The sequence below is a fragment of the Ambystoma mexicanum genome, chromosome 9, assembly GCF_040938575.1.
Source record: "Ambystoma mexicanum isolate Mex_15411 chromosome 9, UKY_AmexF1_1, whole genome shotgun sequence".
In the NCBI taxonomy this organism is placed as follows: domain Eukaryota; kingdom Metazoa; phylum Chordata; class Amphibia; order Caudata; family Ambystomatidae; genus Ambystoma; species Ambystoma mexicanum.
The window spans coordinates 1,376,205,646-1,376,349,824 of record NC_090931.1 but is presented as its reverse complement, the minus strand read 5'-3'; positions in this window follow the sequence as shown (position 1 = coordinate 1,376,349,824).

Sequence of the window (144,179 nt, the reverse complement as noted above, 5' to 3'; positions counted from 1 at the left end):
AAAGTTAGAAAGATCAGGTGCAGACGGGATGGACTGAGGTTGGGTGTTAGTTGGTAAAACATGGCTAGTTATCATATTGGAAGTCTGTGGCCAGATGGTAAATACTGATATGCTGCTCTTGCTCCATGCGCTTTGATATTATGTTTCTCATGAGCCTTCCTATATGATTCATCCACTTTGTCCCAATGAACGTGGACAAGATTTTGAATTAACATGGCTATTCCCTAGCTTTGCAACGGCTTGTGTGAAGGTCCCCTTTGCAAAAACGTACCACAGAAATTGCAAATTACCTCCTTAGTCTCCTTTTTTCTGTGTTGGTTTTTTACTTGGAAAAATTACCCACTGTCAGCTAAATTATTTGTGCACATTGCTTCTTTTGTGGTGGTAAAGTTGAAGCCACATACATCACCTCATCATCACTGCAAATCGTAGTCATTTTGAAATGCAGGAACATGGAGGAAAAATAAAACCAGTAAAAATACACAGCACAAAAAGGACTCTGCCACTAAATATAAAAAAATATAAAAAAAAGAAAGTAACAAGCTGACATAACAAAAACTGAAAAACCACAAAGCACCAGTGTTGGGCAGAATTATATGCAGTACCATTTGGGAACACCACACACAATTAGGACTACAAGTGCAGTACAAATTCACCTTTGGTACAAGCCTGTACTACACAGTAAAGTGGTAGCGATGGCTGAGCAGCCAGACTTATCTCAAGAGTAAAGTGAGCAGTATCAATAGTTACACAAAGGACAGCAATTCCTATGATTCAAACAAACACTGACTCAAGGTTTCTGAGTAAAAGAATATACATTTATTTACACATCAGTTGTTAAACATTTCACTATTATTAAGTAGTAGAAAATCACATTAATAATACACTACACCACACCCAATAGATTCTGGACAAGTTAGGCTCAAAATGAAGTGTGAGCAAAATGGCACTCCAGTAATTCAAAATGGAGGGAAAGACAAAGTTAGACAGAAATTGAGCAGTACCAACAAATAAGTAAGCAGGACAATCTAGAAAAAGGAACTACAGTGAGGAAATCAAATTAAAGGGGCATGGCCCAAAGTCAATGGACCAAAGTCTTTGAAGAGGATCACACAGTTCAGGTTAGTTCACGGTTAAGTCTTTGCCAAGAGTTCAGAAAAAAGTTGGTCAGACGAAAAGTTACTTTAAAGAATGGAGAAGGACAAGCCCACGGATTGGCGAAAGATTTCACACGCTTTCACTGCGGCTGGACGAAACAAACAACCGGGTTAGCACAGTACCTTTAGAGCAGAAGAATGCTGTAGCTGAGGCAGAAGTTCCTGGCAGGTCCTGCAGGCTCACGGTTCCTGAAGCTACTGTCGGCCTGACAAGAATGAGGCAGACTGGAGGGTCCTGCATTGCCCAGGGAAGAAGCCAGCAGCAGAGCAAAGCGACAAATAAAATGTGCGCTCCTTAAAACGCAAGCAGGGTCCGTTCCTCCTGGCTATCGGTTCACTCTAACTCTGTACAGCAAATTCGACCAGAGGAGGGAGGCCTGGCTAGCAGTTTGGTGAACTGGTTGTTCCCACCAGCTTAAGGGCAGAAGATTCCTTGCAGATCTTCCCTGTCGTCGAAGTTTGAAGATTCGGACCCATAGCAGGGCTTCACCAGGAGATTCAGTCATGGTAGATGTCCTCTTCTGTCAGCTTCACATTGGCTCTCTCGATCCAGTAGTGACTCTGCCTTTCCAGCCCCAGAGACCTGCTTTTTATGCAGTTTTCCCCCATTCACACAGCCTGGCTGTCAATCACACAGCAGGGTGGCTGTCCCGCCGGGACAGTCACCACAGCCAATCATATCAGAGTGTGACATGGGTCTCCAAGGAGACCCAGTGCAGGGAGTCCTAAACCGCTCCCTCACATCCTGTCCCCCTCAGACATTCAGGCGCCTAAGGAGGCCTTTTGTGTAGAAGCCCACGAAAGGACTGTGAACAAAGGAACCAAACCTGAGTAAAACACGAGTAAGACTTCTACAAAAATAAATGGTGAATAAACCAAGCTGGAACTGTATAACCTGCTCTGTGCTCAATGGTGAAATCAAACCTTTGCAGGAAGATTGAGCATCTTAGAAGTTTTGGTTCTGCCATTTCATTTGCATTAACCATCTCAAGGTGTGTGGTCAGTTTGAATCACAAAAGTAGATCCATACAAGTATGGTCTAAACTTCTTCAAAGACCCCACAATGGCAAAACATTCAAGCTCTATGGTTGCCCACCTTCTTTCTGATTCCTTCAGTTTCCTACTGATGAAGCAACTGGGGTGCTCCCTATCTTTCTCATCCAGTTGACTAAGGACTGCAGCTATACCTGTATTGGATGCATCTGTCTGCACAATGAAGGGTTGGTAATTATCAGGAGCTCTTAGGACTGGGGCTTGACAAAGGGCTTTCTCAGGCTTTCAACGGCTTGAGTGCACTCCTCATTCCATCTAAATTTTTAGGGAATTTTGGAGAGATCACATTCAAGGAAGATGCTATGGTCCCATAGTTCTCTAGGAAATTCCTGTAGTACCCAGTGAGACCTAGGAAAGCTCTCACTTGGGTTTGAGTAATAGGGGTGGCCCAGTTTTGTACAGCTTGTACTTTGCTAGGCAATGGCCTTATTTTACCTCCTCCTACCTCATGACCAAGGTAGACCACTTTGCTCTGACCAATTTGACATTTCCTTGCCTTTATGGTCAGATGGGCCTGCTCAAGAGTCTGATAAACATATCTTAAGTGATCAACATGTTCTTTACAAGTAGGGCTGAACACTGCAATGTCATCCAAGTATGCCATGCTGAAGTCCTCCATCCAATTCAGAACTTGATTGACCATCCTTTGGAATGTAGCAGGTGCATTCTTTAGTCTAAAATAACCTTAAACTGGAAGAGGCCTGCTGGGGTTGACAATGCAGTTTTCTCCTTGGCATGGTCTGTCAGGGATATTCGCCAATAGCCTGACATTAGGTCAAATGTGCTGAGGTACTTGGCTGAACCAAGTCTATCCACCAGTTCATCTGTCTTTGGCAAAGGATGGGCATCAGTCTTAGTGACTGCATTTAGAGCTCTATAGTCCACACAAAATCTCAACTCCTTGGATCCTGCCTTTGGTACTAGAACACCTGGACTAGACCATGGACTTGTAGAGGGCTCTATAATCCCGAGATCAAGCATCTTGTTGACCTCTCCTATGATGTTGGATCTCACATGTTTTGACATTCTGTAACCTCTGCTTTTCACAGGTAGAGTCACCAGTGAGAATATCATGCTGGCCCCAAGGGGTTAAACCTGGTGAAAGTGAAAAAAGGGAGGCAAACTGATTTAACAGAACTTTGCACTCCTCCTGTTGTTCAGATATCAGTTGAGAATAGAGATTGACTCCTTCTATGTTCTCATCCAAAGGATGGCCTCTGAGGAGGTCAGGTAGAGGTTCACTCTCCTCCTCCTCTTGAGCTGAAGCTAGAAGCAAGGCTCTCACTTCTGCTCTCGAAACATATGCATTCAAACGGTTGGTGTGAAAGACTCTGGGAGCCTCCTTAGTCTGCCAAAGTCCACCAAATAGTTCACCTCTCCAAGTTTGCCCACAACTTTAAAAGGGCCCATCCATTTGGCCTGCAAGGCCCTCTGCCGTGTTGGCACCATAACTAATACAAGCTGGTCTTGAGTAAACTAAACCACGCTGGCCTTCTGGTCATGGCAATGTTTGACCGGAGCCTGACCTGCTTTTAAGTTATCACTAGCTTCTGCCATCATGTGTGACATTCTCCTCCGAGACCTATCACATAATCAGTCGCTCTGACTGGCTTGGGGGAAGGAGCACTCTCTAAACCCCTCCTTAATCAGGGCCAATGGACCTCTGACTGGATGGCCATAGAGAAGTTCAAAGGGACTGTAACCAACTCCCTCCTGAGGGACATCTCTATAAGCAAAGAGATGGCATGGCAGTAGAAGGTCCCACTTTCTTTTAAGGGGTTCCACCAAAGCACCTATCATGCTCATCATAGTTCGATTAAACCTCTATACCAGTCTATTTGTATGTGGATGGTAGGCTGTAGAAAACTTGTAAGTGACATCACAGTTTTCACACATGGCTTGCATGTAGTGGGACATAAAACTGGATCCCCTACCGGATAGCACTTCCTTAGGAAACCCTACTCTGGTAAAAATACCAAGTAGAGCCTTAGCCACAGCCTGAGCCATAACAGTGCTCATAGGTATTGCTTCAGGATACCTAGTAGCACAGTCTACTACAACCAGGATAAACCTGTTTCCTGAAGATGTGGGAGAGTCAAGGGGACCAACAATGTTGATGCCCACCCTTTCAAAAGGAACTCCCACCACGGGGAGAGGCACCAGGGGTGCCACATTCTAGGCTCTACTTTTGCCAGAGGTTTGACAAGTGGGACAGCTCCTACATAATTTGTCAACATCTAAACCCATCTTAGGCCAGTAGAAGTATAAGGAGAGTCTTCCCTTGGTCTTTTTGAAACTCAAATGACCATCCAAAGGTATCTCATGGGCCAACTGTAGGAACTGGAGTTTGTTTGCTAGGGGCACTACAATTCTTTTGCAGTCTCCAGGGATAGACTCAGTTGGTTCACTGTAGAAGAGGCCATCTTCCCAGCTCAACCTATGCTTTCCAACTTCTTGCCCATCAAGTTGAGAAGCAGCCTGTTGTCAAAGACCTTCGAGAGAAGGACACTCTCTTTGTCCTCTGCTGTAGTCTGCCCTGTTGGGTCCACCTTCTGCCTGTAAAGACTGCAGCTCAAGATGGTCAACAGGGTCAAACTCTCCCACCAAAACAGTGTCTTCCTCCAGATCTGATTCTTTAGAAACTGGATCAACCACACAGGGTTGTACCTCACACCCTGCCTCAGCAGGTGGGGAAGTCACAGGTGTGACCTTGTACAATCTTGGGAATGTCGTTGTTGGTAGCACAGGGGTGCTGTCTGTCTTTTTCCTTGAGGTATTGGGTTTCCCCTTTGCCTCTTTCTTTCCAGAAATAGCAGTGAGCAACTTGTGTGAAGTGGGAGTGATAGTTTCCACTATCAACTCCTCTGGAGAGCCTCTCAAGGTCCTCTCCCTTGCAGGCCTAGTGAGCTTCTGTTTCCTTTTGCTGGGAGGCCTGGGGACGCTTGACACACCTCCAAGAGTTTTCAGGTCATTACCCAACAGGACTCTCCCAGCAACTTCACTCTGCACACTAACAGGTATTTTGACAGTCATATCATTACACTGGATGAGAGCTCGTAACTGGAGAAGCATTTGCACAGGGCATCCAACTTGGTGAGGCGTTTGGGTGCCTTAGCAACATCCTCCACCTTGAAAAATGATTCATCCACCACAGTAATGCTGGCTCTAGTGTCTCTGATGGCAGGAGTCTCCTGACCATTCAGAAGAACACTATCTTTATAATACTCTTTAGTATTATCTGGGATGGAATTATAGACATCTAAATTCTGTTGTTCCCACAAGCCCAGGGCCATTAAAGAAATACTAGCCGAGACTCTCATGGGTTCATCAGCCAGTAGGTGAAAGTTTTCACTGGCCATAGGTACTTCTTCCTATGGGGAGAAGGCGAAGGAGACAGTGTGGACCCCTAAAAGTTTACCCTAACATCTGGGATCCCCTTTCACATGGTCAGTTGACCCACAAACATAACATTTCCCAAATGTCTTTATGAGTGCTGTCTCAGCTCAGAAGAGCAGGCTTCATAAATTGACTCCAACATAACAAGATTTCTCATACCTTCATGTTCACTTTGTAACCCTTAACCCAACCATCCAAGTTTTTCAAACATTCACATACCCATTCTTCCCAAATCTAGCAATTAAAGCCAGCTTCACACACTCATAATCCATTCTATCCACCTCCCCCAACTCCATCACAACATCAGATGCAACAGTGGGTAGCCTAGAGAAGAGCCAAGGAAGCAACTGTTCCCTGTAATGTCTTGAATCCCATGGTTATATTCAAACATTGCCAAACAATCCAAAATATCAAGCTTAGCCTCATACATACCTACAATATCTTTTGGCATAGGGGGTCTCTTAGGACTGAAAGACCTAGAAGACTCTGGGAGAGAAGCATTTTCAATAGACAACATTTTCATTTCTAAGGCATGGTTCATTTTCATTGCTCTGAGCTTAATTTCTTGATGTTTTTGTTCAGTTTGAGCATTTAACTGTTTAAATTCCAATTCAGTCCTCATCTATTCTATAGCAATGAATTCAGGACTGAGTGTAGGACCTCTATGGGTCCGAGTGGGCAAAGGTTGAGGTTAATGAGCAGGTAAAGGAGCAGTGAGGCCTACATTGTGGGACACACCTGTTTCATCTAAGTCATCAATAATAGACACATTATCATCCTCATAATTTTCCACATTTGCTGAGGGGTTAGGTATTTCAGACCCACACTCCAGACTTTGTTTCTCTAACAACCTTTCAATCAATTCAAAGGTTTTGCCTTTAACAGAGAGATTCCTTTCTCTACACAGATTTTTACAGATAATCCACAGTGTAACTAATGAGGGTCTCTTGACTGTAGCTTTCCATATCACACATGAATAATATTGTTTTTTTAGTGATGTTTAGCCTTGTGGTTAGTTGATCCAATGTAAAAGCAGCACTCTAAGTGTAATCACTATACTTGATTCTACCCACGCTGTACACCAGTGTTAGGCAGAATTATATGTAGTACCCTTTGGGAACACCACACACACTTAGGACTACAAGTGACAGTACAAATTCACCTTTGGTACAAGCCTGTACTACACAGTAATGTGGTAGCGATGGCTGAGCAGCCAGACTTATCTCATGGGTAAAGTGAGCAGTATCAGTAGTTACACTAAGGACAGCAATTACTATGATTCAAACAAACACTGACTCAAGGTTTCTGAGCAAAAGAATTTACATTTTTTTACACATCGGTTATTAAACATTTCACTATTATCAAGCAGTTGAAAAATCACGATTCTAATACACTACACCACACTCAATAGATTCTGGACAAGTTAAGCTGAAATGAAGTGTGAGCAAAATGGCACTCCAGTAATTTAAGAGGGAGGGAAAGACATGTTAGACAGTAATTGAGCAGCACCAACAAGTCAATAAGCAGGGCAATCTACAAAAAGGAACTACAGTGAGGAAATCAATTCAAGAGGCCAAGCCCAAAGTCAATGGACCAAAGTATTTGCAGAGGATCAAACAGTTCAGGGTAGTCCACGGTTAAGTCTTTGCCAAGAGTTCAGACCGAAGTTGGTCAGACGAAAAGTTACTTTAAAGGATAGAGAACGACAAGCCCTTGGATTGGCGATAGATTTCACACACATTCACCGCGGCTGAACAAAACTAACAACCGGGTTAGCACAGTACCTTTAGAGCATAAAAATGCTGTAGCTGAGACAGACGTTCTTGGCAGGTCCTGCAGGCTCACAGTTCCTGAAGCGACTGTCGGACTGACAAGAAGGAAGAAGACTGGAGGGTCCTTGCACTGCCCAGAGAAGAAACCAGCAGCGGAGCAAAGCAACAAATAAAAGGTGTGCTCCTTAAAACACAAGCACGGTCCGTTCCTGGCTAGCAGTTTGGTGAACTGGTTTTTCCACCAGGAAGATTCCTTGCAGATCTTCCCTGTCATCGAAGTTTCAAGATTCGGACCCGCAGCAGGGCTTCACCGGGAGGTTCCGTCATGGTAGAGTTCCTCTTCTGTCAGCTTCTCATCGGCTCTCTGGATCCAGTGGCGACTCTGCCTTTCCAGCCCCAGAAACCTGCTTTTTATGCAGTTTTCCCCCATTCACACAGCCTGGCTGTCAATCACACAGCAGGATGGCTGTCCCGCCAGGAAAGTCACCACAGCTAATCATATCAGAGTGCGACATGGGTCTCCAAGTAGACCCTCTGCAGGGAGTCCTAATCCCCTCCCTCACATTCTGTGCCCGTCAGACATTCAGGCGCCTAAGGAAGGCTTCTGTACAGAAGCCTGTGAAAGGACAGTGAACAAAGGAACCAAACCTGGTTTGGAGCGCAGAGTAAAACACGAGAAAGACTTTTTACAAATTGAAATGGCGAATAAACCCAGCCGGAACCGTATAAAAATGTATATGGTCTAGAGGGTTTAAGTTTGAGGCTACCAAAATAGCCTTGAACAATACTAGGGCTATTTAAGATAACCGCGGTATGAAAAAATAGGGTAGTTACCACTGCCACCAGTCAAGTCTTAATGAAAAGGGAACAAAACAATGTTCCAAGAGAAACAGACAAAAAGGGATAAGTATTAACCCTTTCCAGAACTCTATGTAAGATAGTTTGTACTGGGTCTGTGAGTTTACAAAAAAGACTAATATAGTCAATGGCAACTTTGCATGATCTGGGAGACAGTAGTCAGTCCCAGAACATGGAGTCTGAGTTGGGAAGTCTAAAAAGATGACCCTGTGTCACTGCACTGAAGGTGCTGTGTAATACACTGTAAAAAGATGATGCTTATGGAGTAGGTGAGGCTCCACAGTCTATGAACACAAAAATGTTAAACACAAACAGCAAAACGCACGTAAGAGTGAGAAAAAAGGCTTACACTCTTACCAGGTGAAAAATATAAATCCTATAAATCCAGCAAAGCTGCTGAGGGACTCAGTAGGGACTCAGTAGTTAAGGAAAATTAGCCATTCTGGAGAATTCTCCCTAACAACAAGACAAAGGACAAAGGTATAGGAAGTAGAAAGATAAACGTAGGAATGTATAAAAGGAGATACTACTTTTGATAAGGTCATGAACCTCACAATGAAATTCATCCAATAACAGACAAAAAGCATTGATAGAAAACAAAAAAGAGGTAGTTGGGAGAGGGGTATAACCATGGTTATGTGATATAGCCAACCGGGATGTGTTTTGAGGATTGTTTGTGCCTAAATTATTGACTATTCGCCAGAGTGAATGTGGAGATACACCTGCACATGGCTGCAGCCTTGTAGAGTGATGGCCCAATCAATTTGAAAGCTGTCACACAATCGCAAATGTTTTCCACAGTCAATTGGATCATGGGCTGCACTCCTCCTGCTTAGCCGCATCAACAAGCATCCCAATTACACACTGCAGAATATTGACTAGGCCACACCTATGGCGTATGACAAAATCTGTGCATGGAAAATGTCCCAATGGGACCTCAAACTTCCTCGACATGGCTAGTTCTCTTCGCACTTGTAGCGCCAGTCAATCATATCATGTGCTGCGGCTGCACATCTACAGATTACTCCTGGCCGCATCAACAAATGGACCAATCGCATGTTGAGTTGTATTGATGCGGCTATGCCCATGCTGTGCAACAACAAAATCTGTGCATGAAATCCCCTAATGGGACATCAAGCTACATAAATGTGACTATGCATCTTCACGCCTGATGCACCAGTCAATCCAATCTCATGCTGTGGCTGCGTGTATACACGTGATTCCTATCCTCACCAACGATTGGTCCAATAATACCTTGCATTGTATTGATGCTGCTACACCCACGCCTTATGACAAAACCAGCACATGCAAAAGTGACCAATCAAGGCGCGAGGCAGTGTGTGGCTGCAAATAATCATCCACTGTCAAAAAAATAAGTTTATATCAATCATTGCTACTAGTGCTTGTTAATAAAAGGTTTTCCAAGTAACTACAATAATGTTTGGTGCATTCATCATTTCATTGTTCCTCCTTTTTACCCACTTTTACCCTAATTGTCTTTTCCATTGTCTTGTCATTTGTTCAGTTTGTCTATTTTTTGTTTAACTTCTTTTTCTTCTTTTTATAAAACATTTAAATTTTTTGTTGCATTGTCTTTTTAGTGTTGTCTTTTTCTGATTTGACATTTTCCTGCCCAGTTGGACATTTCAACATGTCTAACCATGAGAACAACATCAGCAGCGATGACTATGTCATCTGGGTCCCCAATCCATCACCACACAGGAAGAAAGCCACAGGAATGAAAACCCTGACAGACAGTTGGAGATATTTCAAAGTCAAAGAACACTGCTCTAAAAAGGAGTCAGAGGATACACAGTGCACATTGTGCACAAAGACTCAAATGTTCCATCACCAAACATTGGTGCATCTGCAATGATCAATTATCTGGTGAGAGTGTGTTGGGATAATGTGGACGACACATATTGGATATCGCACAAACACTACAAACTTAAAATGCATGGGGCTCAAGTGATACATGCACACAAATCAGCACCTACTTCAGCACCTGCACCCACCAGTGGGATGTGACGAACACAAAATGAACCCTAAACGTCTGCAACAGTGTCAACTGACCCTTTCCAATTTTACTGACTCCAAACATCTCAGTTATGAGAATCCTGTATGAACTATGCCATAAATGGGAAGCCATGGAAGGTGCCACAACTAAGGATTGGGAGAAATTAATATTTCAACATCAGATTAACTGCCTTCCTGATTTGTCTTCTTTTTTTTTTTAAGTGGCAATTTTGTTCCCACTTTTTTGGAAAAAATTAAACTAAAAGAAGAGAAAATACCCTAAAAATATATGTTCCTTTTTATTTTAATTCCCTTTGTTATATGTTTCATCCTTATGTGATTTCCTTCCCTGTTCCACCCCCCTCTTTCCTTCCCCCAAAACGTCCCTTAATTGAGGACAGACTGCAAACATATATTACAATATCTATTGGAATTTTATTTTATGCAGTTAAGAGTGGCTAAAATCCCCCCAAACTTTCACTTATAAATGCAGTTATAATGTTACCAGATGGGCATGTACCCGCAGATATAATCACTCCAGTCATTGCTCACCTTAGCCACGCCTGTATATACCCACATCCCATTGGCTGGTGCTGTAGCCGCGGCTATAAATAATAATTACAAAAAATATACAAATCTGTGTATATACATATGTTCATTGTACTGCGGTAGCAGGCGTGTAGTTATGGTTAAGGTGCTCATTTCATAGGAGGAGCACTTTTTGGACGGCTTATAACTTTGGTCCCCTTGGACGAATGTTTACCAAAGTTTGCAAAAAAAGTATATGGCCCACTCTTAATTTTTTTGGTATGTTTGGTGAGGTTTCGTCAAGGGGGGGCAACGTTATAGGGTGCTCACTATTTTATTTTCCATAGACTGAGTGCAAAAAAACTTTGCTCATGCCTACAGCTCAAACTGCTGGACACATTTTCACCAAATTTGTGTCAGGAGCAGTGGCTTGGTCCCGAAAGCGTGCTTTTGTGAAAATCCATTCTATAATGTTTTTTTTAAAAACAGGCAAAATGTAGGTCCCTAAATATTAGTGATATCTGTGGACAGGACTCTTATTGGGTAGAACTGTAGCGTAAAGTCTGCGGACATATGAGGTGCTCGCTGATTGGCTGGAGGGAATCGTGAGGTGCATCACATTTTCCTGATGAGCCTGCCATGTTGGATCCGCAGATATCCGTGGATAGCGTGGCGGCGAACACAGCTGAAAACTAATTCTGGGGAAAATGCTGGGGGTAAGATGGGCTGGAGAGGGTGGAGGAGCGGAAGATGGGTCATATGATGTATTTGTTTAGGTGGAAGAAGACTGTGCTGTGTTCACGGTGTCCGGGTACACCGCAGCAGTACACGGATATATTGACGGGTGACCTGCTTATGTGGTGACTGCAGGTAGGATTCATTAGTGTGTGGGAGTGGAATGTAGATGATATGAGGAAGTGTATAGGAGTGGACAGGGCTTCAGGTGGCTGGATTATGTGTGTCGGTTGTGGCCAGTGTATAGATTGCTCCGGTGGTTGTGGCCAGGGCCTAGAGTGTTGGGTGTATGGCCGGATAATAGTATGTGTCCAGAAGTGGATAGGTTGGGTGGGTGGTTTGTTGGAGTAGCCTGTGTTTTTGGGTGTGTCGTAGACTGTGCTGTGGGTGGGAGTAATGTGATAGTATGTGTGGTGAAGTGGACAGGGGTTTAGGTGGAGGGGTTACGTGTTTGGGTTGTGGCTGTTGGGCAGATTATTGGGTATTTCATTGTATTATGCTGTATTGGTTATGGGTAGTTAGTAGAGTCTTGAGTGTGGAGCCAACAGTATGTCCTCTAGCTGGAAGTATTGTAACAGTATGTGAACTGAAGTGGATAGGGTCTCAGCTGGCTGTGTTTTGTGTGTGAGTTGTGGTTAGGGGGTAGATGTTTGCATGCATGACTGCATTATGCTGTGGTGGTTGTGGCCAGGCCCTAGACTATTGGGTCCATGGCTGGAGGATGTAGGCTTTAGGCCTCACACCCAAGAGTGCAGGGCCTTGCTACAACTATTACAGTAAATTACAGGTATGTTCTGAATATTGTGATGCTGTTATATGGTAATTAAATGTGTATATTAAAAAGAAGTATGACACCAATCATTGTAAACTTACTGTTTGCATTGTTGAGGCTCTATGCAGTTCTTTGCATGGTATGTGGAAATGTAGCAGAAATTGTTCTTTCATTCTCTGTGATAAAAGAAAGCATAACATGTTAGTATAGGTACTTTGTATTGTGTGATTGTGTTGCATTGCAGACATTTGTGTACTTTGTGGACCTTCATAATGAGTGCTTCAGAAGTATTATGCTTCAAACAAGTGTACTGTGCAGTGTGTTCAGTTCCTGTGTTTGTTCGCATAATCATTAGGTCTGTGGGAGAAAAAAAAATCCATGCAGGATAAAAAAAACATAATAATCTACGTTTATTTGTTGTTATGTGCCACAGTCTGTTTCGGTGACATGTGCACTAATTATAGCAATGTTTAAGATGGTCTATTGTGGGAGGAGTAATTGAAAATGTGTATTAATTTCATTTTGGAAGTGGTGGTACTATGGTTGCAGTTAGATACCAGTTGGCTTATTCTAACTGTTTATGTGTTTCTGCCTTTTAGCGTATTTCTTTATGTGTTTGGTTGTAGTTGATGTTTTGTAAGCACTGTGGTATTGCGCAGTAATGTTGCAGAATTGTGGGGGCAGTTAGATACCTGTTGGCGTATTCTAACTGTTGGTAGTTTTGAAGTTTTTGAGGGTATGTTTATACGTAATAGGTGTTGAAGGGTTTGCTCAGAAGAACATTCATTTTTGCTGGGGGTTTTCACATTGTGTAGTAATGGGAATTTATATTGTAGTATTATGGTTGCAGTATTGCTTACAGTTTCTCAATTTTGCAGGGTACGGCTTCAAGCACATTAATTCTTGTTGGCTGATGTACATTTTTCACTCTTGTGAAGTGCTTATGCCTTTGGTGGTTTCAAAGTTATTGAGGACAGTTTGTAGACGCTCATACTCATATCAGTGAGTACATTTTGGTTTCAAGAATAGTAAGTAGACATTTGCAAGATTTGCTATTAATCTCTGCTTCAGATACAATGTAAGTATCATTGCATTCTTACCACCCACATGTCTTATTAATGTATGCAGTATAGTGACCTGCACTGGTTATGGCACCCCTGCGGTAGATTATGCCTCCTGTTGTGAAGGTTTTCTTGCCAAGTGATATTTGTCCATGTATGAAGCCAGTGAGCTTGCAGTTGTTTTTGGTACCATCTGCATTGTATCACAAAAGCATTACAATTACGTATTAGCTATGTAATTGTATATGTAAGGTAGAACGCTTATCGGAATTGCAGTTAGTACATAATATGCCATGTTTTGCATTTTGTATGAGCTGCTGAAATGGAATGGATTGATAGTTAGGTATAGATACATATAAAACATGTTTGTTAGGGATTTGGTCATGCATAACATGGCTGCAGAGAGTGCATGTTTGTCTCCACATGTATGAAATCAGGAAGTTTTCATGTATAGGTATGTTTTTGTTTTCCAGTACTTGAAGTAAGTACATTAGAAATGCTTGTGGATCTTCTTGTGTGTTTATAGAGAATCTCACCATTCCTGCACAGTAGTCCAATTGCTGCCATATTGCAGAAACACTGTAGGTGTTATCAGGATTGTTTTTTGTATTTCTGTGAAGCAGTAACATTTGCAGACACAATTGGTCTGCGCCGTTTAAGTACATGTTTTCAGCAATTGGTGCCAATTGGGATAGAACATTGATTGCTACATTTGCATAGCAATTTACATCAGTTGTATTGGAACATTTGAATGGACCAGACAGTTCTGTGTGACTCATTTGATGGAAGTGTAAGTCATTTCTTGTAAAAGGTAGTTGTCTTTGTTTGTGCTGTTGGGCATGCATTTGTCTTTTCAGTAAATCCTTCTTTGGTTGAGGTAATTGATGAGGTACCAGCTGCTTTCAATTTCTTTGGTGGTATTGTGAGATTATGTATAAGTTGAGTTTGCACTAGTTTTCTTTTACAAAGTTTGCCTTTTTGAGGAACGGTACATCTTGAGATGGGGTGCGTAGAGTGCACATAGTCTATTGTACTCTACAATGCAAGGAGTGTCAGCAGTGACTTTACTTATGACTAGAAATAGTCCTTGTAGTGTGCTTAAGTGTGACAGTGCTACATATCTCATGCCTTCTTTAAAGACTGTGCTGCCAATATATGCTTGATCTAGGATTAGACCTTGTGATTTATGGATGGTGACTGCGTATCCTAGAGACAGAGGAAACTGTTCTCTGCAAACATGAATGTCTGTAAAAAGAAGGAATCGGGCTGTTGTGAATCCTATCCTTTTAACTTCTGAAAGTTTGTCAAAGTGAATATTGACAAACTGAATGCTGTTGTCACGTGGGTATGTCTGGCAGCCAACAACTATAACAAGTGCTCCATTAACCAAACCTTGCTCCACGTCAAGATTACGCATTAGCATAACTCTACAGTTTAAATACAATGTTAACATTTTCTCTAAACCAGCTCTGCTAGAGATAGAGTTCTCTAAAGAATGTAGTCGTGTTGTGGCTTGTTGACACATAGGTATTGTCATACCATGCACGTCTAGTTTGTCTGTGGAGTAAATGTGCAATAGTGGTTGCATTTCTTTTTTCAACATTGTTTCATTGAATTGTGCACAGCTTGCTAGGATTGGCATTAAGGACATACAGTTTCAACTTGTGTGTGCTAATTGTGCTATGCCTGTATAGCTCATGGATGCATCTGCCTTTTAAAATAGACTTTGCTTCCCTAGAAAGTACAGCACTCCGAATGCTATTCAGAATGTTGGCATAGGTGAGGCCTGCAGACTGATGCATGTTTTCAGTTAGTGCTCTGTATTGGAAATTTTGCCAGAGATTTACATTTCCTATGCTGCCAAGAGTTTTACGGCACAGTTTGCTGGTGTTAATTGAAGAAGATCTCTGAAAACAATAATGTGTTTTCCTCCAAAGAGTTCTTCGTATACTGTTTTAAGGACTCCTTGCAATCTGAGGTGAACCAATACCCACATTAGTTTGGAGACCAGGCTTACCTCTTCTATTAGGAGCATTTTTATTTGTTTCAAAACTCTGCATAGCTCCATAGCAGCTTCTGCTGAACATTTGCAGTACTTTCATTTCTTTTGGTTTTCTACTGGAAGGAGTAGCAATCGGTGTAAAGTGACATAACCTATGTTGTAGGCAGCTAAACCTGTGGGGGCGGTTACAAAAGCTAAAAGCTTGTTGTTTGTCAATTGTTGGAGGAATTTGCTGATGATTTTTATTAAGAATGTTTTGCCTGAACCAGCTTGACCACTTACATATAGGAGTATAGGTTTTATAGTTTTGACAGATACAAGTTTTAGTTTTGTACTGCATACCATGTTCAATGTCTTTAGTTACTTTTAGGAAAATGCTACGCTGCTCATTGTTTAGTTGTGATTTCAGAAGAGCAAAGTCTTCTGCAGATTGCTCACATTCACACATGGTGTTTTCTACTTCAATCATGGCTAATTCTGCCTCATTTATGAGTGACTGTACAAGTGGTTCTTGGCTTCCTGTAAGAGAAGGTTGAATGCTGTCAGGAGTGTCTATGTTTAGTTGCGCTTGAAGTACATCTTCTTGTTGCCGTTCATTGTCCAACATGTGTTTGTACTTTATAAAGTCTGCATCTGTTATAGTGCTTTCATTTGCGTTGTAAGCATCTTCATAGGATGCATGGGTGTCCAATACATCTCCTTCTTTTCTCCATGGTTTAAAATGTTGGAGTAGGGACATGTAGTACAGTTCTCTATGTTGAGGTGTTTTTAATGATAGATTCAGATGATTAACAGGCTGTGTTTGGTAAGTTTAACCAAGCTACCCTCACAATCTTTGACTATGTATTTACCCTTTTTCTCATCTGGTTTAAAATTATTTTTGTATGAGAAATTTTGGACTATGTGGTATAGGCATATGGTTTCTAAAGCAGTACTCCTGTTTGGGTAGTATGTGTCCAATATGTTGTTTTTCAAAATGTCCAGCTATTGGTGTCGATTTTGGCTATTGTTTCTATGTTTTGGTATGATTTGAGAACACTTTTTCTGGATGCAGCATGACCAATGCTTAGCCAGGCAATGTTTTCAGATTTCCCATACAAGGCGGTGCCTGATAAATGATCTGCGCCTCGTAGCAGCCACATTCTCTAAGGGAGAGCATTTTTATGCCAAAGCTGTACAATTTTTGTGAAAGTGCTTTGTCAGATGATATGTCATCCCAGAGGTCTTTGAGCTCTGTTTTTTTCTGCTTTGGTTAAGTAGGATGTGACATATCGTGCAACTGCAGTGGAATCGTCTGCAATGTACTGCACATCCATGTTTGCATTCCATAGGAGGGCAATGATTGCATTGTAATCATTTATGTACTTTGATGCTTTGGTTCTTTTATGCAGTATGTGTTCTTAGGTGATTTGCCTTTCATGCTGTGTTGAACCAAAGACATGAAACTGTTTACTTGTCCTGTTGCTGAAACTGGACTAGGGAAACCAAAGCAACATTTGGTGTAGTACTTGCCTTTGTTTTTATATTTGTGCCGACAATACTTGCCACACTTGTGTCTTTCAAACTGAAACATGTGTGCATGTAGGCCGCTATGTATAGTTTCTTAAGGGATTTCACAAGTGACATATTTGTGAATGAACTGCAAAACAGTTGCATCACTGTCCTGACCAAATTTAGGAGCATGTTTAATCCACAAAAGCATGTGGATGTGTGGTGCTCCTCTTGCTTGATATTCATTTCTCCAAAAGAAGTGTTACACCTCTCAGAGAGAGTGAAGTGTTTTATTACAAGTGAAGTGCTGCATGGCAATAAAGTGAAGATGGAAGTAGCTTGATACATTTACAGGATCAAGAGAGCAGAGTTCTCCTGGTGCTTTCATGTCTATATCTGCTTTGTTTTCGTTTGCTATGCATAGGCAATTGTGCAAGTCTTGCCATGCATACTCTACACATCTTAAATTCACAAACCATATTGGTGGGCCAAGGTTGCATATCATACAGCATACATCTGTGTGACATTGGAACGAGTATTCTTTCATACCACGCATGTTTTCCAAGAGATTTGTAATACTTGACTGTAAAACTTTACCTTTCTCTTGCACCTTTTGAAGTAGCTGCATAGCAGACATGTTTTGTAAATTGGAACATGTTTGCAATGTGTGTGCAACTCCATAACATAGAGTTGCTAGTTCACGTTCAAATAGGAGGTGGAATATGTATTCAACATTTTGTCTGGGGTCTTCAGAATACATTCATAAAGAATGGTATTATGATGACGTTATTTGTGTCTATCTTTCATTGTATCTTCCACCTTTTCCAGTAGGAAAAAGTAGAGGAAAGGCTTTTGCTTCTACACTTTTTTCCCATATGCTGATTGGAGATCCTTTGGCTTGCCAAATTTGATATGTTTCCAGTGCAACGTCTATGGTGTCTTTGGAGTGCAGTGGGTGAATTGTATAGTGGTCTAAAATATTAGAGGCTGTAGTAGGATCTAGAAGTTAAAATTATCCAGTTGTTGAGGCGTCCTGAATTTTATTTAGTGGTTTGCCTCAGGTTTTCTTCAATGTTTCTTTCTCTGTAGTATTCATTTTTTTTCTTTCAGATATTGCAGGGCTTCCCTAACTTTATGTAAGTCCACTAGTTGCTGCCAATTCTTTTTGTCTTTTGTAGGTACAACATTCACTAGGATAATCAAAGACTGATCTATTGGCCGTTGCACTCCTAGAGTGTCTAGATTTTCTTTGAGATATAATGGCAAATAAACTACTTTGCCACAAATGCCTTCCAGTAATTCAGAGGGAGGCAGTGTTGCTGTTTTTGGTTGAAGGTGGATTATTGCTTAAAGTGGGTACACTGTTTGGATTATAATGCTCTCATACAAGTTAAGTTGTTGGAGTGGTTTTGGCAGTGCGAATATTTCCAAGTTATTAGGTACAGCCTGTGAAGGCATTTGGCTATTGTTAGGTTTTGCAGTGCAGTATCTGCAAAGTATTAAGGAGTTAGTCATTTCTTATTTGTTTTCTGCTATAAGATAGAGAGCTAATTAGAACCACTGGGAATTCTCATTGTCTTCTATTTTGTACATTATGTCTACAGTTTTGGTGCTATTTTTATAAAAGATTCTGCGGCAACACATACATACTTGGTTTGGTACTTCAGCAGATGTGCTTTAAAACTTTACTATTTCCTTTTGTATGTGTGTAATAGCAGGTTGACATCTGCAAGGTTGTTGCTACTCTTTTCTAAAGTTATGGGATTTTCTAAGTGCTCTTCAGTTCCAAAATATTTGCTTTGGGTGCGGTCTATTTCTTCGAGCAGTTCTTTGGCTGTACCTGCTGAAGCAGGGCTTTTTGCATAGTAGAGTTTGTGAACGAGATTTCATACAGTCGAATGGTGTACTGCTAACAATTTGATATGGTGGAAGGTTCTTTTGCAAGCAGGTCCAGAAATGCAGGGTAATGAAAGATGTGAAAGATTGTTTTATAAGTTACACATTGATGTGCACGGACATTTGTAGACTGGACGTTAGGGTTCAGTGAAATGGAGAGTTGATTGTATGTTTGCTCGGGATATTCTTGTGAGCAACGTTTCTTCTTCCATAATGGTATTGTCAACCTTTTCATACCCTTGCCCACTGCTGTGCATGGCAATTTGGTTTAAAATTAATTTTTTGGAATGCTTACTTGTGGCTACCTTAACATTTGTAGGTGCAGTGTTAGCACTAGTGATAGTTGCAATCTTCTTAATTTATTTTTATTTTTACATTTTGAAAGAGGAGCCACAGTTTCTTTCCTGTTAGCTGCTTCAGTTTTGCTTAGTGACTGTATTAGCTGTTTTGTTTGAACTTTGTGTACAAATTATGCTAGAGGTGGATGGCTTTTTTGCACGCTTTTAGTTTGATCTGCTCTATTTCTGTGTTGCTATGTATATGCTTTTTGGTGGGCATTCTTTAGTGTCTGTTGGAGAAAAAAGGATAATGTGGGTTGGGAGGTTGTGCAATGGATATGTGTGCACTGTGCATGAGAGTCTGAATATGAAGGTAGGCATACATGTAGACGTGTGTGACTGTGGAATGGGCTTTTACTTCAGGTTGCAAGGCTGTACTGGTATCTGTGTGTTACTGTACTGGTGTTCAGATAACAATACACAATGTGCACCTGCTGATGTGCAATGAGTAAGAGTGAAGCAAATTTTGTTGGGACGATACAATTGTGTAGCCTACAATACAAGAACACTGCACTGTCTGAGTAATAGGCAGAACACTACGACAGTATTGCACTTACTTTGTTGGATGTGAGAAGTAGGTTTCTTCTGGGTTCTATTTTCCACTTGAGATGCCACTGGCTTTCATGAGAGTGGTCTTCACTGTAATTGCGAAAGATGGAAGTTATTACATATGTGAGTTAATTGCACAGTAATTGCACTTGGAGAACACAATATTTAAAGTTGTAGAAGGATTTCCTGGCAGGAAGACAAGTGTGTATCTGAAATTGCACAGCTTTGTATATGAATGGGGACTTGAGAGCATCAGCATTGTTGTTATGGGGCAGTGGTGTATTTAAAACTGTGTCCTCTGAGGTGCACTTTGGCAAGTGTGTGCGTTGCTGGTGCACTATTTAATTAGGAAATGGATTATTGCAAGTTGCAGTAGGGTGAGAAAAAGGCTCAGAAAGATGTACAGATTGGTAAGGAGTATGTTTCTGTGTGTGAAATTGCCTTAACATTGTCATACATAGATGTTTGCTACATGAGTGCAGAAATCCTGTCTGCTGTTTGATTCATTTATCCACATTTATAAATGGCACTGTTCTCAATGTACACATGTCTTTGTTTGCTTTTCAAGCAATGGTGTGTTCTCTAAATTGTGCAAAGTATGCACTTGCCATGCTTTGCGAACATACATGCAGTTTCCCTTTTCTGTGTGCATTCTGGGCATTTCACATAAGACATGCCATTTGAACTTGCTGTAAAAGTCTTTCCAATGTGGTTTCTTTTTTTTTTTTTCAATTACAAATACATCCGAGAGAGTGGTGATAAAATGGAAATGGGAAATTTGAAACTGTTAGGCAAGTGGGCATTAAAATAAATGTTTGTAAGCACAGAGCATTCTAAGTAAGTACAACTTGATATTAGGAGATGGGACAAACGACAGTATGATTATTTAGTAGGTTATGCAAGGTAAGTGGCAGGCACCCTTTTCACATGCATGCAATCTATGTACTTGCTATGCTTTGGTAAGATACATGCAGTTTTCCTTTTCTGTGTACATTGTAGGAATTTTATAGCAGATGTGTTAGCAGGGGAAGTGTTTGTAGAAATGGCAGAAGGAATGAAGAGAATAACAGTTTGCACATTACAATGGCTGATGTGAGTAAAAGAAAATGTTGAAAGCACACAGTATTGTAAGTGCCACTTGATGGTGGGAGACGGGACACATGACAGTATACTTATTGAGTAGGTTATGCAGGGTAAGTGGCAGGAACTCTGTTCACATGCATTTGTAAAATAGTTGGAAATGTACTCTACAGAATGTATGCATACCTGTAGTTTGTGTTGATGGATGCAGATGTGGATAGTCTGGAAGCAGATATGTTGGAGAGTTGTGCAGTACTTTGTTCTGGAGGTGGTTTGCAATCACAGCAGACTTGTAGCCAGAGTGTTCAACACTATATCTAAAGTGCTGAAGTGTGATCACAGAAGCAGTTTTTTTTTTTTTGTTTTTTTTTTTTTTTTTTAAAGGGTTCTTTTCAGAGCCACCTCTAAAGAGGAAATCTCCTACCCTGGTTGAAATTTCTGTCCCCACCCTCGCAAATTGCACGATATGTCCACGGACACCTCACGTGTGCCACATCTGGGGGTTTTAAGGCAGGTAGCCATGGAAATGGGACTCTGGAGGCTAGGGGATTGGTCAATAAGTGCTTTCTGGGTGTGGTGTGTAAGGAGAGACTGTGGAAGAAGGTCTCTTTGGTGAGAGGAGTGCATATGGCTATGGCTGTGTATTTCGGGAGGCAGTGTGTCTGGATTTTGGGAGACTCTTCAGTACATTGGTTGCCGATGTATGCAAAGCATTGTGGAGTGGCTGCACATGTTGGATTCCATCATGTGGATCTGCATTGTATGGAGTGCGTGGAATGAAGTGGCTGGATTTGGTACCTCTTTGTGTCACTTTGGTGACACACCATCATCCAGACATTATTATTATTCATTGTGGAGGGAACAGTTTAAGACATGTTACCGGAATCTCACTGCAGTTTGGCGATGAAGGAGACACTTGCGAAAGTCATGGACATGTTTCCTAACTTCGGAGTAATTTTTTCTTGCATTGCGCAGAGACAGATGTGGCTTGGCTGTTCTTCATTTGGCCTGTAAATGGAGAAAGTGAGGTGCAATGTACACAAGGCGGTTTGCACCTTTTTGAAAGATGTTTGTATGTCGTCCTTCCACAATGAAAATATTACATTTCGTAGCACGAACATTTTTTGCAGAGATGGAGTCCATTTTACTGATGCTGGTAATCAGCTTTTTCTGTGAAATATTCAAAATGCATTGCAGACCTTTTTGCAATTATAGGAAGCATTTTTCCAGTAGGTGTTGGCTTCTTCCACTCTTCATAAAACAAATAAACACCACAAAAGGCTCTTTTCAGAGCCACCATTTTTCTCTGGTGCCACCCCCACATTTTTTTCAAGTCTGCGACCTACCATGCTGTCCGCGGACTTCTCGAAATGCCCAGCCCTGTACCATTACCAGTGAAAAGTGGCTCTGTTTGTACTTTTTGGGGGGGTTTAAACATGACACATTAGGAATGGAAGGGAAGGGGCACCAACTACAGGGATAATAAAGGGTAAGTGGAGAGAGGAAGATGTTGGGTGTGCCTCAGGTAGGGGGCACTCTCTCTTGCTCCTGGACCAAAGCCTCTAAAGCACTTCGAATATGCTCCCCACTGCAGAGTACTGCAACACAGTACATGCACAATACAGTGACCCTCAAAAGGTAAGGGTCTACTGTGTCGCGAATGGCCTGCGAGGCTGGTTCAGGGATCTCCTACCCCACAGGAGTGTCTCTTGTGGCGCCAGGAGCAGATACGGAGGATGTCGTAGAGGAACTCAACCTACTACTTTGTTCAAAGGAGATAACCCTCCGAAATGCCACCTTGTGGTTCGACCTCAGTTGTCGCTGCATGGAGGTGGTCCCGTAGCTATACAGGACAGGTTTGCCACAACTGAGCAAGGTTTTGCACTCAGTGCAGCGCACCTTGTCTGCACGTGCCTTGGGTACCCCTCAAACTTTGGTAAAGAGCCTCCACACCCAAGACTCATGCTGGTGGGCAGTAGTGGGGACTTCCACTACCTCATCCCCATCTTCCTCTTGATCCCTCTCTATATCTCCACTCCTGTTCCCCTCCCCAGGCTCTTGGAAAGGTGGTGGTGCTGGAGGGGGTGGGGTGGTGCTGAAGCAGAGGCAGCAGCAGCAGGAGTAGCCATGGTTGCCAACTGATCTGGAATAGTCCTCCAAAAGTAGTTCAGCCCAGCAGGAAAAGCAACATGAGTAAACAGCAATGTTCAGCAATGCTCTGTCCTTGTATTCATAACAGAATAAGCAGCAGCTCTGGGGTTTGGCCTTTTATAGGGGTGCTGGGGAGTGTTCTGCGGACATCCACATGCTCTGCAAACACTTTGAACACCAAAGAGAGTTCAAAAAGCTCCAAAAAGAGTCTAGATCGCCAGGGGAATGGTCAGGGACATGTGCAAGGGTGATGTTTACCAGTGAAACACCTTTGATTACTCAAAAAAATACTTATTTGGTATCCAGGGCCCGGAACTCTGCTCGCGGACAAGGGCCTACACTGAGCATGGGTGCAGTCACATGGTGACGCCGCGGACATTTGCAAATGGGACAGGTGTCTGTATGACACCTATTGCACGGAATCGGTTGTGCACATGCGCATAGGTGTCCTACAGACAGGGTTGGGTACCCCAGACTAATTAAAAGTGTGACACACATGCGGTGGACAGTTCTGGACAGGCGCAATGTTCGTAGGACCCCAAAGGTGCGTCACAACTTTGTGGACATGGGGACAGGCACAGTGTTCTACAGACACCTCTATTTTGATTGCAGACAGCCCGGACAGGTGCAGTGTCTGTAGGACACCTTCATTTTAATTAATTGCGGACTTTCCAGACAGTCTCCTTGTTCATAGGATGAAGGTGGGATGTGCATGCCTCCAGGTGTCTGCCGGGTAGGGCTAGTGTCCCCAAACTAATTAAAGATGTGTCACAACTTTGCGGACATGCGTACAGGCACAGTGTTCTACGGACACCTGTATTTTGATTGAAAACAGCTCGGACAGGTGCACTGTCTGTAGGACACCTTCATTTTAATTAATTGCTGACTTTCCGGACAGTCTCCCTGTGCATAGGACGAAGGTGGGATGCGCATGCGTCCAGGTGTCTACCGGAGAGGGCTAGGGTCCCCAAACTAATTAAAGATACATCACAACGTTGCGGACATGCAGACAGGTGCTGTGTTTTATGGACACCTGCATTTTGATTGCGGACAGCGCGGACAGATGCAGTGTCTGTAGGACACCTCCATTTTAATTTATTGCAGACTTTCCGGACAGTCTCCTTGTTCATAGGAAGTCAAAAGTGGATGTGTATGCGTCCAGGTGCCCACTGGACAGGGCTAGGGTCCCCAAACGAATTAAAGGTGCGTCACTACTATGTGGATATGCGGACAGGCTTGGTGTTCTACGGACACCTCCATTTTGATTGCGGACAGTCCAGACAGGTGCAGTGTCCATAGGACACCTCCATTTCGATTGATTAGAGACATTCCGGACAGTCACACTGTCTGCAGACTCTTAACAGGGTTTAAAAAAATAAAACGCAGACATATGCAGCAACAGTATACATATAACTTTATTTACACACATAAATATACAAATTACGAAAGAGAGGGGGAAGCAGGAATGAGACATATAGAGGGTAATTGGGGTTTTCTATAGGTTGGGTATTAGAGGAGGAAGGGATTGAGGTATCATCGTAATGTTTTTGTTGATGGGGAATTTATGGGGATGGTTAGCTGGGACAGGGAGAAGGGGTACAGGTGCAGGTGTGGCAGTGATATTTAATATTCTCCATGATATGTCTGGGTGCAAAGTATTTTAAATAAGCAAAAGTGTTCATTAATTTACACATTTTTTCTTCCAAGTGCACAAGATCATTTTGCACAGTATTACTTTGTTGTTCCATATGCTCTTGGAGTTGTACATGATGTATTGTGTCTGGGTCATTGTCGTTATTTTCTATATGCACTGTTAAAGAAAATAATAATGTGTCAGGTACATGTGAAACAATGTGTATTAATTGGCTTACTTTGCAAACTGCACTGTGTACCAAAAGTATCACTGTCTTTATTCATTTCATCCCGAGGAAAGTTTTCTTCAAGCCACTCCAGGGTGCTAGCCATTTCTGTGTAAAAAAAGAGAATTATTGTTTAGTGTAGCATACTGAAGAAACTGTGTTGTTATAGGAATCAATGTAGTGCACTTACCAGTTTGTCCTTCAATTGTGTTGTTAGTGCTTGGCAGGTGTGCCGTTGACAGTTGTTTTGCAGTTTCTGTATAAAGCAGCAGTGAGGTAATTCTGCTGGAGGCATAGGTTATTTGTGTTCTTAGTGCATTCCATTATGTTGCATACCCTATGGAATTGCACTGTTGGTTTCTTCAGTATAGAGTTTGTAGATCTACTTTATTTGTGTATGTAATTCACTTACATGCTGCTCTTTCAACATGTTGAGTGTCTTTGTTGCACGCAACAACAATGTAAGATAACCCCTGAGCTTTTGGGCAATGTGGAGGATACTCAAGGTCCACGGACATTCGCATATCCCACAGACACTGTAGTCATCAGCATGGGGCCAGAGGGTTCAGTATGTTGTTTGGTATATCTATATAAAGTAAGGGTATTTTGGTAAAATGCTGTGAAATTCAGTGAACAAACATTGTTAAAGGGACATTATGGTTCATTTGCCCTAACTAAAACCTGTACAATTCAGAGCATAAACTTCTTTAAAGGTACTTTATAGTTACCTGCACTAATAACAACCTATCCATAAAAAACCCCATAAATTTGCCAGTTATGGTAAACTAAGCAACCATAACTCACACCACCACTGTGCACTTCTAAGAATAACACCCATGACATCAAAGAGGACATCACAAATGTCATTGATGATATCACTGATGACATCACATGTCTGGCTCCCTCTTCTTTTCTTTGCTGACATACCTAGGCCATGTGGTTTTCCTCAGTAACACTCGGGAACTGAAAATTCAAAAGATTGGATATTTGTAGACCTACCCTTCAAATATGTTATTATACTACTTTCCTTAGGGCCCAGTCATAGCATATGATACACATACATAGGGGAAGAAGCAGGCTTGAAACACAGCAATCATTTCTGTTCATGAAGGTTCATGAAAGTAATTAGTAAGGTTATGAACACGTTCTGGTAGTGCTGCTGTTTTTACTGATAGAAACTTCACTATTTACAAAATTCATTACTAACCTGTTAATTTTCTTACCATCTACACTGTATCTTTGAAATATGATCAATACATACTTATTGCAATCTAGATTGCACAGTGTAGATTCTAAATTACAACCACAGTCCCTGCATTGCATGTCATGGAATGCTTTAGTTACAAGTTCAGAACATTTTACACTGTTCTGATCAGAGATATGAACATATACAAATCTTTCAGAAATATCCTCAGTAGTGTAATCTTTGTTACAAATTGGACACATATGATTTAACTCGTAACTAATTCCTAAATATCTATCTACGTTAACAGTTTCCTGCAGTAATAATTTGAAGTCAGTCATTAAAAATGCTTGAATATCTTCCTGTGTACTTTGAGAAAATTGTTGATTCCCACTTGCAACAACTGCTACATTCAGATTGACATTGCCGAATGTGTACTGTGTGATTTTTCATCTACAGATATGTTAAGCAATTAAAGTTACACACATAGCTTCTTGTCTGCTTTGTGATCTATGTTTTCATTTGAAACAACATACACAAAGCTGCATCAGAATAGCTTTCCAATTCCGGTATATTCTTTTGTTTTTTATTCTTGAAAGGAATTATTTCATTTGAATGTAGTTTCACTGACTCCTTATGTTTCCTAGCAATGTCAATAAGTGTTGCTTCTAAAGTTAACCCTCGTGATTTATGAATAGTAATTGCATATCCACAGCTTCACAAAGGTATCCTTGAAAAGCATGAAACGTGCAGAGATCAGAGAAATCAAATGAATTTCTTCTACATGATCAAATTTTACTTCAACAATGTTCAATATTTGGACTGTGACAACAAGTTTGAAATAAAAATGTTCTTTTCTTTTTTTTAAGGCTTTATCAGTTAATTTTAACCTTAAACACATAAAACATGCAAACACATTAAAAATATACACATCATAAAATCATTTATTTACAAATTAAATTTAACAATAAAATGGCCATAATGATACAATGAAATTCCTTTTACAATAATAAATCATTCTTAATTATCTGTTGCCACATATAATAGACAATACAATTCATCACTGTATTAAAATCAGAAAAAGATTTAGCTCCAAAATTGGTCCGAAATAATAAAACAAACATTATAGTCCAGTTCTGATTTCCTTTTTCATCAAGATTTAACAGACGCTTGCAGCCAGTTAAGAGATGTCTTACAGTTTCAACCTCTATGGCATGTAATCGCACAGTTGCTGATCATAGGGGATATGCTACCAAGCACCAAGCTTTGATAGAGTGGGGATCTGGTTAAATCTAAGAGACATTATCAAGTGTCTAACTTTCGCATTTTGCAAGTTGGTAATATATGAACAAGGAGCATTCACTGAAAATAACTGTGTTGAAGAGATAGTGTAAATTGCTATGTCATATAGCTTTGGAAATCTATTATCCCGATTCCAAATAGCAGCTTTCCATTTAATTTCTTTTTCTTTCAAAATATAATTATCCATAGGTGTGATTATATAGCCTTTTTTCGTTAAAAACTCAGAAATATCAAGAGTCCAAACTTTTAGTGGCAATATAGGATTATTAAAATCAATGTGTTCAGAAAAGAGTACATTGAGTTGTGAGTATTATAATCACTTAAAATATTCAAATACAAAAGGCAATTAATAATCATCTTATGTGTTGATAAAGTAATTAAACCCAATTCATTACCTATTGCTTCTACAAAGACAGATCTGGAGAGAATCAATGCTTTCCGCCATAGCTTGCCATCCAGTCTACCAAGCCAACTAACCTCTGATATTGTAAACATTTCCAGTCCATATAAAATACTAGGGATGATACAAGATTTATACAGATATAACAGACCTTTGATCGATTAGCCAGGCTTCTTAAAAAGAAAAGATCAAATAGCTTGAAATTTGGCCATGATCCTACTAGTTAAGTGTTTCTCTAATGTTTCTTTACCCAAGTTAATAATGATTTGGACTGTATTTCTTCATACTACCCCTGTTCTACGTGAGGGTCATGACATTGCCCTTGTTAAAATGAATTTGTAATTCATTATTATTTGAATATTAGTTCAAATCAGTCATACTATGTTGTAATCCTATAGCGGTTTGATCAAGTATCACAATATCGTCTGCACAAAACAATCAGGATATAGGCAGTGATTTACACGAGGATGGGAGTTTCTACAATCATTGAAAGTTTTATCCAAATCTGCAATATAGATGTTAAATAAAATGAGCAGTAGTGTGCACCTCTGTTTGAGACCATGATTTACTTGAAATGGTTTACTTATAAAACCCTCCTAGTTTACTCGTATGCAGACCCTATTGTCAGAATACAAAGCTTTGATGAAAAATAAATCTTCCAATTGTATCCCACATATTTGGTGTGTTGGCTATTGGGAACTTTAGAACTGTTACTGGGCATGGCATTGTATTATAAGCATAGCCATACTGTGCACTTTTTAAGTGAATTAATGCTGTGAAGTGGTGCTGTACCGTGTGCTCATTAGACTCCCACAATAGTGTGACCATGTCCCAAATTGAGGCTGATTTTTCTGAACTGGCAAACTATTTTGAGGCAAAGCTTTTTGCCCATGCAGCTTGGTGTTCAGAAAATGCGACAAAATGGAAGCGCAAAAGTCGAGAAAGAGGCAGTTCAAAACATCTTTGATGAAGGGAGCATTGTGCAGGTGTGCCTCATGAGGCACTTCAGAGCATCAGACCGCAAGGTTGAGAATCATTGCATTATCAGATTATGTGCAAATGTATGGTTTTTATTACACAGATCTTTAAAAATCATGGGAAATTACACGGAAGTGATTAGCAAGTTACAGTGCAGCTTGGATAATACATGTGATTAGGTGCAACAGCTAAAAGCAGAACAAAAACAGAGAGGGCCAGACACAAAATTGCAATCTAAAAGCAGCAATATGGCTACTCAATTGGCTCAGAAAAAAAAAAACAATTTAATGAGAGTGAGCAAGAATGAATGTACTTAAAAGGGATTTTAGATTCAATAAGACAAGACAAAGATGCTGCCATTTCAGAAATACATACCCTTAGAGAACATACCATGGAATAAGACAAAGAATTCCACGCGATGGAACATGAGATAGTTACATTGATGGAAGAGAATGACAATAAGGACAGGGCATTTAATCAATGTCAAGCACAAATAAATGAGTTGCAAGCAATCATTACTAAGATCAGGGATGATAATTCTGATCCCTATCATGAGGCAGAATGACTTCATGGACACTGCAAGAATTTAGATCAGCAAATATTCAGTCTAAAATCTCAGGAAAGAAACGACAAGGCACTACATTTAATGATATTGAAATCAATTACAGCTCTGTCCATGGGAACAATGCACCAACAGCAGTTCCTGTGGTCATACCTGGTTATAGCCCAGTGGTGGGTTATAAATCACCAACAAATAATTACAATCATTCCTGCCCAAAAGAGAACATAACTGAGTGACAAAATGACGCACACCGGAATGCACCATGTATCCTATCAAGATCATGAAGTCTATCAAAACTTTGATTAAACCATTTAAAAAGGGAGGTGATTGTTGCATGGAAGACCATTTAGAAACAGTTCACAATACATTTAAAGCCCTCAAGATGCATAGGGAACAATATAGACAGTATGTCCACCTAACGCTTGATTCAGCACCTGCTAGTATCATTCGGGGTCTCTGTTAGGAAGAATTACATGCAGTACTCTTTGGGAACACCACACACAATTAGGACTACAAGTGACAGTACAAATTCACATTTGGTACAAGCCCATACTACACAGTAAAGTGGCAGCGATGGCTAAGCAGTCAGACTTATCTCAAGAGCAAAGTGAGCAGTATCAAAAGTTACACAAAGGACAGCAATTACTATGATTGAAACAAACACTGACTCAAGGTTTCTGAGTTAAAGAATATACTTTTATTTACACATCAGTTGTTAAACATTTCACTATTATTAAGCAGTAGAAATCACATTACTAATACACTACACCACACCCAATAGATTCTGGACAAGTTAGGCTCAAAATGAAGTGTGAGCAAAATGGCACTCCAGTAATTCAAAAGGGAGGGAAAGACAAAGTTCGACAGAAATTGAGCAGCACCAACAAGTAAGTAAGCAGGGAAATCTAGAAAAGGGAACTACAGTGAGGAAATCAAATTAAAGGGGCCTGGCCCAAAGGCAATGGACCAAATTCTTTGCTGAGGATCACATAGTTCAGGGTAGTTCGCAAATAAGTATTTGCCAAGAGTTCAGAACGAAGTTGGTCAGACGAAAAGTTACTTTAAAGAATGGAGAAGGACAAGCCCTCGGATTGGCGAACGATTTCACACATTTTCACCGCGGCTGGATGAAACTAACAACCGGGTTAGCACAGTACCTTTAAAGCAGAAGAATGCTGTAGCTGAGGCAGACGTTCCTGGCAGGTCCTGCAGGCTCACGGTTCCTGATGCGACTGTCGGACTGACAAGAAGGAGGAAGACTGGAGGGTCCTGCACTGCCCAGGGAAGAAGCCAGCAGCAGAGCAAAGCAATAAATAAAAGGTGCGCTCCTTAAAACACAAGCAGTGTCCGTTCCTCCTGGCTATCCGGTTCACTGTAGCTCTGTACAGCAAATTCGACCTGAGAAGGGATGCCTGACAAGCAGTTTAGTAAATTGGTTGTTCCAACCAGCTCAAGGGGAGAAGATTCCTTGCAGATCTTCCCTGTTGTCGAAGTTTAAGATTCGGACCCGCAGCAGAGCTTCACCGGGAGGTTCAGTCGAGGTAGAGGTCCTCTTCTGTTAGCTTCTCTTCGGTTCTCTCGATCTAGTGGTTACTCTACCTTTCCAGCCCCAGAGACCTGCTTTTTATGCAGTTTTCCCCCATTCGCTCAGCCTGGCTGTCAATCACACAGCAGGGTGGCTGTCCCACTGGGACAGTCAACACAGCCAATCAGATCAGAGAGTGATATGGGTCTCCAAGGAGACCCTGTGCAGGGAGTCCTAATCCCCTCCCTCACCCCTCACATCTTGTCCCCCCAGACATTCAGGCTCCTAAGGGGGCTTCTGTGCAGAAGCCCGCGAAAGGACAGCAAACAAAGGAACCAAACCTGGCTTGGCGCGCAGAGTAAAATACGAGAACGATCGTTACAAAATTAAATGGCGAATAAATCCAGCCAGAACCTTATAAAAACATATATGTTCTAGTGGGTTTAAGTTTGAGGCTACCAAGATAGCCTAAAACAATACCAGGGCTATTTAAGATTACCATGGTAGGAAAAATAGGATAGTTACCACTGCCACCAGCCTAGTCTTCATGAAAAAGGAACAAAACAATGTTCCATGAGAAACAGACAAAAAGGAATAACTATTAACCCTTTCTAGAACTCTATGTAAGATATTTTGTGCTGGGTCTGTGAGTTTAAAAATACTAATAAAGTCAATGGCAACTTTACATGTTCTGAGAGACAGTAGCCAGTCTCAGAAAATAGAGTCGGAGTTGGAAAGTCTGAAAAAGACAACCCTGTGTCACTGCACTGAAGGTGCTGTGTAACACACAGTAAAAAGATAATGCCCATGGAGTAGGTGAGGCTCCACAGCCTATGAACACAAAAATGTTATGACACACAAAAAACAAATGTAAGAGTGGGGAAAAAAGGCTCACACTCTTACCAGGTGAAATAAAAATAATAAATCAGAGAAATCCAGCAAAGCTGCTGAGGGACTCAGTGGATAAGGGAAATTAGACATTTTGGAGAGTTCTCCCTAACACTCAATACTAAGTAACAGGAGGATTTAACCCACTCCTGGATGACTCTCTTCACTCTAGTCGGTTAAAAACATCCTAGAGAGACCATCAGCATGTTGGTGTTGACATCCTGCTCTGTGCTCAATGTTGAAATCAAACCCTAGCAGGCAGATTAACCATCTTAGAAGTTTTGGGTTTTCCCCTTTCATTTGCATTAACCATCTCAAGGGTTGGTGGTCAGTTTGAATCACAAAAGTAGATCCATACAAGTATGGTCTAAACTTCTTCAAAAACCACACAATGGCAAAACATTCACACTCCATGGTTGCCCACCTAGTTTCTGGTTCATTCAATTTCCTACTGATGAAGCAAATGGGGTGCGCCCTACCTTTCTCATTCAGTTGACTAAGGACTGCCTCTATACCTGTATTTGATGCATCTGTCTGCACAATGAAGGGTTGGTGATAATCAGGAGCTCTTAGGACTGGAGCGTGCCAAAGGGCTTTCTTCAGGCTTTCAAAGGATTAAGTGCACTCCTCATTCTATCTAACCTTTTTAGGGAATTTTGGAGTGGAGATCACATTCAAGGGAGAAGCTATGGTTCCATAGTTCTCTGTGAAATGCCTGTAGTACCCAGTGAGACCTACGAAAGCTCTCACTTGGGTTTGAGTAGTAGGGGTGGCCTAGTTTTGTATATCTTGTACTTTGCTAGGCAATTACCTTATTTCACCTCCTCCTACCTCATGACCAAGGTAGACCACTTTGCTCTGACCAATTTGACATTTGCTTGCCTTTATGGTCAGATGGGCCTGCTCAAGAGCCTGCAAAACATTACCTAAGTGATCAACATGTTCTTTCCAAGTAGGGCTGAACACTGCAATGGCATCCATCCCATTCAGAACTTGATTGACCATCCTTTGGAATGTAGCAGGTGCATTTTCGAGTCCAAAAGGCATAACCTTAAATTGGTAGAGGCCTGCTGGGGTTGAGAATGCAGTTTTCTCCATGGCATGGTCTGTCAGGGCTATTGGCCAAAAGCCTGATGTTAGGTCAAATGTACTGAGGTACGTGGCTGAACTAAGTCTATCCACCAGTTCATCTGTCCTTGGCAAAGGATGGGCATCAGTCTTGGTGACAGCATTTGGAGCTCTATAGTTCACACAGAATCTCAACTCCATGGATCCGGCCTTTGGTACTAGAACAACTGGGCTAGACCATGGACTTGTAGATGGCTCTATAACCCCGAGATCAAGCATCTTGTTGACCTCTTTTTTGATGTGAGAACTCACATGTTCTGACATTCTGTAACCTCTGCTTTTCACAGGTAAACAGCCACCAGTGAGATTGTAATGCTGGCCCCAATGGGTCAAGCCTGGTGAAAGTGAAAACAGGGAGGCAAACTGATTTAACAGAACTTTGCACTCCTCTTGTTGTTCAGATGTCAGTTGAGAAGAGAGATTGACTCCTATGTTTCCATCTAAAGGTGTGCCTCTGAGTAGGTCAGATAGAGGTTCACTCTCCTCCTACTCCTGAGCTGAAGCTTGAAGCAAAGCTCCCACTTCTGGTCTCGAGACATATGCCTTTAAACGGTTGGTGTGAAAGACTCTGGGAGCCTCCTTATGTCTGCCTAAGTCCACCAAATAGTTCACCTCTCCGAGTTTGCCCACAATTTTGAAGGGTCCTATCCATTTGTCCTGCAAGGCCCTCTGCCTTGTTGGCACCTTAACTAATACAAGATGGTCTTGAGTAAACTCAACCATGCTGGCCTTCTAGTCATGCCAATGTTTTACCAGAGCCTGACCTGCTTTTAAGTTGTCACTAGCTTCTGCCATCATGTGTGACATTCTCCTCCGGAGACCTATCACATAGTCAGTCACTCTGACTGGCTTGGGGGAAGGAGCATTCTCCAACCCCTTCTTGATCAGGGACAAGGGGCCTCTGACTAGATGGCCATAGAGAAGTTCAAAGGGACTGTATCCAATTCCCTTCTGAGGGACTTCTCTATAAGCAAAGAGAAAACATGGCAGTAGAAGGTCTCACAATTCAGAACTTGATTGACCATCCTTTGGAATGTAGCAAGTGCATTCTTTAGTCCAAAAGGCATAACCTTAAATTGGCAGAGGCCTGCTGGGGTTGAGAATGCAGTTTTCTCCTTGGCATGGTCTGTCAGGGCTATTCGCCAAAAGCCTGATGTTAGGTCAAATGTACTGAGGTACGTGGCTGAACTAAGTCTATCCACCAGTTCATCTGTCCTTGGCAAAGGATGGGCATCAGTCTTGGTGACTGCATTTGGAGCTCTATAGTTCACACAGAATCTCAGCTCCATGGATCCGGCCTTTGGTACTAGAACAACTGGGCTAGACCATGGACTTGTAGATGGCTCTATAACCCCGAGATCAAGCATCTTGTTGACCTCTCTTTTGATGTGAGAACTCACATGTTCTGACATTCTGTAACCTCTGCTTTTCACAGGTAAACAGTCACCAGTGAGATTGTAATGCTGGCCCCAATGGGTCAAGCCTGGTGAAAGTGAAAACAGGGAGGCAAACTGATTTAACAGAACTTTGCACTCCTCTTGTTGTTCAGATGTCAGTTGAGAAGAGAGATTGACTCCTTCTATGTTTTCATCTAAAGGTGTGCCTCTGAGTAGGTCAGATAGAGGTTCACTCTCCTCCTACTCCTGAGCTGAAGCTAGAAGCAAAGCTCCCACTTCTGGTCTCGAGACATATGCCTTTAAACGGTTGGTGTGAAAGACTCTGGGAGCCTCCTTAGGTCTGCCTAAGTCCACCAAATAGTTCACCTCTCCGAGTTTGCCCACAATCTTGAAGGGTCCTATCCATTTGTCCTGCAAGGCCCTCTGCCTTGTTGGCACCTTAACTAATACAAGATGGTCTTGAGTAAACTCAACCATGCTGGCATTCTAGTCATGCCAATGTTTTACCAGAGCCTGACCTGCTTTTAAGTTGTCAGTAGCTTCTGCCATCATGTGTGACATTCTCCTCCGGAGACCTATCACATAGTCAGTCACTCTGACTGGCTTGGGGGAAGGATAACTCTCCAACCCCTTCCTGATCAGGGACAAGGGGCCTCTGACTAGATGGCCATAAAGAAGTTCAAAGGGACTGTATCCAATTCCCTTCTGAGGGACTTCTCTATAAGCAAAGAGAAAACATGGCAGTAGAAGGTCTCACAATTCAGAACTTGATTGACCATCCTTTGGAATGTAGCAAGTGCATTCTTTAGTCCAAAAGGCATAACCTTAAATTGGTAGAGGCCTGCTGGGGTTGAGAATGCAGTTTTCTCCTTGGCATGGTCTGTCAGGGCTATTTGCCAAAAGCCTGATGTTAGGTCAAATGTACTGAGGTACGTGGCTGAACTAAGTCTATCCACCAGTTCATCTGTCCTTGGCAAAGGATGGGCATCAGTCTTGGTGACTGCATTTGGAGCTCTATAGTTCACACAGAATCTCAACTCCATGGATCCGGCCTTTGGTACTAGAACAACTGGGCTAGACCATGGACTTGTAGATGGCTCTATAACCCCGAGATCAAGCATCTTGTTGACCTCTCTTTTGATGTGAGAACTCACATGTTCTGACATTCTGTAACCTCTGCTTTTCACAGGTAAACAGTCACCAGTGAGATTGTAATGCTGGCCCCAATGGGTCAAGCCTGGTGAAAGTGAAAACAGGGAGGCAAACTGATTTAACAGAACTTTGCACTCCTCTTGTTGTTCAGGTGTCAGTTGAGAAGAGAGATTGACTCCTTCTATGTTTTCATCTAAAGGTGTGCCTCTGAGTAGGTCAGATAGAGGTTCACTCTCCTCCTACTCCTGAGCTGAAGCTAGATCCAAAGCTCCCACTTCTGGTCTCGAGACATATGCCTTTAAACGGTTGGTGTGAAAGACTCTGGGAGCCTCCTTAGGTCTGCCTAAGTCCACCAAATAGTTCACCTCTCCGGGTTTGCCCACAATCTTGAAGGGCCCTATCCATTTGTCCTGCAAGGCCCTCTGCCTTGTTGGCACCTTAACTAATACAAGATGGTCTTGAGTAAACTCAACCATGCTGGCCTTCTAGTCATGCCAATGTTTTACCAGAGCCTGACCTGCTTTTAAGTTGTCACTAGCTTCTGCCATCATGTGTGACATTCTCCTCCGGAGACCTATCACATAGTCAGTCACTCTGACTGGCTTGGGGGAAGGAGCACTCTCCAACCCCTTCTTGATCAGGGACAAGGGGCCTCTGACTAGATGGCCATAGAGAAGTTCAAAGGGATTGTATCCAATTCCCTTCTGAGGGACTTCTCTATAAGCAAAGAGAACACATGGCAGTAGAAGGTCTCACTTTCTTTTAAAGGGTTCCTCTAAAGCACCTATAATGCTCTTTATAGTATGATTAAACCTCTTTACCAGTCCGTTTGTCTGTGGATGGTAGGCTGTAGAGCACTTATAAGTGACACCACCGTTTTTCCACATGGCTTGCATATAGTGGGACATATAATTGGATCCCCTGTCTGATATCAGTTCCTTAGGAAACCCTACTCTGGTAAAATTACCAAGTCGAGCTTTTGCCACAGCGTGAGCCATAACAGTCCTCATAGGTATTGCCTCTGGGTATCTAGTAGCATGGTCTACTACCACCAGGATAAACCTGTTTCCTGAAGATGTGGGAGGGTCAAGGGGACCAACAATGTTGTTGCCCACCCTCTCAAAAATAACTCCCAACACTGGGATGTGCACCAGAGATGCCACATTCTTGGCTCCACCCTTGCCAGAGGTTTGACAAGTGTGACTGCTCCTACAGAATGTGTCAACTTCTGAACCCATTTTAGGCAAGTAGAAGTATAGGGAGAGCCTTTCCTTGGTCTTTTTGAAGCTAATATGACCAGCCAAAGGTATCTTATGAGCCAACTGTAGGAACTGGAGTCTGTTTGCAAAGGGCACTACAATGCTTTTGCATTCCCCAGGGATAGACTCAGTCGGTTCACTGTAGAAGAGGTCATCTTTTGAGATCAACCTATGCTTTCCAACTTCTTGCCTATCAAGTTGATAAGCAGCCTGTTGTCGAAGACCTTCGAGAGTAGGATACTCTCTTTGTCCTCTGCTGAAGTCTGCCTGTTGGGTCCACCTTCTACCATTACAGACTGCAGCTCAGGATGGTCAAAAGGGTCAAGATCTCCAACTAAAACAGTGTCTTCCTCCAGATCTGACTCTTCAGAAACTGGATCAACCACACATGGCTGTACCTAACACTCTGCCTCAGCAGGTGGAGGAGTCACAGGTGTGACCTTGGACAATCTTGGAGATATCCTTGTTGGTAGCACAAGGGTGTTGTCTGTCTTTTTCCTTGAGGTCCTGGGTTTACTCTTTTCCTCTTTCTTTTCAGAAATAGCAGTGAGCAATTCCTGTGGAGTGGGAGTGATAGCTTCCTCTATCAACTCCTCTGGAGAGCCTCTCAAGGTCCTCTCCCTTGCAGGCCTAGTGAGCTCATGTTTTCTTTTCCTGGGAGGTCTGGCTGTGCTTGATAAAACTCCAAGAGTTTTCAGATCATTACCCAACAGGACTCTCCCAGGCACTTCACTCTGCACACTAACAGGTATTTTGACAGTCATATCATTACACTGGATGAGAGCTGGTAACTGGGGAAGCATTTGCACCGTTCCTCCAGCTAACATGGCGAGGAGTTTGGGTGCCTTAGCAACATCATCCACCTTTAAAAATGATTCATCCACCACAGTTATGCTGGCTTCAGTGTCTCTGATGGCAGGGGTCTCCTGGCCATTCACAAGAACACTATCTTTATAATACTCTTTAGTATTATCTGGGATGGAATTATAAACATCTAAATTCTGTAGTTCCCACAAGCCCAGGGACACTAAAGAAACACTGGCTGAGACTCTAATGGGTTCATCAGCCAGTAGGTGAAAGCTTCCACTTGCCATAGGTACTTCTTCCTCTGGGGAGAAGGCTAAGGAGACAGTGTGGACCCCTGAAGGTTTACCCTTACATCTGGGATCCCCTTTCATATGGTCAGTTGACCCACAAACATAACATTTACCAAATGTCTTGATGAATGGGGGTTTGTTCTGACCTCCATCTGGTTTGGGTCCAGATGGTGCACTAGCCTGATTTGGTTTCCCTTGTGGTTTATCCTTATGTTGCTGTTTGTGGCCCTCTTTTGGATTGGAGGTATTATAATTATCCTTGTTATCTTTCTTTGGATGCTTTCCTTATCCTTCCTCTGAGTGGCTCCAGAATCCTTGTGAGTAGCCCTGTTGGCCACGGACAAGTCAGCAGTCTCAGCTAACTTCTTTGGATCTATCTCCTTAGAACCAGCCAAGTGCTGTCTGAGCTCAGTGGACCAGGCATCACAAATTGACTCCGACATAACAAGATTTTTCATACCTTCATAAGTGTTCACTCTGTAACCCATAACCCAACCATCTAAGTCTTTCAAACATTCACATAACCAGGTAGCCCAAGGGGTACCATCATGCTTTTTAAACCTATTAAGGTACTGGGACGGGGTCTTCCCAAATCTAGCAATTAAAGCTAGCTTCACACACTCATAATACATCCAATGCACCTCCCCCAACTACATCACAACATCAGATGCAACAGTGGGTAGCCTCGAGAAGAGCCAAGGAAGCAACTGATTCCCTGTAATATCTTGAATCCCATGGTCATATTCAAAAATTGCCAAACAATCCAAATTATCAAGCTTAACCTCTTACATACCCCCAATTTCTTTAGGCATACAGGGTCTCTTAGGGCTGGAAGACTGAGAAGACTCTGGGAGAGAAGCATTTTCAATAGAGAACTTTTTCATTTCTAGTGCATGGTTCAACTCCATCTCTCTGAGCTGAAGTTCTTGATGCTTTTTTTCAGTTTGAGCATTTACATTTTTCACTTCCAACTCAAGCCTCGTCTTTTCTAGAGCAATGAATTCCGGACTGAGTGTAGGACCTGTAGGGGTCCCAGTGGACAAAGGTTGAGGCTGTTGAGCAGGTAAGGAAGCAGTGGGGCCTACATTGTGAGACACATCTACTTCCTCCAACTCATAAATAATAGACACATTATCATCCTCATTATTTTCCACATTTGCTGAGGGGTCAGGTATTTCAGACCCACCCTACATACTTTGTTTCTCTCACAACCTTTTAATCAATTCAGACTTTTTGCCTTTAACAGAGGGTTTCCTTTCTCTACACAGATTTTTCAGATAATCCACAGTGTAACTAAGGAGGGTCTCCTGAACGTAGCTTTCCATATTAGACATGATTAATATGATTAATATTGCTTTTTAGTGATGTTTAGCCTTGTGGTTAATTGATCCAAGGTAATAGCAGCTCACTATGCTTGATCCTCACCGCTGTACTCCAGTGTTAGGCAGAATTATATACAGTACCCTTTGGGAACACCAAACACAATTAGGACTTCAAGTGACAGTATAAATTCACCTTTGGTACAAGCCCGTACTACACAGTAAAGTGGTAGCGATGGCTGAGCAGCCAGACTTATTCAAGAGTAAAGTGAGCAGTATCAATAGTTACACTATAGGACAGCAATGTCTATGATTCAAACAAACACTCACTCAAGGTTTCTGAGTAAAATAATATACATTTATTTACACATCAGTTGTTAAACATTTCACTATTATTAAGTAGTAGAAAATCACATTACTAATACACTACACCACACCCAATAGATTCTGGACAAGTTAGGCTCAAAATGAAGTGTGAGCAAAATGGCACTCCAGTAATTCAAAAGGGAGGGAAAGACAAAGTTAGACAGAAATTGAGCATTACCAACAAGTAAGTAAGCAAGGCAATCTAGGAAAAGGAACTACAGTGAGGAAATCAAATTAAAGGGGCATGGCCCAAAGTCAACTGAACCAAAGTCTTTGCAGAGGATCAGACAGATCAGGTTAGTTCACGGTTAAATCTTTGCCAAGGGTTCAGAACAAAGTTGGTCAGACGAAAAGTTACTTTAAAAAATGGAGAAGGACAAGCCCACGGATTGGCGAAAGATTTCACACACTTTCACCGCAGCTGGACGAAACAAACAACCGGGTTAGCACAGTACCTTTAAAGCAGAAGAATGCTGTAGCTGAGGCAGAAGTTCCTGGCAGGTCCTGCAGGCTCACGGTTCCTGAAGCGACTGTCGGCCTGATAAGAAGGAGGCAGACTGGAGGGTCCTGCACTGCCCAGGGAAGAAGCCAGCAGCAGAGCAAAGCGACAAATAAAATTTGCGCTCCTTAAAACGCAAGCAGTGTCCGTTCCTCCGGCTATCCGGTTCACTGTAGCTCTGTACAGCAAATTCGACCTGAGAAGGGATGCCCGACAAGCAGTTTGGTAAACTGGTTGTTACAACCAGCTCAAGGGGAGAAGATTCCTTGCAGATCTTCCTTGTTGTCGAAGTTGAAGATTCGGACCCGCAGCAGAGCTTCACCGGGAGGTTCAGTCGAGGTAGAGGTCCTCTTCTGTTAGCTTCTCTTCGGTTCTCTCGATCTAGTGGTCACTCTGCCTTTCCAGCCCAGGAGACCTGCTTTTTCTGCAGTTTTCCCCCTTTCACACAGCCTGGTTGTCAATCACACAGCAGGTTGGCTGTCCCACTGGGACAATCAACACAGCCAATCAGATCAGAGAGTGACATGGGTCTCCAAGGAGACCCTGTGCAGGGAGTCCTAAACCCCTCCCTCACATCCTGTCCCCCCACCCAGACATTCAGGCACCTAAGAAGTTTTTTTTTTCAGAAGCCTGCAAAAGGATGGCAAACAAAGGAACCAAACCTGGTTTGGCACGCAGAGTATACACAAGAAAGACCTTTACAAAAAGAAATGGTGAATAAACCCAGCCGGAACGGTATAAAAATGTATATGTTCTAGCAGGTTTAAGTTTGAGGCTACCAAGATAGCCTTAAACAATACCAGGGCTATTTAAGATAACTGTGTAGGAACAATAGGATAGTTACCACTGCCAGCAGCCAAGTCTTAATGAAAAGGGAACAAAACAATGTTCCATGCGAAACAGAAAAAAAGGGGTAACTATTAACCCTTTCCAGAACTCTATGTAAGATCGTTTGTACTGGGTCTGTGAGTTTAAAAAGACTAATAAAGTCAATGGCAACTTTACATGTTATGAGAGACAGTAGTCAGTCTCAGAAAATGGAGTCGGAGTTGGGAAGTCTGAAAAAGGCAACTATGTGTCACTGCGCTGAATGTAGTGTGTAACATACAGTAAAAAGATAATGCCTATGGAGTAGGTGAGGCTCCACAGCCTATGAAGACAAACATGTTAAACAGACACAGCAAAACACATGTAAGAGTGGGGAAAAAAGGCTCACACTCTAACCAGGTGAAAAAATAAATCCTAGAAATCCAGCAACGCTGCTGAGCGACTCAGTAGCTAAGGGAATTAGCCACTTTGGAGAATTTTCCCTAACAGTCTCAATGAACAGGACAATTTATCGATGGGCAGACTTTGAGAAAGAGGTTAGACGTCAATTTTCAACTTATCATCCACACAAGATGCCAAAAAATCAGCGTATCCTATGACTGCAAATCCAGCTAGGTCCCTTCGCCAGTTCCTCCAAAATGTAAAAAGAGAATTTTCACACTTTGATATTGCCTTTAACCCTAATTCTATAGAATTTAAGACTGCACAATTTTATGTGCTCCAAAAAGAAAATGGATCCCAGTTAATTTGAGAATTTGACAGGGAATAACCACTAGAATGGATGATAGAACAGGGGACCAAACTATATGACGTGATATATGGTCAGAGAGAGGAAGGGCCTAAGAATAAGGAGACAAAACCAACATCTAAAGAACATGCACCAACGATAATGGGGGTAAAATCTGTAAAAATGCTGCTTGAATCAGCCCAAACCCAGGCAAGGAACAACATGATACCTAATCAAAGGGGTATACCTCCACAGAGGACACCACTCCAAACTCCTATGTTCCAGTCAGTTGATCCCAGCAATAGGGATGCTTATGTTAGCCCTAGATGTTTGGGTAGTTCCCCCACGGTGGGATTTTGCTCCGATATGTCAGGTCTAAATAACATTCAAAATCAAATGTACAATGGCCGGTCCCAGACTCTGGGGTCCAAGAATATATTTGACCCTAATACAATTCCCACCAAATGAAAGACAAAATATGAACTATGTCCTTCACTAATATAACTAAAAACCACCAGTCGACCATGGTCAAACGATGGCCACTCCACGTTCTCCAGCTCCTATGTCACATGAATTCAGAGGTAACACAAATTGAAATCAATCTCCTGAGAGGTACCAGAATTGGTCTAATCAGGTTAAATTTAATCAGTAACGGCCCAGGCCACAATGAGAGGAATCCAGAGACAAAGACAGGTTTCAATGTTTAGAGGCCCAGGACAAAATGTTGTCTGAACAAACAGGAAAGTTGTGTGCAGTTCAAAAATAACAGCCAAGTGAAGGTGCAGAATGCCACAGGAGTGATCTTGTGCGTTCTGACAATAAGTGACTATTCAATAGCCTCTGCACTGATGAAAACACAGAAGCCCATGAATCACCTTTGAACAACGATTGTGAATTGCCTACTGACTCAAAAATAAGAACACGAATGAATGAAAGTGAGACAAAGAATTTCAACACACACACAAAATTGTGGTTCAATCTTGAGGCTATTGAGTTATGTGAAAATGAAGAACAAAAAGGGGAACATGAACCAGAAACATCCAAAGAACAGAGAAACAGATTTAAAAAGAGCATCCAATGTGAAAATAAAATGCAAGGTGAAGAGTTAGGATCAACAGTTAGAATGTCCTCACTTGAGAGTCAGGATACTGTTGAGCTGCATACAGAGAAAACAGTAGCTCAAAAGTAGGGTGCAAGTCACTCAGCTGAGGAGACTTTTGAACCACAAATATTCCAAGAGGCAGCAAGGACAGGCACCATGCACAACACCAATAATTGTCATACACCAGAAGTTGTCAGGCTTCTATATGATACCTGTGAACATATTCAGTCAAAACTTTGCTGTGTGAACACTGGTAGTCCCAAGGCAGAGGGGCAGTCAGTGGCTACACTCCAAGTTGGTTCTGAGCCCAGGAAGATAGACACCGAATTTCAAAATGAAGTGGGCAATAATGAGGGAAAAATGTCATTTCATATGTCCATTTGCCTAGCAAGAAGTAAAAAAGAGGTCAGGAAAGTAAGTCCTGAAATCAGCAAAAACTCACACTTCGTCTGTGTGCTAGAGGAGGTTGAAGACAGATACTATGCTCCTATCCCATTTGGTGAAAAATGTAATGCATTTGCAATGATTGATACGGGTGCCCAAGCCACAATAATGTCAAAAGAATTAGTGAAAAGTATCAATGAGGGGAGATCCCCACAATACCACATAAAGGTGAGACAAAATGAAGGCCCTAGGCACAACTTCAATGGTGAACCAATACTTATGAAAGGTGTCACTGAAGTTGACATAAAGATAGGGAAGCATCGGATGAGACAGGAAGTGTTGATCACATCTATCAATGAAATACCTTTTCTCATGACGATGAATTGCCTGAAGATGTTGTTGCCCCTCATTGATGGGGTAAATGGGGTATTGTGGTCCCTAGCCAAAAACCCATTGATGCCTAAGAAAATAATGACACAAAACAACAGTGTAAAAGAATGCCATACTCTTGCTAAATCAGAAATGGTGGTGGAAGTATATCGTCAGAATGGCTGTTGCCTAGTGTCAGGGTGAAATGCGGGGAGAAAAAGAGAAGCAGTCTTTGGAGATTTATTTGGAATCTAAGAAAAAATGGCAAACAGAAATAGATGAAAACACATTGCGCTTTTATCTAAATGAAGAACAATGCGGGCCAAATGCCACTCCATAGATAAATACAGAAAATCCCATTTAAACCCTTTCAGAAATACACATGGGAGGTGCGCAGCCATGGGTTCCTATCCATGTGAATGGCCATCATGAAATGATAGAAGCCACTTTAGCACTCGAACATGAAAGAAGTTTCATTAATGAAAAGATACTCCAGCAAATAATTGACAGGGAGATCCCAAAATTCTAAATAAAGGATCAACAGAACTTTGTTCTAGATGATTCTGAATCGGGTCAAAGAATTGTAAGAAGATTCATGTTAAACATCACAATTGGTCCTAAGAGTATCTACCACCATGTGAGGATTGTGAGCGGGACACAAAACACATTTTATTTGGGAAATTACATTTTGCGCAGGATGTGTATGGTATTGTACTTTCTAAATCAAAAGGTTTGGTCCAGGTTAGGTGGGGCTGTACCTGAATTTGAAGACAAAAGACACGCTTATCATTGTACACAGATGCCACCATATGCAGTTGAACTGCAGATGAAAATGGATGTTACCATTCCCACATTCACAAGACAAATTACAATCACATTAAAGTACAGAAAGGGACAACGGATAAAAAATTCTGATGCATTTGTATGCCTAAAAGAATCCATGGGACAGCAAGGTCTACACTGTGAATATACGCCACTGATAGAGATTGGGGATGGACCCATTCAAATCATGGTGGAAATGAAGGGTGCCAAGATATTCAATCTGAAGAGAATTCAGCAATAGGAATGGCAATACAGAAGTCTTACCACACTGCAGATTTCAGTAATGCAGTGATTGGGAGCATCCCTGAAAGCTATGTGACTGCACAGGGTGGGTTGCCAGAATTCTTGAATTCTAAGCCTAAAGGAATCTATAAAGTTCAGTCTGTGTATTCTTATGAGTTGAGTGAAATAGTGTGCTTTCATCAAGATGATTGCATCTATTCGAATTAGGTGAAACTGAAAGTGAAAAACGGCATGTTGAAATGGAGGTCAATATTCCAAAATATTGAAGTGTGTCAGCTCTCCAAAGACATACCGACACTCGGTTAGAGGAAAGTACAGAGGTTCTTCCTTTAGAGGACTTCCCAGAGTTCTCTAAAATGGTAGAAAAGCAAAGTCAGGATGCAAATGCTTGCACAAATGAAGAAGAAAAAGACTAATAAAGAAAAATATTCATGGATTTCAAACATGTTTTTGCAAAGGATGCATATGATTGTGGGTTAACAGATTTGCATGTTGCCACATCACCAGAAGGACATGGTAGGGAGACAGTATTTGTGTGACAATATAGGTTACCCCAGGCATGTTTGGAATCACTAGCTGAAATAATCACACATTTTGAATCTAGAGGAAGTATTAGGCCTATTCATAGCACATCATATACCACTATTTTAGGTGTGTTGAAACCTAATGGCCAATGATGCTTGTGTGCATATCTATGAGAACTAAACAAAAACATGTCTGTTTCAAGATAGCCCCTTCCATTTATTGATCAGGGTTTCACACAGTTTCACGGGTCAAAGGTATTTATCACATTAGATCTTAGAGTTGGGGACTGGTGCATACCTTTGGCTGAAGAAATTCAACATTTGTTTGCATTTTCTTTTGACAAGTCACAATATGCATGGATGTTCCCGGACACCTTTTGGATATGTCAATAGTAGGAGTGAGTTTAGGATATTCCTGAGCAAGGCACTCCCGGATTCAGCAGAGAGGGGGACAATAGTTTATGTGGATTATGTGCTAATTAAAAATAAAAATGTGAAAAACCACTTCAGTGAGCTCAGACATGTGCTTAGCCAGCTATGGAAGGCTGGGGCAAAAATATCTTAACAGAAAGCACAATCGGGTAAAAAGAAAATTAACTTCTTAGGTCGTGAAGTGACCTAGAAAGGGTTAAATCTGCAAAAGAATAAAGTGGAGGTGATACATAAACTAAAGGATACCACTAATCTGAAAGGGTTAAAGAGTTTGTTAGGGATGACACGATACAACTGGAAATGTATTGAGAATTATGCTGACATTTTTAACAAGATTACTGAAGCAGGGTGTACCCTAGAAATGGGAAAAGGAACAAAGTGAGGCAGTGGCCAGGTTATCTGGAACTTAACAACTTGTTAGGACTCTGTCAATTAGGATTTAGGCCTAGACACAGAATGGACAGCACTCATAGATGTAAAAAAACAAATGGATGCGTTGAAGGACAAGCCATCCTCCTACCATTAGACCTGTCCGCCGCTTTTGACTTGGTGGACCACTGTGTCCTCTGTAATCATCTGTCATCATCCGCCCATTTTTCCAAGGAGGCCACAGCATGGATCCAATCTTTCTTAGACGACTGCTCCATGAGTGTCTTTTCCGCTACAGACTCAGAAGACCCAGTCCCTGTAACCTGCAGAGTACCTCAGTGTTCTTGTGTCTCACCTACCATGTATAAAACTTTCATGAAGCCCCTGTTTGACGATCTTGACAATCTGGGTTTCCCCTGCACTAATTATGCAGACAACACCCAGATTCTAATTCCAATCACAGGGGATTACAATACAGACGTAGCTCAGATTAATAATATGTACCTCGTCATACAATCCTGAATGGTGACGCATGGGCTTTGTCTCATTGACAAGAACACAGAGCTTCTGCTCATTGGCTCACCGAAGAAACTTAGCAAACTCAGTGACCTATTCACAACATTCAACATTGATGGATTAAACATTAATGTATCCAAAGAGGTAAAAACTCTAGGCTTTTACCTAGACTCAGCACTGAATATGAAAAGACAAGTGAACTCTACAGCCTCAGCCACTAGCTAAACATGCAAAAGGATCACATGTTAACCATTTCTTAGTACCAACAGCTGCATTACACCAGTCAGAGCTCTTATTCTGTCTAAGCAAGACTATTGTAATGCACTGTACCTAGGGTCTAGCAAACAGAACATCAACAAGCTGCAAACGTTACAAAATAACACCCATAGAACTGTGATAAGCTTCCCTGGAATGCAGCATATCTCCAACACCAGACGCTCCAATTATTGGCTGACCATTAAAGACAGAGTCGATCTCAAAGCCCTCAACTTGACGCTCAAATGTCTCTCTAACCAGGCCCCAAAATACCTAGTGGACAAATTCAGCAAGCACACCTCCGTACATCCCATCTGGTAATTTCATGCTAACTATTTTAAGGTACCCAACTTCAAACTAAAGAAAGCAGGGTGGAGCAGCTTCCCAGTATTGGCTGCGCAGCTCTGGTACTCTTTGCCTGTAGCCTTAAGATCCGCGCCTTCACACTACAATTTCAGAAAAGAAACTAAAAAGTGGCTATTCTCACTGGATTGTTAAGCAATGTGACCACCCAGTATGACACATTACTATTATTCCTGACTGCTGCAAATCCTATTGCAGTCTGTATGCCGGCACCTTTCAGTCAATAGTATTGTTAATATAGCCTTTATGATTGTCTTGATTGTGTATGATCTATGATTGTGTATGATCTATGTTTAAAAATGTATATACTCTGATCTATGTTGTAAAACTGTAAATACTTTGATCTATGTGTAAAATGTATACAATGCCTTAGTAACCTTGTAGTTGTAATGCACCCAGATACCCTTGTTTTATGTGCGCTATATAAGCAAAATAAACAAACAAACAAAAGAGTGTCTCATGAAGGCGCCATGTTTGGCATATCCAATAAAGAACCAGGATTTTTTTGTAGAAATAGGATTCACTGATCAATGCATGTTAGCTGTGTTATATCAAAAACATGATGTAAATAATTAAACTATTGCATATGCACGCAAAGCATTGTCACAGGTAGAGACCAAGTTTAGTGAATGCAAAAAAGTGCTTCTGACCACTGTCTGGACGTTAAAACCTTTCCGACCATCATTCAAGAAGAGAGGGTAATTATTGAAACAAATCACCAACCTCTGCAGTTTCTGCAAAGTAAGGGAATCATATCAGGGAATCTGGCCCAGTCAAAAATTCCTTCCTGGACATTAGCACTTCAGGGGTTTCCTGTAGAAGTGAAATATGGACAAAATAAAAAGAGTCCAGTTGCCCAAGGACTAGCAGAATTGCATGATTGGGCACATGTAGGTACACCTGATGACACAGAACTAGAATTAAGTTTGAATGTAAATCTTAAAAGTGCAGCACCCAAATCAATGAGACAGTGAAACACCAGCACATCTCTTCTGGTAGAGTTTCAGCGGAACACTGAACACTTCCTCATGTTGCTTTGCTTTGTCATCACACAGGCTTTTATTGAGGAAGGTCTTAAAGGTGCAGCATCCAAATCCAACGAGACAGTGAAACACCAGCATCTCTCTACCAGCAGAGTTTCAGCAGAACACTGAACACTTCCTCACTTGGCTCCGCGATCATGCATGCTTTTAGTGAGGAAAGTCTTAAAGGCGCAGAACCCAAATCCAATGAAACAGTGAAACACCAGCACATCTCTTCCAACAGAGTTTCAGCGGAACACTGAGCACTTCCTCACTTGAAATGCAATCACTCTTCCCATCGCTCCACTGACTTGTTCCAATTTCTACATTCATGTTCCTCTTTAACAATACTCGTGTTTGATGTACAGTTTTAAAACTGCTTCTCGACCTGCTGTTTTAGAAATTGAATTCTCTAGTTGAACAAATCAAGCTTTTGCTCTCTTATCCCATAATAGCATAACATGACCATCTAAAACATCACACTGTTTTATCTCCACAATAGTTTGCTTCTCTGACAGTAGCATTGTAGAGTTAAACTTGTTACACTCTGCAAGTGTTCCCATCAAAGCAACACACACATTTTTTTCTTTCCTGACGAGTCAACATGATATCAGGCTGCAATCTGCATGAAACATGTTAGAAATCAGTCCTCCCCTTAAGAATGCTTTAACATTCTTCTCAAGAACACATGTTATTAAGCATTTCCGCCTACTCTAAGTCTACAGATTGCCTCATATTAATGATAAGTTCATGAAATTCAAAACTATTCCAAAGGTTAAAATTACCAATGCTTCCTATAGTTTTTTGACTATCATTAAATTGCAGCATTTTCAGAACTGGTTGACCTTTCATGGCAGTTAATGGTAACACGTCTCCAAAAAACAAGTACATGTTTACCTTCGAACATAATGTTGTAGTCAGTCTTCAAAACCTCTTGCATTCACAAGTGAATAAAAGCTAGACACCATATTTTCTTCCTTCTCAATCAAGGTATTTAATTTTCTAAGAACTTTTACACTTCTTGTGCTGCACTTGATACACGCTTTCGATACTCTAGTTTGTTGTCATTCTTCACTGGTAGCATCAACTTTCAATGTAAAGTAACATCTCATCTACATTGAATGCTGCTAAACCTGTGGGGGCAATTACAATACATGGCAAAGAGAAATCGGTTGCATTTTGGATCATAGCTCTTAATGAATAACTTTAAAAAAAGATTAACCTGTTCCTGATTGTGCACTAACATACAACAATACTGGTATGTGTTGGACACAAGAACATTCATGCTTGTCATGCTGTAAACCATGTAAGAACCTATCTTTGTTTTTCTAATAAACTTATGTTTGAATCTATATTAAGTTTACTAACTATTTCATCATAATTTGTATCTGCAACCTTATTTTGGTGCATTGCAGTTTCGACTTCTTCTATGGCAAGTTCAACATTAGTTTGAATAATTGGCTCACCAAGCACATTTTGACTTCCTGCTGCAGAATCTTGACACCCTTTTGCCAATAGTTTAATTTTCTCCTCAATGGACACTGTTGACAAGATACACAAGTGCTTTGACAGGATATGTACACAATGTCAGGTCTTTCCATAGAAACAACTGAAACATTGCAATTTTTTTTTTTTACTGTTGGAAAAAAGATCATTTGAAAGCACAGGATCATCTTTTCCACTTCCTGTAAGTGTTTCATCTGCATAAACATCAAAAGTCAAAAGTGTTTGATTTAAAAGTGAAAGAGACATACTTAGTGTTTTGCACTCATATAGTTTAACTAGAAGGTATCTCATGTTAGTATGATGTGCAGCCAGTATCCGTATATGATGAAACTGACTCTTACATCTAGTTGTATCAAGTCAAATTAGCGAGTGATCCAGAAGTATGGTTTTTTCACAAACATCAGAGTCATCTATTCTCTGTAGCATCTGGATATTTCTTAGAACATTATTATTTCCGTGCAAAACTTGCAAACATCTCTTTAAGACTTTACAAGAAAACATATCAATATTGCACCGAAAAGTGCACATCCATACCTCACTTTGCTTTTTAGGTTTTATTCTAGACTGACCAACATTTTCAATGTCAGTATTATCAGACCTTAGCATTCTTTCTTTTTTTTAAAAACACACCATTTTGGACTTCATAGCTATGCCCACTCTCATCAATAGCAAGAGGCACATTCTTTCCTTGAATGTAATGCTCCCCATTAAAAAACCTTTCTGTATGAGAAGTTTGCTTCCACTCTCCTACAAACACTTCAAAAAAGTTGTCATGTGTAAGTACATGAACTGTTTCTATATTTCTGTGGAATGGTGAACACACCTTTAATCATTTCCTACATTAATTCTATACATAAAATAACTATTTTCTTATCTAAGTTTTGGTTTCACTAATCTCCAAATATTTGGAAACATTTGAGGGTGGATTTTCCTACAAATATAGTTTTATTTCTCTGTTTCAAATTGATTGCAGATTTGCTACCTTTTCTTTTAAAATGCTTGTTATTTTACTTACTATAAACAGATTTGATAATTTTATTACTTTCACTAACAACATTCTGGGTTCCAATCATTTGTTTAATTGGTACATGTCCTATTTTAAATTGCAGATTTTCAAAAGTGTTATCTATAACAGGTATTGTTTCATTATCTACAGAATGTGTATGTACAGATTTGAGAACACTACTTTTAAAACTATTATATTGTTAATGTTTACTTCCCTGCATATGATTCTTCCTTCTGGCACATCGTTGTTGCTTGCTTGATGACATCTTAAAACAAGCAGTAAACAAAAAACATTGGGATGGTGAAGGCCAGTGATTGTGTTTCTTTTCATATTTTCAATATATAACATGAATTGTTGTTTATATACAATGTTTTCAGTATATGTAGGCTTGTAATTTAGTACAGTTCATAGGTATTACTTGGAAAGTACGGTTTTCCATATTTTATTTCAGTGGTGTCAGAAGTGGGTTCAAGCAGTAGTACTTGTTATTCTATGGTTATGTGCGAGAAAAATATATTTCCCATATCAAATGTCCTTGCTTCTGTTTCTATAGTTATGACATGGCAAATCGCATAGTTGGTGCATATCTTTCACATCGTATGTGCATCCCTTATCATGAATTCTTAGGCTGTGAAACAAATGGTCACTATGATTTATGCAATTAGCTCAGGTTTCATTCAGGCTTAGCATCTTAAAAATGTACTGTGCCAACAACAAATCCATCACAAACTGAGAAACTCCATTGTCACCCATTGAAACTCTACTTTGCTCATCTTAGTTACGCTACATGCAGAACTTCATACACTTTCTTCAATATTATTAGGCTAATCTACAAGAAGTATGTCAGATTATTACGCAACATGCATTCCTTCACCAGAAATGAGAAGGAAGGGCACATGATCTTCTTAAACTGAAGGTGCAAAGTGGGCATCTTAGTCCTGAGCATAGTAAACATGACATAAAGTAGCATAACTTGTTAATTCACATACATAAAGGTTTTGCAATATAATCTGTTTCACATCTTGGGTTTGATGTAGTAACCTGCCATTCATGAATGTGTGGTCTGTCTTCAATTCATGAGGAAGTTGATGAAGGAGGAGAGGTGGAAGGTAATGCTGTGCCAATCAGTTGCTCCACCCAGCTCCAGTTGTCAAGCCTTATATGACTCTAATTAAGGACTGTAGGCCAGCTCCTGGCAGACAACATTTAGCACACTGCTGGTCACTCCAACCACCGTTTTGATCAGTCCTCCTTAGGCGTCTGCATCAAAGAATGTGCAAAAACAAGAACCACACCTGTTCAGGCCTGATTGGGCCAATGGCCTGAACCGCTACCCTGCATTTCACCTACAAACCAATTACTATTACAGCTACTCAACAAAATACACTCCATGTGTGACCTCCCTCCACTGCCCATCCCGATTCTCAGTAGGATTTCAATGGCCAAGTGCCCCGGGCAGCCTCAGAAAGCTACCCTAATGAACCCCATCAATATTGCCTTGCACCCATCCCAGTGAACATTTCTTTAGTAATACCTGGCATAATGTAGCCATAACTTCAGTTCAATTCCCAAACCACTTCTCAAGAGAAGAAATGTTCACTGGAAATTTACCATTTGAAATTAACTTTCCCTGTAAGATGGCAGAATCCATGAATTACCACAAATAAGGAAAATAACAATTGTCAACATCATAACGAAGTTAGCATTGATCAGCTGCACTCCATCATACGATTTGTCATATTTAAGGCCACAATCAAACACTTCAACAAATCTGACATAAAGCAGTTACTAATATGGGACCAAAGGGACGAGCTTGATATCCAACTTTAATGCACAAAACACCTGCAATATTTTTCAAGGGTAGAGGTATGCTGCTTGTTTAATGATAACAATTACCATGCATTCCCATTCAGCTCACATCTTCCTATGTTTGTGCATTTTGTAACAACATAAGTGATCTCATAGCATGAAAGCCAAGTAGGTTCCTGCCCTTCGAAAGCACACCATTTCCAATCACATTGTGAAACTGCCAGATATGGTTGATGTTCATTATTTATAAACTATTACCAACATTTTGTTTGTTGTTGACATATGTGATGTCATCTTTTATGTCCTGGATGTTAATCTTAGCAGTGCACGGTGGTGCTGCGAGTTTTGGTTGCTTAGCATACCATAACTGGCAAATTTCTGAGGTTTTTCAGTTTTACTTGTAACCATAAGGTCACTTTAATTACGTTTTTTCATCAAATTTCATAGGTTTTTATTAGTGCAACTTAACAACACATCCCTTTAACAAAGTTTTTTAATTGAATGCTATAGGTTTTTATTGGTGCAACTTAACCATACAGTTTTTTAAATTGAATTGCATAGATTTTTATTTGTACCACTTAACCATAACATCTCTGTAACAACATTTTTTCATTGAATTTCATAGGTTTTTATTAGTGCAACTTAACCCTGATGTCCTTTTAACAAAGTTGTTTTACTCAATTTTATAGGTTTTTATTGGTGCTACTTAACCACATACTTACTCAATTGTCCTTGTCCTAGGGTCTGTCGTATTCACATGAGGTTTAAATTGAACCAATTATCGACCCTTGTGCGAATGCAATATAAGTTTCCTTCTCCTCAAGGAATCATTGGCAAATGTCGATTTTGTCTGGCCCATGCTTCTCCCCATTGTGGCCTCTGCCTCAATGGGGAGAAGACCTAAATGATCATACTAGGTCTAAAAACCACCCTAGCCAAACTAGACAAACAATACTCCAATTACATCATTGATAATACCATCATCCCTGTGTCTACCTCTGTCAAGACCTTAGGAGTTTGCATAGACTCCACACTATCTACGACGAAGCAGGTCAGCACCATCTCCTCCGCCTCAGCACACATCACTAAACTCATAAATGCAATAAAGCCATACCTTTCCAAACCCAATTGCCTATCCGTATCCAGAGCAACCATCGGTGCCAAACTCAACCATTGTAACGCCCTCCTAGCAGGTACAACTGCTAAAAATATAAACTAACTCCAAATCACTCAAAACAATGCTTTAAGAGCAGCACTCAGCATCCCTAAAAGAGATCATATTACCCATGCCAGACAAGAAGCCCATTGGCTCCCAGTAAAAGAACGCATCACCTTCAAAATCCTGACTCTCACCCACAAATGTCTAACTCGCACTGCACCCTCATACCTATCGGACACCATAACCAAATCCTCCTCCACATGACCAGTCAGGACTCGCTACGCCAACCAAATTGACATGCCCCACAAATACAAAGTGAGAGCTGGAGGGTTAAGCTTCCCTTACAAAGCTGCCAAGTCCTGGAACTCTCTAACTGCCGAAATTAGAGCTGAAAACTCCCTCCTTGCCTTCCGAAAAAAAACAAAAAAACACCCTCTTCATTTAATCCCACGCCAGCACTTGCAAATGTCTATATAAATGTAACCAAGAAGTACTATCTGTAATTATGTAAAACTGTCTGTGACCAGTGATAATAACTATCATAACTGTTAACTATGAACAATTCTCTGCAACTAAGAAAACATTTCTGTAACTAGTGCCACAATGCCCCTGGGCTGCTGTGCGCTCAACAAATGTGAATAAATACATAAATAAACAAATAAATACATGTTCTCAAGAGGATACAATAAAACATTTGCGGGCCGATTCATGGAATAAATGTGCACTGAAAAGGGGAGCGCAAGCGTGAAAATGGCATAGCAAGCGTGAAAATCATAGTGCACGCGTGCCAAAGCCGCGCACATCAATTCATGTTATTCAGTGCGTGTGTAAATCCTGGGATGTGCGCTAAAATCATGGATGGCGCACGCGGGCACACATGTCATTAAACGGCGTGCACTATGTGCACAGGGAAAGCGCACATAGAGCAGCACACACAAGAAAAGTGGGCGGAACGTGGGGCGGAACACGGGGCGTAACACACAGAATGGGGAACAACGCGTGAAAATGTGGGTGTTACGGGGGAAGTACAGGAGGTAAATGCTCACAACGCCCACACGCGCACCAACAACACGTATTCATGGAATCCAACAGGGGAAAGGTGTGCGCCAAAAAAGACACGCTAATCCAGAAACACGTACGCCAGCAGGAAGCAGGCGTAAGCGGGCCTGCGCAGCATAAAAGTGCGCGCAAAGAACAAACAAGCTCAGACGCTATGATGAATATACCGTTCCTCGCAGAAGTGCTCGTGGGACACCACAGGAGGAGGAGGATAGCCAGACCCCGGATTTTTTTTACCCAGGTCAAGCCTTTTTGGGATGCCTGATGACCAGGTGTATGGGAGGTACAGGTTTCCACAACACATAATCCTAGACCTGGTGAGTGAGTGGGAGGATGATCTCACATCACCCACCCTGTGCTCGCAAGCACTGAGCCCCTTGGAAAAGGTGATCAATGTACTGCACTTCTTGGCTACTGGTTCATTTCAGCGGACAAGTGCCATAGTGGGGGGTGTGTCTGCAGGCACATATACATGCCCAGAACACCTGCAGAAAGGCAGGCGGTGGTCCAGGACTTTTACGGGGTGGCACACTTCCCCAAAGTGCTAGGTGCTGTTGATTGCGCCCATGTGGCTCTACGTCCTCCCAGGGCCACTGAGCACATATATCAAAACCACAAGTACTGGCATTCAATCAACGTGCAGGTAGTATGTGATGCCAAGGGAATCATCACTTCAGTATATGTCAACTATCCAGGGTCAAGCCATGATAGTTTCATTTTCAGAATGTCACCCCTAAACCGGGACCTGGAAGCTGAGCGGCATGGCGACACATGGCTGATTGGTGAATATAAATGCCTCTGCACATGCATGCATGTCAGATACTGAGTAATGTGAAAACCCCACTAATGATAGCCATCATCACCTCCCCAGTGCCTACCCTCTGAGCACCTACATGATGATGCCAATTCGGAACCCCACCACACCACCCGAGGTAAGATACAACACAGCCCATATTGCAACCCGGGACATAGTGGAGCGCACATTTCAAGTGCTCAAGTCACGCTTTTGCTCCCTTGACTGCTCAGATGGGCAACTGCTATATGTGCCCCCAGTAGTGTGCAGGATCATAGTGGCAACATGTGTCCTGCACAACGTTGCAACCCGCCGGGGCGTGCCGGTGGACATGGTGGTGCCCCCACATCCCCAACCACATGCACGGCCGCTGCGCATGGGAGGTGAAAGGGCATGTGGTGAGGCAGCCCATACCCAGCTGGTTGCAAATTACTTCACCTAAAATCCCACCCCTGCGGAGTGCACACAGCCCTGGCACATACCAGCTGACAATCAATGATGATGACAAAAGGGACAGTCAACTTTCACAACCATACCAGCCTGAGATTGTTCACCTGGAAGTGTTACATTGTGTGCATCCCTAGCTACTTAAAGACACCCAATTCTGTATCACAAAAGGACACACATGGACAGCGGGTACCATGCTCTCCAGGAGTCAATAACAATATGTTCCCTTATCCAATTCTGGAAGGATCCACTATCCGGGGCAGGGGGGCTGCCCCGTTTCTGTAAGATTTCCAGTCCAATGCTGGGTCCATGACCAGATTAAAATCTCCCTCACAAATCAGGGCTCCCATCCTCCCGCTATCCAGTAGGGTTACAAGATCCCTGCAGAATGTTAATTGACGAGTGTTTGCGGCATATACCGAGCACAAGGTCACTTCCCTTGATCTAATGGTCCCATGCACAATAAGATATCGTCAGCCTGGGTCTCCGTGCATTTGTGAAATCTGCAGCCCTAGTGAAGTTTGGGATAGGATCACCACCCCTCCCTTCTTTTCTGGCCAAAATGGCCATATGGCTCCGCCCAATTGCATGCCCCTCAGGGTATATTCCTCATTGATTTTATATTTAGTTTGCTGCACAAATAAAATTTCCAATTTTGCCTGTTGGAAAGCTTTCACTAGCATTTACTTTTTCTGTGGTGAGTTAAGATCCTTGACATTTAATGACTGCCATTATTTGTACGAGGTGTATGCATTGAGTTTGGCTGAGAATGTTGCACCTTCCCTAACACATGTACGCTTCTAAGTCTTTGTTGAGGCCATATCTCGTGTTAAGTTTGTTTGGCAGTCAGCCTCTCACTCAGCTCGTCCCTCTGCCATTTGGTGTGTTCTGACAAACCTTTCTGTGCTTCAATCTCACCTGTAAAAATGCCCCTGAGCCCCCCGCTGTCTTCCCCCTTCCCCATTACGGAACCTTGAAGACAGCCTAGGAAAAAACATAGGGCCAGACTTCGGGTGTCTCTCTGAGGACCCATTAAACATGAATCTTTAACTCATCAACAGATAACAAGCATGAGAGCATTATAACTACTCGATACATCGCCCAGCCCGGGAGAACAGTGTGTGATGGGCCAGGGGGGGGGGGTTGCACAGTGTTGCTCTTGTAGTAAAACACTGTCTTTGGTTATTTGATCACGTCACTGTCTACGCTTTCCGTCCATCCATGGCCCCCCACTTGAATCTTTCTTGCGATGCATCCTCCTCGATCAAGGGGTGTTTAGCCTCTTGTATTTTTTTGTGCCTTTTGATCAGCCTCTTTTTGGCCAAGGTCCGAGTGGATTCCTTGCTGGCACTGATGATGATGGCAATTCCTTGTTGTCAAAAAAAGAGGGGCGAGAGTGCACAGCTTCTTTTCTTGGTAATGTATTATTCTTTCTGGTGGTTTACAGTTCTCGAAATGTATCTATTAGTAGGGTGCAGCCCACTATCATCTGCCACCGTGTAGGGCACAGAAAGTGAACATGGAGAAAAAGAGACCTAGGCAATTGTGCCTTTCGGGGTGGGCCGCACACTCCAAATTAAGGGTTAATCAATTCCTCTTAGTTTATTATTCAATTAATAAGTCCAACTTCAATGATGATTCAAAAGTATAATCTTTTTTAATTTTCCGATTAGTGTGTTCATGAAGTTCATAAAAATATATAGTGCTTTATTGGTTAAACTTCACCAAAAAAGCTAGTTACCTTTGTTGAGGCAAAACAGAAAACCCATCCGGCTAATGCATTTCGGATTATATCCTTCATCAGAGCCAGGTTAATCCTGCACATGTAATTATACGTTATATGTTCAATGTACATTCAACAAATTCACAATGTTTAAATCATAATTTGACAGTGCACCATGTACAGCAACAAGATTATCAATAAAAGAATGATTATTAAACAGGGCGCCCACAAGAACAAACAGATATTTACCACAAATGTGAGAAAAGGAGGAAAGAAAACAAATAGACATACATCATTATACATATTCCAAATGCAGCTTTCCCGAGGTAAATGGTTATGTTCTCTAGTTCATACTGTTCATAATGCTTATCATCTAAATTTTCATAACAAGTTTAGCACTGTGGTCCCTCGTGTTGTCTCAAGTGCAAAAAGGTCTGACTAGCAGTGTGAACGTACTGTGCTGGGGTGTTAAATAACATGTTATTCTTAGTGCGGATAACTGTGGCTGTTAGACACTATGTGCCTCTTGTCACGGACCTGTGATCCAATTGTGCATAAACGCGTACTGTTCGCGTGTGGAATTCCTCTATGAAGCACTGCCTGGTGTGGAGAGAGAAAGAATGTTATCTGCTGTTAACTTTCAATATTACAGCTGTCAGTCTATACGCGATCGTACTCCGCGTTTCTGTGTAAAGACTGCATTTCTTACCTGGAGTGTAACGAGCAGCGACCTGCTCGGTCTCCTCCAAACAGCGTTTGATGCTCGCGGTTCATGTCGTTGCCATTGGCAACGTTATATAACCAATATGGCTGCTCGTGTTCTAACAGGACGGCCATATTGGTTGTGGCAATAATAGGTAACAATATTTACAATTAGTGTGTGTGTAGCGCAGACTGTATAGCGTCCTGTTATGTGTCTTATTATCTTGAAATTATTGGATAACTATACGTTATGCGCATGTAAAGAAATTCAAAACCTCATAGTGTCAACGTGTTGTTGATGTGAAAGTTACACGCAAATAATATGATGGTGTTTTATGGGTCAAGTGTCTGACTCGCGAAACTAGGCTGCAAAATTAGTCATATGTGTGGATATATACATGCTGTATATAGATGTACCAAAAAACGATAAATAACACATGAAAAATCAATAATAATATATATATATTTTTTTTAAATTACAAAATTACAAAATTACAAAATTAAAAAATTACAAAATTAAAAAATTAAAAAATAAAAAATAAAAATTAAAAAATAAAAATATCCAAAGAAAACAATTTTTATTTTAATTTTGTAATTAAAGGAGGGGGAAATTGAGGAGAAGAAGGAGAGGAACAACACAAGCGACTACCGTACTAGGCCTGACGACATTTCATAAAGTGCGGGGTGGAGGAACAGGTAAAGGGAGGGGGAGGAGACAGACATTGTTGCTATCATACTAGGTCCAAGGACAATTCAGATAGAGTAAGAGCATAGAAAAAAGGTACAGGGATGGGGGAGAGAGGGAGAAGGGAGAAAGGGAGGATAGGAGAGAGAGTAAACAGAGAAAAAAGGGTAGAGAAGCAGGAGGGGAGGGAGACTGCAGTTACAGAAGTCAATAAAAACACAAAATGTTGCAAGAGAAAAGAAAATGCAGACCTGGATTCAAGATGCAGGGTTTCAGGTGCAAAACATAATTAAATAGTTAGCATACTTACTATAGAACAAAAATAAGTTTATTATAAAATTAAAGATAGGTCATACAAGGTTTACAGCATGAATGTTCTTGTGTCCAATACAAACCTATATTGGTGTATGTTAGTGGACAAGCAGGAACAAGTACACCATTTTTAATTCATGCACTAAGAGCTATGATACAAAATGTAACTGATTGTTCTCTGTCATGTACTGTAACTACTACAACAGGTTTAGCAGCACTCAATGTAGGAGGTGTTAATTTAGATTGACTGTTGATGCTAACAATAGAGCATGACAACAAAATAGAGGATCGAAAATTTGTATCAAGTGCTGCACAAGAAGTAGGAAAAGTTTTTAGAAAATGAAATACCTTCATTGTAGATGAAGTAAGCATGGTGACAAACTAGAGGTTTTGAAGACTGACTACTAAGTTTTGTGTGGAGCTAAACATCTACTCATTTTTGGAGACTTGTTACAATGAACTTTTGTGAAAGGTCAACCAGTTTTCAAAATGCTGGAATGTAAGTGTAGTCACCAATGTATGTGAACTATCGGTCATTGTAACCTTTGGAATTGTTTTAAATTCCAGGCACTTACCATTAACATGAGGCAATCTGCAGACTTGCTTGATAAGATTTGAATAGGTGTTCTTGAGGGGAATGTGAAAGCAGTTTTCAAAGGAAGACTGATTTCTAATATGTTTCATGCAGATTGCAGTCTGACTGATTTCTTGTTGACTCCTCAGGAAAGAAACATTTCTTGGGTTGCTTTGATGTGCACACTTGCAGAGTGTAACAACTTTAACTCTACAGTGAGACTGTCAGTAAAGCTGTCAGAAAATCTAAATATGGTGGAGATAAAAGTGTGGGATATTTTAGATGGTTATGTTATACCATTATATTTGGATAAAAGAGCAAAAGCTTGATTAGTTCAACTAGAGAATTCAGTTCCTAAAGCAGCAGGTCCAGAAGCAGTTTTAAAACTGTGCAAGGAATGCACAAGTGATGTTAAAGAGGAGCTTCAATGTAGGAATTGGTTTAGTCAATAGAACGCTGGGCAGAGTGATTGCATTTTATACTTTTCCTCACAGTACACATATTGAACATGTTGAAGTAAAGTGTGATTGTGCAGAGGAAACTCATTGATTTCTTGGACCTATGCATATTTCATTCTTTTTAGGGATACCTTTGTGAATCTGCATATGCAATTACTATTCATAAATCACAAGGGTTGACTTTAGAAGCAGCACTTATTGTGCTTGGTCACAAAGTGTTTAAAGAAGAATTTTTGTGTTGATCTTGTTTGTTCCCACTGTGTCCCCCAGGTTTACATATTTTGTGAACAGCCACGTTAAGAATGATTAAAGCACTTCACTGGTTGTTTCAACACAGCATGAGAAGAGACTTCCATAGATATCATAAGGGAGCCTGCATTAGTATGGTGGTGCAGGAGCAGCTCAAGCATGTTTTCCATATGGCAGGACCCCAGTATTGAATCTTGAGATAGGTCAGAAGCCAGTGAGTAATTTGACCGTAACTGTCGCCTTCCGAGGGCTACACATTTCACAGTGACAGTACTATTAGCAGTGGGTGCATGACATTTGAGCATTGTCTGAGTTATAGCAGAAGTGCTGCAATCCCAGGGTCAAGGACAGTTCTGTGTACAAAAGTGTGCAGTACAAAATATGGAGTTTGAAGATAAAAAAAGACTCCTGCAGCATTGCTTACCATACACTAACAGCCGTGTTCTAATCAGGTCTTGTTATGTAGCCAGAGGCAGTGGGCGGACGCCAGAGCCCTCCCTCAGTAGGCCCAGTGCTTAGACATCAAGACACTCTGCCTCACTCTGCTTCACTTTGCTGAGACTGGAGTGTAAATAGTGTCCTATTCCTTGCTCCTGCAGTAGATACTGTAGAGAGACTCCCAGGAACGAAAAAGGAAGAATGTTGGCACTCCGATGCACCAAGATCCTCTGCCTTACTATGTTTTGCTTTGCTGAGGCTGGAGTGTAAAAATAGTCTGCCTCCTTGCTCCTGCTTAAGATATTGGAGAGATACTGCCATGAACTAAAATGAAACAATGTTGGTGCTCCAAGACACCAAGACACTCTGCTTCTACCAAATATTTGAAATATTGGTATGACTATACTTTAAAAGATTTATACTCAAAATAACTTTACATTGTTGGCATGTCTTCATACATTTATTTGTAAAACTGAAGACATATTTAGGTTATATGTCTTGGTTTCCTGGTTAATGTTGCATACATTAATCTGCAAATTTGTCATAATTTCATATTAAATAATGTGTGTACAGTATTAAAACATATCTTCATTGTAGTGAAATGCCTTTATAGGTGCACAAACTATTGACATTGTGAGCCATACTATTTAGAATTTTCAGATGTAAAACAAAGTTTGCAGTTACCTAAATGGTTAGTGTAGTTGAGGTAATCATACAGCATTTATTTTGTTCTATGCTACATTGTAGATACCACTTCTCTTTTAAAGTGATATTCTTTTACTGTTTTTTTTTTAACACAGTGTCTATTTTATACAATTGTTACATTTTCTATTAAAAAGAAAGAAAGTATGATAGTATATAATGTATATTATAGGGTGGCAATAGCCACCCTATAGTTAACGTGAGTCGAAGATACATAGGAACCCCTTGAAATTCTATTGTTAATAACGTTTGATTTGAGTAAAGGATGTGGCTGAATTTCAAAAGTGATTACTAGTCTGTGGGCCCCCCCAGACTGCAAAGGTTTGTAAAGATTCAGCAAAAAATGAAACAGTTATTAAGCGGAAATTCCTTTTTTTAATAGAACATGAACAAAAAAGGTTAATTTATGTCAAAGCGTGCCGCCTAAACTACTAGACGGATTTGGACCAGGTCCGAAACAACTAGGGCACGAAGCGTTGACTCACGATCCTTTATTGGTTTGGGGTTATTCCGTAGAGTGGTTATTTTAAAATGTGATGGAGAAGGGGGTTCCCCATCCCCACAATAATTATAGATATATAATCCATGGTGCATTGCAGGATCATGGTTTTCAGAAACAACTGTCTTCTTGTTTTTCTCTAGATGCAAGAGATGTTCATGGCTGTAGCCGAGGTTATGGGAAAATAAAACGCAGTAAAAAGCTATTTGTAGGTCACAAAACATACACATGTCATTAGGGTAGAGTAGGGGGGCTAACCAGAGGGCACAGAGTGAAGTTTGAGAGTTGGAGGGGGTATAGGCACTGGGTTTTCAGCTCAAAGCTTTCCATAGCCTCGGCTCTAGCCACCAATAGCCGACATCTCACTGCATGTTTTCTGGGGTGAAAGGGATAGGTTTGAGGAGGTAAGGAGGCTGTCTGGGGAGTGGGGGAGCTGGCACAGATGAAGGGGGCATTTGGTGAGGTTATGGGGGCAGGGAAGCATTTTATTTCTACCATTTTGACAATATTCACAGCTATATTCTATATAGCTTTATGCTATATTCGAGGCTACAAAAGACCACAGATATCCGTGGGTATGTGAAGTTTGGTATGCGCGGCTATATTATTTGGGTTGTCAGTAGTGTTTTATATTTTCTGGAACGTTCTTTGTTCAGGTATACTCTCATCAGGGGTGAACAATCGCTGCCCATGGCCAAAGACTTGGTAGGTATTGGAGAGTCTTTTTTATTTTGGATGTCTGTTTTCAGACTTTTGAGCATGTGAGACTTTGGAGAGAAATAGAAGAAAATAGTTTAATAAAATTAATTTGAAAAGGAGGAATTGTAGTGTATTTTTAGATGTACAATAGCATGTATTTTAGGGTGTGTATTTTCAATTATGGTTTTATATTGTGTGGCTGTGGAATGTTAGCCTACCTAGTTTATTTTTACATATTTTTCAGTTATTTCATATATGTACATGAGCATCGTTGTTCTGTACTGATTATTTAAATTGTATAGTAGTATAAAAGATAAAGTCAGTCCCCTTCTCAACTAACTTTTTGTAACCACCACTGTAATAAAAGTCAATAAACTGTAGCCGCGGGTATAATATGACTGTTTGCAGGAACACTGATTGCAGTACTTTAGCACATCAGGAGTACTTTCTTGATGTTATTAAGGAACACTGATTTCCCTTCATTGGTTAGGTGTACTCATGTCATGTCTATAGAAATTGGCCATGTAGAACTTTATGTTGTTGTTCGAAATCCATAATTGGATGTGGTCTGTCATGAATGCTGAAAACTGCTTTATTAACATTTCTCCGGGATTTCTCAATTTTACCATTACATCTTGAGGTCCATCTCCATTTTTGCCTCTGAGTTAGATTGGAAAAGATGAAGATGGTGTGAGGAAATATTTGCATTAGTTTGTCCATGTCTTGTTTCATCATTAAAGTAAGGGAAAATTACGTCTGGGTGCCCTGTACTTCTCAGATTTATAAATTAGGAAGAATTAAAAAAACACTGCATTTCTCACAATCCAAACCATTCAATTGTGAAATGTGTCAAACCTAGGCCCTAGGGCCCATGGTAATATTTAGTTTCTTGCAAAAAGCCAGTAACCAAAACAGCCAACTGTCTCCAATCCGCCACACAGATTTCATTGCAGCCATAATGATATCTGCAGTGTCTCTCTGTTTCCAGTAAAATGATTCCTACTTTGAATTGCAAGTAGTTTGTATGTGTGGGGTATGTATGATGTGTGTGTGTGTGTGTTGTAGTTTCTAATTGGTTCATGATGCTGTTGTTATTATTCACCGCAGTGCTATCTGTCGGTAGTCATCCACATCACCCCTCTGTAGCCGTGGTTATAGAAGGACAAATGGCACGCTGTGTGTTTGTGGACGTGTAGTAGCCACGGCTCAGGTAGATATTCAGACAGCTCCTCTGGAGCCGTGGCAATATTTTGACAACTGACACGGTGTGTGTTTGTGGATGTGTGGTAGCTTGTGGCTACGTCTATAAATATCTTCAATGAATTGTTATTGAGGAGTCTGTATCTAGAGGGATTACAATAGACTATATAAGTGTGCCAGTCGTGATCTAGGCAGAGGTGAGCGGCCAGACGAGCAGGAGCCAACATACAAAAGCTACCGAAAGGACGTGTTTATTGACGCCATCTAAAGTTGCAAAGAATTCCTGAAGATCACATCTTAGATTTTGGTGTACAGAAGACACCAACACAAGAAATATCAGCCCAACGCACCAGAAGCCAAAGTGCAGCATAAACGCACTGAAGGACCCTTCTTTTAACTGAGGAAAGCATAAGAAGAGCTAAATTCACAGCTGTTCACGTTTATTTTATGCTGGAAACACCAACAGGGTCGACTTGCAATATGTATTGAAAAAATAACAACACATAAAGTCACTGTTCACTAACCCCTCATAAAAGTCCCTGCATGGTTCAAATAAGCACCATAATAATATCAATATGGTGTTTATACAACAGCCAAGGTAAAGCAACTGATTACGTATAACTAAAGTTGTTCATGTTATGGTATTACACCTAAAACCAGACTTTTTTTGCAATATGATGACAAATAAAATTGTATTTTACTGTTGAAATTGGTGATCTGTTTTCATATGATACACACCAACTTAAGATGTCTGCAAAAGTAGAGTACACACGGTTCATACCTATAGGTGTGGAAGGGAGGGGTAGCCTGTATCCCTTGTATATATATATATAGTCTAAGTCTATAAACATACATTTGTGTGCAATAATCATATGTTCCTGTGGATGATACAGTACAGATTTGTCTTTATATAGGTTATTTTCTGTTCTTAGGTGTTCACTTATTTCATTTGAAGGTTTGGCGGCCAATTTGTTTTGATTTTGGGTTTACAGAAAAATGTTTGTCTAGCCATGGGTACAAACCAAGTTCTTTAGCCGTGTCAATTAGCCAAGACTATGAAACAGGGTAGGTGGTGAGAAAATTGATTTCGGTCAGTTTGATTGTTTACTATTGGTTGTTGTTACTTTTGCACTTGTGTAGGGCTTAGTGATATGTTGTGCTGAAAATGTTTCAGCCAAGTTAGTATTTCTTTGGTACATAGTCCTCTTTTTTGGTGTTTCTTTTGGAAAGTATAAAAGCCACCATTTTCTGCAGTGTTGTCCTTTTGATTCCTGAATTTTGACTGTGCACATGGTAGGAGTCTGGCTGATGTGAAAGTGAGTGCTACTCTGTATTTACAGATTTGAAGGTTTATTTGCAGTGTTGTGTGTGTTAGTTGCAGTGACCATTGCTATCAGATAGTGTTCATTATTATTTTATTGATGTGTTGTGTTTGTAAAAAGAGGAAATGTAGTTTTTGTATATGTATTAAGGCTGCTGGTTTCTATGATTTTACCTCTTGTACTTGTAATGTATTTTGAGATAGACGTTACGTGTAGGTGTTTCAAGTGTTTTGTGAGGTAATTCAATTGGTGGTGTTGTGCAAGTTCATTTTTGTAAAGTGATTATTTTTGTATTTTCTTGTAGTTGCATAGTTATCATTATCCCAGTGGATTTGCACTAGATGTTGTACAGTTACCTCCCGTGAAAGGTCAACCTATGTTTAAAACATAGTGGTACTGTCGAAGATGGGAGCAGCACATCTGTAGACTGTTCATCAAAAGTCTCCTTTGTGACCTTTCTAGCATTTTGGATGATTCTTTAAATGCAGTGGTTCATGTATTTTAAGACTCTGGCTGTTGGTGGCAGTACCTTCAATGTGTGGTGGTTGATTTTGTACTAGCACTACTCGCAACTCCAGTGATGAGGGAAGCAGGTAAAAGAGGAGTCTGTGCATTTGATACTGGTGTTGACGTTGTTGGATCAGTGGATGGAGGTGGCTCCGGTGGTGCTGATCTCCATCTATGTAAAGAATGGGACCAATGTATTTTCTTTTATGATGGATTAATCATTATTGATGTTTCCAAGACTTTGTGATAGGACATAAGAAGGCCCACGGTGCGTAGTTTTCTTGTAGAAGGTGAAAAGTACCTCCTCTGCCTCTTTTATTTTTGGTTCCATGTGTTATAATTGTGCCGCAATCCATGTAAAGGATGCAGGGGACACCCCTGCAATGCCCGAACCCATTATACCATTTAAAGGGAGCGGGGGACACCCGAGCAACCACTGCTCCTCTTAAGAGATGTAATGGGATTCACCTTTAACGGGCCAAACCACAGCATTTTTACCACGATTATTTGTACAGGCGACATTTTATCACTGCCTACCCTTTTTTTGCACAGTGTTTCTTGACTTTGAAGAGGCGCCAACTGTCTGTTATTTTTTTCATTCATGTGGATTGTTGGTCCACATTATGATGTTGGCAGTACTTGTGGTCACATGTGCAAACATGTTGGAATGGTTAAGTAGGGAGTAAAATATAAAGCAATGAAAATGACATTATGAAAAAGACAATGCTGAACAAAATTGAAAAAGTAAAAAAAAGTCATTTGATAGACTGGTTCTGCAAGTTTATTTATCCAAGCATATTTCTGCTTTTCTCCATGTTTTCTTAAACTTCTAATAATGTGTTATGCATGCTACCAGTATAATGTTTTTTGTTTCTTTTTACCCATTTTATATATAACAGTTTGTTTTTTGTAATGGTGTTTTATTTTTTATATTGTTGAATGTTTTTTTTAAAATCCAAGTTGGATTTGTTTCCAATGACCCAATGATTATTATGTTGAAAGCGATCAACAATGTCCTATAGTTGGATCTTTCATATAGTGCATTTGATGCACTAGATATAAAATATGAGGGTCATAAAAACTTGTGGATACAATGGTGTTTATAAAAGTATGTGTGTCATTGAACTGATTCTGTTTTCTTTTTTTCACATAGGAGCATACATTTATTTTATTTTTAAACAGAGAGGTGTAGCTGCAGCCATGGTTTAGCCGAATGGGCCATCAGTATTTGAAGAAGCGGGTCATTGCAGCAACGGCGGGGGTGTCCGAGCGGTAAATTCTATGACATATACCCACCGTTATGCATGTAATGTGTGGAAAGTGCATTCAAGGCAATAGTATAGTTGCGGCTATAGGAATTGGGGCATAATTGGTTTTTGGGATAGCCACGGCTATACTTCATTTTTGAAAAAGAAATGAACTGTAATATTTCAGTGTAATATTCATAAACAGTTTTTGTAAGAGATACAATCATTATAATCATTCATAATGCATATGAATGTATATAGTTCAAAAGGGTAAATAAATATTGAAACACACTTTGCTGAAAACAAAACAGGTTTATTAAACAAAACAAGTTTTTTGGGGGGAAATGGGTTGTGGGCTTTCTTTTTCTTTGACTTGGAACACATGATACATTTTCTTCTTTAGCCCATTTATCTGGATTTGTACTGTCCATGATTTGTTTTATATTTTGAATGTCTTTTTTCATTGATTCTATTTGTTGTTGTATATTAGTAAGAGTTCTTTGAGTTCTGTCAATTAATCCATGATTAACAATTGAAGATATAATACACTTTAAAATTATTTGTGTTGGTTGCATAGACATCTAAAAGTAGTTAGATAAACTATACCTGTTTGGTGATTGATGTTTGTTCAATAACATCTTGTTGCGTCTCTAATTTTACATACTCATACAGAATGCACTCCCAGTATCCTGGATGTGATGCATTTTCTTCTACTTCCTTTTCTTGAGTATCTTCTTTTTGTATTTCTTCCATATAATTTCAAATTGTACTGTGATAGAGAAAAATACTGTTTGTCACATTAGATATTAGAATTAGCAATGGAGGAAGATTACATGAGGAGAGAAGGAGTATGTCTTGTTCTTACTCTCTGATTGGTTGTTTGTCTGTGTGGTGGGTGCTTGCCAATAGGATGTGAAGTACCTCAGATGCTGTTGAATGTTTAATCTATCTGAGTATGTATTTTTTTGAGTGATGTTTATATATGCCAATAAAACTATAGATTATATTGTATTGTTATATTAAGAGTTTTTCTACACAGTACATTTTCATTGTTTAAGGGTGAGGTGTACCTTCAGGAGATAGTGCTGTTTTTGGGGTATTTTTTTTTAATTTGATATTTGAAAATGGAGCCAATTTCAGAAGGTGAGCAATCAGTTTCTTCAGAAGACTGTGGATATGTTTTTGAGAATGGGGTTCATAGTGATGTTGAGGACATAGGTGATGAGTTGTCAAAGCAGTGGCTTACAACATTGTTTTGGTTTAACAATATTGTTTTAGATGGAGTGTTTTAAATGAGAGGTACATGCTGTCATTGTGGAGAATATTTTTGATAAGGAGCTCAGGTTTTTTTTTTCTCTTTGGGAAAAGGAAATTAATTATTCATCTAAAAAAAGAGCATAGAGAAGTTAGTTGAAATTATTTGCATCATCATAGAGCTGAAGAGTATTTTTCTGATTAAAAATATATTTTTTCGTGATATGTTGGTTTTGTTCCCTGGACTGGCCTTGGGTCAGCTCCTATGACAGGGGAAAGGGTGATGAGTGAGACTGTCTGTGCCTGCCACCTGTGTCACCCCCCTGCTCCTTCAACATGTGTTCCCCACTCCGGGGTGTTGTCACCTTGTGTATTTGGTTGGTGGGCTCTCCTTCCTGCTTAGTCTCAGCAGGAGCGCAATGTCCTGTAGAATCCAGTTACTTCACTGACCCTTGAAGGTGAGTGGCAACCCAGTACTGCTGTGGTCGCAACTCATGTTGCTTGTGTTGCTCTGCTTGTTATTGTCCGTGTGATCCATTGTATTGTATGTTGTCCATGTCCAGTTATCTGTGTTGTCCTTTGCTTTGTCCCACAGTCTGTGCTTGTTTCACTACTGGGACTCGTGTCGCTGTAGTGGCGCTAAGCCCTCCTCAGTGTGCGTTGGTTTGGTGCAAACCGTGTGAGCGGCTGAGCCAGTGGGTCAGGGTGTCCTGCCTTGTGTCTAGGGGGCCATTGCGAGCTCAGGTGCGGTTTGTATGATCTAACCTTTTCTTTCTTTCTCTTTTCCAGGAACCTGTGAGCTGGCGTGATGAATGAATCCGGTCGATGGCGACGGAAGCAGTGAGTAATGCGCGGCGGTGACAGGGCGAGATGAATGAGCTCAGAGGTTAACCTTGTTTTCCTTCTCTTGCTTCTGCAGGTGCCGGCAACTGATGAATGCTGGAGTCCTCGATGGGAGCTGGAGTCCTCGACGAACAACCGAGTCATTGCTGGAGGAACACGTGAGTCAAAGCAGGCGAGTATGCAAGGCCCAATGATCTCCGGCTTATCTTTGCAGGTTTGTAGAAGATTGCTGGCAGGAGTTCCTCGGAGAGCGTTACGCTGCTAACTGCAGAATAATGCAAAGTGTCCCTTAGGGCTTGGGTGGGGCTTATATAGCCAACCACGCCCTGCCACTCCCATTGTGCAATTAATTCCAGAAGCGCTCTGCCACACCCATGATTGCAGACTAATGCACAAGCTAATGGCTTAGTGCAATGCCCTTAACTGCAATTAGCACAGTAGACAATCACTCGGTTGCAGACCAACTATACCTGTGTTTTCCTTGAGGTTAGCTCCATGTGATTGGTGCCAGAGGTGCCAGGACTGGGTCCAGGAGGCCCTCCTTTGAGGCTTGATCCAGTCAGGGCCCTTAATGTGCCCCAATGTTCCCACTGCTGCTGGGCTGGGGTGATCTGGTCTGCTCATCGTGCCCCCTAGATAATGTTTAAAGTATTTGGGAAAATAAAATACCTTTTGAAGTCTTTTTAAAAATATTAGCTGCATCTAAGAGAGCAGCCAATGAAACAATAAATCCTGTCAGGTGTTTTATTGCTGCAGGTACCAATCACAAGCCAATGGGAGGTCGTGCATTTTTAGCAGGTGTAGCCACATCTATGACTATCACTGTAACCGCGGGTATAGTGATTCTAATTACTGTGCATTGATCATGTTGTTGCATTGATTTTACTGCACACAATTTCACGTGTTCATGATTCTATGTCCTTATTTGTACTGTTGTGTTGTTTGAATAAATAAACTTTGGGAATATGTCTCGTTGAACGTGTCATAATGTTACGGGTAGCAGTGACTAATGACGTTTTAATTGACCCGCGGCTACGAATTTGCCAATCGTATGCCATACTTTGTAGGCGTGCTTTGTTAGCTGCAGGCATGAACCCATTTGTTGTACCCACGGCTACACCTGTCTGTATTTTGGTGCAGTGATCATATTGTTGCTGTTTGTATGTTCTTACCTGAAGGGCAGTGTGAGTTTATTTTCAATTCTTTGTAATATGAGTTTTTCAGTACATCTGATAACATGTAGATGTAGCCCTGTCTATAGGTGGGTTTTCATTGTCTAGCCAGGGTAATAGCCACAGCTATGTAATTTGGAAACATTTGGAAAAAATAAAAGATGTTTTTAATGTAGTGTGTATGTGCTGTAATAGTATTCTTTGGAGAATTGTGTTGGGGATTGTTTGTTGATATAGCTTGTAATAAAAATGTGCTTGGCATTTTAATTGTTTGCTTTCTACAGTCCTCTTTTTATGGTAATGAATTGTGAAAGTTATGCAAGTGATATTTTTCTGAACTTTTGACAGTGTGATCCCAAAGCTCAGAGTGTGCACATTTTCTGTGTTTGTTTATAGTGACATTCTAGTCATTATTTGGAGCAGCTGAAGGTGAGCTGTGATAAGTGAAGTATGTTTAGGCGTCTCGCTTGGTCAAATTTAAAAGCATTCATTGGAAAGTAGGGTTCTCTAAAATTTACTTTAGTGTTTTTAGGAGAGTGATGATTTTGGGAACGGATTTGACTCCTTTTCTGCACGATGCATCTGCCCGTAAATTGGTGCGGCTGGGAATGAAGGTGAATTCAATATTAAACATGGAAAAGAAGTGTGCCCAAAGTGCCTGTTGGATGTTCCGCGTTTGGGCATACCGCAAGGCCTTTAGATTGTGGTGATCCGTGCAAACTGTAATGGGATGTTTGGCCCTAACAGAAGATGCCCCCATTCCTTGAAGGCCCTCTTGATGGCCAATAGTTCTTTCTCCAAAACTGTGGAGTTTAATTCCGCAGGAATGAGGGTTTTAGATAAATAGGCTATGGGACCTTTGAGTCCTTGGGCATTCTCCTGTAAAAGAACGGCTCCCAGGGCATGATGAGATGCATCAGATTCCACAATGAACTTCTTGTTTTGGTCTGGAGAGAGAAGGATGGTAGCAGAAGTAAAGGCAGCTTTAGGTGAGTCAAACGAGGACTGGGCCCCTTCTGTCCATGAGAATGGAACCCCTTGTTTCAGCAACTGGATGAGTGGATGAATGATGACGGAAAAATCAAGAATTAATCGCCTATAAAAGTTTGTGAATCCTAAAAAACGCTGAATATCCTTGACTGAGGTGTAATGTGGCCATTGTAATACTGTTGACACTTTAGTAGGATCCATCGAGATACCTTCTTCTGATAGAAATATATCCTAAATATGAGACTGTTGACTTGTTAAATTCACATTTTTCCAATTTACAAAAAATGTGGTTACCTTGGAGACGTCTCAGAACTTCCCGCACATGATGGGGGTGCTCCTACACAGAAGATGAAAACACCAGAATATCATCCATAATGCAATAGTATATCTGCAAAGACATGGTCCATGAACTGTTGGAACACTGCAGGATCATTGCATAGGCCAAAGGGCATCACCCGATATTCATAATGCTCAAACGGGGTTCGAAAGGCGGTCTTCCACTCACCTCCCATCGGCCTTATCCTGATGAGACAGTACACTCTACGCAGTTCCAACTTAGTTTAAACCACAGAATGTTTAACAGCCTTGAGAATGTCTGGTATGAGGGGCATCGGGTATCTCGAGCGATGATTATTTTTTTAAGCCCGTGGTAATCATTACAAGGGTGAAGTTCAGTGGTGTTCTCCTTGGGGATAAACAATAAAGATGCCCTAGCTGGTGAGGTGGATTCTGCTATGAGACCGTTACGGGGGTTGGTCTGTGGGTAGTCACGCAATACTTCCTTCTCCCTCCCAAAATGTAACGGTTGATCTGGTATGAGGTCTATCAAACAGTCGTCCTTGCGGTGAGGAGGCAGCTCAGAGTATTCTGAAATGGAAAATACATCTTGATAAGGGAGGTAGGACTCAGGGACTTCTTGAATCTGATTGAACACAATGGATGTTGTGGATTCTTCAAAGAAGAGAGAAGGCGGAAGAAAGCCAATAGCCCCATGGGGCAGACAATTCACTGATCCTAGAAAGAAGGTGCCGGACGTCCAGTTGACATAGGGGTTGTGAATTTGCAACTAGGGTAGCCCCAGAATGAAAGGACACTGAGCAGTCTTGATCAAGTCTAACACAATGTTCTCCTTGTGAGAGGACATCGACAGCTCAAATACCTGTGTTTTTTCCACAATGGGACCCGAAGTCAAGGGGCTACCATCAACGCTTTCAACAGGAATAGCAACAGCTTTGAATGATGAACGGGGAAAACCATGCAGAGTGGCCCACCTGTCGTCCATGAAACTTCCCATAGCTCCACTGTCAACCAAAGCCGGCACATGTGTGACTTCCGTGTTACCCAGGAAATGGAGACAAGTATGACCACAATAACCATATCCGAATGGCTGGATTGGGGAACATGAATATTAGTTACTGGGGAAAACTGTGAATGACTCTGAACCGGGAAACCCCCTTACGGCCACACATTGGTATTTCCCTACCAGGGGCAACTGGACAATCACACAAGAGATGACTGTTGTCACCACAATACATACTTAAGCCCAAAGTACTCCACCGGGCTTGTTCTTCAGGACTCAAAGGGCATTAGGCTGTGCCCAATTGCATGAGCTCATCAGGGGGAATTGGCGAGTACCATGGTGTCTCCTTCTTTATTCCTGCCATTCACGTATGCGATAGTCCAATTGAATTGTTAAGGAAATAATTTCAGCTAGATTTGAGGGCCGAGGTACACGAGAGTCCTCGTCTTTCAAATCCTCTGTAAGCTCTCGATGGAATAGAGTTACTAATGCATCCTCTGGCCCGAGGTGTCCGTGGCCGGCTGTTTAAAGGAAGTGATGAAGGAAAGCAGATCTGTGTACCTTGTTTAAATTCTAATAAGCATTCTTGTGAGGCTACAGTAATTTCTTGTCGACCCAACATAAACTTGAGACTATTCATGAAGGCTGGTTAAAAATCAAGTATGGGGTTGTTTGAGGTTACAAGAGGTGTGGCCCATGCTAATGCTGGTTCTGTGAAATGGGATATCATGTGGCCTATTCTATCACAATCTGTACGAAAAAGGCTGCCTCAAAAGTAAACTGTATAGTACAGGACTCAATAAACACCTTCAGTGTGTGGGGATTTCCGACAAATCCACCTCAAGGAAAGGGTCCTGGAGGTATTTCAGAACTTTGTGGCAAATAAACTATGTGTTGATGTAGAGCTGCATTTTCTTGCTTTAGCGACTGCACTTCTGCAGTTAGGGACTGAACTGCTGCCATCAACTGCTGTATCTGATCCATTTCTCACAATGGGCGTTTCTGGTCCCACCTTATTTATGACCTGGATCTGAGACAGCATAGAGTGGATGGGAGAAATCTCCCCGGTAACCCTACGCCCCTGCACCTGAATATGGTCACAGAAGTACAGGAATCTCAGGGAAACCCTTTGGGGAAGAAAACCCTGTGTGTCTTCACTGGAAGCTCCAATTCCCTTTGTTGGCTGGGGATCTGTATTCAGGATGTGTGCAGGAAACTTCAATGTGCATCTGTGGTGCAAGGGTGCTGCAGGAGGATGAGAGGGAAGGATAGGGTTAACCAGGTTAACATAGGAGAAGGTTGAAAGGACCCTATCTGAATGAAGCAATATGCATGTATTGTGTACGTTTGCCTTCGACCACAGGGGAGAGAAACAAACAGTCAAGTCAAAGGAAGTTCTGCAAGTGACTGCGATTGTACGAAAGAAGGGAGATTGGAGATTGTAGGACCTAATGACAGAGAACAGAATGTTAGTACTACGTAGCTCTACCTACCCTACTGGGGAGTATAGTTGTATCAGATCGTCGGGATTGTAGTAGCATTGTGTACTCAGCCAAATGTCTGTCATTCTACAGAAGGGGGAAAGGTGATCCCTGATGCTCATGTGGGAAGGTTCCTCGCTGCAACCTGCATGACAGCTGCGAGAGAGAGAGAGACCATTCAGCTTCAATTTGCGAAAGCAAAAAGCTAAGGAAACTAAGCAATGGGTTCCTACCCAGAAATGGGCAAACGATCAAAGACACTTGCTGGAGGGAGAATCTCGGCAATACGGGCAAAGTGGATGTAAGAGAGAGAAAGGGATAGAGCACAAGCAGAATAGACAAAGGATTGAGAACATGGGAAAGTAAGATACAAACTTACGGAGCGGTCACTATAGACAGTAGCAACGCAGTGAGTTCCATGTTCGGCAGCCAAAAAAGCATTCTCCCGGGCGGGAGGCGGGACCAAGGCACAACATGACTCCTGAAGGTTTGCAATGCTGCATTGACCTTTAGGAGGATTCAGCCAGGAAAACGTAATCCTTCTCCATCGATGACCTAACGGCCAGCGGAACCTGTTCCACATGAATGTGTGTATATGAGCTTACTACTCGCGTAGGGTCTGTAATTGTAATTCTAAAGTAACTTGTTCTCTGTGCACTTCCAAGAGTCGTGCTGCCCTGGCTGCATTTACTTTATGTTTTCCTCTTCCTTCTCCCATTACTTATTACAACCAAAATGTTGTTGTTTGTTCAAGTTTTGCAGAAATGTGCTAATTATTTTAATTAGGTATGTTTTGCCAGAACAGCTTCACGACTTACATACAGGAGCAAAGGTTTATAGTTTAAACAGGTACAAGTTTTAGTTTCATGTTTAAAACTATGCTCAATGTGTTGAGTGACCACCAGATACATGGTGAGTTGTTCATCATTTAGCTTGAGATTCCAGAACTGACAAGTCTTCCTCAGATTGTTTATATTGATACATGGTATTTTCTACCTCAGCCATGGGTATTTCTGCTTCATTTAGAATGAGTGGTTCTCCAAGTGGGTCCTTGCTTCATGTCAGAGAAGGTTGACTGCCATCGGGAGTGTCTTTATGTTGTTGAGCTTCAATTTGCTTATCTTGTTGACATTCATTGTCCAACATTTCTTTGTATTGCTAGAAATTGTCATTTGTTATACTGCTTTCATATGCTTTAAATGCAGCTTTAAATGAGTCATAGTCACCTAATAATTTGTTTTCTTATCTACAAGGTTAGAACAGTTGGAGTATGGCCATGTAATACTGTTCTCTATGTTGTGGAGATGTAAATGATAACTTTACATGTTTAATTAGACTGGGTTTAGGTAGCTGTACTAGACTGCCTTCATAAGTTGAAACTGAATATTTGCCAGTTGTCTCATTTGGTGTGACAATCTTTTTGTAGGTGTAGTCCTGGGCAGTGTTGTAGAGACACCTGTTTTCCAAAGTAGTACTTCTGTTTGGGTAGTATGTGTCAAGTACATAGTTTTATTTAGAAATGTTCTGGCTGTTGGGGTCTTTTGTGGCTATGTTTTCTATCTCTTGGTAGGATTCGAGTACTCTTTTTCGGGATGAGGCTGGTCCAAGGTTTAGCCAGACAATGTGCTCAGATTTGCCATAGAAGGCTGTACCTGTTAAGTTGTCTGTAACTTCGTAGGACCCACATTCTATATCGGAGAGAATTTTTATACCAAAGCTGTACAATTTCTGTGAAAGTGTTTTATCAGATGATATGTCATCCCAGCGGTCTTTTAGCTCTGTTTTTGCAGCTTTGGTGACATAGGCTGTGACATATCTTGCAAGTGTAGTGGAATTGTCTGCAATGTATTGTATGTCTATGTTTGCATTCCACAACAGGGCAATGATTGCATTGTAATCATTAATGTACTTGGATGTGTTGTCCCTTCTAATGTTGTATGCATTTTTAGGGGATTTTCCTTTTACGCTGTGTCTAGCAAAAGACATTAAGCTATTTACTTGTCCTTTATTGCACACTGGTATAGGGAAGCCAAAGTGACATTTGGTATAGTATTTCCCTTTGCTTTTATATCTATGTCAGAAGTATTTGCAACATTTATGTTTTTGAAAGCCTAAAACTTGTGTATGTAGATCACTTTGTGTGGTTTCTGAAATGATGTCACAGGTAATGTATTTTTTAATAAATTGTAAGATAGTGGCATTACAATAATGGCCAGAATTTGGAGCATTGTTTATCCACAAAAGCATGTGGATGTGTGGTGCTCCTCCGGATTTGTATTCTTTTCTCCAAAAGAAGTGTTGCACTTCTCCGAGTGGAGGGGTAGATTTATTGCAGATAAAATGCAGCATTGCTATGAAGTGATGGTGAAAGTACCTTAATACATTTACAGGGTCAAGAGAACAGAGTTCTCCTGGTCTTTTTATGTCTATTTCGTCTTTATGTTGGTTTGCAGTGCATAAGAAATTGTGCAAGTCATCCCATGCGCACTCTGCACAACTTAAAGTAACAAACAAAGTGGGTGGGCCCAGGTTCCTTAGCATAAAACGTACATTAGCGTGACATCAGAACCTGTATTCGTTTGTACCACTCTTGTTTGCCAAAAGATTTGTGATACTTGACTGCAAATCTTCATCTTTGTTGGGTTTTTTTTAAGCAGTTGCGCAGTGGATATGTTTAAAAAGTTAGAGCCAGTTTTTAATGTGTGTGCAAATCCATAACATAGAGTTGCTAGTTCACTTTCAAAGAGGAGGTGGAAAATGTATTCAACATTTTGCCTGAATCTGCGGTCTTCATAATACATTTGCAAAGAGCAATATTCTGATGCACTTATTTGTGTGGACCTTTCATCATATCTTCTTCCTTTTCCAGTAGGAAAGAGTATCGTAAAAGAATTAGCTTCTACACTTTTTCTCCATATGTTGATTGGGGATCATTTGGCTTGATGCATTTATGTTTCTAATACATCATCAATTGGACTACTTTAGGACTATCTGCACCTGCATGTACTCTGTGTTACGTTGTAAACACTATCTCTGAACTTTTCTGTAACAAGTAAAACTGGGCGGCTTCTTTTTAACCCTTAATCAAGCCATCTTAAACTGTGACATAGTGCCTCGATGCCTGCGGGCTTCCGTGCGCTCTACAAATTTAAATAAATAAATAAATTGTTTCTTTGGGGTGCAGTGGGTGAATTATATACGGGTCTAAAATGTTGGCTGCTCTACATGTTCAAATTGCCCAGTTTGTGGTGACTCTGCAATAATGTGCGTGGTTGCTTTTAAGTTTTCCTCTCTGTTTACATCTTTATAGTATTTCTTTGTTTTTGCTTAAGATATTGTAGGGCCTTTAGGGCTGGTCTAACTTTTCTTAAGTCGACTAGTTGTTGCCACATTTTTTTGCCTATTGTTGGCACACCATTAACTAGTATAATCAAACATTGATCTATAGGCCATCCTAGAGTTTGAACATTTTCTTTTATGTCCAATGGTAAATATACTACTTTGCCACGGATGCCCTTTAGTAACTCGGATGGAGGTAAGTTGGCTGATTTTGGTTGAAGGCATATTATAGCTTGAAATAGGTGCACTGTTTGTATTATAATGCTCTCGTAAAATTAAAGCTGTGGGAGAGTTTTTGGAAGTGGGGATATTTCTAAGTTATTAGTGATAGCACGTGATGGCATTTTGTTATTGTCAAACTTTGTATTGCAGTACGTGCACACTCTTGAGGGGACAGTTATTTTTTATTTACCTTCTGCTGTTATATATAAAGCTAATTGGAACCATTGGGATTCTTCATAGTCTTCTATTTTGTAAGCTAGATCTACTATTTGTGTGCTCTTTTTATAAAACATTCTGCAGCAACAGACACATATTTGGTCTGGTATTTCCTCAGATGTGTTTTGAAACTTAGCTATTTCTCTTTTGTATGTCTTTACTAGGATGTTGGTGTTTATCAGGTTGTCGGTAATGTTTTCTGATGGTAAAGAATTCTCGAAGTCACCTTCAGTTCGAAAAAAGTATTTACGTTGGATGTGCTCTAGTTCTTGGAAGAGTTTGTTGGTTGTTCCATGTAGGAGAATGTTATTTAAATGTAGTTCTAGAGCAGGACTTTTTGCATAGTGCAGTTGATGCACAAGAATCTGTATAGTGGAATGGTGTGTAACTAACATTTTGATGTGGCAGAAAGCCTCATTGCTCGCAGTTCCTACAATGCAGGCTTAAGCATGTCCTTGCAGACCAGTGTGGCTGCACATGGACAGGAGTGTATGGTTAGTAAAGTTTTCATTTTACCTTGTCTTTTAATTTTACACAGTGATAAAGGAATTGCCGCAAAGATATAAAGGATTGTTGGCGTACATTACACATTGAGCTTCATGTCCATTTGTACACTAAGCGGTTTGTTTGGGTGAAAGGAGCATTTGGTTCAAAGTTTGTTAGGGATTATTTTTCTATGAGGGGCTCTTTCTCCATAATGGTTTGATTCACCATTTCATACCCTCGACCACTATTGTCTATGGCAATTGTTTTTGCTTGTTCTTGGTTATAAGCTCCTTCATTGAAGTATGGTTCTGTGCTGCTTGTGTGAATCCATCAACATCACAGAAGTTTGAAAAGGTCTCTATATTGAAACTGTGCATGTTTAGAAGTACTTGTAATTGATTGATTAATTTATTTAGTGGTTTCATTCTGTTTAAAATAAATATAAACAATTGTCTCATTAGTAGAAAAGCGCTGTCGATTAGAGCTTGCAGGATTACGACTTTTCAGACGTTTTTATAAGATTGTGAAGAAATCTGTGGTCGAAAATATTTTGTAACATAATTTTTTTGGATTGCTTTACCGTGACTACATTAACACTGGTAGATAGAGGATTGGGTTTGTTAGTAGGTGCACTTTTCTTTGTACATACTATTTTACTTTGTGTTTTTGCAAGAGGAGCCTTGCCTTTTTTAGTCATGGTTGGTTATGCTTTGTTGAATGAGATTACTAGCTACCTTGTTTTAAGGGTTTTCTATAAATTGTTTTAGAGGTGGATGACTATGTGGTGTACTTTCAGTCTTATCTGCTCTAGTTTTTTTCTTTCTTTTCTACAGAGGTGCTGTTTAGTAGGCGTTTTTCTGTTGGGAAAAGAGAGAGGTTGTATTAGTTGGGAAGTTGTGAAATGTATATGTATGTATGGTGCATGGGTTAGGGTGTGATTGTAGAGATGAACAGAGTACTGATTGTGAGGTGGTATATTAGGTGTGGTTGGAAAGGTTGTGGGAATACTAGTGTACAGACGTGTGATGGTGCTGAGTTAGTGATGTAGGCAGTGGTAGTGCATTAGAATCAGTATGGTGATTGTGCTGTTTTGAGGAACAAAGTGGGTGTTGCAATGGTAGTGTGTAGATGAGAATAGTAGGCGTGTGCATGGTGCAATATAATGGGGTGCAGTGAAAGAAATGTTGGTTTGAAAAATAATAGTCTGGGGTAATATATATAGTGCCACTGGGATGCTATAATAACATACGTATACCTGGTCCACTAATCTACTTACTTTGTCGGATGCAAAGGGATACTTTTGTCGGTTCTTGATTGCAGTGATATGTTTCTTTCCTGTAATACTAAAATAAAGTTAGTTGGCATATGTGGTAATGGTGAAGTACTGTTAGGAAGAAAAGGTTATGTTTGTAATGGAAGGAGGTGGAACCCAGGACATCCTGTCCACCCTTACTTTTCCTTCCCTTCCCCGCCCCTCTTCGTCTATGCCTGCGCCCCTCCTTCAGCCACCCCAATCCCTTTCTCATCCTTTCCTCATTTTTCCCCGATGAGGTTGCTAGATAAGTCCGATCTATGAAAACCTCATCACAACAGGTTCATCCCATCTCCTCTAAAACCATCAAGGACCACATTGACACGCTTTCTCCAGCTTTTGCTGACTTTTGCAACCAATCTTTTGCCTCTGGATCCTTTCCCTCCCCTCTGAAGCACTCCCTTGTGCATCCTCTTCTCAAGAAACCCACAGCTGATCCTACCTGTCTGGCTAACTATCGCCCAATTTCCATTACTCCCTTTCTGGGCAAACTACATGAAAAACTGTCCATCTCTCAGCTCAACCTTCATTCTGACATTGTTGGCTCTCTCCATGACCACCAATCTAGGTTCAGAGCTGCAGAAGCACGGAAACTGCTCTCCTGAACATCCGTGAGGATCTGCTCTCCAACCTTGATGCTAACATTTAATCTGTCCTCATCCTACTCAATATCTCATCTGCCTTTGACACGGTCAACCATACCATCCTGCTCAACCGTCTCCGTGATATGATAACCTCGGTTTCACTGTTCAGGTTCTGGTCTGGCTGACCTCTTTCCTCTCTGACCGACCCTCCAAGGTCAAACTGGGGTCCTTCCTATCATTTATCTCCCTCTCTACGTGTGGTGTTCCCCAGGGATCTAACCTCTCAACCTGGCTTTTCAACCTATACTTGGGAATTCTCGCCCACTGCATTGCCATTTTCTGTTCAAATTTCCACTGCTACCCTTGGCCACCTCCTCTCCTTCTCTCATCTCTGATTGCCTTACTGCCATTCAAGATTGGTGTTCCGCCAACGATCTCGGTCTGAACGCCAGCAAGACTGAAATCCTCCTCATCGGGACACCTTCTCCATTCTTTCCCCTCACTCTCTGGCCAGTCTCCCGTGGCCCTCTTCCTACCCCCACCTGCAAGGATAAGATCCTCGGGGTCATCTTTGATTCTACACTTTCCTTCTCTGCCCACATCTCAGAGGTCTCTAAAAAGTCCAACTTCCTACTGCACCTCCTCAGAGGTACTCTACCTTTCCTCTCTTTCCCCCAGAAGCTCACTGTCTCCCAAGATCTGGTTCTCTCTAGGTTGGATTATTGTAACAGCCTCTTTATAAATCTACCTGCCTCTTCTCTCCGCCCTCTGCAACAAATCCAGAACAGGATTGCAAGACTTGTCCTTGACCTCAAGCCCTGGGATCGTATCTCTCCAGCTCTGAAATCTCCCCATTGGCTACCAGTGGATGCAAGGATTACATTTAAAACTCTCTGCATTGTCCACAAGGCTTTCTGGGCCCTGGGTACAAAATATCTTCAGCTATCTCTCCGTAAATACCTCCCCTCTCAAGCTCTTCACTCCTCCTCCTCTAACTCCCTCAGTGTCAGTCGCTTTTCAAAGAAACAAGCTGGGGTTACATCTCTGTCTTCGGCTGGGGCCTCCCTCTTGAACAGCCTCCCTGCCTCTCTAAAACTTGAGGAAAGCCATCTCAGGTTCCGGAAGCACCTTAAGATCTTCCTCTTTGCTTCTGCCTTCGCCCCCCCCCTCCCCTGCTGATCTTCTCTCTTGGCACCTTGCATTGGGACACCCTCTGTCTCTGTTCCCAGGTTCCTGCTCATCCTGCCACCCTACCGCACTGCCTCTGGGCCACCCCGTGCACTGGGGTTTGTATCTGTACCCATGCAACCCCCCCTTTTTTTCCCTCCTGTGCTTATGAGACCCACCATATCTGCTGCCTCAAACATAGCATTTGCCACTTCTCTCCCCTCCATGCACTTTTTCCCTCCCCCTCTCCCATGCTCTTGCACGTTCTCAATGTCACCGGGCCTAGTAAGATCGTTGTTTCGTTCTCCCCTGTTCCCCTCCCTTGCATTGTCGCGCTCTGAAACACCTCTATATGAGCGCGATATAAATAAAATATCATATCATATCATAAGGAGGAGTGGTGGGGAAAAAGTTACTTAAATTGGTGGATGGTTAAAAATAGTTTCATATAGGAGCATTTTTTTGAAATGTGTATGTGCATTTGCAGAAGCTCTGTAACAATTTGTAAAGGCAAAGACAAGTTGATGGAAAAGATTTGTAGTACACTTTAAATGGCAGTTTCTGTGTATAAGTTTAATGTGTGAGGAGTATTTAATACTTGCCAACATGATGCATTATAATCTGCAGAGTATGTGTTTGCATTATGGGACTTGTAGTTACACTTTTACCATTATAAATGTTGGAGTACAAGTCACAGAATGTAGAGAAAAAAGCAGGACTGCATAAGTAGCTGAAGATTGGAATGGGCCCCAAATATGCATGCTCTGTTAATATATTAAACAGGCACACATTGAGCCCTATTTACTAAAGGTGTCCCAATCAATGTTTCGTGCTTTTGTTTTGTTAACACACTGCTGCTGGAAATGCAGATATGCATTTGTTAACTTTATTAAAAAGCCTTCCAAAAAAATATTTCGAAAAGCACACCATTACCTGTGTTTATTTGGAATACATGTGACAGTTTCGAATTGTGAAATTAAGAGTTTTTTCGTTTGCATTCTGGGACTTGTAGTTTCAATGTAATAATGGGCGAAGTGAATTTGAACTGATGGAATGCAAAGAAAAAAGAAAGAAGCACCTATACATTGGAATGGGCGATGTTGGGATGTATGCATGTGCTGCCAAAATATGAAACTGTGAGACACTAAGTGGCATTTCAAAATGGTGCACCGGGCTATCTTATTTGGTGTTCCCTTATCTTATGGAAACATGAAACAGTGCTGATGTACATACACATGCATTTTTTCATTTCCATCAAAATGCTTGTAAAAAGAAACATTTTTAAATGTTTGAAATTGTTTGCTGCTTCATGTGAGCAGGTGATGAATGTAGTACTGCATGGCATTTGCTAGAGTATTTAAAAAAGACAGTATGAACCCTTTATATATTACATGGCCACGGTAGTGGCCATCTAGTTATGGTTAAGTTGCTTTTTCCATAGGAAGAGCACTTTTTGGGCGGCTTATAACTTTGCTCTCCGTGAACGAATCCTCACCAAACTTTGCAAAAAAAGTATATGGCTCACTCTGAATTTTTTTTGTACATTTTGGTGAGGATTCGTCCGGGGGGAGGCAAAGTTATAAGGGGGGTGCCAAAACTTTTTTTTTTCCCCATGGACTGAATGGGGAAAAAACTTTGCTCACGCCTACATCCAAACCGCTGGACGGATTTTCACCAAATTTGGACCAAGAGTAGCGGCTTGGTCCCGAAAGCGTGCTTCTGCAAATTTGGTGACAATACATCCAGTAGTTTTTTTAAATGACCATAAAGTAGTTAATACAAAATTAGTGATATCTGTGTTCGGTCCGTAAACACACTTCCCTGTTCGCTCCTCGGACACACTTCCCTGTTCGCTCCCCGGACAGTGTCCTGATTGGTGAACCGGCATGCGTCATGTCAGTGGACATGCAACGTGTTCGCTGATTGGACGGACATCGCAGTGAAACTTGGTTGAACATTTTTATTTAGTAGAGTGTGTTGGTATGTAAGAGTGTTTGGGGAGGGTGGGAGAGTAAGAGATGGGTTAAATGTTGTATTTATTTATGTGGTAGACCTTCTTGTTGTGTTCGATTTGTATGCGGACAACACAGCTGTTCTGAAATGTTCTAAATAAACTAAATGGGGGTGTTCTGAGGACGCAATATGTGTCCGTGTTCTTCGCAAGCAAGCTGAAACTGTTCTAAGAACACTTGCGGTGTCCTGAAATGTCCTTAAATAAACAATATAGGGGTGTCCTGAGGACGCTGTCCGGATTGTTCGCTGGTAAGTTGAAAGTGTTCTAAGAACACTCGCAGTGTCCTGAAATGTTGTTAAATAAATAAAATGGGGGTGTCCTGAGAACGGTATGCCTGTCCGTTTTGTTCACAGATAAGTTGAAACTGTTCTAAGAATATATAATGTATTCTGGGATGTTCGTCAATAAACAAAATGGGGGTGTCCTGAGGACGCTGTCCGTATTGTTCGCTGGCAAGTTGAAAGTGTTCTAAGAACACTCGCGGTGTCCTGAAATGTTCGTAAATAAACAAAATGGGGGTGTCCTGAGGACTCTGTAGGTATTGTTCGCTGGCAAGTTGAAAGTGTTCTAAGAACACTTGCAGTGTCCTGAAATGTTCGTAAATGAACAAAATGGGGGTGTCCTGAGGACGCTGTCCGTATTGTTCGCATGCAAGTTGAAAGTGTTCTAAGAACACTCGCGGTGTCCTGAAATGTTCGTAAATAAACAAAATGGGGGTGTCCTGAGTACGCTGTCCGTATTGTTCGCTGGCAAGTTGAAAGTGTTCTAAGAACACTTGCGGTGTCCTGAAATGTTCGTAAATAAAGAAAATGGGGGTGTCCTGAAGACGCTGTCTGTATTGTTCCCTGGCAAGTTGAAAGTGTTCTAAGAATACTTGCGGTGTCCTGAAATGTTCATAAATAAACAAAATGGGGGTGTCCTGAGGACGCTGTCCGTATTGTTCGCTGGCAAGTTGAAAGTGTTCTACGAACACTCGCAGTGTCCTGAAATGTTCGTAAATAAACAAAATGAGGGTGTCCTGAGGATGCTGTCCGTATTGTTCACTGGCAAGTTGAAAGTGTTCCAAGAACACTCGCGGTGTCCTGAAATGTTCATAAATAAACAAAATGGGGTGTCCGGAGGACGCTGTCCATATTATTCGCTGGCAAGTTGAAAGTATTCTAAGAACACTTGCGGTGGGGTGTCCTGAGGACGCTGCTCATCATGTCCGCGGACATTAAAAATTCCCATAAGGCATAGTTCAAATGTTTGACTCTATGGGTATGATATGCTGCAGTGGTTGTGGCCAGGGCATAGAGTCTTGGGAGCATGGCCATATGCCATGCTCCCAAGAATATATGCCCTGGCCACAACCACCGCAGCATATCACACTCATAGTGGCTTTTAAATTTGGGATCCAAGAACAAATTTATAAGGAACAAAGTTAAAAGCCACTATGGGTGTGATATGTTGCAATGGTTGTACTTATTATAATATACTTACTGTTTGATTTAGTAACTGGAGTACATGTATTTCTTGTATATTTCTGTGATAAAAGAAAAGATCATGTTAGTATTGGTATTTTGTAATGACTTATAACATTGAATAATCAACATTTTTTTTTTTACCCTCATATTTAGTAGATTACAAACCAGTGTACTGTGCAATTTGCTTAGTTTCTGTGTTTGTTGCTAAAATCATTGGGTCTGTGGGAGAAAAAAAATCCATGTTGGATTAAAAAAAAAAACTTTTTTGTTATGCTACAGTCTATTTGTTTGTTTGTTTTCACTTGTTTGCATTTTGTTAAATGTTTGAGCAGTTAGATACCAGTTGGTGTATTCTAACTGTTTAATTTTTGATGTAATTTAGTGTTATTGATTTATCTGTTTGGATATTGTAAAATTTTGGAGCAGTTAGATATCAGTTGGTGTATTCTAACTGTCTATTTTTTTTAATGTAATTTAGTGGTATTGATTTATCAGTTTTAATATTGTACAATTTTGGCACAGTTAGATACCAGTTGGCGTATTCTAACTGTCTATTTTTTTATATAATTTAGTGGTATTCATTTATCTGATTAGTTGTTGTAGAATCTTTGGGCAGTAAGATACCTGCTGGAATATTCTAACAGTTTATATTTTTTTACTACAAGTTTAGTTAAGGTTTAAGTACAGTTTTGTTAATACATTTTGGTTTTAAGAACATTAAATAAGTGTTTGAAAGATTTGCTGGTAATCTCTGCTTTAGAGTAATGGTACTATCATTACATTCAAACCATCCAAATTTCTTTTTTATATATGCAGTGTAGTGACCTGAATTGGTTGTGGCTCCTGCGTGGTGGATTATACCTATTGTTGTGAAGGTTTTCTTACCAAGTGATATTTGACCATGTGTGAATCCAGTCAGCTTGCAGTTGTTTTTGGTACCATCTGCATTGTAACGTAGAAGCATTAGTATTACGTATTTACTATGTGTTTCTATTAGTAAGGTGGAGCGATTATCCGAATTGCAGGTAGAACATAATCTACCATGGTTTGCATTTTGTACAAGATGCTGAAATGCAATGGATTTACAATTAGGTATTGATATATATACGAAGCGTTCATTGGGGATGTGTTCTTGTGTCACAATGTTGCAGAGAGTGCATGTATGTTTCCACATGTATGAAATCTGGAAGATTTCATTTATAGGTATGCTTTTGTTTTCCAGTACTTGTAGTAAGTACATTAGAAATTCTTGTGGATCTTCCTGTGAGTTTATAGTGAATTTCACCATTCCAGCACAGTAGTCCAATTGTTGTCTTATTCCATAAACACTATGGGGGTAATTCATAGAATTCAGCGCACAAGTGGCGCACGCGGCTGGCGCACAGTGTGCGTGTGCGAATCCCTGCGCCAGCCGCGTGCGCCAAAACCCATTTCCGCGCAGAGCGTATTCATGGATTCCAGCTACCAAAACCAGACGTGGCGCACAGTGTCGCAGCGACCCTGCAGCAGTGCCAGTTACGCCCCGAAGAACGCCTCTCGCGCAGGGAAAAGCCATCAAATTCCCCAATCCAGCACAAAGGGCTGTGCTAACCCAGTACCAGCACGGCAAGCGGGCTACGTGTATCACTGGGGTGCGTGGGAAGTACCTCACGTCATTTCAGCTGGGTAAGTGCATTTCAGGGTTGCGCGGGAAGTTTCACACGCGATTCCATCAGGGTACGTGTATTTCAGGGGTGCGCAGGAAGTTCCACACGCGATTTCAGCAGGGTACGTGTATTTCAGGGGTGCGCGGGAAGTTCCACACACGATTTCAGCAGGGTACGTGTATTACAGGGGTGCGCTTGAAGTTCCACACGCGAATGTCCTGGCTACGTGTATTTCGGGGTGCGCAGGAAGTTTCACATGCGATATCAGCAGGGTACGTGTATTCCAGGGGTGCGCGGGAAGTTCCACATGCAAATGTCCAGGCTACATGTATTTGGGGGTGCGCGGGAAGTTTCACACGCAAAGTCAGCAGGGTACATGTATATCAGGGGTGCACAGGAAGTTCAACACGTGAATGTCCTGGCTACGTGCATTTCGGGGTGCGCGGGAAGTTCCACACGCAAATCTCCTGGCTACGTGTATTTCGGGGTGCGCAGGATGTTACACACGCGAATCTCCAGGCTACGTGTATCTTGGGATGCATGGGAAGTTTCACACACAAAGTCAGCAGGGAACATGTATATCAGGGGTGCGCGGGAAGTTACACACGCAAATCTCCTGGCTACGTGTATCTTGGGGTGCGTGGGAAGTTTCACACGCGAAGTCAGCAGGGTACATGTATATCAGGGGTGCGCGGGAAGTTCCACACGCGAATGTCCTGGCTACGTGCATTTCGGGGAGCGCGGGAAGTTCCACACGCGAATCTCCGGCTACGTGTATTTCGGGGTGCGCGGGAAGTTACACACGCGAATCTCCAGGCTACGTGTATCTTGGGGTGCGTGGGAAGTTTCACACGCAAAGTCAGCAGGGTACATGTATATCAGGGGTGCGCGGGAAGTTACACACGCAAATCTCCTGGCTACGTGTATCTTGGGGTGCGTGGGAAGTTTCACACGCAAAGTCAGCAGGGTACATTTATATCAGGGGTGCGCTGGAAGTTCCACACGCGAATGTCCTGGCTACGTGTATTTCGGGGTGCGCGGGAAGTTTCACACGCGATATCAGCAGGGTACGTGTATATCAGGGATGTGCAGAAAGTATCACACGCGATTCCATCAGGGTACGTGTATTACAGGGGTGCGCGGGGAGCACCACACGTGAATTGCACGTGTGGGTCCTCCCAGGTGTTCCCTCTACACCCTCCATGGCCCCTGCAGGTGGCTCACACCACAGGGACCTACCCTGCACATGTCCTGCAGGCACCACATCCACCATGGCCATGCCCCCCAGCCAACCCACATGTCAACTTGCACTACTGCCCACCAACGCATGTCCCCCTGCACCCCCCAGCAGTGCAGGGGCCCCCTCCACCAGGCCCCCACCCATGTCCAACTCATGTCCCCACCACCTGCACCCCCCAGCACTGTGGGGCACCTGCCAGCAGGCCCCCACCCATGTCCAACTCATGTCCCCACCACCCCCACCCCCCAGCAGTGCAGGGGCACCCTCCACAAGGCCCCCACCCATGTCTCCCACCACCCCCACCCCCCAGCAGTTCAGGGGCACCCTCCACCAGGCCCCCACCCATGTCCAACTCATGTCCCCACCACCCCCACCCCCAGCACTGTGGGGCACCTGCCAGCAGGCCCCCACCCATGTCCAACTCATGTCCCCACCACCCCCACCCCCCAGCACTGTGGGGCACCTGCCAGCAGGCCCCCACCCATGTCCAACTCATGTTCCCCACCACCCCCACCCCCCAGCAGTGCAGGGGCACCCTCCACCAGGCCCCCACCCATGTCTCCCACCACCCCCACCCCCCAGCAGTGCAGGGGCACCCTCCACCAGGCCCCCACCAATGTCTCCCACCACCCCCACCCCCCAGCAGTGCAGGGGCACCCTCCACCAGGCCCCCACCCATGTCCAACTCATGTCTCCCACCACCCCCAACCCCCAGCAGTGCAGGGGCACCCTCCACCAGCCCCCCACCCATGTCTCCCACCACCCCCACCCCCCAGCAGTGCAGGGGCACCCTCCACCAGGCCCCCACCCATGTCCAACTCATGTCCCCACCACCCCCACCCCCCAGCACTGTGGGGCACCTGCCAGCAGGCCCCCACCCATGTCTAACTCATGTCCCCAACACCCCCACCCCCCAGCAGTGCAGGGGCACCCTCCACCAGGCCCCCACCCATGTCCAACTCATGTACCCACCACCCCCACCCCCCAGCACTGTGGGCCACCTGCCAGCAGGCCCCCACCCATGTCCAACTCATCATCCCCAACACCCCCACCCCCCAGCAGTGCAGGGGCACCCTCCACCAGGCCCCCACCCATGTCCAACTCATGTCCCCACCACCCCCACCCCCCAGCACTGTGGGGCACCTGCCAGCAGGCCCCCACCCATGTCCAACTCATGTCCCCACCACCCCCACCCCCCAGCACTGTGGGGCACCTGCCAGCAGGCCCCCACCCATGTCCAACTCATGTCCCCACCACCCCCACCCCCCAGCAGTGCAGGGGCACCCTCCACCAGGCCCCCACCCATGTCTCCCACCACCCCCACCCCCCAGCAGTGCAGGGGCACCCTCCACCAGGCACCCACCCATGTCTCCCACCACCCCCACGCCCCAGCAGTGCAGGGGCACCCTTGACCAGGCCCCCACCCATGTCCAACTCATGTCTCCCACCACCCCCAACCCCCAGCAGTGCAGGGGCACCCTCCACCAGGCCCCCACCCATGTCTCCCACCACCCCCACCCCCCAGCAGTGCAGGGGCACCCTCCAACAGGCCCCCACCCATGTCCAACTCATGTCCCCACCACCCCCACCCCCCAGCACTGTGGGGCACCTGCCAGCAGGCCCCCACACATGTCCAACTCATGTCCCCACCACCCCCACCCCCCAGCAGTGCAGGGGCACCCTCCACCAGGCCCCCACCCATGTCCAACTCATGTCCCCACCACCCCCACCCCCCAGCACTGTGGGGCACCTGCCAGCAGGCCCCCAGCCATGTCTCCCACCACCCCCACCGCCCAGCAGTGCAGGGGCACCCTCCACCAGGCCCCCACCCATGTCTCCCACCACCCCCAGCAGTGCAGGGGCACCCTCCACCAGGCCCCCACCCATGTCCAACTCATGTCCCCACCACCCCCACCCCCCAGCACTGTGGGGCACCTGCCAGCAGGACCCCACCCATGTCCAACTCATGTCCCCACCACCCCCACCCCCCAGCAGTGCAGGGGCACCCTCCACCAGGCCCCCACCCATGTCTCCCACCACCCCCACCCCCCAGCAGTTTAGGGGCACCCTCCACCAGGCCCCACCCATGTCTCCCACCACCCCCACCCCCCAGCAGTGCAGGGGCACTCTCCACCAGGCCCCCACCCATGTCTCCCACCACCCCCACCCCTCAGCAGTGCAGGGGCACCCTCCACCAGGCCCCCACCCATGTCCAACTCATGTCTCCCACCACCCCCACCCCCCAGCAGTGCAGGGGCACCCTCCACCAGGCCCCCACCCATGTCTCCCACCACCCCCACCCCCCAGCAGTGCAGGGGCACCCTCCACCAGGCCCCCACCCATGTCTCCCACCACCCCCACCCCCCCAGCAGTGCAGGGGCACCCTCCACCAGGCCCCCACCCATGTCCAACTCATGTCCCCACCACCCCCACCCCCCAGCACTGTTGGGCACCTGCCAGCAGGCCCCCGCCCATGTCCAACTCATGTCCCCACCACCCTCACCCCCCAGCACTGTGGGGCACCTGCCAGCAGGCCCCCACCCATGTCCAACTCATGTTCCCCACCACCCCCACCCCCCAGCACTGTGGGGCACCTGCCAGCAGGCCCCAACTTATGTTCCCCAGCCAACATGTCATCACAATCTAGATCCCTGGTCCCTATGGTCAGCCTCCAAATGCAAAACACCCACCCGAGTATTTCATCCACCCACTCATAATTGGCAATTACATGACAGAACACCAATTGCAAGTTCCGAAACAAACACATTTCCCTCACATACATCCAATGGGTGTCAGTGAATCTCAAAACCCATATCATGATATGCATGAAACCAATGAGATACTACACATTGAAGTTCAATAAAAAAATATGTATTAAAGGAAACATATATAGAATCAAAAATAAAGAAACAGAAATGGGATTGTACAAAAATAAAAGGAAGCATGTCCGTGAAAAAAAGCAAAACCAAAAATCATAATCCAAAGTAATGGTGTCCAAAGTCACTGTCCACAAAAGAAAATTCAATGGGAAATAATAATTGAAAGCCATTGCTCCAAGGTCAAATTGTGAAAGAAAAATGCAATCCAACAGTGAACTATGTACATACGAACAAGCCAGGGTCCATTATCCCAACAAAAGAAATGAAACCTATCTAACTACACTAACTAATAAAATAAACTATATACAAAAATGTGGCCAATGTCCAAAAGGTCCAAAATAAATCCCAAAAAAAAGGAAACCTAACACTACCTACATAACTATGTACAAGGGCAGCGGGCTAGTTTGACGGCTCACTTTTGGATGTCCTGGGCCAGGGCATCATCGAACTCCTGCTCAATGTCCCGGAGGCGGTCCTCCTCCATGGCCCCGAGGGTCCGCAGGGCCGTCGACGTGTCCACCTCCAAACCCCTGCGGATTGCCTCGAGGCACTCGGCCCGCCTCAGGGCCCTCCGCATGGAGTTCTCCGCCCTGACCATTGTGAGCCGTGCCTCTTCCGCCCGCTGCCGCTCCGCATCTATGGCGTGGCCCAACCGCTGCCACACGGAAGACACTCTCTGTCCTGGGTCCTCCTGCCCTCCGGCCGATGCCTGCCCCTCCGATGTTGAAGGCCCCAGCCTTCATGGCTCCCACCACGTTGCTGCTGCTGCTGTGCCTCTGCCCGTGCACTGCCTCCTGCTGCCTGCACATCATCCGCCGGCTGGGGTGCAGTCATTGATGTGGCCACCCCTGCTGGACGTCCGACTCCCGATTGTGGCAGGGTTGCCTCCTCCACCAGCCTGGCCGCACCATCAGAGGCAGCTCCACAGGGCACCCAGGTGACTGATGGGTGGGAAGATGGCACGTAGGACGACTGGCGCGTAGGGAGTTCAGTTGAGGAGGGGGTCGTAGCAAGCCCCAGCAAACGGAGGAATCCGGACTGGGTGACCTGTCCCAGCAGGCTGACGTGTTCAACGAGCCATTCGAGATGACGTGCAGTCTCCTCATGAAAAGACTGCAGGTCACCTCGCATGGCCCGTTGACGCAACGCCACACCAGTCAGGACATGCTCAACCCGGACACGGATAGCCACGTCCGCAGGCAGAGGAAGGCCAGTTGTCATTTGCTCATCCCCTGCCTGAAAACTGGTCTGGACGTAGGCATCCCTGCTGGTGTAAGATGATGCAGGGACAGGATCAGGGACAGGATTGCACACAGGCACCTCTGCGGTGGCCTGTGCTGCCTCCTGTCCCTGGTCCTGCACTGCACCGCTAGCACCAGTGGGATCCCGACCTCCAGACCCCGTCTCTGTTGCTTGCACGGCCTCCTCCTCCACCAAACCCCACACCAACCTGGATGACTCCGTGACATCTTCCCCGTTGGGCCCTGTGGGGTCCCAGCTGCCCCTTCTGCTGCCGAGGAGTCCAACTCCAACCTCCGCCTCTTGGACCTCCCCCCGGCAGCTGCGGCCTGGGACGCGGCACCGGACTCCTCACTCCCCGACGAGATGACAACATGGGAGGGGAGCCGGGCCTTGCGTCTCCGGCTGGCGGTGGGATCCCCGCCGCTGTGCTCCACGGCGCCTTCTCCGCCCTGTTCATCTGTTGACGCTGCAGACAGGGAGAAATAAAACACAGGCATCAGGGCACTGTACAATGGACACATACACACATGACAGTTGTACATGAGTGGCATTGGCAAACCTCAGACATGCCATCACAATCCCCAACACACATGTCATTTCAACTCGCACACATGAGCCATACCACAGCCATATCGCAACTGCCAGCACCATCCATACCCATACAACAGCATGAGCAGGCAAAGCTGAGCCAGACATCACATGCAACACAGGAAGTGCACCACACATGTACACACACCACCACACTTGCATGCATGTGTACACCTCTGCCAAGTGTCGCAGTGTTCAGATGGGCATCCATGTCACATCTGCCAATCAGGTTTCCACATCCGGCTGTCACATGCATCCATGTTGCATCACTGTTGCACCCTTGTCAAATACACACAAATGCACATGTACACAGTGCTGATACATGCAGCTGAAAACAACATACATGCATGACATCACAGACATGTCTACTTACATACACATTCATCCAAACATGTGTGCCCACACAACTGCATTTGGCATGCAAGCCTACACACACAAGCACTATCCATGTCTCACACATTCCAGCCCTCGCATGTGTTAGCCCCACGGCCCTGTACACCCCCACCCATACTCGACCCCATACAAACAGATGTGCAACCTGCACACTACTGAAACATCACCACACGCACAGCTCACAATCAGGATGCATGTACACTTAACGCTCGACTCCAGACGGGTCTGCCTCTCAAGGACCTGGACGTGGAGCGCTGGGGATATGCGTTCCAGGACCCTCATCTAATCTTCCGACAAGTGGCCCAGGCGCCCCTTGGCATCTGCTGCCTTCAAGAGGCGCTGGGCCTTGTTCAGGGTCCTGGACCTGAAGTCCTCCCAGCGCTTCTTGACATGTTGTAAGTCGCGGACTGCCACCCCCTCCGCGTTGATGGCAGTCATGATGTCAGTCCAGATCTGAGTCCGTCCTTCCTTGTCGGCGCTGGAACTTCCGAAGAGGGCCCGAGGACTTGCTCCACCAGGACACCAACTTCGGTGGCACTGAAGCTGGTGCCCCTCTGCCTCTCTGGCCGGGGGTTGTCAGTGGTCTCAGATGGTGTTTGCCCCGACATGACAACCCCAGAGGCAGGAGTGGGTGGGCAACTGGGTCCTGGGGCTGGGCTGTGGAGCAATGGAATCCCAGTCGGGAGTCTTCGGTTCCAGCAGGGGTGGTCACAGCAACAGCACCCCTGGCTGATGTGCAGGCAGCAAATGGCAGGGCACGTGGGCAGCAGGCAGTAAGGCAGCAGCAGATGGCAGGTGGGAGCGTCCTCGGGGCTCTGGGGGGCAGTAGTTCAGCCTTCTGGGCAGGAGCGTGGTCTTCCGTGTGCTTACGCGTGGCCAGCTTGATACGGAGTGATTTGGCACGTGAAAATTCGGCACGTCAGCGTGTAATTCGAGGAAAGGCCATTAGCGCGTAAGCGCATCTGCACGCATATGCAATTTCATTGGACAGAAGGCCCCTGAAGCGCAAGCGCCCCTGTGACGTGACACGCACAGGCGTGCATGGGCATTTCAGCGTGCGTGAAAAACTGCACGTCCGCGTGTAATACGAGGAAAGGGCCCATGCGCGGAAGTGACGTGCCGTGCGCGTGCCTTTCCCTCAGCACGGGTTAAAGGTGAGCGGGCCCAGCAGTTCGCTGTACGTGCCTTTCTTGGAGACCGATGTGTGTTGCTGCTTCCTGTTGTTTCACGCGCCATCACAACTTCACAGCTATCAAGGACATATCTCTTCTTTTGGCGGGGGTATTAGCTACGTGTGTTTTTCTGCATCGCGCTAGTCAGACGGTGAGTCGCACACGCTCTTTTTCCCACTGCGGGTGCCCCTGTGTATCGCACCCATTTTCGATGTCATAGTAGCCTGCGTGTCCCACGCGTATGCGTTATTCGTGTTACTGGGTGCCACCGCGTACTGCGGGAGGTTGAATCCACACACGTAGGCTGCAGGGTTGCGTGCACGGTTTTACTGCAGTTTTGGGGTGCCTGAGCGTTGCATGACCCGTCACCACATCACCGGGGTCACATACAGCCTTGCAGGTGCAGGGGGGCTGTTAACATCTTGTTTCCCACCCCCTTCACCCCAATTGCCCAGGTCAATAGTGGTGTACACCTCCCATTGGCACCACTCCATCTGTGGCAGCACTACTACATCTGTGCCATGGTTGGGAGGGCACCAAAGGTGAGGGGCGCCTCAGCTGGCCGTCCTCCTCGTGGCAGACGTGGTCGGGGACGTGGCCGTGGTGACCAGGGAGTAGGGGGACTCCAGGGTGTCCAGGGCGGCCACAGAGGGGGAAGAGGCAGGGGTGAGCCACTTGAGCACAATGTTGTGCCATGTGTCAGTGCAGTCATGCCACCACCCCCTGTGGTTCCGGGGGATGCAGCTTCTGCATCTGGCACTGGCGCCCGTGTGACCCGGTAGTCTGTTCCATCGACTGCCACGGGCCCAAGGGTAGTGGTAGCTGCAGGTGCAGCTGTGGACACTGCCACCCAGGCTCGGGGTCTGCCAGCGCAGGCTGCGTTGGCACTTGAAGAGCCCTTGGTAGATCTCCAACAGGCCAGGGGGAATCCATAGGGGCAGGCTGGGCTGCTCAGACCAAGACACGTGTCCCTGGGGCAGTCATGTCATCTGCTGCCCCGAACAGCCGGGTGTTGGCAAGTGCAGGGGCAGATGCACCCAACAGCACCCCGGTTGTGAGTCTGCCAACCAGGACCGTTGCGGTCAATGACCCTGCCACAGCTGATGTTGCTGCGCAGGGTCCATTAGTGGGCACCCAGCTGCCGCTGACACAAGTCAGGCCTTTGGTCATCCCTCCACCTGCCACTCCCTTGGCTCAAACCACCGAGCCCACTGGCCATACTGGTCAGGGCGACATTAGCCAGCCAGGGTCTGCGCCACAGTCCAAGAGGAGGAAGGTTGCACCTGCAGCACAGGCTGGGACCCCACACACAGCCACGACCTCCTGCACGTCGAGGAAGAAGCCTTTCTGTAAGCAGGAACTGGACTTCCTCGTGGACTACGTGCAGGGCCACAGCCGTGACATGCTAGTGGGTGCCAATAGTCAGACTACGGCTGCCCAACGTGACACCCACTGGAAGCATGTTGCATAACATGTCAGTTCATTCGGCCATGAGGTGCGCACGGCGCAAGAGTGCAAAAAGCATTGGAATGACATCAAACGCAGCACTAAGGCTAAGCGTGCCTCTAATTACAACTTGACTCTGGTGACTGGCGGTGGGCCTGCACCAGAGGAGGAAGAGCTCACTCCGCATGAGGCACTCGTTGCGGAGTTCATACCACCTGAATTGGTCGAAGGAGTGGGAGAGATCCTGGACTTTGATGCCCAGTCCAGTGAGTGTTGATGCGTGTTTGTTGAGGACGTGTGTGTTTCACTTGTGGGATGTTTTGTGCATGATTGCCGCTACATGTGACGTGCACATGGTTCTGATGTGTAAGTAATGCAATGCTTCCGTCATGCATGTCTCCTCTGCCTGCATGCGGGGACTCCATGTAGGCATGATGCCTTGCCCCTCCTCCGCCACTCTGCACCCCAGTTCCACCTTTGCACTGGTGTTCTTCAATCTTGCCAATGTGTACTTTCTTGTTCATGCGTCCTGTGTAGATGCTAACTTCCAGCTTAGAATCTGCCAAACATATGCCGTGTCGTACAGCCTTAGTACTTGATGCAGGGTATCTCACTTGTACTGTGCATAGGTCAGATCTCCCACAGGGACATGAGTGCCCATTCATACTCCATGTGCATTGCACGCAAGCCCCTATGTGTCCTTGACTGGATGATCACTGTAATACAAGTCCTTGGTTACATACATTGCCTGCCATCTCATCAGCCTTCCCATGTCAACTATGGCTCAGTCCTGCGTTGCACACATGTTTAGGGTCTGACAATCTGTGTGGCTCACAGGCCTCAGCCTGTCCAATGGCCAATGACTCTGTACAACTGTTGTTGTGTCTTCTTCACACATGGGCGGAATGCAGAGTTTTCATCATGTGTCCTGCTTACTGTCCCTGCATCATTTGCAGTGTTGTCACTTGAATCACATTCAGCTGTTAATGCCAGTCAACACTGCCTGTCAATACACAGGTGTATGGTCAGCCTGCTGATACCATGCTAGGCATCCCTGCTTTGGTACTGGGGTGGAGGGGTGCTTGGCTTCTAGATATGGTACACATTGAATGCACAATGCACGTGATGTCTGAATTTGACATTGCCATGCCTTCACATTTCCTGGCACACACTATGGAGTCCTTTTACATGTAGGTAGTGAGTGGCGTACACATTTACTACACAGCATAGACCCACTTCCATGGAAACTGCCACCTTTCAACAGGACTGATCACAGAAGCAATTCATAGTTGACCCAGCATGCATGGCAGGTTATATGTTGTGTGTCACATGTCTGCCTGATGCGTTTGCTGTCAGTGTGTTTATGTGTTGTGTGCTTCTGACATGTGTAGTGACCTTTTTTCTCTCTATTTTTCAGGTGATGACGCAATGGAGGCGGAGGATGGTGTTGTCATGCCAGACACAGGGTTGGTACTGCTACATCAACCCGGCACTAGTGGGGGTCATGGGGTGGTAGGTCATGAAACCCCCCAAGTGCTACAGTCCATCTTGTCTCTGGCTGCCTATGAGTCCAGCCTTGATGACGACTCTGACGTCCATGTTGAGTTGGATGAGCATCAAGTCCATGTGTCAGGGGTGAGTGATTCTGATGTGGACACTCCTCTGTCTGCGACACCTGCACTGAGGGATCAGACAGTCTTGGTTCCTCCGCCCGTGGCGGATCGGGACGCAGGGTCACCCTCCACACCAGTCACTGATGTGCCTGGCACATCACGTCGACGGGGGCATGTAGTCGTGCAGCCGCGGGTGGTGCCAACACAGCGAGGACCCCCGGTCCTTGGGTCCCGCAGGGGTCAAGCCCGGCAACACGGTCGCCACGCGCAACCGCAGTATACTGAGTGGGAGCAAGACATGACTGCCAATTCAGAACGGCAGGGGGCAGCAATGGAGAACATCGCTGACAGCATGGAGCGTGTGGCCCGATCTGTGCTCCCCCCTGCTAGGCAGGTGCTTCTCCAGCAGCAGGCGGCACGGTCCACGGCCCGCTCGCTCAGGCTGGGCATGGCAGCCTCAGACAGGGCACGCCAGGCTGAAATGTCGTCTCTGCGTCAAGCAATTGCTGCTCACGCAGAGGCGCACATGGATGCCCTGAGGGAGGAGTATGCTTCCCTCAGATCCACTCTGGGTGTCCTTATGATGTCCCAGAGGCAGCAGGCAGAGGAGAGGTTTGCACAGCTTGAGCATACCATCTTGGCTGAGCTACAGGCTTGCTTGGAGGTGCAGCAGTTGTCCAGCCAGGCCTTGCAGGAGGAACTCTGTGTTACACGTGCTAACTTGCAAGAGGAAGCACGTGTATCACGTGAGGTCCTGCATGCAGACCTACGTCACTTCGGCACACAGAACCAGGCTTACCCGTCCGGCAGACTTGCTGCCGACGAGGGGCAAGCTGCGGCTAGGCGTGGCCAGGCTACTGTGCCACGTCCTCCTTTCCAGGATGAGCCAGACTCGGACGACCATCTATCTCCCACATAGGTCGGGCTGTGCAGGCGTTGAGCCCATGGAGGTTTTTTTTTTGGCTCAGCATCATCGCATGTGGATGTTGAGCAGCACCCTGTACCTCCCCCCTCCTGGGTGCCTCCCCTCCCCCTGGGTCGTATGTGGCCATTTTTGATTTTTCTTTTAGTTTAGTTAGTTAAGTTTCTGTTTGATAGTTAGTTTAATTAGGTAATGTAGGTTTCCATAGTTAGTGTAATTAGTTAATAGTTACTATAGTTTAAAATTGCCCGTCTATTGTGCTTTCATGTGACGGTGCGGTGCTTTGTGGCTTTTGAAGGCATCCACTGTCTGTTCCAGCTGGGCCCTTCAGGCTTGTCTTGTGTATGTGTTTGCTGCTTGGGGTCCTTGACTCACATATGCCACTCCTGCCTCCCTTATCCATGGGCTCGCAAGGATGGTTCGGTGTTACAAAATTTTACACAAGGGCCTTGGACTGTCATATCTGTGGCATGTCTGGTGCTGTGTGACTTGTGTTTAAACCCCTAGTGGGGATGATTTTGGTGTTATTGTCCACTGTTCAGCTTTTGCTAGATGGGGTGTTTCATGATTAATGTGTACATTCATTGCTATGCATAGTGTAGTATGTTTCTTATCTTTACTGTACACGTGCTTGTTGCAATTCATGCTGTAGATAGTGCTACACACTTTGGATGTGAAAGACGGACTGATAGTGTGATTTATGCTGTGACTCTCTACATGGTCAAGTAATGAGATGCCTGAAGAGACACACACAGATGACTTTGAAGCATTAATCATGTGTTTCATGCCCTTTCTGCAGGGGGATGAGCCTCCAGAGCACCTTAGCCAGCAGACATGGCCCATTGGACGACGGAATTCTGGACACGTTTTTTGGTGCCCACATGCACATGTGTGCACAAGCAGAGGCACAGGGATTGCAGACCTACATCCGAGAACTGCTGACGTGTTCCAAGGAACTCCAGGCAAGGTGAGCAGCACAGGGGGGCCACTACACAGCAAAGCTTGCACCAGGCGAGTTGCACATGCAGGCTTAGTCACAGCACTGAGGGTGAGCTTGGACGAATATTGGTGTTGAAGCACACAATGCAGCTCAGATGTGTTGGTGGACTGATGGCTGTTGATTGTAGGGTTGTCTGGGACACCTGCAGGGGCAGTGGCACATGCCCTCCGGTACACCAAGGTCCATTGAGGCACTTGTATCAACCATGTAGCCTTCCGAGACATGGAAAGGGGCAGCTCACAGGGACATACAGCAAGGGACATACTCGGGTGCAGTGCATTTTATTTCCATGTACTTTATGATAAATGCACTGCCAACTTTGTTTTGGTCATGGTGGTACGCAACTTGCTCTGAAGTCATGGCTTGCTATATGGGTCTGTCTGCTTACCCAGGGAATATTGCATGTTGTGTGAATTGTGACACATTGGTGTTCCATTTGCCACGCACCCACCGGCGGCTGACTTACTGCATTGACTGTGTATGACCCGTCACAGGGGTACTGTTAAATATGGGTATTAAGCATCTACACCAGATTGTCTGTTTGTAGAGTAGTTTGTTGCTATGGGGCATGTTTGGTGGTGTGTTTTTGTGTAATTGGCACGTACAGGTTGTTGACTGTGGCTCTCTTTGCAGCATTGCAGTGCTCCTGTAACCAGACCTGAGAGTGCGCAGGCATGAGGCCAGCACTCAAAACCAGAGCTAAGTGTCTTGTTGTTTTTCTTTCAAACTGCTCTGCATAGGCTTGCTGGGGGGTGCACTAATGCATGGATGTATGTGTGATTCAATTTGGTATGTTTTTTTCCCCCTAATCACCCGGAATCCTATGCAATTTTGAACCCTGTACCCTCTACCCGGTGTTCCTGCTTCCCGTACCTATGCAAGCAACGATCCCTAACCCTCTTTTCCCGCTGGGGTTGCGGATGCCTGTGTAAGCCCCGAACTTTCAGGCGCCAAAACCCTAGAGGGGGTGGTTGGTTCGTACCACTCCTAAGCCTGGACTACAGAAGGCCATGACAATGATGTCCAAGTTTGTTTGGATTGTGTATGTGTTCATGCAGGGAGTACATTTTCGTGCATTCCCTACTTTCATGTGTCATTCCTCCTCCCCTCTCCTGCCACTCATTCCAGTTATCTAGTGTGCCAACACCTGTCCCGACTGCATATCCCTGAACCTCCTTCCCCACCAGGGTCTCAGGGGCCTGTGTGAGTTTGACCTTGCAGGCACCCGGGACACGGTGGGGGTGGTTGTTTCGTGACACTCCCGCGCCTGTACACGGGACCTGTGACAATACACGTCCGTTCATGATGCATCATCCTCTGTTATGTACCACACATGGTTTACATCCTGTTGTGACATTGTTTTACTGTGCTACCTTGGTTGTTGCATCATTGTGGTAGTACTTGGCCTTTGTGAGGTACTGCTACGTCAAGTCATCTACTGGAGGGTGCTCGGGTTCGTTTTTATGCCTTGGATTTTGTGATTTTGGAAATGAGTGTAGATTCTGAGGGTGCAGGCATCTTTTTACACACGAGGTGGGAGATGGTGACGAAGGGTAAAGGTGATCCTGTGGCCAGGTGGAATTGAGGGTTGAAGGCTCCATGACCCAGGTGCAGTTGTTCAGTGGGTCATGGTCATTTGTGAGGGAGGGGGGGGGTTGTTGTTGATAGTTGCATTGCCCTGCAGTGTGATGGGAACTCTGACATTGTAATGGTGGTATCCTATGTACATGTTGTGTTCTGCTGATCAATGCCTGTTCTTGTGTTGTGTTTAGCTTTCAGGTGCAAGGGGATAGTTGTGGTTTGACATGCTGGGGTGTACACATGGTGAATGTTCACATGTGATGTGTAGAGAAAACTGATGGTCACTTGAGTGCACATGCATATGTTGAGTGCATGTGTTTGCAGACCCACACAGTTGCACTCTGAGGCACTACATGTACTCCCCCCTTGCATATCCACGTGTACACTGTTTGCCTTCTGGTGGCCACTGTGTCCCTGCAGCACATGTTCTGTGACCAATTATGGATCCTGTGCATGCCTAATTTGCTTTTTGATGTGGTCTGTCGCTTAGATGTGATGCTCAGGGTGTGCATCACACACAATGGCTGTTCACTGTGCTGTGCGCTGAGCAGTGTGTTGCAGGAGTAGGACACAGCACACAGAAGCTGCAGTGTTGATTTTGCAATGCACAATGTGCATGTAGACAGGCATTCATTGTTATGTTACGTGTACAACTCTTGTAATGCATTTGGAAATGACTTATTTTGGGTGGGAGGTTGTTGGTCTGTCATTTCATCTGATTCCTGGTCAGGCATCATTGTCTGATGCCACTGTACATTTTGGACATGGTAATGTGTACCTTATTGTTGCTGTGTTGGTGTATGGGTATTGCTTGCCATGTCATGTTGTGGTTTGGGAGGGTTTGAGTGACATAACAGTGATGGCCATGGCCTGTTGTGCAGGTGTGTGTGATGCACACCTTGCATGTCAGGGTCATCCGCTTCTCAGAGCAACTAGCTGGGGGTAGATCTCTCTCCGCGGCAGAGCCCTCCCTCTGGAACAGCCTTCCTGCCTCACTTGAACTTGAGGGGAACCATCTCCGGTTCGGGAAGCACCTCAAGACCTTCCTCTTTGCTTCTGCTTTCTCTCTGCCTCTCCCATGCGGAATTCTTCACTGGAACTGCACTGGATCTGCAACTAGGCCACTCTCACCGACCTCGGTCCCTGGCCCAGCCACTCTCCACTTGCACTGGCTCCCTGGCAACCCCTGCACTGCGGTACTGTCTCTCTATCCCTACAGCCCCCCCTTCCCAGCACTTGTCTGCACTTACCTTTGCAGTTGCCACCAGCTGACCTGTGTATTTGTTTTTTGGTCTACTTCCCCTGTACTGCACTCCCCCCCCGTCCCCTTCCCTTGCACTTTTCCCTGCCCCCTACCCCTGCACTTGCACACTCTGAATGACGCCTGGCCTAGTTGTACCATTGTCTGTCTTCCCTTGTTCCCCCCTCCCTGCCTCATCGCACCTTGAAATACTTGTGTATAGGCCATATCACGTCATATGTCATATGTGTGCCTTTTGGTCACACAGGATAGCTTGTGTTTAAGTAGCTAGGGATGCAGACGATGTGGCACTTCCATGGCAACATTCTCAGGGTGGTAGGGTTCTGACAGTTGACTGTCTCTTTGTCATCATCGATTGTCACCTGGTATGTGCCAGGCCTGTGTGGACTCCGCAGGGGTGGGAGTTTAGGTGAAAAATGTGGCCACAAGCTGGGTCCGGGCTTCCTCGCCACGTGCCCTGCCCCCTCCCATGGGCAGCGCCTGTGCCTGTGGTTGGGGATGTGGGGGCACCACCATGTCCACCGGTACGCCCTGCCGTGTTGCAACATTGTGCAGGACACATGCTGCCACAATGATCCTGCACGCTACTGGTGGTGCATAGAGTAGTTGCCCGCCAGAGCGGTCAAGGGAGCGGAAACGTGACTTGAGCACTCCGAATGTGCGCTCCACTATGGCCCTGGTTGCAATATGGGCGGCGGTGTATCTTACCTGGGGTGGTGTGGTGGGGTTCCGGATTGGCGTCATCATGTGGTTGCTCAGAGGGTAGGCACTGTCCCCTGGGGAGGTGATCATAGTTGAGATTGTTAGGGTTTGGGTATTTGTCTGTGTGTGACTTGCATGCATGTGCAAGGGCATTTGTACTCACCTAGGAGCCATGTGTCGCCATGCTGCCCAGCTTCCAGGGCCTGGCTCAGGGCGGACATTCTGTATATGAAACTGTCATGGGTGGAGCCAGGGTAGTTTGCATAGACAGAGGTGATGATTCCCTTTGCATCGCATACCACCTGTACATTGATGGAATGCCAGTGCTTGCGGTTTCGGTAGATGTGCTCAGTGGCCCTAGGTGGACGTAGGGCCACATGGGTGCAATCTATGGCACCGAGCACTTTGGGTAAGTGTGCCACCCTGAAAAAATCCAGGACAACGGCCTGCCTTTCTGCGGGTGTTCTGGGCATGTATATGTGCCTGCGGACTGAGGGGCACGCTGTCATGATTGCCAGTACCTGGTGTAGGCCGCGTGACTGCGTGGCCTGTGAGACCCCCCCACTATTGCAGTAGTCCGCTGAAATGACCCAGTGGCCAAAAATTGCAGGACATTGAGCACCTTCTCCAAGAGGCTCAATGCTTGGGAGGGGGATGTAGGGTCATCTTCCCACTCCCTGACCAGGTCTAGGATGATGTGGGGTGGAAACCTATACCTGCCATAGACCTGGTCGTCAGGCATCCCAAAAAGGCTTGTCCGTTTTGTGAAAATGCGTGCCCTGGCTATTCTCCTCCTCCTGCGGTGTCCCAGGATCAGTGCTGCGACAAATGGGGCATTCAATCGTAGCTGTATATACGTGTTTGTTGTTTGCGCCCACTTTTGTACTGTGCGCGGGGACGCTTCCGCCTGCCTTCGTGTGGCGGACGCATTGACGCCTGTGTGCGTCTTTTGCCGTGTGCGGGTTTCCCGTATTCGGATCCATGAATATGGGTTGTTCGCATGCGTGTGGGCGTTCCGTGTAGTTCCCTGCAGTACTTCCCCAGTTACGCCTTCTTTTTCACGCGTTGTTCCCCATTCCGCGTGTTCCGCCCACTGTTCCACCCTCTTTGGTTGTGTGCGTCGCGCTATGTGCACTTTTGCTGTGCGCGTAGCGCACGCCGTGTATGCCTGCGTGCGCCATGGCTGGATTGGGCGCACGAACAGCGGGAAACACGCGCAGCGTCTTCCTTGAATCGCACGCGTGCGCGTGAGCTGCGTTTCTCACACTTGTGCTCCCTTGCGCCTGCTTGCGCATGGATTTTCGGCGCACGTTTGTTCAATGAATCGGCCCCAAGTGTTGTCAGGATTGTTTGTTGCGTTTCTATGAAGTACTAACATTTGCAAACACAATTGGTCTATACTGTGTAAGTAAATGTTGTCAACAATTGGTGGTAATTGAAATAGAATATCCATTGCTACATTTGCGTAGCAACTTACACCAACTATATTTGAGAGTTTAAATGGACCAGGTAGTTCTGTATCTGAGTGATTTTTTTTTTAGTTTGTCTTCCTTCTTTGACGAAGTACCTGGTTTACTTTCCCTAATTGGTTCTTTTATGCTTGTGGTACTTGATGAAGTTTTAGTTTCTTTTACTCTCTTTGGAGGATTTTCAGTGACATCCTGTTGCATTTCTGTTTGATTTAGTTTTCTTTTACAATGATTTACTTTTTGTGGAACAGAATATGTGTTTAGATGGGGGGTGTATAGTGAACGAAGTCTATTGTATTCTGAAATGCAAGGAATATCAGCGTTTACTTTACTTGCATCAAAGTTGATTAGAAATAGACCATACAGTGTACGTAAGCGTGATAGTGCTACGTAGCTCATGCCTTCTTTAAAGACTGTGTTATCAATGTCTATCATTGCTTTGTCTAGGGTAAGACCTTGTGATTTATGAATGGTGACTGCGTATGCAAGAGTAAGAGAAAATTGTTCTCTGCGTACATACATGCCTTTGAAGAGAAGGAATTGAGCTGTTGAGTGTCCTATCCTTTTTACTTCAGAAAGTTTGTCAAAGACAATATTGACAAACTGAATGTTGTTGTCACGTGGGTATGTTTGAAAGCCAACAACTGTACCCAGTGCTCCATTAACTAGTCCTTGGTCCACATCAAGGTTACATTTAAGCATTACTCTGCAATTTAAGGATAATTTTAATATCTTTTCCAACCAAGCTGTGTTGGAGATTGAATTTTTTAAACTGTTTAGTCTTGTTGTGGCTTGCTCACACATGGGTAGTGTCATACCATGTACATCTAGTTTGTCTGTGGTGCTAATTTCCATTATTGGTTGCATTTCTTTATTTAACATTATTTCATTGAATTTGAAACAGCTTGCAAGAGTTGGCATTAAGGCCATACAATTGACATTTCTGTGGGCTAATTGTTCCATAACATCTGTAGCACATGCATTATCAACATACAGTTCATGAATGTGCCAGGTTTTCAATATTGCTTGTGCTTATTTAGATAGTATACCAACTCTAATACTTTTTAAGATGTTGGCATAAGTGAGATCTGCAGATTGCTGCATGTTTTCTGTTAATTCTCTGTATTGGAAAGGTTGCCAAAGGATGACATTTCCAATGCTGCCAACAGTTTTACGGCAGAGTTTGTTTCCTAATGTTTTAAAAGTAGGCTCACCTTTTACTGGTGTCAATTGGAGAATATCTCCGAAAACAATAATGTGTTTTCCTGCAAAGAGCTCTTCATAGTTTGTTTTGAGTACTTCTTGTAATCTGAGGTGAATCAAAGCCAACATTTGGTTGACACCATGCTCACTTCATTTATTAGTAGCATTTGCATTTGTTTTAATACTCTGCGTAGTTCCATTGCAGCTTCTGTAGAATGTTTGTAATAGTCTAATTTGTTTTGGTGTTCTACTGGCAGGAGTAGTAATCGGTGTAAAGTGACACCGCCTATGTTGTAGGCAGCTAAACCTGTGGGGACAGTGACAACAGCTGACAGTTTGTTGTTTGTCAATTGTTGAAGGAACTTACTGATGATTTTGATTAGGAATGTTTTGCCAGAACCAGTTTCACCACTGACTTACAGTAGTATAGGTTTGTAATTTTGGCAGGTACATTCTTTGTTTTCATGTTGTACACCATGTGCAATTTCTTTTGTTACTTCTTGAAAAATGCTACGTTGCTCATTGTTTAGTTTTGATTGTAGTATAGTTAATTATTCTTTATCTTCATACTGACACATGGTGTTTTCTACTTCTGTCATAGCTAATTCTGCCTCATTTGTTATTAGTGGTTCTCCCAGTGGTTCTTGGCTTCCTGTTACAGAAGGTTGACTAGTGTCAGGAGTGTTCTTATCTAGTTGGGCCTGGATTTCTTCTTTGTGTTGCTGTTCATTGTGCAACATTGTTTTGTATTATGTAAAGTGTACATCAGTTATAGTGCTTTCATTTGCTTTGAAAGCATTTTCATATGAGTCATAGTTATCTAGTATTTCTTCTTCTTATCTCCATGGTTTAAAGAGTTGAAGCAGGGACATGTAATATAGTTCTTTATGTTGAGGAGTCTTTAATGACAATTTGATATGATTAATTCAATTTGGCTTGGTGAGTTTTACTAAGCTGCCTTCACAGTTTGTCACTCTGTATTTACCTTTTTTTTCATCAGGTTTTATATTATTTTTGTATGTGAAGTTTTGGGCTATGTGGTATAGACACGTGGTTTCCAAAGTAGTACTTCTGTTTGGGTAGTATGTGTCTAATAAATTGTTTTTTAAAATGTCTTGGCTGTTGGGATTATGTTTGGCTATTGTTTCGATATCTTCGTATGATTTTAGAACTCTTTTTCTATATTTAGCAGGACCAAGACTTAGCCATACAATATTTTCAGATTTACTATACAATGCAGTACCAGTTAAACGACCTGCTGCTTCATAGGATCCACATTCTCTATGGGAGAGCATTTTTATGCCGAAGCTGCATAATTTCTGAGACACTGTTTTGTCTGATGACAGGTCATTCCAGAGGTCTTGGAGCTCTGTTTTTTTCTGCTTTGGTTAAGTATGCTGTAACATATCGTGCAACTGCAGTGGAATTGTCTGCAATGTATTACACATCTATGTTTGCATTCCATAAGTGGGCAATGATTGCATTGTAATCATTGATACATTTTTCTTCTTCTGTTCTTTTTATGTAATATGTATTTTTAAGTGACTTACCTTTAACACTATGTCTAACTGAAGACATGAGGTTGTTCACTTGACCTGTATTTGTAACCGGTCTAGGGAAACCAAAGCAGCATTTGGTGTAGTATTTCCCTTTGTTTTTGTTTTTGCGATGACAGTATTTGCCACATTTGTGTCTTTGAAATTGTAAAATGTGTGCATGAAGATAACTATTTGTGGCTTCTGATGGAATTTTCACAAGTGACATATTTTTCAATAAACTGTAAAACAGTGGCATCACTGTCTTAACCACATTTAGGAGCATCTTTAATCCATAAAAGCATGTGGATATGTGGTGCTCCTCTGGCTTGGTATTCTTTTCTCCAAAAGAAGTGTTGCACTTCTCCAAGGGGAGGAACAGTTTTATTACAAATAAAGTGTGCCTAGCAATGAAACGATGGTTACAATTTCTTGAAACATTATCAGGATTCAGAGAACAAAGTTCTCCAGGTGTTAGTATATCTATGTTTGTTTTGTTTTTGTTTGATATGAGTAGGAAATCATGTAAATCTTCCCATTCATATTCTGCACAACTTAATGTAACAAACCAAGTGGGTGGGCCAAGATTTCTGATCATACAACGTACATCTCCATGACGTCGAAACCAGTACTCTTTAGTACCATGCATATTTTCTAATAGATTTGTAATGTTTGATTGTAAAACCTCATCTTTTTGTTGCACTTTTTGTAATAATTGTGTAGCTGACATATTTTGAAAGTGAGATCCTGATTTTAATGTGTGTGCAACTCCGTAACATAAAGTTGCTAGTTCACTTTCAAAGAGAAGGTGTAATATGTATTCCACATTTTGTCTAAATCTGGGATCTTCAGAATACATCCGTAATGAGTGGTTTTCGGATGCTGATATTTTAATAGGTCTATCATCGTACCTTCCTCCTTTGCAGTAGGAAAGAGTAGAGGAAACGCACATGCTTCTATACTTTTTTCCCATATGCTTATTGGTGATCCTTTTGTTTGACGCATTTGGTACATTTCTAGTGCATCTTTTACGGTGCCATTAGAGTGCAATGGATGAATTGTATAATGGTCTAAAGTATTTGATATTGTAGCAGGATCTAGGAGCTCAAATTGACCAGCTTCTTGTGTCTCTTGAATTATTTCAGTTGTATCCTTCAAGTTTTCTTCAATATTAATTTCTTTGTAGTATTCATTATTCTCTTTTAGATATTGCAAGGCTTGTCTAACTTTATGTAAATCTACCAGCTGTTGCCATATTTTTTTGTCTTTTGTAGGTACTCCATTTACTAAGATAATTAAAGATTGCTCCATTGGACATTGCACTCCTAGAGTGTGCACATTTTCTTTTAAATCTAATGGTAAATACACTACTTTTCCACAAATACCTTTCACTAATTAGGAGGGAGGGAATGTTGCTGTTTTTGGTTGAAGGCGTATTATTGCTTGAAATGGGTACACTGTTTGAATTATGATGCTCTCATATAATTAAGTTGTTGTAGGGGTTTTGGTAGTGGATATAATTCCAAATTATTTGTGATAGTATGTGAAGGGGTTTGGTTGTTGTCAAGTTTTGTAGTGCAGTAACTCTAAAGTATTAAGGGGTCAGTTATTTTGTATTTGTTTTCTGCTATAAAGTAGAGAGCTAATTCAAACCATTTAGAATTTTCATTGTCTTCTATTTTGCATGATAGGTCTACAGTTTTTGTGTTACTTTTATAAAAAGTTCTGCAGCAACATACACACACATGGTTTGGTACTTCAGCTGATGTGCTTTTAAATTTTAGTATTTCTTTTTTGTATGTGTGTAGTAAAAGGTTGCCATGCATAGAATTGTTGCTAATTTGCTTTAAAGCTATTTCATTCTGTAAGTGGCTTTCACTTCCAAAATATTTTTTTCTGGATATAGTCGATTTCTTCAAGTAGGTCGTTTGCTGTACCATGTAGAAGAATGTTATTTAAATTGGCTAGTGCTAAAGCAGGACTTTTAGCATAGTACAGTTTATAGACTAGATTTCTTATAGTTGAATGATGTGTTGATATCCTTTTGATATCATGGAAGGTGGTTTTGGAAGTAGGTCCTGTAATGCAAGCCAATGAATGTCCTTGTAGTCCTGTGTACTTGCACACTGGGCAGGTATCCATATTTTGCAGTAGTTTAATTTTGATGTTGTCTTTGCCTTTCACATATTGATTGAGGAATTGGTGTAAAGACTTGAAAGATTTTTTGGGAATGTTACACATGTATGTGCATGTCCATTTGTATACTAGACGTTCTGATTCAATTGAATGGAGAGGTAATTCTAACTTTTCAGGGCATATTTTTGTAAGCAGTATTTCTTGTTCCATTATGGTATTATTAACTTTTTTATAACCTTGACCACTGCTATGTATGGCAATTGTATTTGTTTGCTTTTGTTTGTATGCTTCTTCATTAAAGTATGGTTCTGTGCTTGTAGTGTGACTCCATTCACCTCCACAGATATTTAAGAAGTTCATTCTGTTGACATTTCGTTTATTGAGAAGTCTTTTTTGTAATTTAGTCATTAGTTTTGTTAGTGGTTTCATTTTGTTTAACACTAAAATAAATAACTTTCTTTTGAGAAGAATTGCACTGTCTATCAACGCTTTTATGATTAATTTCCTACAATAGATTTTAAGGGTTGTACCTGGTTTCTCTCCTGCATTTTTATAAGATTTTGAAGGACTCTGTGGCGGAACATTTTGGCTAAAATACTTTTTTTTGGTATGCTTACTTTGCACTATATCAAGATTTATAGAAGCAGTTTTATCTGTAGTGATAGCTGATTTTTTGTTAATTGTTTTCTGGTTCGTTATACATTTTGATAGAGGAGGCAAAGTTTCTGTACTTGAAACTTCTTTTGTTTCACTAAATGACTGTATTAGATGTTTTGTTTGAACTTTTTTTACAAATTCTTCTAGAGATGGATGCTTATGTTGGACACTTTTATTTTCATTTGCTCTACTTCTGCGTTGCTTTCTACAGACTTGATTTTTGGTAGGCATTCTTTAGGGTCTGTTGAAAAATATAAAGAAGGTATGGGTTGGGGTGTTCTGCAATGTATATGTGCTGTGTGCTTGAGTGTTTGAGTAAGATGATAAAGATATATGTAATGGTGTGTTATTGTGCATTGGGCAACTGCAACTAGTAGGGATGGGTATTCTTGAATTCATGTGCTACTAAACTGGGGTTCAGATGACAGAGAAAAAGTAAGCTAGTGGTGTGGAGAAATACAAATAGTAAATCTAATGCTATACAATTAAAACAGTTGTTTGTTCTATAATATCAAAATTCTAGCGGCTGAGTTGGGTCATTTGTGTGTCAAAAATAGGAATTAGTGGGCCATTCTGGATGTAAATCACTGTTTAAGAAATGGGGATTTTTGGACAGAATGGTGCACAATCTCTATTTTTAGGCACAGAAATAGGATGAATTAACCTTACAGTGTGTTTGAGTAATAATACAAATATTATGGTGGTATTCAACTTACTTTTTTCTAAAATGAGCAGGTTTCTTCTTAGTTGTTCTTTGTACTTCAAATTCGGCTGCTTCTTTTCAGGAGAATGGTCTTCACTGCAATTGTAAAGGAAACAAATTAGTAATTTTGTTTGTATATAGCACTGTTTTTAATTTAGACATTGATGTTTTTTAACCCTTTAAGTGCCAAGGGCGAGGTATCTCGTCCTTGACAGTGCACACGCAGTGCCAAGGACGAGATAGCTCGTCCTTTTCGGCACCTTGTTTTGAGCGATCCCTGCAAAGCAGGGATCGCTCAAAACTGTAATCCAACCCCCGGGCTATGTGAGGGGGAGGTCCCCCCTCACTGCCAGGGGGCTGGATTACCTTCAGTTTCACGTCGGCGTGCGTAACGCACGTCGGCGTGAAACTGAAAGTAAATTCCCTGCAGCAGCCATTTTCGGCTACTGCGGGGAAGAGAGAAGGTAAGAGACCTTCTTTGTCCGCCTCGATCTCCGGCTGTATTTCAAGCCGGAGATCGAGGCGGGTATCGTTGGAAAGGGGAGATTCTCCCCTTTCCAACGATACCCATTGTGTGGCATTGCTGCCCGCGGATCGAGCGCAGGGCGCGCGATCCGTGGGGAGCAATGCCACCGGATCAATACAGATCCGTTTGTGACGCAGGGGGAGGAGTGGGCTGCTTACTAGGTAAGCGCCTCCCCTCCCCCGTGGCCCCAAGGCATGGGGCCACAGCGGCAGAGACCCCTGGGGGCAGATGATCACTGCCCCCAGGGGTGAACTAAAATAAAAATAAAAAAATTAAAAAATCGAGGGATGGAGGGAGGTGGGAGGGGGTTTGGGGCCCTGGGGCCCACTAGACCACCCGGGATTTTGTAAAAAATGGTGTCCTTGGAAAGGGGGGGTTCCCCCCTTTCCAAGGACACCACATATATGAGGCATTGCTGGTCACAGATCGGCGCAGAGCGCTCGATCCGTGACCAGCAACCCACTAGACCTCCATGGATCCGTTTGTGAGGGGGGGAGGGGGCTGCCTCAAGTAAGCAGCCCTCTCCCCCCTCCCGGCCCCCAAAGCATGGGGGCACATGCATGAGAACCCTGGGGCAGATGGCTGACCATCTGCCCCAGGGGAATGAAAAAAAAAAATTGAAAGTATGTGGAAAGGGGGTGGGGGAAGGGCGCCACTAGCCACCATATATTTTTTATTGAATGAAAGGGGGGGAGGGATGCCCCCCCCACTGAAGTAGAAAGGGACACCCCTTATAACCCTCCCTGGGGGCAGATATCTGCTCCTAGGAAGGGGCATCTGACCCCAGGGAGGGATGCATGAGGTGGGGCCCCCCCTATCTGCCCCCAGGGTGGGTTGCATTAGGTGGGGCCCTCCATTTGGGGTGGGGGGGTTGAGGGCCACCCCCAGTTGCGGTACATCATGCGCTGCCAATTTAGGGTGGCCCTCAGCCCCCCCTAAAAAGCAGCCTGTGAATTTGCATTTTGTTTTTTGTTTACCCTACTTTGCTTGGTGCAGATGGCCACATTAGTGTGGCTATCTGCCCCCAGGGTGCCCAAACCCTACTGCCCCATCTATTGGGGGTCCTGCCCCACCTTTTGGGGTGGCCCTCTCCCCCCTCACCCCAAATGGAGGTGGGGTGTACCTCACGCAGCCGTTTGGAGGAGGCCCAGGGAGGCCTGCATGAGGTGTGTCCCCCAGCCTTTGGGGGTGGGGGGGGCACCCCAAAGGTGGGGCAGGACCCCCAATAGATGGGGCAGTAGGGTTTGGGCACCCTTGGGGCAGATAGCCACACTAATGTGCCCATCTGCACCAAGCGAAGTTGGGTAAACAAAAAAAAATATACAAAATCACAGGCTGCTTTTTAGGGGGGGCTGAGGGCCACCCTAAATTGGCAGCGAATGATGTACCGCAACGGGGGGGGCCCTCAACCCCCCCCCACCCCAAATGGAGGGCCCCACCTCATGCAACCCTCCCTGGGGGCAGATATCTGCTCCTAGGAAGGGGCATTTGACCCCAGGGAGGGATGCATGAGGTGGGGTCTCCCCTATCTGCCCCCAGGGTGGGTTGCATGAGGTGAGGCCCTCCATTTGGGGTGGGGGGGTTGAGGGCCACCCCCCGTTGCGGTAAATCATGCGCTGCCAATTTAGGGTGGCCCTCAGCCCCCCCTAAAAAGCAGCCTATGAATTTGCATTTTGTTTTTGTTTACCCTAATTTGCTTGGTGCAGATGGCCACATTAGTGTGGCTATCTGCCCCCAGGGTGCCCAAACCCTACTGCCCCATCTATTGGGAGTCCTGCCCCACCTTTTGGGGTGGCCCTCTCCCCCCTCACCCCAAATGGAGGTGGGGTGTACCTCACGCAGCCGTTTGGAGGAGGCCCAGGGAGGCCTGCATGAGGTGTGTCCCCCAGCCTTTGGGGGTGGGGGGGGACCCCAAAAGGTGGGGAAGGACCCCCAATAGATGGGGCAGTAGGGTTTGGGCACCCTTGGGGCAGATAGCCACACTAATGTGCCCATCTGCACCAAGCGAAGTTGGGTAAACAAAAAAAAATATACAAAATAACAGGCTGCTTTTTAGGGGGGGCTGAGGGCCACCCTAAATTGGCAGCGAATGATGTACCGCAACGGGGGGTGGCCCTCAACCCCCCCCACCCCAAATGGAGGGCCCCACCTCATGCAACCCTCCCTGGGGGCAGATATCTGCTCCTAGGAAGGGGCATCTGACCCCAGGGAGGGATGCATGAGGTGGGGTCCCCCCTATCTGCCCCCAGGGTGGGTTGCATGAGGTGAGGCCCTCCATTTGGGGTGGGGGGGTTGAGGGCCACCCCCGTTGTGGTACATCATGCGCTGCCAATTTAGGGTGGCCCTCAGCCCCCCTTTTGCATTTTGTTTTTTGTTTACCCTACTTTGCTTGGTGCAGATGGCCACATTAGTGTGGCTATCTGCCCCCAGGGTGCCCAAACCCTACTGCCCCATCTATTGGGGGTCCTGCCCCACCTTTTGGGGCGGCCCTCTCCCCCCTCACCCCAAATGGAGGTGGGGTGTACCTCACGCAGCCGTTTGGAGGAGGCCCAGGGAGGCCTGCATGAGGTGTGTCCCCCAGCCTTTGGGGGTGGGGGGGGCACCCCAAAAGGTGGGTCAGGACCCCCAATAGATGGGGCAGTAGGGTTTGGGCACCCTGGGGGCAGATAGCCACACTAATGTGCCCATCTGCACCAAGCGAAGTTGGGTAAACAAAAAAAAAATATACAAAATCACAGGCTGCTTTTTAGGGGGGGCTGAGGGCCACCCTAAATTGGCAGCGCATGATGTACCACAACGGGGGGTGGCCCTCAACCCCCCCCACCCCAACTGGAGGGCCCCACCTCATGCAACCCTCCCTGGGGGCAGATATCTGCTCCTAGGAAGGGGCATTTGACCCCAGGGAGGGATGCATGAGGTGGGGTCCCCCCTATCTGCCCCCAGGGTGGGTTGCATTAGTGAGGCCCTCCATTTGGGGTGGGGGGGTTGAGGGCCACGCCCAGTTGTGGTACATCATGTGCTGCCAATTTAGGGTGGCCCTCAGCCCCCCCTAAAAAGCAGCCTGTGAATTTGCATTTTGTTTTTTGTTTACCCTACTTTGCTTGGTGCAGATGGCCACATTAGTGTGGCTATCTGCCCCCAGGGTGCCCAGACCCTACTGCCCCATCTATTGGGGGTCCTTCCCCACCTTTTGGGGTGGCCCTCTCCCCCCTCACCCCAAATGGAGGTGGGGTGTACCTCACGCAGCCGTTTGGAGGAGGCCCAGGGAGGCCTGCATGAGGTGTGTCCCCCAGCCTTTGGGGGTGGGGGGGCACCCCAAAAGGTGGGGCAGGACCCCCAATAGATGGGGCAGTAGGGTTTGGGCACCCTTGGGGCAGATAGCCACACTAATGTGCCCATCTGCACCAAGCGAAGTTGGGTAAACAAAAAAAAATATACAAAATCACAGGCTGCTTTTTAGGGGGGGCTGAGGGCCACCCTAAATTGGCAGCGCATGATGTACCACAACGGGGGGTGGCCCTCAAACCCCCCCACCCCAAATGGAGGGCCCCACCTCATGCAACCCTCCCTGGGGGCAGATATCTGCTCCTAGGAAGGGGCATCTGACCCCAGGGAGGGATGCATGAGGTGGGTCCCCCCTATCTGCCCCCAGGGTGGGTTGCATGAGGTTGAGCCCTCCATTTGGGGTGGGGGGGGGGGTTGAGGGCCACCCCCCATTGCGGTACATCATTCGCTGCCAATTTAGGGTGGCCCTCAGCCCCCCTTTTGCATTTCGTTTTTTGTTTACCCTACTTTGCTTGGTGCAGATGGCCACATTAGTGTGGCTATCTGCCCCCAGGGTGCCCAAACCCTACTGCCCCATCTATTGGGGTCCTGCCCCACCTTTTGGGGAGGCCCTCTCCCCCCTCATCCCAAATGGAGGTGGGGTGTACCTCACGCAGCCGTTTGAAGGAGGCCCAGGGAGGCCTGCATGAGGTGTGTCCCCCAGCCTTTGGGGGTGGGGGGGCACCCCAAAAGGTGGGGCAGGACCCCCAATAGATGGGGCAGTAGGGTTTGGGCACCCTTGGGGCAGATAGCCACACTAATGTGCCCATCTGCACCAAGCGAAGTTGGGTAAACAAAAAAAAATATACAAAATCACAGGCTGCTTTTTAGGGGGGGCTGAGGGCCACCCTAAATTGGCAGCGAATGATGTACCGCAACGGGGGGTGGCCCTCAACCCCCCCCACCCCAAATGGAGGGCCCCACCTCATGCAACCCTCCCTGGGGGCAGATATCTGCTCCTAGGAAGGGGCATTTGACCCCAGGGAGGGATGCATGAGGTGGGGTCCCCCCTATCTGCCCCCAGGGTGGGTTGCATGAGGTGAGGCCCTCCATTTGGGGTGGGGGGATTGAGGGCCACCCCCCGTTGTGGTACATCATGCGCTGCCAATTTAGGGTGGCCCTCAGCCCCCCCTAAAAAGCAGCCTGTGAATTTGCATTTTGTTTTTTGTTTACCCTACTTTGCTTGGTGCAGATGGCCACATTAGTGTGGCTATCTGCCCCCAGGTTGCCCAAACCCTACTGCCCCATCTATTGGGGGTCCTGCCCCACCTTTTGGGGTGGCCCTCTCCCCCCTCACACCAAATGGAGGTGGGGTGTACCTCACGCAGTCGTTTGGAGGAGGCCCAGGGAGGCCTGCATGAGGTGTGTCCCCCAGCCATTGGGGGCGGGGGAGGGGGGGCCACCCCAAAAGGTGGGGAAGGACCCCCAATAGATGGGGCAGTAGGGTTTGGGCACCCTGGGGGTAGATAGCCACACTAATGTGCCCATCTGCACCAAGCGAAGTTGGGTAAACAAAAAAAAATATACAAAATCACAGGCTGCTTTTTAAGGGTGGCTGAGGGCCACCCTAAATTGGCAGCGCATGATGTACCACAACGGGGGGTGGACCTCAACCCCCCCACCCCAAATGGAGGGCCCCACCTCATGCAACCCACCCTGGGGGCAGATAGGGGGGGCCCCACCTCATGCATCCCTCCCTGGGGTCAGATGCCCCTTCCTAGGAGCAGATATCTGCCCCCAGGGAGGGTTGCATGAGGTGGGGCCCTCCATTTGGGGTGGGGGGGTTGAGGGCCACCCCCCGTTGCGGTACATCATTCGCTGCCAATTTAGGGTGGCCCTCAGCCCCCCCTAAAAAGCAGCCTGTGATTGTGTATATTTTTTTTTGTTTACCCAACTTCGCTTGGTGCAGATGGCCACATTAGTGTGGCTATCTGCCCCCAGGGTGCCCAAACCCTACTGCCCCATCTATTGGGGGTCCTGCCCCACCTTTTGGGGTGGCCCTCTCCCCCCTCACCCCAAATGGAGGTGGGGTGTACCTCACGCAGCCGTTTGGAGGAGGCCCAGGGAGGCCTGCATGAGGTGTGTCCCCCAGCCTTTGGGGGTGGGGGGGCACCCCAAAAGGTGGGGAAGGACCCCCAATAGATGGGGCAGTAGGGTTTGGGTGCCCTGGGGGCAGATAGCCACACTAATGTGCCCATCTGCACCAAGCAAAGTTGGGTAAACAAAAACAAAAAAAAAATCACAAGCTGCTTTTTAGGGGGGGCTGAGGGCCACCCTAAATTGGCAGCGAATGATGCACCGCATCGGGGGGTGGCCCTCAACCCCCCCATCCCAAATGGAGGGCCCCAACTCATGCAACCCTCCCTGGGGGCAGATATCTGCTCCTAGGAAGGGGCATCTGACCCCAGGGAGGGATGCATGAGGTGGGGCCCCCCCTATCTGCCCCCAGGGAGGGTTGCATGAGGTGGGGCACTCCATTTGGGGTGGGGGGGTTGAGGGCCACCCCCCGTTGCGGTACATCATTCGCTGCCAATTTAGGGTGGCCCTCAGCCCCCCCTAAAAAGCAGCCTATGAAGTTGTATTTTGTTTTTTGTTTACCCAACTTTGCTTGGTGCAGATGGCCACATTAGTGTGGCTATCTGCCCCCAGGGTGCCCAAACCCTACTGCCCCATCTATTGGGGGTCCTGCCCCACCTTTTGGGGTGGCCCTCTCCCCCCTCACCCCAAATGGAGGTGGGGTGTACCTCACGCAGCCGTTTGGAGGAGGCCCAGGGAGGCCTGCATGAGGTGTTTCCCCCAGCCTTTGGGGGTGGGGAGGCACCCCAAAAGGTGGGGCAGGACCCCCAATAGATGGGGCAGTAGGGTTTGGGCACCCTGGGGGCAGATAGCCACACTAATGGGCCCATCTGCACCAAGCGAAGCTGGGTAAACAAAAAAAATGTACAAAATCACAGGCTGCTTTTTAGGGGGGGGGCTGAGGGCCACCCTAAATTGGCAGAGAATGATGTACCGCAACGGGGGGTGGCCCTCAACCCCCCCACCCCAAATGGAGGGCCCCACCTCATGCAACCCTCCCTGGGGGCAGATATCTGCTCCTAGGAAGGGGCATCTGACCGCAGGGAGGGATGCATGAGGTGGGGCCCCCCCATCTGCCCCCAGGGTGGGTTGCATGAGTTGGGGCCCTCCATTTGGGGTGGGGGGGGTTGAGGGCCACCCCCCGTTGCGGTACATCATTCGCTGCCAATTTAGGGTGGCCCTCAGCCCCCCCTAAAAAGCAGCCTGTGAATTTGTATTGTGTTTTTGTTTACCCTACTTTGCTTGGTGCAGATGTCCACATTAGTGTGGCTATCTGCCCCCAGGGTGCCCAAACCCTACTGCCCCATCTATTTGGGGTCCTGCCCCACCTTTTGGGGTGGCCCTCTCCCCCCTCACCCCAAATGGAGGTGGGGTGTACCTCACGCAGCCGTTTGGAGGAGGCCCAGGGAGGCCTGCATGAGGTGTGTCCCCCAGCCATTGGGGGTGGGGTGGGGGGGCACCCCAAAAGGTGGGGCAGGACCCCCAATAGATTGGGCAGTAGGGTTTGGGCACCCTGGGGGCAGATTGCCACACTAATGTGGCTATCTGCACCAAGCGAAGTTGGGTAAACAAAAAAAAATATACAAAATCACAAGCTGCTTTTTAGGGGTGGCTGAGGGCCACCCTAAATTGGCAGCGCATGATGTACCACAACGGGGGGTGGCCCTCAACCCCCCCACCCCAAATGGAGGGCCCCACCTCATGCAACCCTCCCTGGCGGAAGATAGGGGGAGCCCCACCTCTTTCATCCCTCCCAGGGGTCAGATGCCCCTTCCTAGGAGCAGATATCAGCCCCCAGGGAGGGTTGCATGAGGTGGGGCCCTCCATTTGGGGTGGGGGGGGTTGAGGGCCACCCCCCATTGCGGTACATCATTTGCTGCCAATTTAGGGTGCCCCTCAGCCCCCCTAAAAAGCAGCCTATGAATTTGTATTTTGTTTTTTGTTTACCCACCTTTGCTTGGTGCAGATGGCCACATTAGTGTGGCTATCTGCCCCCAGGGTGCCCAAACCCTACTGCCCCATCTTTTGGGGGTCCTGCCCCACCTTTTGGGGTGGCCCTCTCCCCCCTCACACCAAATGGAGGTGGGGTGTACCTCACGCAGCCGTTTGGAGGAGGCCCAGGGAGGCCTGCATGAGGTGTGTCCCCCAGCCATTGGGAGTGGGGGAGGGGGGGCCACCCTAAAAGGGGGGGCAGGACCCCCAATAGATGGGGCAGTAGGGTTTGGGCACCCTGGGGGTAGATAGCCACACTAATGTACCCATCTGCACCAAGCGAAGTTTTGTAAACAAAAAAAAAATATACAAAATCACAAGCTGCTTTTTAGGGGTGGCTGAGGGCCACCCTAAATTGGCAGCGCATGATGTACCACAACGGGGGGTGGCCCTCAACCCCCCCACCCCAAATGGAGGGCCCCACCTCATGCAACCCACCCTGGGGGCAGATAGGTGGGGCCCCACCTCATGCATCCCTCCCTGGGGTCAGATGCCCCTTCCTAGGAGCAGATATCTGCCCCCAGGGAGGGTTGCATGAGGTGGGGCCCTCCATTTGGGGTGGGGGGGGTTGAGGGCCCCCCCCGTTGCGGTACATCATGCGCTGCCAATTTAGGGTGGCCCTCAGCCCCACCTAAAAAGCAGCCTGTGAATTTGTATTTTGTTTTTTGTTTACCCTACTTTGCTTGGTGCAGATGGCCACATTAGTGTGGCTATCTGCCCCCAGGGTGCCCAAACCCTACTGCCCCATCTATTGGGGGTCCTGCCCCACCTTTTGGGGTGGCCCTCTCCCCCCTCACCCCAAATGGAGGTGGGGTGTACCTCACGCAGCCGTTTGGAGGAGGCCCAGGGAGGCCTGCATGAGGTGTGTCCCCCAGCATTTGGGGGTGGGGGGGCACCCCAAAAGGTGGGGAAGGACCCCCAATAGATGGGGCAGTAGGGTTTGGGTGCCCTGGGGGCAGATAGCCACACTAATGTGCCCATCTGCACCAAGCAAAGTTGGGTAAACAAAAACAAAAAAAAAATCACAGGCTGCTTTTTAGGGGGGGCTGAGGGCCACCCTAAATTGGCAGCGAATGATGTACCGCAACGGGGGGTGGCCCTCAACCCCCCCCCACCCCAAATGGATGGCCCCACCTCATGCAACCCTCCCTGGGAGCAGATATCTGCTCCTAGGAAGGGGCATCTGACCCCAGGGAGGGATGCATGAGGTGGGGCCCCCCCTATCTGCCCCCGGGGTGGGTTGCATGAGGTGGGGCCCTCCATTTGGCGTGGGGGGGGTTTAGGGCCACCCCCCGTTGCGGTACATCATTCGCTGCCAATTTAGGGTGGCCCTCAGCCCCCCCTAAAAAGCAGCCTGTGAATTTGCATTTTGTTTTTTTGTTTACCCTACTTTGCTTGGTGCAGATGGCCACATTAGTGTGGCTATCTGCCCCCAGGGTGCACAAACCCTACTGCCCCATCTATTGGGGGTCCTGCCCCACCTTTTGGGGTGGCCCTCTCCCCCCTCACCCCAAATGGAGGTGGGGTGTACCTCACGCAGCCGTTTGGAGGAGGCCCAGGGAGGCCTGCATGAGGTGTGTCCCACAGCCTTTGGGGTTGGGGGGCACCCCAAAAGGTGGGGCAGGACCCCCAATAGATGGGGCAGTAGGGTTTGGGCACCCTGGGGGCAGATAGCCACACTAATGTGGCCATCTGCACCAAGCAAAGTAGGGTAAACAAAAAACACAATACAAATTCACAGGCTGCTTTTTAGGGGGGGCTGAGGGCCACCCTAAATTGGCAGCGAATGATGCACCACAACGGGGGGTGGCCCTCAACCCCCCCATCCCAAATGGAGGGCCCCAACTCATGCAACCCTCCCTGGGGGCAGATATCTGCTCCTAGGAAGGGGCATCTGACCCCAGGGAGGGATGCATGAGTTGGGGCCCCCCCTATCTGCCCCCAGGGAGGGTTGCATGAGGTGGGGCACTCCATTTGGGGTGGGGGGTTGAGGGCCACCCCCCGTTGCGGTACATCTTTCGCTGCCAATTTAGGGTGGCCCTCAGCCCCCCCTAAAAAGCAGCCTGTGAATTTGTATTGTGTTTTTTGTTTACCCTACTTTGCTTGGTGCAGATGGCCACATTAGTGTGGCTATCTGCCCCCAGGGTGCCCAAACCCTACTGCCCCATCTATTTGGGGTCCTGCCCCACCTTTTGGGGTGGCCCTCTCCCCCCTCACCCCAAATGGAGGTGGGGTGTACCTCACGCAGCCGTTTGGAGGAGGCCCAGGGAGGCCTGCATGAGGTGTGTCCCCCAGCCATTGGGGGTGGGGGAGAGGGGGCCACCCCAAAAGGTGGGGCAGGACCCCCAATAGATTGGGCAGTAGGGTTTGGGCACCCTGGGGGCAGATTGCCACACTAATGTGGCTATCTGCACCAAGCGAAGTTGGGTAAACAAAAAACAAAATACAAATTCATAGGCTGCTTTTTAGGGGGGGCTGAGGGGCACCCTAAATTGGCAGCGAATGATGTACTGCAACGGGGGGTGGCCCTCAGCCCTCCCCGACCCCAAATGGAGGGCCCCACCTCATGCAACCCTCCCTGGCGGAAGATAGGGGGGGCCCCACCTCTTTCATCCCTCCCAGGGGTCAGATGCCCCTTCCTAGGAGCAGATATCAGCCCCCAGGGAGGGTTGCATGAGGTGGGGCCCTCCATTTGGGGTAGGGGGGGGTTGAGGGCCACCCCCCATTGCGGTACATCATTTGCTGGCAATTTAGGGTGCCCCTCAGCCCCCCTAAAAAGCAGCCTATGAATTTGTATTTTGTTTTTTGTTTACCCACATTTGCTTGGTGCAGATGGCCACATTAGTGTGGCTATCTGCCCTCAGGGTGCCCAAACCCTACTGCCCCATCTTTTGGGGGTCATGCCCCACCTTTTGGGGTGGCCCTCTCCCCCCTCACACCAAATGGAGGTGGGGTGTACCTCACGCAGCCGTTTGGAGGAGGCCCAGGTGTCAGTAGCTCTCTTGCCCTCGTAGTGTAGCCGAGGAATTCTTCTCGCCAATCTACCGAACTAGTCAGTACAATGAATAACCAGAACAATTGATTGGCGGAAAGATGGAATGCCAATGAAGAATCCAGAACCGCATGGAACAGGATACTGGAACGAGACGTCTTCTCAAGGTGTACAGGCAAGACCCCCAGACAGCTGCAATAAAAGCAATAATCACACTGATGCGACTCTATGCCAAAAATGCAGACATCAGAATAGAAACCAACCACTAACCTGTGCGGTTCTTCAGAATCTCTGAATATCCCCAGGAAGAAATAGGGAGTAAGGTGGAAGAGGTAGTGGCAAACCCAAAACGAAAGGATCCGGAAATCAATCCAGAAATGAAGGCAAAGCAAGAAGCAGGAAGAAGATCCAAGCTGAAAGTCCAAAGAGCAAAATCTAACCCGACGGCACGAGGACGCCTAAAGGTACATTAAAGGCAGTCTCTAGTCCGTGTACCAATGGTGCAGAGTTCCAATGCAGGTCCGTGGACGATCCGAGGTCAATGAGCAGGACTGGCAGTAAAAGTACAAAGGAGTAAGCAATGCAGGTCTGTGGCCGATCTGAGGTCGATGAGCAGGGCTGGCAGCAAAAGTACAAAGGAGTAAGCAATGCAGGTCTGTGGACGATCCGAGGTCGATGAGCAGGGCTGGCAGCAAAAGTACAAAGGAGTAAGCAATGCAGGTCTGTGGACGATCCGAGGTCGATGAGCAGGACTGGCAGCAAAAGTACAAAGGAGTAAGCAATGCAGTTCCGTAAACAGTCCGAGGTCGAGAAACAGGAAAACAAGGCAAAAAGGACAAGAACCTGGATACGAGAGAAAGCAAGCCGCTAGAATACAAGATTCAGAAGCGCCGGCAAAAGGTACAGGCGTGGCTTAAATAATAGTCACATGATCACTATACGTCCTTCAACGTGTACGGGGAAAAATGAAAGACGTGAGAGGACACCATCGTCTCCATGCTAACTTCCAAGCTCCCGGCAGATGAGGTCTTAAAGGGACCGTAACCACCGTTCGTCGGCAAATACGAGAACCACAAGTATTATAATAAGGTCTCGTGGAAGCCGTGGAAGCCGGATAATTACGGCGTCCTAACACTGATGATTTCTGCCAATTCTTGACAGTTTCCTTCCCCAAAGAGGCCCCCAGATTCCGAGATTTCCAAAAACGGGACAACAAAACCGGGGCATGTATGTTCTCATATGGTTCCCAGGTGCGATCCTCCGGACCATAACCCTTCCAGTCAACATAGTAGAGCCTGTTACCTTTCCGAACCTTGGTGTCCAAGATCGCTGAAACCTCATACTCCACAGCACCCCGAACCATGACAGGTGGAGGATGGGAGGGAAGACGTTTATCAAGACGGCATGGTTTAATCAAAGACACGTGGAATACTGGGTGAAGTTTCCACGAACGTGGGAGAACCAAACGCACCACCGCCAGGTTAATGACATGCGATATAGCATATGGCCCGACAAAACGTGGAAGCAACTTCCTCTGACCAGGCAGGCGTAAATTGCGTGTAGATAACCACACGTTCATGCCCGGGAGATATACCGGAGCGGGGGTACAATGCCGGTCTGCATAAAACTTGGTCCTGTTCTGGGCGTCCAACAACTGTCTTTTAACCTGGACATGGGTGCCGGAAATGTCCCTAACACAGGCAAGGGCAGCAGGGTTATGAGCCGGCAGTTCAGGGACAAGAGGCAAGGAACGTGGATGTTGTCCATAAAGGGCAAAGAAAGGAGAAACCTGTGTAGCAGTGTGGAGCAAATTATTATAGGCAAATTCGGCCATAGACAGTACCGAAAGCCAATCGTCCTGACGCTGAAAGATGAGACATCTTATATACTGTTCCATAGTAGCATTCAGACGTTCGGTCTGCCCATCCGTTTGAGGATGATAAGCACTTGAAAACCGAGCTTCAATACCTAAAGCAGCCGACAAGGCTCTCCAAAAGCGTGAAGTAAACTGAGGACCGCGGTCGGAGATGATAATAGAAGGAAGACCGAACAACCTAAACATGTTCCGCAGAAAGAGATCCGCCAGTTTAGGAGCAGTAGGGATCCCTTGACAAGGTACAAATAGTGCCATTTTGGTAAAATAGTCGATGACCACCCAAATAGTATCAAATCCTTCCACCGCAGGTAGTTCCACAACGAAATCCATGGAAATGGAGGACCAAGGGCGATCTGGAAGAGGCATAGGTTGTAGCAAACCCACGGGTTTGCCATATGATGTCTTACACTGAGCACAAACCGAACATGTATTTATGTAATCAGTAACATCTTGCAATAAAGATGGCCACCAACACCATCTTTTTAGTAGTTCAACCGTCTTCCTAATACCTGGATGAGCAGCCAGAGATGAATCATGACACCATTGTATAGCAGTACGTCGCGTCCCTAGAGTAGGCAGGAATATTTTACCCCGGTTATAGGGCAATGAATTTATGATCTCCAGTCTGTATTTGGCTACTTCTGGCGGATCGTTTCGAAGCCATTCCTGTATAAAGGACTTAAGTGACGGACGTAAGGAGCAACCACACACCACTTGAGTGGGTAACAAAGGTACACCAGTGGCGTGAGAGGATTTGGCGGGTCCATGTAGACGAGAGAGAGCATCCGCTTTAGAATTCTGAGAACCAGGACGATAGGAAATAGTGAATTCAAACATTGAAAAGAATTCATGCCAACGAGCATGCCGTGCAGTGGTGCACTTCACTGATTGAAGAGCCAAGAGATTCCTATGATCCGTGAACACCTGAACAGGCACTTGAGAACCCAACAAATGATGCCTCCAAACCAAGAAGGCGTCCCTGATAGCCAACAATTTGCGCTCTGTGATAGTATAATTCCTTTCATAAGGCGTTAACTTTCTAGAATGAAAGGCTACTGGATGTAAACCTGCATCATCTGGGCAATATTGGGACAGGATAGCACCCAAAGCAACATCCGAAGCATCAGCCTCGACTATGAACGGTTGGGTTGGGTCCGGATGCTGGAGCACCGGTGCTGAGGTGAAGGCGGACTTCAGAGAATCAAACGCTTGTTGAGCCTCCCCATTCCAATGGAAAGATCTCTTGGAGCTAGTCAGAGCCGTAAGGGGACAGACAATGGCTGAAAAGTCTTGAACAAAACGTCGATAAAAGTTCGCAAAACCTAAAAAGGATTGCAACGCTTTCAGATTGTTGGGAACCGGCCAATCCAGAATAGCAGAGACCTTAGATCTGCTCATCTTGACTCCTTTGTTGGTGATGTTAACGCCAAGGAACTCGACCTCTTGTACATGGAAGAGACACTTTTCCAGTTTAGCATATAAATGATTGTCCCGCAGACGTTGTAAGACTCTACAGACATGAACAACATGGGTTTCATGGTTGGGGGAGTAAATCAGAATGTCATCTAGATAAACAATCAGATATTGATCCAACATGTCATGAAAGACTTCATTTATGAAGAACTGGAAAGTGGCCGGGGCGTTACTTAGACCAAAGGGCATTACAGTGTATTCGTATAGACCGTATTTGGTTTTAAAGGCGGTCTTCCATTCGTCCCCTTCACGTATGCGTACAAGGTTGTACGCCCCACGTAAGTCTAACTTGGAAAAGACCTTGGCCGAGCCGAGCTGATCAAGCAAGACTGATATCACAGGAATCGGATATTGGTTCCTGACCGTAACAGCATTCAAGGCCCGATAATCAATACAAGGGCGAAGGTCTCCCTCCTTCCTTGGAACAAAAAACAGAGGAGAAGCTGCCGGAGAACGCGAAGGCCGAATGTAGCCGGATTTTAAAGATTTGTCGATGTATTCCTTAAGGATGACATCCTCCTTGGGTGTTAACGAATACATCCTACCAGATGGTATCTTGGCCCCAGGAACCAATTCTATAGGACAATCAAAAGGCCTGTGGGGTGGAAGGATTTCAGCCCCACTTGCGTCAAAGACATCCCGATATTCTCGATACTCTGAGGGTAATTGAGTGTTAAGAACAGCCCCTATCGTGGAGGCGGAATCCATGAGAGCATGGCTTGGGCTAGAGGTTTTCCGAACTGATGTCAAACAGAACTGGTCACAATGTTCTGAAAGGAAGTTCACTTCCCCCGACTGCCAATCCACCACGGGGTTGTGTAGTTTCAACCAAGGAAGCCCCAGGATAACTTTAAGCTGTGGCTTGGCAATCAGGTCAAAGGAGATCTCTTCAGTATGCCCACATTCCGTCCTCATGACCAAAGTAGCAGTACGCTCAGTCACTAGACCAGAAACCAGGGTTGAACCATCGACCGCATTCACGACCTCGGGGCAGTCTTTGGAAACAATCTGTATACCCAGCTCTCGAGCATAATCACCGTCAATATAGTTCCCCGTGGCACCTGAATCCAAAACAACTGGAATCACCCGCCTACCGAGGGAGGTGGAAGTAAGAGTGACGGATAAACAGTAAGGTGCAGACATGAGGGGGTTGCTGTAAGAACCACCCGGCAACTGAACCCCTTCTATTGCCGGGCTTTCGCGTTTCCCTGTTTCTTAACAGGTTTCTTAGTACATGATCGTAGCAAATGATCTGATGACCAACAATAGAAAACAAAGGCCGTTCTTTCTCCTGTGTTCCCTTGTTTCTGCTGACAACGGTCCCCGCAATGCTCCGATTTGCATTGGTTCTGAGGACCCGGTGGCAGGATTTGACGTGGTGGTCGTAAGAGGAGGAAGCGGTCTCCGTTCCCCCCTTCTCTCTGCTTGTCTAGAGTCAATTTGGAGTACCAAGTCAACCAATTCAGAAAACGCTGTAGGGAATACCGGTACCGTGGATAGAGTATCTTTAAGGGAATCAGACAACCCTTTGTAAAATAAGGATGCCTTCTTCTCCTCTGGCCAATTTGTTTCGGCAACCAATTGATTAAACTTGGCTAAGTAAGCCAACAGGGTAGAAGTTCCCTGCTGTAAGGCCAATAACTGTAAGTCGGTGGCTTGCGTAGCATACCGCGTATCAAAAACCCGACTCATAGCCTCAATCAACGCGTCACAATTGTACAAGAGGTGACTGCCCTCTTCCAATAGTGGATTGGCCCATGCCGCCGCCGTACCACCCAAATGTGACAATAAGAAGGCCGCTTTAGTGGTTGAATCTGGAAATGAGGCTGGCCTACATAGAAAGTGTAACCTACACTGGTTAAGGAAGGTTCGATAGGCCTTAGGGTCACCTAGAAACCGCTCTGGTGGAGCCAAGGGAAACTGAGCAGTCATGTACACTGGCCCAGTGTCAGAACGGGCAGGAGATAGCCCAGAACCCGATGCCACAGCGGGCGAAGGCGCCCCAGCACCGGTGGGCTGAAAACCAGCCTGCAGCTCATCAATGCGTCTTTCGGTGGCAGCATGGGCATTAGCCATTTCACTGCGTAGATCCGCCACCAATTGCATGATGGCTGTCAAAGACTCATTGGCATCCATTTATATAGATGGCTTCTGAATATGTCAGTAGCGCTCTTGCCCTCGTAGTGTAGCCGAGGAATTCTTCTCGCCAATCTACCGAACTAGTCAGTACAATGAATAACCAGAACAATTGATTGGCGGAAAGATGGAATGCCAATGAAGAATCCAGAACTGCATGGAACAGGATACTGGAACGAGACGTCTTCTCAAGGTGTACAGGCAAGACCCCCAGACAGCTGCAATAAAAGCAATAATCACACTGATGCGACTCTATGCCAAAAATGCAGACATCAAAATAGAAACCAACCACTAACCTGTGCGGTTCTTCAGAATCTCCGAATATCCCCAGGAAGAAATAGGGAGTAAGGTGGAAGAGGTAGTGGCAAACCCAAAACGAAAGGATCCGGAAATCAATCCAGAAATGAAGGCAAAGCAAGAAGCAGGAAGAAGATCCAAGCTGAAAGTCCAAAGAGCAAAATCTAACCCGACGGCACGAGGACGCCTAAAGGTACATTAAAGGCAGTCTCTAGTCCGTGTACCAATGGTGCAGAGTTCCAATGCAGGTCCGTGGACGATCCGAGGTCGATGAGCAGGACTGGCAGTAAAAGTACAAAGGAGTAAGCAATGCAGGTCTGTGGACGATCCGAGGTCGATGAGCAGGGCTGGCAGCAAAAGTTCAAGGAGTAAGCAATGCAGGTCTGTGGACGATCCGAGGTCGATGAGCAGGGCTGGCAGCAAAAGTACAAAGGAGTAAGCAATGCAGGTCTGTGGACGATCCGAGGTCGATGAGCAGGACTGGCAGCAAAAGTACAAAGGAGTAAGCAATGCAGTTCCGTAAACAGTCCGAGGTCGAGAAACAGGAAAACAAGGCAAAAAGGACAAGAACCTGGATACGAGAGAAAGCAAGCCGCTAGAATACAAGATTCAGAAGCGCCGGCAAAAGGTACAGGCGTGGCTTAAATAATAGTCACATGATCACTATACGTCCTTCAACGTGTACGGGGAAAAATGAAAGACGTGAGAGGACGCCATCGTCTCCATGCCAACTTCCAAGCTCCCGGCAGACGAGGTCTTAAAGGGACCGTAACCACCGTTTGTCGGCAAATACGAGAACCACAAGTATTATAATAAGGTCTCGTGGAAGCCGTGGAAGCCGGATAATTACGGCGTCCTAACACTGATGATTTCTGCTGATACTTGACACCAGGGAGGCCTGCATGAGGTGTGTCCCCCAGCCATTTGGGGTGAGGGGGGAGAGGGCCCCCAAAAATGATGGGACAGGCCCCCCCAGTGGGTGGGGCAGTAAGGTTTGGGCTCCCCGGTGCCAGATTGGCACACCAATGTGACCCTCTGCACCAAGGGGAGTTGGGTTACCAAAGGAAAAAAATGAAAATGGTGGAACGCTTTTTAGGGGGGGGGGGGCGGTGGGGCACCCCAAAGGGTCAGGGAATTTTCTAATGGGATGGGGCGTTGACCCCCTCCCCCCCACCCGCAATGGAGTGGGTGCCAAGTCATGCAGCCCTTCCTGGGACCAGATATCTGCTCCTAAGAACGGACGCCTGAGCCCAGGGAGGAGTGTAGGACAGCCCCCCCCCCTATCTGCCCCCGGGTAGGGCTACATTTTGCTGGTGTGACCGTAGGTAACACATGTTCTTTGTTTTGTTTACAGCTTTTTCTACCCGAGCAGCTGCAACGTTATGTGAGTACTGTTTTTTATTATTCTATGGTTAGGGCCCACTGTCAGTGGGGTGGGTGAGACTGGGGCTGGATTGTTGGTGGTGTGGGTGGGAATGGCCCGTCTGGGCAGATCACCTCCAACTGTCCTGGAGTTGCGGCTGGGCTGCATTACAGCTTTTCCCTTCGGGGAGGTATTGCCACACTGCCGAAACTCCTTGGTGGGGAGAAGCTGTAACGCAGGGCAGCCAGGGCTCCAGCAAAGTCGGCGGTAATATCCCTGGCCTTGGGCACCCTTCTCCCATGTGGGTCTTTGCTGGTGGTTCTGGGTATTGCATTCTGGGCCGATTTGCGTAAGTCAGACCTCTGTGGATTCCCACGGGTGTCCGCTTTTGGGAAATGCATGGGGTTCCCTGTTTCCCTTGCTGGCTGCGACACCCTAGGCCCAAATCTGTAGGTTGCCCACATGAACAAAATGGGCAGTGGCGAATGGCTTGGGGTTCCCAGTCGGTTACCCTTTTCCTTTTGCGCCCCCGGTAGGTGCACCCACACATGTGAGGTACCGTTTTCATCGGGACACGTGTGGGGACGCGGGAAGGTAGGCCACGTGTTGTTGGCGGTGTGTTTCGGTGGGTGGCCAGAGCGAAATGTCTGAGAATTGTCTTCATTTCCGGCCAATTTCAGAGACATTTCCCTGTGTCCACTCACCGAAACACGTCGCCAACAGCAGATGTCATACCTTCTCGTGTTCCCACAGGTTTCCCGACGAAAAAGGTACCTCGCATGTGAGGTGCACCTACCGGGGGCGCAAAAGGAAAAGGGTAACCCGCTGGTAACCCCAAGCCTTTCGCCACAGCACAATTTGTTCATGTGGGCAACCTACAGATTTGGGCCTAGGGTGTCCAAGCCAGCAAGGAAAACAGGGAAGCCCCTGCATTTCCCAAAAGAGGACACCCGTGGGAAAGCACACATGTGGGGTACCGTTTTCATCGGGATGCCTGTGGGAACGCGTGACGGTAGGCCATGTGTTGTGTTTGTGTGGTTTTCATAACATTTTGACCCATTTACTGGAGCCATTTATCTCACAACCCTTTCTTTTCCCAAATGTGACCTACATTCGCTGCATTCGGCGGACTTCAGAGAATCAAACGCTTGTTGAGCCTCCCCATTCCAATGGAAAGATCTCTTGGAGCTAGTCAGAGCCGTAAGGGGACAGACAATGGCTGAAAAGTCTTGAACAAAACGTCGATAAAAGTTCGCAAAACCTAAAAAGGATTGCAACGCTTTCAGATTGTTGGGAACCGGCCAATCCAGAATAGCAGAGACCTTAGATCTGCTCATCTTGACTCCTTTGTTGGTGATGTTAACGCCAAGGAACTCGACCTCTTGTACATGGAAGAGACACTTTTCCAGTTTAGCATATAAATGATTGTCCCGCAGACGTTGTAAGACTCTACAGACATGAACAACATGGGTTTCATGGTTGGGGGAGTAAATCAGAATGTCATCTAGATAAACAATCAGATATTGATCCAACATGTCATGAAAGACTTCATTTATGAAGAACTGGAAAGTGGCCGGGGCGTTACTTAGACCAAAGGGCATTACAGTGTATTCGTATAGACCGTATTTGGTTTTAAAGGCGGTCTTCCATTCGTCCCCTTCACGTATGCGTACAAGGTTGTACGCCCCACGTAAGTCTAACTTGGAAAAGACCTTGGCCGAGCCGAGCTGATCAAGCAAGACTGATATCACAGGAATCGGATATTGGTTCCTGACCGTAACAGCATTCAAGGCCCGATAATCAATACAAGGGCGAAGGTCTCCCTCCTTCCTTGGAACAAAAAACAGAGGAGAAGCTGCCGGAGAACGCGAAGGCCGAATGTAGCCGGATTTTAAAGATTTGTCGATGTATTCCTTAAGGATGACATCCTCCTTGGGTGTTAACGAATACATCCTACCAGATGGTATCTTGGCCCCAGGAACCAATTCTATAGGACAATCAAAAGGCCTGTGGGGTGGAAGGATTTCAGCCCCACTTGCGTCAAAGACATCCCGATATTCTCGATACTCTGAGGGTAATTGAGTGTTAAGAACAGCCCCTATCGTGGAGGCGGAATCCATGAGAGCATGGCTTGGGCTAGAGGTTTTCCGAACTGATGTCAAACAGAACTGGTCACAATGTTCTGAAAGGAAGTTCACTTCCCCCGACTGCCAATCCACCACGGGGTTGTGTAGTTTCAACCAAGGAAGCCCCAGGATAACTTTAAGCTGTGGCTTGGCAATCAGGTCAAAGGAGATCTCTTCAGTATGCCCACATTCCGTCCTCATGACCAAAGTAGCAGTACGCTCAGTCACTAGACCAGAAACCAGGGTTGAACCATCGACCGCATTCACGACCTCGGGGCAGTCTTTGGAAACAATCTGTATACCCAGCTCTCGAGCATAATCACCGTCAATATAGTTCCCCGTGGCACCTGAATCCAAAACAACTGGAATCACCCGCCTACCGAGGGAGGTGGAAGTAAGAGTGACGGATAAACAGTAAGGTGCAGACATGAGGGGGTTGCTGTAAGAACCACCCGGCAACTGAACCCCTTCTATTGCCGGGCTTTCGCGTTTCCCTGTTTCTTAACAGGTTTCTTAGTACATGATCGTAGCAAATGATCTGATGACCAACAATAGAAAACAAAGGCCGTTCTTTCTCCTGTGTTCCCTTGTTTCTGCTGACAACGGTCCCCGCAATGCTCCGATTTGCATTGGTTCTGAGGACCCGGTGGCAGGATTTGACGTGGTGGTCGTAAGAGGAGGAAGCGGTCTCCGTTCCCCCCTTCTCTCTGCTTGTCTAGAGTCAATTTGGAGTACCAAGTCAACCAATTCAGAAAACGCTGTAGGGAATACCGGTACCGTGGATAGAGTATCTTTAAGGGAATCAGACAACCCTTTGTAAAATAAGGATGCCTTCTTCTCCTCTGGCCAATTTGTTTCGGCAACCAATTGATTAAACTTGGCTAAGTAAGCCAACAGGGTAGAAGTTCCCTGCTGTAAGGCCAATAACTGTAAGTCGGTGGCTTGCGTAGCATACCGCGTATCAAAAACCCGACTCATAGCCTCAATCAACGCGTCACAATTGTACAAGAGGTGACTGCCCTCTTCCAATAGTGGATTGGCCCATGCCGCCGCCGTACCACCCAAATGTGACAATAAGAAGGCCGCTTTAGTGGTTGAATCTGGAAATGAGGCTGGCCTACATAGAAAGTGTAACCTACACTGGTTAAGGAAGGTTCGATAGGCCTTAGGGTCACCTAGAAACCGCTCTGGTGGAGCCAAGGGAAACTGAGCAGTCATGTACACTGGCCCAGTGTCAGAACGGGCAGGAGATAGCCCAGAACCCGATGCCACAGCGGGCGAAGGCGCCCCAGCACCGGTGGGCTGAAAACCAGCCTGCAGCTCATCAATGCGTCTTTCGGTGGCAGCATGGGCATTAGCCATTTCACTGCGTAGATCCGCCACCAATTGCATGATGGCTGTCAAAGACTCATTGGCATCCATTTATATAGATGGCTTCTGAATATGTCAGTAGCGCTCTTGCCCTCGTAGTGTAGCCGAGGAATTCTTCTCGCCAATCTACCGAACTAGTCAGTACAATGAATAACCAGAACAATTGATTGGCGGAAAGATGGAATGCCAATGAAGAATCCAGAACTGCATGGAACAGGATACTGGAACGAGACGTCTTCTCAAGGTGTACAGGCAAGACCCCCAGACAGCTGCAATAAAAGCAATAATCACACTGATGCGACTCTATGCCAAAAATGCAGACATCAAAATAGAAACCAACCACTAACCTGTGCGGTTCTTCAGAATCTCCGAATATCCCCAGGAAGAAATAGGGAGTAAGGTGGAAGAGGTAGTGGCAAACCCAAAACGAAAGGATCCGGAAATCAATCCAGAAATGAAGGCAAAGCAAGAAGCAGGAAGAAGATCCAAGCTGAAAGTCCAAAGAGCAAAATCTAACCCGACGGCACGAGGACGCCTAAAGGTACATTAAAGGCAGTCTCTAGTCCGTGTACCAATGGTGCAGAGTTCCAATGCAGGTCCGTGGACGATCCGAGGTCGATGAGCAGGACTGGCAGTAAAAGTACAAAGGAGTAAGCAATGCAGGTCTGTGGACGATCCGAGGTCGATGAGCAGGGCTGGCAGCAAAAGTTCAAGGAGTAAGCAATGCAGGTCTGTGGACGATCCGAGGTCGATGAGCAGGGCTGGCAGCAAAAGTACAAAGGAGTAAGCAATGCAGGTCTGTGGACGATCCGAGGTCGATGAGCAGGACTGGCAGCAAAAGTACAAAGGAGTAAGCAATGCAGTTCCGTAAACAGTCCGAGGTCGAGAAACAGGAAAACAAGGCAAAAAGGACAAGAACCTGGATACGAGAGAAAGCAAGCCGCTAGAATACAAGATTCAGAAGCGCCGGCAAAAGGTACAGGCGTGGCTTAAATAATAGTCACATGATCACTATACGTCCTTCAACGTGTACGGGGAAAAATGAAAGACGTGAGAGGACGCCATCGTCTCCATGCCAACTTCCAAGCTCCCGGCAGACGAGGTCTTAAAGGGACCGTAACCACCGTTTGTCGGCAAATACGAGAACCACAAGTATTATAATAAGGTCTCGTGGAAGCCGTGGAAGCCGGATAATTACGGCGTCCTAACACTGATGATTTCTGCTGATACTTGACACCAGGGAGGCCTGCATGAGGTGTGTCCCCCAGCCATTTGGGGTGAGGGGGGAGAGGGCCCCCAAAAATGATGGGACAGGCCCCCCCAGTGGGTGGGGCAGTAAGGTTTGGGCTCCCCGGTGCCAGATTGGCACACCAATGTGACCCTCTGCACCAAGGGGAGTTGGGTTACCAAAGGAAAAAAATGAAAATGGTGGAACGCTTTTTAGGGGGGGGGGCGGTGGGGCACCCCAAAGGGTCAGGGAATTTTCTAATGGGATGGGGTGTTGACCCCCTCCCCCCCACCCGCAATGGAGTGGGTGCCAAGTCATGCAGCCCTTCCTGGGACCAGATATCTGCTCCTAAGAACGGACGCCTGAGCCCAGGGAGGAGTGTAGGACAGCCCCCCCCCTATCTGCCCCCGGGTAGGGCTACATTTTGCTGGTGTGACCGTAGGTAACACATGTTCTTTGTTTTGTTTACAGCTTTTTCTACCCGAGCAGCTGCAACGTTATGTGAGTACTGTTTTTTATTATTCTATGGTTAGGGCCCACTGTCAGTGGGGTGGGTGAGACTGGGGCTGGATTGTTGGTGGTGTGGGTGGGAATGGCCCGTCTGGGCAGATCACCTCCAACTGTCCTGGAGTTGCGGCTGGGCTGCATTACAGCTTTTCCCTTCGGGGAGGTATTGCCACACTGCCGAAACTCCTTGGTGGGGAGAAGCTGTAACGCAGGGCAGCCAGGGCTCCAGCAAAGTCGGCGGTAATATCCCTGGCCTTGGGCACCCTTCTCCCATGTGGGTCTTTGCTGGTGGTTCTGGGTATTGCATTCTGGGCCGATTTGCGTAAGTCAGACCTCTGTGGATTCCCACGGGTGTCCGCTTTTGGGAAATGCATGGGGTTCCCTGTTTCCCTTGCTGGCTGCGACACCCTAGGCCCAAATCTGTAGGTTGCCCACATGAACAAAATGGGCAGTGGCGAATGGCTTGGGGTTCCCAGTCGGTTACCCTTTTCCTTTTGCGCCCCCGGTAGGTGCACCCACACATGTGAGGTACCGTTTTCATCGGGACACGTGTGGGGACGCGGGAAGGTAGGCCACGTGTTGTTGGCGGTGTGTTTCGGTGGGTGGCCAGAGCGAAATGTCTGAGAATTGTCTTCATTTCCGGCCAATTTCAGAGACATTTCCCTGTGTCCACTCACCGAAACACGTCGCCAACAGCAGATGTCATACCTTCTCGTGTTCCCACAGGTTTCCCGACGAAAAAGGTACCTCGCATGTGAGGTGCACCTACCGGGGGCGCAAAAGGAAAAGGGTAACCCGCTGGTAACCCCAAGCCTTTCGCCACAGCACAATTTGTTCATGTGGGCAACCTACAGATTTGGGCCTAGGGTGTCCAAGCCAGCAAGGAAAACAGGGAACCCCCTGCATTTCCCAAAAGAGGACACCCGTGGGAAAGCACACATGTGGGGTACCGTTTTCATCGGGATGCCTGTGGGAACGCGTGACGGTAGGCCATGTGTTGTGTTTGTGTGGTTTTCATAACATTTTGACCCATTTACTGGAGCCATTTATCTCACAACCCTTTCTTTTCCCAAATGTGACCTACATTCGCTGCTTTAGCCACCATACACCTTTGTAACCTGCACAAGTCACCTACCCTTGAAAAGGTTTGCCTGTGCTATTTCAAAAAATGTATTGCTGCCATTCCTCACCACATTGGTTTTCCCAATTTACACATGCTAAGTGCGTCTGGTCAGGCCGTGAGCATAAAACTCCTGTGTACCATGGCTCAGTGTTTGGCTTGTGGTATTGCTTCTTTTGTAAAAACACTACAAAAATGGTATGCTCTCCTAACTGAAAGAGTCGGGGGAATGTAGCGGAGCATTGCTTTTCTCAAAATTCATAGAAGCCATTGCCGTACCAAGCCAACCATGTCCAACACATACCTTTTTTTCAGTCATTTTCCCGCTTTTCCCCCATTCGATGGCAGTTTCCCCTACCTAGTTGTTGCCTGACCTATGCAAATCACCCCTTCCTAAACTTGGAATTTTGTCTACTTTTCAGAAATATATGCCTTTCTGTCCTCCAATTTGGCTTTCCTGCCCTTTTCTTCCATTCCGTCCATGCATGTCCAATTGGCAAAAATGGCAAAAATCGCCTACCTCTCACAAAACGGTTGATAACCCCATCAAAATAATTTTTTTCCATTTCCACTCAACCTGTTCCTGAAAGCCAACACATTGGGGAACTCAGCACAGCAAACCATTTGTTCCTAGCTCTTACAAGGAAAAAACCACAGGCTTCTTTGTACATCATTTTATTGGCATTTTTTGAAAAAACCCAAAATCTTCACACTTTTTCCTTATTTTCTCTCACCCCCCTACAGCAACCTGGGATTCCTGGGGAGAGTTACGACCGCCTACATGTGGGAAAAAAGGAGCCAAATTTGGCCGAGATATCTCATGTAACAAAAAAGTTACAAGCCATTGAATGGCCACATACCAAAATCACCAAAAAAGGCTCTGGCACTGGGGAGAAATACCCATGGCACTTAAAGGGTTAATTGACATCCTCAGCGCTTTCCTCAAAACCATGAAAACTCTCTTATTCACATAAGATATGTCGCACCAGTTTGTGTTCATGCATATGGATATGCATGGAGCTGCAAGTAGAAATCTTGGAGACTTGTACAGTATTTCTTGTAGAAGGTGCTTTCCAATGAAATGACAATTGTACTCAGAGAGATTAACAGTACATTTGCAGTGCTGATGTATGATGATGCAGTTAGATGTAGAGGTCTTCTATGTGATTGGTGGATGGTCATGTGACTTCTTAGCTACATCCAATGAGGGAATGGCACAGAGAGTGAAGTGGAAATGGTAGAAGGGCTGTCCATGTTACGATATGTCCACGGACATGGCGGTAGTCCGCGGACATCGGTTGTTACATCCGGGGATTTTGGGTTGGGGAGCCATGCAAATGAGAATGAGCAGAGAAAGGGATTGGTCAGGAAAGTTTGGTGGGTGTGTTGTGCCAGGAGAGAGTTTCTCAGATACTCTTTTTGCTGAGAGAAGAACAGATAGCTATGGCTGTGTGTTTCAAAAAACAGATTGTTTGGATTTTGGGAGACTCGAGGATACATTGTTTGAAGGTGCATGCAGAAAGCTGTGGAGTAGCTGTATATCTTGGATTCCCACATGTGGAAGTACACTGGCATGGAGTACGTGGAATGAAGTGGTTGGACTTGCTACCTCTCTGTGCTACTTTGGAGACAGAACAACATCCAGATATAATTATAATTCATTGTGGAGGGAACAGTTTAGGACATGTGTCTGGAATTTCTTTGCAATTTGCAACGAAACAAGGACTTGGGAAGGTCATGGACATGTTTCCAAATTCTCAAGCAATTTTTTACGGATTGCGCAGAGACAAATGTGGCTTTGTTCTTCTTCATTTGGTCCACAAATGGAGAAAGCAAGGCGCAATGTCAATAAGGCTGTTTGTGCCTTTCATAGAGATTTTGGCATGTCCTCTTTTCACAATGAAAATATTATGTTTCGTAGTACATACATTTTTTGCAGAGATGGAGTCCATCTTACTTATGCTGGCAATCAGATTTTTCTGAGAAATGTACAAAATGCATTGTGACCTTTTTTAGAATTACAGCATCCATTATGTAGTAGGTGTTGAGTATTTCTAATTTTTCAAACACAAACACCCCCAAAAGGCTCTTTTCAGAGCCACCACTTCCTCCCAGAGAAAATTGCAATGGTTATGATATGGCAGCACCCCAAAATTTTAGATGTCTGCGGACTGTCACAGGTCCCTGCTTCATTTATTTTCACTTCTATTTTTGAACTGTGAAAAGCGGCTCTGAAAAGAGCCTTATTTTTTTGATTTGTGTTGTTTTATATTTTTTTGTTTTTTTATACAAGACACAGTAGGAGAGGAGGGGAAAGGATGGTAAGGGGGGGGACACCAACCACGGGGATAAGAAAGGGAGAGCTGAGAGAGGAAGATGTAGAGTGGGTTTTATTTGGGTAGTGAGCAGATCTTCTTGTGCTCTGAGACGATAGTCTCAAAAGCACTTCGAAGTCACTCCCCCCTGCAGAGTACTGTGTCGCAGTACATACACACAACTGTGGCCCTCTAAAGGTAAGGGTCATCAGCATTGTGTATGGCCTGTGAGGCAGCTTGAGGAATATGCTCTCCCACAGGAGTGTTCCTTGTGGTGACAGGATCAGAAACAGAGGATGAAGTAGAGGAAGTCAACCTGCTACGCTCCTCGCAAGGTACAACCTTGCGAATGGCCCCAGTGTGGAATGACTTTAGGTGTCGCTTCATGGTAGTGATCCCAAAGCTGTACGAACCAAGCCTCCCACGACTGAGTACCGTTTTTCACTCGTTGCAGGTGACTTGCTTCGCACGAGCCTTAGGACCATTCCCACAAATGGCAAATAACTGCCACACCCAAGACTCATGCCGAGTGCTGGTAGTAGGGAGTTCAACTTCCTCATCCTCATCATCCTCTTCTTCCTTCTCTGCATCCTCACTCCTGTTCCCCTCTTCAGGCCCTTTGGTAGGTGGTGGTGGTTGAGGGGTGGGAGTGGTGCTGAGGCAGGTGCAGCACCAGGAGGCAGCAGTGCATCCATGGATGCCATCAGGTCCACGATGGAAATCTGCAGTTGGCAGGAAAATTCGCTGTGCTCTGTAGGATAGCCAGAAACACAATGAGAATAATCTCTAGGTCATGGTCTTTTATAGGGGTGCTTGTACGCGTTTCACGGACATGCGCGCTGTCCGTGGACAGATTGAACACAAAAAAAGGTTCAAAAAGTTTCAAGAAGTATGTAGAAACTCAGGATTAGTATGTGGGTCTTGTGCTATGGTGAGTTTTTATTGGAAAATATTGTGGATTACTTGAAAATGTACTTTTAAATTGTTCGGGGACACAAACAGTGTCCGCATTCAGAACACGCGATCAGCGTGGGTGCGGTTGCCCACAGGACACTCAATGCACCAACAGTGGTTTGCACATGCGTGTTGATGTTCTACGGACACTGTTCGGGTCCTGAAGTAATTAAAAGTGCGTCACACGTCAAACGAACAGTTACGGACAGGCGTTTGTTCTTAGAACAGTTTCAACTTGCTTGCGAACAATACGGACAGACAGAGCATCCTCAGGATACCCCCATTTTGTTTATTTATGCACATTTCAGGACACCACATGTGTTCTTAGAACAGTTTCAACTTGGTTGCGAACAATACGGACAGGCATAGCGTCCTCAGGACACCCCTATTTTGTTTATTTACGAACATTGAAGGACACCGCGTGTGTTCTTAGAACAGTGTCAACTTGCATGCAAACATTACAGAGAGGTATAGTGTTCTAAGGACACCCCTATTTCGTTTATTTACGAACATTATAGGACACATGATGTGTTCTTAGAACAGTTTCAACCTGCCTATGAACAAAACGGACAGGCATACCGTTCTCAGGACACCCCTATTTTGTTTATTTATGAACATTTCAGGACACTGCGTGTGTTCCTAGAACAGTTTCAACTTGCATGCAAACATTACGGAGAGGTATAGTGTTCTAAGGACACCCCTATTTTGTTTATTTACGAACATTTCAGGACACCTCATGTGTTCTTAGAACAGTTTGAACTTGCTTGCGAACAATACGCACAGGCATATCGTCCTCAGGACACTCACATTTTGTTTATTTACAAACATCCCAGGACACATAATATGTTCTAAGAACACTTTCATTTTGCCAACGAACAATACGGACAGCTTCGTCAGGATGCTCCAATTTCGTCCATTGACGAATATTTCAGGAGACAGCTTTGGTTTTAGAACAGTTTCAACTTGCCTGTGAACAATACGGACAGGCATAGAGTCCTCAGGACACCCCCATTTTGTTTATTCATGAACATTTCAGGACACCGCGTGTGTTCTTAGAATAGTTTCAACTTGCTAGCGAACAATACGGACAAGTATAGTGTTCTTCAGGACACCTCCATTTTCATTTCTTTACGCACATTCCGGACACCCGCGCTGTCCGCGGACGCCTAAATTGGTATAAAAAAAAATATAAAAATGTTACTTTATTTAACATGTATGAATAATTTATGACAGAGAAGGTGAGGCAGAAACTGAAACAAAAACAGGAGAATTAGGGGTTTCAACAGGATTTGTATGAGGTGAAGAAGGGATGGAAGTCTCATCAAAACATTTTGGTTCATGGAGAGGGTTTGGGGAAAATTTACTGGGATATGGTGAGGGGGGACAGGTACATGTGGGACAATGGTACGTGGTTTTTTGTTTAAAATGCTCTTCTACAAAGTTTTTTAAACTATTAAAATTTGCCAACAGTAGATCCATTTTTTCTTCTATGCTGTTAAGAGACTTATCCATAACAGCTTTTTCTGTAGTACTTTCTATTTTGTTATGCTCTGTACAAATAAAATATATATATATGTTAAATGTATATAAAATAATAATGATTAAATGGTTTATATTGTAAAGTGTCTACCATTAGATTCACTATCTTCTGACATTTCCTCATGTGGGAAAGGCTCCTCTAGCCACTCCAGAGTACTCGACATTTCTGTGAGAAAAAAAAACATAATATCATTTTTTTTAATCTAATACAGAAAGTTTAAAATATATGAGTACAATGCAGTACACTTACTATTTCAGGTAAGGTATGTTCTGAGTGATCTGTAGATCTGCTGTTGTTCTTGGTTGTGGAGTTTCTGTGAGGTAATCACGTTGGAAGCCTATCTTTCTTCTTTTGGTATATTCCATGTTAGAACATATTGTATTTAAATGATTGGTTAGTGTGTTATATATATGGGTTACACTTATGTATTACTACATATAATGTGTATGTGTGGTGGTTTTAATTTTTAAAATGTTCATATGTTATCATATAACAATTAAACATACCCCCACAGAGTTTTTGGGTAGTGGTGCTGTTGTCCGAACATGTCCGCGGACATTAAAAGAGTTTGTGGACATCAAACTCAGTAGAGGGGGTTCAGTATGTTCCATTTTACATGTACATACATTCAGAGTTATTATTGTTAAATTGTGCTACTAAAAACCTATGAAATTCAGTGAAAAAACGTTTTTAAAGGGACGTTATGGTTAAGTTGCGCTACTAAAAACCTATGAAATTCAGTGAAAAAACTTTGTTAAAGGGACGTTGTGGTTCCAAGTAAAACCGAAAAACCGTTGAAATTTGCCAGTTATGGTAAGCTAAGCAACCATAACTCGCACCACCACCGTGCACTGCTAAGACTAACACCCACGACATCAAAGACGACATCACAAATGTCATTGATGACATCACTGATGACATCTTATCTCTGTCTCCCTCTTTTTTCCTTTACTGACATATCTAGGCCACATGGTTTTCTTCAGTAACAGGTTTTTAGTAGCGCAACCTAACCATAACGTCCCTTTAACAACATTTTTTTCACTGAATATATATATATACATATATTTGTGAAAGAGTTCAAGAAAACGTTTTTTAAAATGTAAGCATACATACTATATTTTCTTAAATGCAGATCTTGGTGAATCTGGAAATAGCAATACTTAGGACCGTCCATCCGTTTGAATGTAGCACTACCATAAACTCCATCACAATGTACAATGTCTCCATACCGTGTTCTGGGGGAACCTTCACCCCAGTAGGAAATGGCCTAGTTAAAATTGGCTGTCCCCGCCACCACCTCATCCCTTGTCAAATCCCCTTCCTACCAAAAACCATCCCCTTTCCCTCTCTCCTTACAATCTCAAGCAACAGACATCACCTACCACACATGTCTTACTGCCACCATCAATGTATTAGCGCCTCTAAAATCTAAAATATCACGACCAGCCAAATAATACAACTTCTGGTTTAATTAGGAACTGGTAGGGTTAAGGCGTAACTAAAGGTTGCTGGAACATATACACAATAAATCCTGCACTCTAGACTCTTCAAACTCCTTCACCAAAGCCAGCAAACTCTACAAATCCACTCTCGTAGAACACAAAGCCAAAGCCCTTAACACGTGTATCATCAATGCAGCGTTGGATTCCAAAGAGTTCTTCGCTATCCTGAAAGAATTGGAAAGCCCCATACCCATGGCCGCCCCTGCCAACACCAGCACAGCATGGTATACCACCATATACAATGCAATTGCTTCTAAAATTGACAAGCTCCAAAACAATATGTTTGCCAAAAAAGTCATTAGACAGCAAACATTCCTCCACGCTATTGCTCAACTCAGAGCACAGAAATCTAGATACAGCATTCAAATGTGAAAGTCTCAGACACCATTTCTAAGCTCAAAGCCTCCAACTGTAAAGGAGACTGCTTCCCAGCCAAACTAGTCAAACTATGTGCACTCATACTCACCCCATCATCACTAAATTCATCGATGCCTCCTTTGACTCTAAACGGGTAATTGCCAGTATCAAAGAAACATGGGTCACCCCATTGCTAAAAAAAACCTCACTTGACCCCACAATACCCACAAACTATCACCCAATAACCACTGTCCCTGTCCTACTCAAAATAATTGACACAATTGCCTACTAACGAATTCACAACTACTTGGAGCAGAACCACCCCCTAGGCGCTAGGAAATCTGGGTTCCGACCAAGTCACAGTACTGAAAAGCCACTGCTAGACTTAAAAATGACAGGATCAGAAACAGAGGATGAAGTAGAGGAAATCAACCTGCTACGTTCTTCGCAAGGTACAACCCTGCGAATAGCCCCAGAGTGAAATGACCTCAGGTGTCGCTTCATAGTAGTGGTCCCAAAGCTGTACTTACCGTGCTTCCCGCGACTGAGTATCATTTTGCACTCATTGCAGGTAACACGGTTCGCACGAGCCTTAGGAACATTCCCATGAATGGTAAATGACCGCCACACCCAAGACTCACGCCTAGTGCGGGTGGTAGGGTTTTCCTCTACCTCATTCTCATCATCCTCTTCTTCCTCCTCCGCATCCTCACTCCTGTTCCCCTCTTCAGGCCCTTGGGGAGGTGGTGGTGGTGGAGGGGGTGGGAGTGGTGCTGAAGCAGGTGCAGCACCATGTAGCAGTTCAGCAGCCAGGGATGCCATCAAAGATGCGATGGAAATCTGCAGTTGGCAGCAAAAATCGCTGTGTTTTGAAGAGTAGCCAGAAACACAATGAGAATAAGCTCTAGGGCGTGGTCTTTTATAGGGGTGGTTGTGCGTGGTCCGCGGACATGCGCGCTGTCCGTGGACAGATCGAACACAAAAAAAAGTTTGAAAAGTTTCAAAAGGTATGTAGAAACTCAGGATTACTATGTGGGACTTGTGCCATGGTTTCACAGTACTGAAACGGCACTGCTAGACTTAAAAATCCACATGGATTCCATAAGAGACTTGGGCAAATTGAGTATTCTACTACTATTAGATCAGTCTGCCGCATTTGATCTGGCGGACCATGATAAACTATGTAACACCCTGCCAACAAACTTTAATTTCTCCCAGGAAGCCACACACTGGGTGAAATCATTTCTAACAGAATGCACCTCTAGAGTATGCATCTGCAACAAATCCGCTGACCCCATCCCAGTCCCTATAGGAGTGCCAGAAGGCTCACCAGCTCTTTACAACGCTTACACAAAGCTACTTTTTGCTGCACTAGATGCAGTGGACGTGATCTACACAAACTTTGCGGATGATACGCAGATACTGATCCCCATTACCGGCAACCACCAGAAAGGCACAATCAATAGTCAATACAATCTATGCTATTATTCAAAACTGGATGGCAAATAACAGCCTTTGTCAAAATGACAAAAAGACAGAGATCCTCATTGTAGGGTCGCCAGCAAAAATCAAAGCTTTCCACCGAGACTATGCCTCCATTACCATCGACAACTGTTTCCCATCCTCAACCAGGCCAAAATTCTATAGGTACACCGTGACACTAATATAACACTTACTAAACTTGTGAACGCACTCTCATCAGCTACATCCTACACCTCAAAGCTTATTGCATTAAGTAGGCAATTCCTAACTCCACAAAATTGCATCACTCTAACCAGGATTTTCAATCTGTCCAATTTAGACTATTGTAATGTATTACTATTAGGAGCCTGCAACACCAACATAGAAAAGCCCCAGCTACTGAAAAATAAAGCAATGCGAGCAGCATTGGGCATAAAAAAATCTGACCACATTTCAAACATCAATTGGCTCCCCATCAAAGCCAGAATTATCTTCAAAACTCTCTGCATTACTCATAAGTCACGCAACAAAACAACTCCCATATATCTGAACAATGCCATTGCCCACAAGAAGAACACTAGAGATCTCAGATCCACTAACAACTCTCAACTCTTTGTCCCTCACTACCAACTCTCCAGGGCAGAGGGACATAGTTTTCCGGTTATGGCCCCCAAAATATGGAACTCCCTTCCTGTCAATTTCCCTCCTGAAATTTAAGAAAATGATAAAAACGTGGCTCCTCAACAAATACCAATGACATCTGACTACTCATGACTCAATATTGTAATCTTTTCATGTAACTATTCCTTGATTATGCATACTATACACTATATGTACTGTGATGACCTTCTCTCTGTAACCAGAAACTTAAGTTTACTGTAACCAACGCGTGATACCTCTGGGTCTGGGCGTTTAACAAATGAAATAAATAAAATAAACACATTAATAGGTGTAGAAGTTTTGGATGTGATTGGTGAATGGATGTGTGACTCTTTGAAAGGAGCCAATGAGGGAGTGTTAAGAACATGGAAGTGGAAAGGGTATAAGGGCTGCCCTCTGCAAGCGGGTCCAGAGACACTGCAGCAGTCCGCAGACAGCACGTGCCACATCTTTGTCTTTTGTGGATGCCTGGCATGGAAAAGGTGTAGAGGAGGTCCCAAATATAGCCTGCACTCCAGTTACCCATTTTGAAGTACCAGGAACATTCACACCGAAATATGTGAAGTATGATGAGCAAATAAACCAGCAGAGAGCCGCAGTAGGGGTCTGCCCAGTACCTATCAGAAGAACAATACCTATTGAAGCACCAATAACCAGACAACCATGGGCAGTAAGGTACCCATTGAGAAAACCCTACCAGTAAAAGAAACAAAATGAAGATTGTTTAAGTACTGTACAGGAAGAAACCAGAAAATCCTTAATGGAGGGTGAATGGTGACGTCACGAGGGCCCAGACTAACGTACAGATAGAAGGCACGACGACCCAAGGATGACACAAAGAGACGAAATGCCAGGAATAAAGATATCGTGAAACTAAAAGAAGAGAACATTGTTAAAATTTGAGAGAGCTTAAGCTGAAAGCATGATG